Source organism: Beta vulgaris, chromosome 8, assembly GCF_026745355.1.
Source record: "Beta vulgaris subsp. vulgaris cultivar EL10 chromosome 8, EL10.2, whole genome shotgun sequence".
NCBI classification, from domain to species: Eukaryota; Viridiplantae; Streptophyta; class Magnoliopsida; order Caryophyllales; family Amaranthaceae; genus Beta; species Beta vulgaris.
Window position 1 is genome coordinate 54,737,112 of NC_079209.1, and position 144,179 is coordinate 54,881,290.

Below are 144,179 nucleotides of genomic sequence, written 5' to 3' on the forward strand. Positions count from 1 at the left end.
TCATTCAAAGTCAGCCTTATGTCCCAAATGATGTTTTCCTTCTACGCAACCTCATCTACACACCCATACACCTCCATGAGCTTCATATCACGCCATATACCCAACAATGTTCAATATTATCACCATTGATAACTTGAAAAAATAGATTGACACAAATAATTCACAAAATTAATAATTAGAATCTTCAATTAAAAAAAGTTAGCGATATATCATGACAACATAATAGTTCGTATTTACAAAGTTCAAACAATATCGTTTATTAACATTTACAATCGTTAAAGAACTGTAGTAAAGCCGCTGATAAGGAATTATTAAATCATCGATCAAATTTTTCAATGACGATATTGAACAGTTAAAAATCCGTCACACTCGCTCAATTTAAAAAGATAAATAACATCTATATAGAACCTCAATAATTGACATCACTACCAAAATAATTTTAGATTGAAAAACATGTTCGTTCGTACATATACCTATATAAGTTTTTTGACGTACACATCACGTGCATATACGACTAGTTGGTCTTATAAGAAGGGTTTAGATATGTTTTTTTTTTTTTTTTGATAATTTGGTTTCTTATTTTATTACGGCATCGAGCCTTAGATGAGAGTCCATCAACATTACAAAGCAAGGCTATTAAAGCCCATCATACATCCATGAAACTGCCTACATTTTACAACCAAGCTAGGAAATCATTTTCCCTTTTCAATCCTTGTTTAGCTAAAGTGTCAGCCACCACATTTGACTCCCTTCCTTTGTGTATGATTTCCACCTTCAAATGAGATGAAGTAGCGTTTCTTATGAAATTCAGCATGAAGTTTAAATTCAGAAGGGTTTAGCTGGGTACGTAATATGTGGGACCATGTTACTCACTAGTCACTATATAAGCTTAGTGACTAGTTAAAGGCCATCTATGTAGCCTCCTCATATGCAATGAAGTAAATAATACTTTTTCCATTAATATATTTTTTTTGACAATTCAATAAGCTGATCGACATATGACACTTGAGTTTTGACCCAAAACATTTGGTTACTACATAAAATAGCCAAACTTGACATTTAGACACATACCCGTGATCCTCACAAATGCCCAAATCAAAGAAGAATAGACAATAGAGTACAATTAATTAAACTCAGAAGCATGTAGAATTCACCTCTTTCTAGTCTCTACAACACCCATGCAAATCATAAACAAACAGTTTTAATTTATTCTTAAGATGTGTAAAAACACGCTAAATTTGAAATGCATCAAGTGGTCTTCCTGACCCTAGCTTATAGCTTTCGAAAAATGCTCGCAGATACTCAGACATGATGTACTTGTTGTAGACTTGAGGCTGATTAGCACTAATTAATTCACTTGCTGGTCCAACTTCCTCATCATCCTTTGGACTAAAAAACACGGCCACAGATATCCTATCCTTCACAGAATTTGTGCTCACTCTATGTACAGAGGTCTTAAATACCCTGTTAGTCATTACCTGCAATTGCAAAATGCAAAGTGTGAAAATCTCACAATGATGTTAATAGTCTAATTTTATGCTACAAATTTGATTAGTGTACATGTTATCTAATTGGCTAAATCCCTACATTTTGTGGTTTAAAAAATTGAAGGGATTCTCTTACCATTTTCTTTTGTTTATCCTATTTGAAATCGGGGAAGAAACGATTCAAACAATGAGTAGGATTCTACTATTTAGATAAGATTAAATTAACTAAAATTAAAGATTTTAGGCTTTTGAGCTATTCTATGTTAGTCAAGCAATGAAACGATTCAAACAATGAGTAAGATTCTACTATTTAGATAAGATTAAATTAACTAAAATTAAAGATTTTAGGCTTTTGAGCTATTCTATGTTAGTCAAGCAATGATATAAAAGTTTTTGAGGGGGTAAAAGAGTAAATAATGACTACAAACTAGTGTGAATATATTTATTGCATTTTGAATTACTTTATGTTAGGCAGCCAATAAGACAAAAGTTTGAAGGGTAAAAAAAGTAGAAAAATGACTATTCAATAGTGTGAACACAATTATTGCAACTTAAAATTAATGGAAAATTTTATTCATAAATGACACTATTATGTATAGAAAGATTCAAAGTAGTACAAGATATTGAAATTTTCCAATAAAGAATACCTGAACAACAAAAGAAAACGGAATGAGTAGTACCATAAATCCATAATGCTTCTCAAAGTCTCAATAGTACCTCCTCTTAAATTATGGAAGTGTCTCATTGAATTGCTTAACGTATTTTCTATTGTAAATAATTCCTTAGTTAGGATGAGTAATTTTATGTGTTCTACAGTACGGACTTGTACTCCTAATTGGGTAAAAAATAAACTTGATCAATAGTCTATACGAGAAGAATTGAATTTGTTAAGTTACCTCTCCAGAGTCACCGAAGTTGATAAACAATGCACCAGGGATGGGCAAAACCTTGTACCATTTATCATCTTTCAATATTTCAAGACCTTCAACATCTTTCTCCGGCAATAGATATGTTAATGTTGTGAGATCCGAGTGTGGCTTGGACCCAAGAACTCGCTTAGGGGATGAGCAACGAGGATAGAAATTGAACCTTATACTTGCTGGTTCTCGTTTCCCAAAACGTAGGCAGTTTTCGTCTAAGTTAAGTGATTTTGCCATTGCCGTACTCATGACTTCATTCATTGTTGTTAACTTCTTTGAGTACTCCTCAATCATTATCCTACCAAAATTCGCAATCACATATTATTGTTCATGAAACAACAATTTTGTTAGGAGATCTTGTAAAATTTATGTTTTAATCATCGCAATAAATTAAAACAATAAAGAATTACGTGGTTTAAGACATATTTCAACGATTTACGTACCTGAAATTTTGAGGCTTCTGCGGCCAACATTGGAGATTTACCTTTTCCTTAGGGGAGAGTGAAAGAAATATCCTATCATTCCAATTGGAAGTTTTTGGCTTAAAAGAATAAGTATCACTACCATAACCTTGAAATGCTTCAAAGCACTTGAGCTTCTCCTCTAGGGGAAGAGCAAAGAATTGCTTGGAAACTTCAATCAGTTCTTCAAGGAATGAGACCTCTATCCCATGATTTATTACCTATTCAATGAATTTAAATCTTCAAGTGCTATTTAAGACTAGGGAGTTTTAAGACTTGAGCAGTCTATTTGTCTATTTTTATGCAATCAACTCGAGTTGAAGGAAAAAAATTCTTTCAAAAATCGAAACATGAAAATCCAATCCAATTCGAAATGAGGTAGAACTTATTTGAGATTTTATTACTTATTCGACCTCTTAAACTAATTCATTTAAGTAACATTACAATAGGATAATTATATTATTTTCATTATTGAAAAAACAAGTGTAATTGTTTTTTTTGCAATTTTGATTTTTGTGATATTAATTAATAACATAGTCAGAAGAAGAAAAAAAAATTCATCTCAATATGAGTTTTAATATCAATGTAAATCATGTACTTACTATAATTTAAATCCAAATATAGGTAAATTGTTTGTAGAGCGGGCTAGATAATTAGATTGTATAATCCAATCCATTACCATTCCTAATTTGTTGATATAGATTATAGAAAGCAATGATAATAGAGTATTACTTAGTCCAGAGTAAACTAATCAAAGCATAACCTTATTAAGATATTGTACATATTCTCTCAGCTTTTTGTTGCATTATTTGTCTTTGCATTAAGTAATCGAGCTAAAACTAAGTACGAAATCTTGTACTCAACGAGTATTACAGTAACTCTACTGTTTACCCATGCATTAAAATTACCATATGATGTTTTCAAGTGTCACCATTTTATAGCATTACCTTTAGAGAAGAAGAGAAATGTTATGCGGAAGCGTTGAATTAAACCAACAAGAATTCACAACAACCAAGCACACACACAAGAAAAACAAGAAAGCGAATAAAGGACACACAAATTTAACGAGGTTCACTATCAACGTGATAGCTACGTCCTCAAGGCAGGGAAAAAGATCGTTTCACTATGAACGAGTGAAGAGTTTACAACTCAATATTCTGGAAAGGATTAAAGCAAGATGCTGAGATTAGAAATTGTGGGAGAACAATATTGTTGCCTCTTTCATTGATTCTCATTCACTCTCTTGAATTCTGTAAAACGGCGCCTCCCCCTTTTGTAGTCCCTCCTAGGTTACAAATCCCTAGGACAACATGACACATCACACTAGTGGACAAACTAGCTATCAGACAAAACTAAATGATATCACCTGAGATCCCATACAATACCTGAGACCCCATACACTACTAAGGCAGACACTACATTTATTACAAGGCCACAAGGCCATTAACTATATGGCTGGCATTAGAGTAATAGGTGACAATGGGCCTACTCTTCACAACACTCCCCCTCAAGATGAGAGTGGAGGCTTGCTTGTAGCTCCCATCTTGGTGAGAAGGAATTTGTGCTTGTCCACAGGTAGGCTTTTAGTGAGGATATCTGCAAGTTGATGGTGTGTAGATATGTATTCCGGATGAACGACTTGCTGAGCTACCTTGTCCCTAATGAAATGGCAGTCCACTTCAACGTGCTTAGTTCGTTCATGATGCACTGGATTTGAGGCTATAGATATAGCAGCTTGATTATCACATCTCACAGTCACAGGTTGAACACTTGAGATCCCCAGCTCCTTCAACAGTTGAGACAACCACACTACTTCACATGTTGTAAGAGCCATAGCTCTATATTCTGCTTCAGCAGATGATCTTGCTACAACCTTTCGTTTTTTTGTTTTCCAAGAAAGCAAAGAAGACCCAAGGAGACAACAGAAACCTGTTGTGGATTTCCTTGACATAGGGCAACTGGCCCAGTCACTGTCTGTATAGGCAGTGAGTACAGCTCCTGATTGTGAGGCTAGGAAGACTCCTTGGCTAGCTGTGCCTAGAAGGTACCTTAGGACACGTTTTGCTGCCTGCATGTGCACACATGTGGGATTGTGCATAAACTGGCTCAGAATATGCACAGCAAATGTAATATCTGGCCTGGTGATGGTCAGATATATGAGTTTCCCAATAAGATGTTGGTATTCACCAGGGTTAGGAAGAGGTTCTCCCACTTCAGGTGTGAGTTTCAGATGTGGATCCATAGGAAGTTTCAGAGATCTTCCCTTGTGAATGTTGTACTCTTTGAGTATATCTAGGGTATACTTCCTTTGGGATATAAATATACCTTCAGAGCTTCTATCCACTTCTATTCCAAGGAAGTATCTTAACTTCCCCAAATCTTTCATATGAAATTGAGATGCTAGAAAAGATTTCACCTCTGCCATCTTCACTTCATTGTTCCCTGCAACCAGTAGATCATCTACATATACCAACACTACAACCAAGTTTTCATTTTTTCCCTTTGTAAACAGTGAGTAATCTGTTTTAGATTGGATGAATCCATCATCTCTGAGAGCATTAGACAGCTTGGCAAACCACTGTCTAGGTGCTTGCTTTAGTCCATACAAGGACTTAGTTAATTTGCACACCTTGCTTTGTGGTAGGTCTCTGCTCTTATATTCAGCTTGCCCCACACATATCTTCTTCCCAGGTCCTTCATACCCAGGTGGAAGCTGCATGTATACATCCTCCATCAATTCTCCATGAAGGAATGCATTCTTCACATCCATTTGATGTAAGAACCATCCTTTCAAAGCTGCTACAGCAAGAAGGGACCTCACAGTGGTCATTTTAGCCACTGGAGCAAATGTCTCCTCATAGTCAATTCCCTTCTTTTGTCTGTTACCCAATACCACCAGTCTGGCTTTCTTCCTCTCTACTGATCCATCAGGATTAAACTTGGTTTTGTATAGCCATTTGCATCCTATGGCTCTTTTTCCATGTGGGAGGTCAGTTAACTTCCAGGTCTTGTTTTCTTCAAGAGCTTGCAGCTCTTCATTCATGGCTTTTACCCATGCTTCATCTTGCACAGCTGTCTTGAAATGTTGTGGATCCACATTGATCTCCACCTGATTTACAAAGGTGGTGAATGCATAGGACACAGGTGTGTGAGCTAAGTTACTTGCTGCTTCCCCTGGCAGTATTTTTCTTCCCTTTTTCTGCTGTGTCACATATTCTTTCAGCCATTCAGGTTGCTTGTGTTCCCTGGTTGATCTCCTCACACCATTCTCCACATGTTCCACTTCTTCTTGTCTTCTTTCTACAGACTGTTCTCTTTCAGTTTCTTCATTTCTTCCTTCTGTTTCAACTGACTCTTCTTCTTCCAGCTCATTATTTTCTTCCTCCATTCTACTCACTACATCCAGCATACATTCTGAGTACTCAGTTGTATTCTCAACTTGATCACCAGGTATCCTCACAGGCTGAGGTTGCATATACTGAGTCTTGCATGCTTTGTTGCAAGGGAACACATTTTCATAGAATGTGACATCTCTTGACACAAAGCACTGCTGGTTCAGGACATTCATGAGCTTATAGCCCTTCTTATTGTAAGGATATCCAAGGAATATGCATGGGACTCCTCTCACATTGAACTTGTCCTTCTTCCTGCAAGGGTTACTAGCAAAGGCTAGACAACCAAAAGCCTTTAGATGACTATAAGTTGGCTTTTTGTTGAACAACTTCTCATAGGGAGTTGCATACTTCAACACCTCACTAGGGAGCCTATTGGTAATATGAACTGCTGTGAGAACACAGTCTCCCCAATACTTCAAGGGAAGCCCAGCTTGAAGTCTCAATGCCCTGGACATCTCCAATATATTTCTGTGTTTTCTTTCAACCCTTCCATTCTGTTGTGGCCTATCCACACAGGATGTTTGGTGAATAATTCCTTGCTTTCCAAAAAATTCTTTGCATTCAGAGTCATCAAACTCTAATGCATTGTCAGATCTCACAATCTTCACATTTTTTTCAAATTGATTTTTAGCAAAATTACAGAATGTTTTCAAAGTCTCTATAGACTCTGATTTCAACTTGAGCAAATGAACCCAAGTTGCTCTGGAGAAGTCATCAACAATGGTCAAGAAATACCTGTATTTACCACCTGTACATACATGATATGGACCCCATATGTCTATATGGATCAATTCAAAAGGAGCAGAAGCATGAGAAGAGCTCACATTATAAGGAATTTTAGTAAACTTAGCCATAGGACAAGTTAAACAAACATCTTGAGTTTCACTTAATTCAGACACACACTCTATGTGTTTAATTCTACTCAAGGGGGCATGTCCCAATCTATTGTGCCACAACACAAAATTGTTTTTCTTAATTACATGATTTGCACTAGCATCAGTTACATCAGTGCTTGAGCAATTTCTACTTCTTCTTTCATTTTCTTCTCTTCTCCCTGTCTCTGCCAAGTATTGAGGTTTGTTCTTTAACTTTCTCCAGATATCTTCCATAGGAATGTTCACCAGGAAGTACAGCCCATTTTGAGCCTTACCAATTCCTTTAATAACTTGACTGAGAGAGTCCTGAATCACACACAGTTCAGGGTAGAAGGTCACTTTGTATTTGTTGTTTTGGACCAGTCTATTTACAGACAGAAGATTTTGCTTAAATTCAGGAACATATAACACATTTTTCAACAGCAATTCGTTTTCCAGCTTCTTGTCACCAACATGAGTTATCACAGATGTTTTCCCATTAGGAAGGTTCAATTTAGGTTTGTTTTTAGTTTCAGTGAGGTTTATCAAGCTATCAGCATCACATGTCATGTGATCTGATGCTCCAGAGTCAACTATCCAATCACAAACATCAAATGAAGCAGTACAACAAGTCACCATACCTGCAAAACTTCCTTCCAACTCTTCTTCAGTTTCTGATCCAGTCTTGTTTCCCTTTGAGTGACTAGGCAGAAGTTTCAGCAGTTGTTCTACATGTTGAGGTGTAAGCAGTTGAGAGGTTTCTTCCTCCTGAGTTTGAGCATTTGCAGCTATTCTTTGTCCCTGTCCTCTGTTAATACCCCACTTCTTCATTCCATAACCTTCACCAACCCTTCCTTGATTCCTCTGTTGCCCCTTATACTTAGGATGCTTCTTAGGAAAACCAATCACATGCCAACATTTCTCCTTTGTGTGAGTCTTCCCACCACACACACTACAACCTTCACCATTTTCACCTTTGCTGTACATAGCAGCTGGTTCCAGACTCAGCTTTGAGATGTTCAGAATATCTCTTTGGCTTTCTTCCTGCTGGAGTGAAGCACACACATTTTCTACACTTGGTAGAGGGCTCAACATCAACACCTGACTCCTTTGAGCAGAGTATTCTTCGTCCAATCCATTCAGGAATTGGAATAGCCTGAGTTCTTCCTTTTGAAGGTTAAGGGCTTGCACAAAGGCATTGATCTCTACAGTCATCTCTGTGATAGCAGGAAGTAAGTTCAAGGAATCTTGTTCCTCCCACATTCCTTTCATTTTTGTGTAATATTCATTTACACTTACACCATTTTGCTGAGTCTCATATACTTCTTTGTTCAGTTTGTACTTATGTGACCCATTAGTAACATGAAACCTGGTTTCAAGTTGCTTCCACACTTCTCTTGCTGTGGTTACATACAAAACTGAGTTTTTTATACTCTCAGATATGGATGCATGAATCCATGCTATCACCATGTTGTTGCACGTTTCCCATTGTTCAGCCTTAGCTTCATCCCCAGTTTCCTTCTTCACACTTCCAGTGACAAATCCCAGTTTCCTTTTTGCAGCTAGGCTAATTTCCATGGATCTGCGCCATGGTCTGTAGTCCTGAGCACCTTGAAGTTTTGGAACAGCAAGAGAGTTGGGTCCATCAGAGGGATGAAGATACAGTGGGTTTTGAATGTCAGCTAAGCTCACCTTTTCTTTCGACATTGAAGATGGCAAGAGGGAGAAAGATGCAACTTGAACAAAGATTAGATTTTTCAAGGAGGAGATGAATCAATATTTTCCACTCACACAGATCTTGCTACTAATCACAACCTCAGCTCTGATACCATGAAGAGTTTACAACTCAATATTCTGGAAAGGATTAAAGCAAGATGCTGAGATTAGAAATTGTGGGAGAACAATATTGTTGCCTCTTTCATTGATTCTCATTCACTCTCTTGAATTCTGTAAAACGGCGCCTCCCCCTTTTGTAGTCCCTCCTAGGTTACAAATCCCTAGGACAACATGACACATCACACTAGTGGACAAACTAGCTATCAGACAAAACTAAATGATATCACCTGAGATCCCATACAATACCTGAGACCCCATACACTACTAAGGCAGACACTACATTTATTACAAGGCCACAAGGCCATTAACTATATGGCTGGCATTAGAGTAATAGGTGACAATGGGCCTACTCTTCACAACAACGAGACGATTACAAATACAATAGGCAAGATTCAATTAAATGGATTTCTAATTGAATCTCAAAGACTCTCTCTAATCTTCTCTATTGTGTTTTCTCTAATCTCTCTCTAACTTTTGTGGTTAAAAAAACCCTAAATATGACAAAACATATTTATATGAAGTCTAAGAATACAAGCCCTAAGTCGTAAAATAAACCGGAAAATCTCGCATCCCCCGATAGGTGCGGGCGCACCATCATCTGGTGCGGGCGCATTAGCCCAATGTGCGGGCGGACAAAATCTCCTGCCTCAAGACGAAGAAATCCATCTGCAAGCGATGTGCGGGCGCACCACATCTTGGTGCGGGCGCACCACTCGCGACCGAGCCATTCTTCTCTCGCGCAAGCTGCTGCCTTCCTCCTTTGGCAAGTCACAACTCACAAGAAAGATAACTTATGCAAAAGCCAGCAAAAGAGTCCTTTATAAACTTATTGTGAACTGGCTTTTTTTATAGAAATATTTGTTACACTCGTATGAGAATTATGTGGGAGTCCAATGATTGGAACTTCCACCTCCCAATTTCATGGTCAAGATTCGACTCATCAACTCCATATTTGAGGAGTTTGTGTAGATATTTGCTTCTAGGTATGGGTTGAGATCCCCTTCTTACCCCTAACTCATGAGGGTTGAGCTTGCTTGGGCCAGTAAATTATCAATTCCAAAAAAAATTATAGTCCGACATCGAAGATATATTTATAAGAGCTCACCTACTTTATTGTTTGAGCAATGATAAACGTATAACCGATATACTGATTATTATTTAATAATAAAAGTTGTACTATTTGCCATGTGGCAGCCCACTTGTGTGTGTAAAGGAATTTGGAGATTTCCACATGTCATGTTGTTATTCGTCCAAAAAATATTACTTTTGCAATTTTAAAACTTGTATATCTCAAAAAAATATGTTTAAAAAAATAAAAATATGTCAATATTCATATATTTTTGTTCCTACAAATAGACATCCATTTTGATATAATTTCATCCTGCTCTAACCATTATTTAGATTTGTGAAAAAAATCAACACAAACACTATTTGTTTATACACAAACAATATATGTTGTGTGTACACAAACAATATATGTTTATCATGAAATTCACATATTTTATTCTCTACAATAAACATTCATTTTGATATAATTTTATCATATTTTATTTTACCCTTCTCTAACTATTATTTAGACATGTAGAAACAATATAATACAAACAATATCTAATTATACACAAACACTATATGTTGTTTGTGTACCCAACATATGTTGTTTGTGTACACAACATATAATGTTTGTGTATACATACACAAATAGTGTTAATATTTTTTCTACATATTTAATAATAGTTAGAGAAGGGTAAAATAAAAATATGATAAAATTATATCAAAATGGATATCTATTTGTAGAAAATAAAAATATATGAATATTGATATATTTTTAAATTTTAAATTTTTTTTAAAAAATATATAAGTTTCAAAATGTAAAAGTATTATTTTTTAGACAAATAACATCATGACATGTAAAAATTTCCAAGCCCTTATTAAAGAGGTGAAAGGACACAAATACCCAGTGTTAGATGTTGATAAATCTCTACCGGTTAGAGATTTATCATGGCTGTCATTTTTTTAAGAAGGAGCCCAAAAACAAATTTGTGCAGATTTGGCACAAAGCGAACAATATCATAGTGTCAGAACTAAATAAATGCAACCCTTAAATAATATTTCTAAGGTTAAGCCTAGAGTTTTTTTTGAAACCGGGATAGATTTAGGTTAAGCATATATCAATAGTACATATTAAAATTGTTTCTTTTGTTTGTTTTTGTGGTGTAACTTTCTCCTATTACAAGACAAAGTGCCCCACTAAATAATTGCATCACGAATTCACGACTAGGAAGTGGAAGAGTGACCCAATAGGCATTAGATTAGTTAACACAAGAATCACGTGTTATGCCAACCAATGATTGAAAATTTTAATATGTACTATTGATATATGCTTAACCTAAATCTATCCCGGTTCCAAAAAAAACTTTAGGTTTAACCTTAGAAATATTATTTAAGGGTTGCATTTATTTAGTTCCGACACTATGATATTGTTCGCTTTGTGCCAAATCTGCACAAATTTGTTTTTGGGCTCCTTCTTAAAAAAATGACAGCCATGATAAATCTCTAACCGGTAGAGATTTATCAACATCTAACAGTGGGTATTTGTGTCCTTTCACCTCTTTAATAAGGGCTTGGAAATTTTTACATGTCATGATGTTATTTGTCTAAAAAATAATACTTTTACATTTTGAAACTTATATATTTTTTTAAAAAAATTTAAAATTTAAAAATATATCAATATTCATATATTTTTATTTTCTACAAATAGATATCCATTTTGATATAATTTTATCATATTTTTTTTTTTTTTTTTAGATAAGAGAAGAAAACCTAGGACAAGCCCCTTGGATAGGACCATCCTACAGCATCCTTACGGATGATGGAAGAGAAAACAATGTTAGAAGAGGAAAAACTATAAACAAGCGAAGAAACCTCATGCCCACGATGAGCCATAAAATCCGCCGCTTGGTTAGCTTCCCTAAAACAATGATTAAAAGAGACGGCAAGGAACTTGTGGATCTCCGCAGCCGAATCCTGAATCAAGGAAGAAATTTCCCACGGAATCTTCCAACATTGCCGGATAGAATTAATAACAACCAAATTATCACCTTCAATAGCTAACGAAGAGATACCAAGAAAGATAGCAGCCCGGAGACCTTCCCGAAGCCCCCAGGCTTCAGCAACAAGAATAGAGCAGTCAGCCGAGAGAGGCATAGAACCCGAAAGCTGCACATCCCCAGCATGATTTCGAATAACAAATCCACACGAAGTCGACCCATCAGACAACTTTGATCCATCAAAGTTAAGTTTAGACCAACCCTCCGGAGGGGCAGACCACGCAACCTCCATAACAACCCCCCCTACCTTCAAAGAACGCGGAACCTTGGACCCAATCTGCTCATCAGAAGAAAGAGAAGAGACCCAATCCCGAAAAAACCCAGCAATGGCATGCACCACAGAAACAGGGGAGGAAGGACCATCCTGAAAAATAATTTTATTACGAGCAAACCAGATAAACCACCAGGAAACACAACACATCTCCACATCTTCCATGCTGGAATTATGGAAAACATAAGAGATATTAATGAAGACATTATTTGAGAACGGACCAACAGGGAGACAACTCCACCCCATTTGCTCCTGAAGAAGGCTAAAAACATCTTGAGCAAAAGGACAGAAGAAAAACAAGTGGTTAGCATCTTCGAAAGGATGATTACAAAAGCAACATTCTTGCGGAGTAAACACATGGCTTCGTTGGAGCCGATCTTTAGTAGGGAGACCATCCTGACAAATTTTCCACAAGAAGTTTTTAATCTTAGGAGGAACCCGCAGCTTCCAGACCCAAGCAAAAGGAGTAGGCATAGGGGGGTGAAGAGCAATCCCCTGAACAAGGAGAGCCCCTGACTTAACAGAATATTCCCCATCCGGAGAAAGGCCCCAAACCAGCGAATCCGGGCCCTCTAGAGAAGGCAGAAAAATGCTTAAAATAGATTGAACAATATCAGCAGACACCAGAGACAAAAGGCGTTGTTTATCCCACTGACGATGGTCATCTATGACATCATTAACTTTTAAATTCTCAAAGTCCAATGGAGGATCACAAACAGCAGAGATTGGGTAAGGAAACACCCAATTATCATTCCAGAAAGAAACAGAATCCCCCCTGTTAACAATCCATCTCAGGCCTTGCTGGAATACAGTCCTAAGAGACATAAGCTTCCTCCACTGCCAAGAACAATTGGCTGTCGGAGAATAATTAAACAGCGAACAGCCACGTAAATACTTCTTGGACACAAGATCAACCCAAAGATTAGCGGGATATTTAACAATCTTCCATAAAAGCTTCATTTGGAGAGCAGCATTATTAACAGCAGCCTTCCGGAATCCCAACCCCCCAAATTTTTTCGGGGTACAAATACGATCCCACCCAATAAGATTAGGAGAGCGGGAGTCCGGAGCTTTATTCCAGAAGAAATTTCGATAGACCGAATCAAGCTCCCCATGAATAGAAGAAGGAAGTAGAAAACTTTGCATTTGAAAATTAGCTTTAGAAGCTAAATTGGCCTGTAGCAACACCGATCTTCCTGCTTGAGAAAGCGAATTAGCCTTCCATTTGGTCAACTGGGAATGGGACGACTGAATAACTTGACGAAACGTGTTTTTAGTCAGACGAGACTCAATCACTGGGCATCCCAAATAATTCCCAAAAGAGAGAGAATTAGACATTTGAAGCAAAGAAGCAAACTTACTAACATCGGACAAGCAAACATTTTGCGTACATTGGAACGAAGACTTATGAAAATTTACTAACTGCCCTGACATCAAGCAATACTTGTCCAAAATAGACTTAATGATAACGCAACTCTCCTCTGTTGCCTTAGCAAAAATCATAGTGTCATCTGCAAACGTAAGGAATGGGATCTTAACACCAGATCGACCCAATTTCACCCCTAGCAGTTTATCACCACTTATAGATTTATCATAAATTTGACGCGCAAGCAGTTCAGCACAGAGAATAAATAAATAAGGAGATAACGGATCGCCTTGTCTAATCCCCCGAGAGGGAAAAAACCGATCTCCTGGGATACCATTAACTAAGACCGAGAAAGACACAGTAGAGACACACATTTTAACCCAATGAATCCACTTTTGATCAAAACCTAACTGTTCTAACATTGTATATAAAAAATTCCATTCTAAACGATCATAAGCCTTTTCCATATCAAGTTTAATAGCTAGCCAGCCTACTTTACCAGACTTATTCTTAAATGAGTGGAAAACCTCATGAGCTAACAGAATGTTGTCTTGAATAAGGCGTTCAGGAACAAAGGCTCCTTGCAATGGGTGAATGATCTTCCCGAGCACCACTTTTAACCGACTAGCTAGGACTTTTGCTACAATTTTATATATGGTTGAGCACAAACTAATAGGTCGAAAATGATTTGCTGCTGATGGATTATCAATCTTAGGAATAAGAGTGATAAACGTATGGTTAATTTCAGCCAACATGTGTCCAGAATGAAAAAACGCTTGCACCGCTTTAACGACTGAATTGCCCACTAGAGTCCAGTACTTTTGAAAAAAGAAAGGAGGGAACCCGTCAGGGCCAGGGGATTTATCTGGGGCCAAATCAAAAAGAGCACTACGAACCTCATCTGCAGTGACAGAGGTGCAAAGAAACAAATTATCTTCCTCCGAGATGATCGGAGATATAAGACTAAAATCAACCTCCTTTCTAAATCCACAAGCAGGGTTTGAGACAAACCTCTCTTTAAATTCTCGCGAGATACAATCAGCCATTTGTACAGGATTGGTGACAATAGTTTGATCTTTTGTAAGGAAAGAAGTAATGCTTGCACGATTTTTCCGAATAGTAGCACATGCATGAAAGTACTTCGAGTTGGAATCACCTTTAGCCAGATTACTAGCTCTCGCTCGTTGAGACCAGAAAGTTTCTTGAAATTGGAAAAGGTTTCGGCGTTTGGCAAGAAGACGTTCTTGTAAAGTTTGCAATCGTATATTAGAATTATCTACAACTAGCCTACATTGGATGTCTTCAAGCTTTTTGTCCACAATAGCCAGTTGTCTAAATATATTACCAAACCTTGACTTATTCCAGACTTTAGCATTGGATTTAAGTAACTTACATTTTTGAACAAGTCTAAACATGAAGGAACCCTCAAATCTTGAGCACCACGTTTTCTTAACTAAAATGTCAAAATCTTTTCGCAAACACCACATTTTCTCGAATTTGAAAGGGTGAGCTTTTTGCAAGTGAGCAACTAAATAAGACACACGCACACTACAATGATCAGAAGTCGTAAAAATATTATGATAAACTTTAGCAAGGGGAAATTGGTGAAGCCAATCCATACTAACTAAACATTTATCTAATCTTTCTAAAATATTACCCTCCCCACTTCTCTTTTTTCTCCAGGTGAAAGGTTGACCCATAAAGGGAAGTTCAGTACAATGGCACATGTTTTTAATTTCATTCATACGAGCAAATCTATGAAGAGGAGTGGAAGCCCCCCCCAATTTATCATCAAGAAAGCTAATTTCATTGAAATCACCAAGCAGAATATAGGGAATACTAAGAGTAGCAACATAATCATAAATTTCCCCCCAAAAGCTTGACTTACTAGCATTGTCAGCCGGGGCATACAAAAAGATTGCAGCAAATACATAATCCAAAGATAACAGCTTTATATTACAAACCAAAAAACGATCACTTCTATGGATTACATCAAGACAAAAGGGAGTACTAGAGCTATTTTTCCACATGACCCAAATCCCACCCGATTTACCCATAGATGGCAAACATTCTACAAAAGAAAAACCACAGCTTCGAATACAAGCAGACGAAGGCATCTTAGGAGTTTTTGTTTCACAAATCATCATTATGTCAATGTGGTTTGTGGAACAATAACTCTTTATTTCTACACAAAGGTTTTTTCTTTGGCAACCACGAACATTCCAAAAAGCCATCGACATTTAAAAAAAATTTGGGAAGTGGAAAAAACTTAGCTTTAAGCCTTATTTTTCTTCAGAGCAGAAGAGAATCCATCATCCTCCGGGCTGCTCTTCCTTCTTTTGGATGAACTGGAGTGAGAGGAGAGAGCCTCCTGAGCACCAGGCACCACCCCCATTCCTTTGATTTTTCTAACAACTGAGTTTCCCGAAGACAGAGAATGGAAAGAGGACTCAGGCAACAGCTCACCAGAAAGTAAATCTTCATCAGCATCATCCAGCAAATAAGTATCATCCTCATCATCCGAAGGAATGTGGATGAGATTATCCATCTCACCACCTTCTTCCGGATATAAAGCCATGAAAGGATTAGCAGAGAACAAATCCTCAGGGAACCTTACCTGAATAGGCACCGGAACATCCACAAGAGCCATCTCAGGGAGGGGGGAGGTAACCTTAGATAGGCCCGCTCCATCTCCAATCTCAACACCAGCCAGAACACCCACAGCCAGGGGCTGAGAAGGGGCAACCACAGGGGAAATAGGTAATACAGAGAGCTCATCATCAGAAGAAGACAACGAATCAACACAAGGTGAAGAAGCAAGCAGAACAGATTTTCCTTTTCCTAAAACAGAAGGATGATTTGCACGTTTTGTAAAAGGCAGAGAAGAAGGTTCCTTTATTTCAACACCCTGAGCAACAGACTTTCCAGCATTGTTGTGTTTCTTACCAAAGCCATCTTTAGAGCTAAAGGTCCCCATTTTTCTAACAAAAACTCTAGGCTTCACATGAACCACATTGGCTTCCTCAGCCGTGGTATCATGTTTGGCTAGCCTGTGAGCTTTCATTAAGGACTCAGAAATTTGCTTTTGTTTAGGATTCTTGAGCAATCTGACATGAACCTCCTTAGGAGGAGAGCATAACAAAGAACATAGCTCAATACTATGGTTTTCATCACCACAAAACGAACAGCCAGTAGAAAAATCTTCGTACCAGATCATAAAACCACAAATGCGACCACCAGACCTAACAATTTCAGCATATTCAGATAAAGGTTTAGAAATATCCACACGGATACAAGCACGAGCAAACCGAATCTTATTCCTAAGCAAGGAATGCTGATCAAGCTTCACCAAAGTACCAATATCATTAGCAGCAAATAAATTGGCAACAGATTCATTATTTAACAACTCAGTTGGAAATCGAGGAATTCTAGCCCACAGATCAACCCACCTGATCTCCTCACAAAAAGGATCAAACTCAGGTTTCCAGGGTTGAATAACAAACAAAGCACCTTGGACATGCCAAGGCCTTTCACTCCAAACCAGAAAACAGTCATTAGGGTTAGAAAATCTAACCATAACCCAATTGTTGCCCATCTCGAGATATTCAATATCCCCCTTGACAAACTTCCAGTCAGCTTTCGTTCTAGAAATAATAGTCCTATAGTCAACAGCAGACCCCAGAATTTTACCAACCAGACACATTTTGGATAATTCCTCAATGTCCTTCTGGACTTGAGGAATTTCATCTACATTCTGAAATTCAGGGAATTGAGGAGGGAAAGCAGGGTCACAAGATGACCCATCCCCCAGCTGGACAGTCCCACCAAGAGGAACAGACACACAAGGTACACAAACATCACCACATGGAGGAGTGCCACAAGCAGCAACATGATGGGGGGAAACTAATGCTTCCTTAAAAGATTTCTCAGAAGACATACTAAATAACACTACACTTAGAAAGAAAGGCAGACAAAAGAAGGAGCACAATAGAGAGCATGAAAAAAGAAACTTGAAGGGATACTTAGAAAAAATTACCTGAACCAACCTTATATACTGGGAAGGAAATAGACTATAAAAAATCATCATCAACTTACCAACCTCAGTCTGAAACGTGAACCCTGAATGCGCATTAAATGCAAGACTTCTCATAATAGCCAAAAGGACAAACAAAGTAACACACACAAACCACTGCAATCGCCACCACCCTAACAATAGATACACAATGAATGCCCACACGCCAAAGGAAGGAAATGCAGTCATCCAAAAAGTACAACACCACTGCAGCAGGAACCCCCTGCCAACAACCCCTCTCAACATTTTCCCCAATTTAATTTTAAATTTGAACCCTAGAAACCACAATAATTTAATTCTAAAAGCCTTTGAAATTCGGCCAATCCAGACACGTTTTGGTTGATTAAGACCAAACCAACACTCCATTAAAGACAAATCATGGAAAAAATTGCCTTTTGAGGCCTTAGCCTGCTCGTCGTAGCCGAAATGCCGTGAAGCAGATTGAGAGCTATACCTCTCTGCAGTTTTATAGAAAGTGATAATTACATGGCTATAAGTAGTTGACTGAAGAATTCGTACAATTAGGAACCAAAAGGGAGAAGCAGGATGGCAGAAGCATGGGTGAATTAAAGAGTTTTTTCTAGTTCTTTGAACTTGGTTTCTAGGGTTCTTTTTTTTGGGTTTTCTCTTTCTCTCTCTAGATTTCATTTTTTTCTTTCTCTCCCTTCATTTTATCATATTTTTATTTTACTCTTCTCTAACTATTATTAAATATGTAGAAAAAATATTAACACTATTTGTGTATGTATACACAAACATTATATGTTGTGTACACAAACAAACATATGTTGGGTACACAAACAACATATAGTGTTTGTGTATAATTAGATATTGTTTGTATTATATTGTTTCTACATGTCTAAATAATAGTTAGAGGAGGGTAAAATAAAATATGATAAAATTATATCAAAATGAATGTTTATTGTAGAGAATAAAAATATGTGAATTTCATGATAAACATATATTGTTTGTGTACACACAACATATGTTGTTTGTGTACACAACATATAATGTTTGTGTATACATACACAAATAGTGTTGATATTTTTTCTACATATTTAATAATAGTTAGAGAAGGGTAAAATAAAAATATGATAAAATTATATCAAAATGGATATCTATTTGTAGAAAATAAAAATATATGAATATTGATATATTTTTAGATTTTAAATTTTTTTAAAAAAATATATAAGTTTCAAAATGTAAAAGTATTATTTTTTAGACAAATAACATCATGACATGTAAAAATTTCCAAGCCCTTATTAAAGAGGTGAAAGGACACAAATACCCACTGTTAGATGTTGATAAATCTCTACCGGTTAGAGTTTTATTATGGCTGTCATTTTTTTAAGAAGGAGCCCAAAAACAAATTTGTGCAGATTTGGCACAAAGCGAACAATATCATAGTGTCAGAACTAAATAAATGCAACCCTTAAATAATATTTCTAAGGTTAAGCCTAAAGTTTTTTTTTGGAACCGAGATAGATTTAGGTTAAGCATATATCAATAGTACATATTAAAATTTTCAATTTTCACATACATGAAAGCTTATATTTCCTACGTTCTAAAATAAATGAAACACTTACTATTTTATGCAGCTTTATTTAATAATCATTTCTCTCTATTTTTTTTATCACATGAGTCGCCGTTTTTCTTTCTCTTTATCTCTTTCCTCTCATAAATCCTTGTGCTAAGGTGTTACGTTTCTTTTAAAACAGAAGGGAGGAAGTATAAAATCATTGAACACCGAATAAGATACTCCGGTCCTAGGGAACAAGCTAAGCAAGCATACCTGAAAACAACCCCATTGAGAGAGAGCTGATCGGAGTTTCGCGAGTTCCGTTGTTGAGGAAGAAGAAAGAAGAGAGAAATCAATAAGGAGATCATTCCTCCACAAATCAGGGTCATAAATGGCTTCAGGGATACCATCTTTGTGAAGAAAGTTATCTGGAATTTCATCACCTTTTTTAGCTATCTCTTGAACCAGCATTGATGCTACTTCTTGTTTGGTTAAAGGAGAAAGTTCTGCCATTGTTGTAGTAGTATTATCTTTGTAGCCCATACACATGTGATAATTTATATGTTAAGCTTTTGAGAGCATTATCTCATGAGCTTTATAATTGTTGTGAAACTATTAATGCTACGGCATTATGTATGGAGTTAGTAGCACTTGTGGAGTGGCAGGTGTTATTTATGGGTTATGACTTGTGACGATGAAACAATGATGGACTATGTCCTACATATATAATATTATTACCTCTCCTAAGTCACCATGCATAGTTGATTAGTACGTAGTGTACTAGTGCATTAGCAATGAATAAAACATTATACTATTTAACATCTTTCAAGATATGGAGACCTTCAACCATTTTATTTGACAATAGATTTGTCTCGAACGTGCCTCTCGAATGTGATTTTGTCGCAACAATACAATAAAGTCGCAACAATACTATATATTGCCTCCTCTTTCTTTTCTTTTTCTTTCTTCTCTTTCCTCACTCACAAAACCCTAATTTTCAATCTAGGGGCAACCACCACCCTTTGGGGTGGTGGTAAGTCTCTTTTTCTCCTTTTGTTACTAGTTTTTTTAAGTTTATGTTTCTAATAAATTTCAGTTTCTCTCTAATGGAGAGTTTTTTCTACCCATATATTAGGTTATATCTACCCATATATTGGGTTTTATCTCTCTCCATGTGAGAGTTTGGAGACTTTGTTTTTGAGTTTTTGTGTAATTCAAGATGTTGATTTGTTGATCGAAATTTGTGCGGAGTTGCAACAGATGTCAAGATTTCTTCTACAATCACTTGAATTAAATCCAGTTCTACTTCAAAACTACAAAAGATCGACAGACCCCCTTGCAGAAGCTGCATTAGACAGCGATGTGAAAGACGAGGGTTTTCAGAATTGTTAGATCTACTCAACGATCGTGGTTTTGTCATATTAGAATTGTATTTATTTCATTTTGATATGTATTTGTTTAGTTTCTACTTCTATTGTAGATGTCGTATGACTTTGAATCAATGAATTAATTTTAATTTCAAAAAAAAAAGGTCAGTATGAGGAACGCCAATAAAGATTGAACTAGGTAAATATTTTAACATACTTTAATCTATATTTTTTCGACTTTTTTATAGTCTCTCATTCTAAACTAAAGTCAAACTAGATGAATATTGTTTTAAATTTTCTATCAAAATTGATTAATTACCCCACTCAACATTTCAGTAGAGGTGATCATTTTGGCCCTGCCTGCGAGCCCGGCCCGCTTTTTGGGCGGGTTTTGGGCAGAATTTTTCGGCCCGGTCATTTTTTTTTTTTGCTTTGGGCGGGCTTTGGACAAGCCAAAAACAACTTTTTAGTCTATTTTTTGGCCCGGCCCGTTTTGGCCCGCAAAAGCCCGCTAATTTAGGCCCAAATTAGCAGGCTTTGGACACAAAAATTTGGCTCGAATTTAGGCCCGGCCCGGCTAATGGGCAAATTTTTTTGGCCGCGGCCCGGCCCATGATCACCTCTACATTTCAGGTCCATGAAGAAAAAAATTCCAATCCAAATACTCACTGAAAGAGCATAAAAAGGGTTCAAAACTAAATAACCATATTTGATGAGTCCATTTATATTCATTTGTTTTATGTTTCCTTAATTTTTAATTTTTTAGGCTATGTTTGGCAAAACTGACTGAAATGGAGCTGAAACTGATAAGGTGGCTGAAACTGATTAGGTAGCAGCTGAAACTGTTAAGGTGCTGAAACTGTTAAGCTAGCTGATTACATAACCTGTTTGGTAATATTATTTATGACTGTAGCTGAAATATCTTTTTAAATTGAAAAACATAAAAAGAAAATATTTTTAGGCTTAAAAAGATAAAAAGAAAATAATAATAATAATAAAATTTCAGCACCTTATCTCAGAAGCTATATTTTACTCCAACTCAATTTCAGTCAAATTTTGGACTTAAATTTTATTTAAGTTCCTCCACCAAACATCACTAATCATATAAGGTGACTTAAAATTGTAGCACCTAATCATTTAAGTCACCTGAAATGCTTCCCCAAACAGAGCCTTATTAGTTATAAACTTATAACGAATGAAAATCCCCGTGTGACATTCGTCAACTTTACTTCAACATCTTTCCATCTAATTTTCTTGCAACTTTGAAGTCAATCCAACTTGCGTGGACCCGGTTCACACTAAAAATAGTGTGGACCAGGTCCAAGCACGTGACCCGTTATATCACTTCAACATACACTATATCATTTTAACATACACTATATCATTATAACATACACTATATCACTTTAACACACCCTATATCACATTAACATACACTATATCACTTTTAACATACACTATATTACTTTAACATACACTATATCATTTTAACACACACTATATCACTTTAACACACACTATATCACTTTAACACACCCTATATCACTTTAACACACACTATAACATTGTAACATACACTATAACATTGTAACATACACTATATCATTGTAACATACACTATATCATTTTAACACACACTATATCACTTTTAACATACACTATATCACTTTAACATACACTATATCATTATAACATACACTATATCACTTTAACATACACTATATCACTGTAACATACACTATATCATTTTAATATACACTATATCACTGTAACATACACTATATCACTGTAACATACACTATATCATTTTAACATACACTATATCATTTTAACATACACTATCATAAACTCACGTGACATGGATCGGGTGCACACTAATTAGTGTGCACCGGGTTCATATTAGTTTTTTTACTTTGAAGTAAAGGAGCAATTTTGAAATTATCACTTCAAGATTAATCATTGGTTGGCATAAACACGTGATTCTTGTGTTAACTAATCTAATGCCTATTGGGCAGGGGCGGATCCAGCGTGGGTTCAGTGGGTTCAACTGAACCCACGCGGATCCGTAGGAAAAACTGAAAACTATAGGAAATAAGGAACGGATATATAATAAATACGCGTGTTATTTTACTTGAGAATGATTTGCCTCAGTGGTAAAGTGAGCGTGCTAGAAGTGCGTGCTAGAATCTCTACAAGGTCGCGGGTTCTAATCCTTAGAGCAGTTGGTTTTTTTTGTTTTCCTTGTTTTTTTTTTTTGTTTTCCTTGTTTTTTTTGGTTTCTTTTTTCTTTTTTCTTTTTTCTTTTTTCTTATCTTTGGTTACTAAAAGTCTAGAGCTTAAATTTCATTATTTGATCTTCTATTTCCATTTTTTAATTCACCCGTTATTAATTAAGTCTCCTTTATATTTATAAATCTCACCCTCCCACCAGATATTAATACATCAAAAGGTAATGAATCTAGCGATTGTGTTCCTTCTTCTTCGTCTCCAATCAATCATTCACTAAGTGAAATACTATGTTAATTATTTGATTCACTGCTCATATATTTATATGTTATGTAATGAAAAGTGTGCTAGTTGCTAATATTTTTTTTCCATTGTTTCATATCTTTGGTATCTAATAATTACTTTCAACACTTAATTGATAGTTTGATTTAATGAAAACTGTCTTAATAATTGATACTCAAGCGGTTGTTCGTTTTATAACTCTGTATTTGTTGTACAAGATATTTATAATATTTTGTTAGTACAATATTTTTAATTTTTGTTATAATGTACCCAAGAATGAAAGCTTTGGATACAGTTGTTGAAAGTTTTCCTTTTTATTAAAAAATGCAACTGTGGATAGTAAAATATAATTTGAAATATATGTTTACTCCGAACCCACGTGGCTCAATTCCTGGATCCGCCACTGCTATTGGGTCACTCTTCCACTTCCTAGTCGTGAATTCGTGATGCAATTATTTAGTGGGGCACTTTGTCTTGTAATAGGAGAAAGTTACACCACAAAAACAAACAAAAGAAACAATCGAATAATATGAATTTGACAATTTTATATATTCTCGATTCGTTATCTCTAAATAACTGTTTATAAGTGAATTGGTCATTCCATAAAGTTGAGAAAGCAACAATTCTTGTGCAGACTAAGCAGACAACAGACAAATGATTTATAACCACTACAGAATTATAATAAATCATTGCAAACTATTAAGATTCATACTAAGAAAAATGAGACATCTTGAAACTCTTACAAAATGAGAGAAACCCAGCAATAGGTGAGACAAAAGATTCACATAAGTAGAGATAAACATGACTTTATTATTAGATACCGAAAAATAAACAGAAAATTTGAGTTTACCAGCACAAATGAGTGGATGACAACCTCTTGAAAAAGAAATAGTCTATGACTCTATGAGTATTATTAGGACTTTAGGAGGGGAGACAGAGCAGACTGCAGATTGAGGAGAAAATTTTGGTAACTCGTTGTTGGAGTATTTGTGGAGTCTTTTAAAAGACAAAAGACTTCACCTTGAGCATTTTAGTAATTTTATAGACTTAAAGTATCAAATTAAAGGTAGGCTAGTAATAAATTATAGTCGAGTTGATATCAAAATTTTCAGTTTGAACTCCAACAATAAGATGCCAAACAAAGCTCCAAATTGAGCAGAAGCTTAAGAGTGTGTACAATTGTACAAAATACGTTATGTTATATCCTTGTCTTGAAGGACAAGATAAAATAAAGTCGGATTTTTTTTCCTTACTCACCGTCCTTATTCAATTACTTTTTTTTTTTTTTTTGAGGGGTCCTTATTCAATTACTTTAAATACTGTTTATGCTACAAAATTAATATTTATATGAATATTTTATAAAACACATTTTTTAAATTCAAAAATTATGTGCATAAAATTAGAACTTTAATTAGGGCCCAATTTTTCCAAGTTGATGTAAAGCTTGGTATCACCACATGAGTAAATGGGTAAAGGCTTAAACACAAATGTCGTACTCGTTGGTTTCATGGATCCTTCTCTATCTTCTTCCTCCGTCGACCAGTCTATAGCGTGGCGCACAAGATACAAGGCTCCATTAATCTCTTCTTTTCAGACACTCATAACAAAACTATACTTTTTTTACTTCTCTCCCATCAACTTTTAAATCCCCTTAAAACACTCCAATTATCCAACCCACTCATTTTAAAACTAAATACCATTTAAGAATAGAGTTCCAATTAAATTCTTCCGTAATCTCCCGATTCTCCCTTTTTTCTCTGTTTCAATCTGTGTCGTTTAATTTTAGACCCTTTTTCCGTTAATTCATTTCGCCGCCCATTCTTACCTGGAATTTGATACAAGGTTTTCCATCACTTTGCACAAATCGGTAAGATATTCACGTATTATCATGAAGGGGTATCTTAGTAAATTCATGTATAATGAGGTGTTGCTAGTTACATATGGGGTATATTTGTAATTTCACACAATGGTATTTTCGTAATTGGGTATTTTTGTAATTTGACATAGGGGTATTTTCGTAATTTAACATAGGGGTATTTTCGTAATTTTACATAGGGGTATTTCGAAATTTACCTTAGGGATATTTTCGTAATTTCACATTTCGTAATTATAGGGGTATTTTCGTAATTCAACATAGGGGTATTTTTGTAATTCAACATAAGGGTAGTTTTGTAATTCAACATAAGGGTATTTTCGTAATTTCACATAGGGGTATTTTCGTAATTCAACATAGGGGTATTTTCGTAATTTCACATAGGGGTATTTTCGTAATTTTACATAGGGGTATTTTCGTAATTCAACATAGGGGTATTTTCGTAATTCAACATAGGGGTATTTCGAAATTTACCATAGGGATATTTTCGTAATTTCACATAAGGGTATTTTCGTAATTTCACATGAGGGTATTTTCGTAATTCAACATAAGGGTATTCTTGTAATTTCACATAGGGGTATTTTCGTAATTCAACATAGGAGTATTTTTGTAATTCAACTTAAGGGTATTTTCGTAATTTCACATAGGGGTATTTTCGTAATTCAACATAGGGGTATTTTTGTAATTTCACATAGGGGTATTTTCGTAGTTTCACATAGGATTATTTTTGTAATTGAACATAGGGGTATTTTTGTAATTCAACATAGGGGTATTTCGAAATTTACCATAGGGATATTTTCGTAATTTCACATAGGGGTATTTTCGTAATTTCACATAGGGGTATTTTCGTAATTTCACATAGGGGTATTTTCGTAATTCAACATAGGGGTATTTTCGTAATTTCACATGAGAGTATTTTTATAATGTAACATAGGGGTATTTTCGTAATTTCACATAGGGGTATTTTCGTAATTCAACATAGGGGTATTTTTGTAATTTCACATAAGGGTATTTTCGTAATTTCACATAGGGGTATTTTCGTACTTCAACATAGGGGTATTTTCGTAATTTCACATAGGGGTATTTTCGTAATTTTACATAGGGGTATTTTCGTAATTCAACATAGGGGTATTTTCGTAATTCAACATAGGGGTATTTCGAAATTTACCATAGGGATATTTTCGTAATTTCACATAAGGGTATTTTCGTAATTTCAAATGAGGGTATTTTCATAATTCAACATAAGGGTATTCTTGTAATTTCACATAGGGGTATTTTCGTAATTCAACATAGGGGTATTTTTGTAATTCAACTTAAGGGTATTTTCGTAATTTCACATAGGGGTATTTTCGTAATTCAACATAGGGATATTTTTGTAATTTCACATAGGGTATTTTTGTAATTTCACATAGGGGTATTTTCGTAGTTTCACATAGGATTATTTTTGTAATTGAACATAGGGGTATTTTTGTAATTCAACATAGGGGTATTTCGAAATTAACTATAGGGATATTTTCGTAATTTCACATAGGGGTATTTTCGTAATTTCACATAGGGGTATTTTCGTAATTTCACATAGGGGTATTTTCGTAATTCAACATAGGGGTATTTTCGTAATTTCACATGAGAGTATTTTTATAATGTAACATAGGGGTATTTTCGTAATTTCACATAGGGGTATTTTCGTAATTCAACATAGGGGTATTTTTGTAATTTCACATAGGGTTATTTTCTTAATTTCACATAAGGGTATTTTCGTAATTTAACACAGGGGTAATTTTCGTAATTCAACATAGGGGTATTTTTATAATTTCACATAGGGTTATTATCTTAATTTAACATAGGGGTATTTTCGTAATTCAACATATGGGTATTTTTGTAATTAACATAGTGGTATTTTTGTACTTCAACATAGGGGTATTTTTGTAATTTCACATAGGGGTATTTTCGTAATTTAACATAGGGGTATTTTCGTAATTTAACATAGGGGTATTTTCGTAATTCAACATAGGAGTATTTTTGTAATTCAACATAGGGGTATTTTCGTACTGTCACATAAGGGTATTTTAGTAATTGCACATAAGGATATTTTCGTAATTTCAAATAAGGGTAGTTTCGTAATTTCATGTAAGGGTATTTTCGTAGAGTAGGGTTTTTTCGTAATGCAACATAGAGGTATTTTTGTAATTCAACATAGGAGTATTTTCTTAATTCAAAATAGGGGGTATTTTCGTACTATCAACATAGGTGTATTTTCGTAATTCAACATAGATGTATTTTCGTTATTTCATATAGGGTTATTTTCGTTATTTCATATAGGGTTATTTTCGTAATTCAACATAGATGTATTTTCGTAATTGCACATAAGGGTATTTTCGAAAGTTCTCATAAGGAAATTTTCGTAATTTCACATAAGGGTATTTTTGTAATTTTAGAAGGGTATTTTTGTAATTTCATATAGGAGTATTTTCGTAATTCAACATAGGGGTATTTTTGTAATTTCACATAGGGATATTTTCGTAATTTTAGATAGGGGTACTTATATTTTAAATAAGAGTATTTTTGTAATTTCATAAACCTATATTCTATTACCTTGAAAAACCCTAAACCCCTTAAAACCCTATAATCCTAAGGCCTAAATGTAAAGCCATAACCATAATCATAATCCTAAAGATCCTATAACCCTAAACATACAGCCAAACCTTACCACCTTATAACCTTAAATCCTACACCCCTTAACCCACTACTAATACTACTTTAATTTTAATGGCTATATTAGAAAAATTGTTCATGTACATAGAGGTTGATTATATTCTCAGCATTTTACTACAAAAACATTTTTTACCCGCTCATAGCAGATGGTAATTGGTTCTTCTACAAAAGCTTGATTACTATTTAAATATTTGTCTTTTATTTCCTAATATTTATCAGCACATGAAAACCATACAACTAAAGAAAAGGAAATCTGGCCTTATTGGAGAAATTATGGGGAAAAAAAGTTACAGTAGTACATTTTAGAGACTAATTCGATTAAAAGTAGAGGCTGGTCAATGAAATTCAACATCAAGGCTCCGTTTGGTAGGGCGTAAAACGTTTTCTCGGAAAACTGTTTTCCTCTATTTTCAGTTTTACATTGTTTGGTTGGCAAAAGAGCGTAAAACCATTTTCCCTTGGAGTAAAATTACTCTCCCAAGGATGGAAAACCATTTTCCTTTCAAAATGAAGGGAAAACTATTTTCCTTCTCTCTCTTGTACATTCCTCTCATTACCTCCTTACTTTCCCTTTCATTTTCCTTTCATTTCATCATTTTTTTTACATCGAACCAAACAACGGAAAACTAATTTTGGAATTGTGTTTTCCATTGTAAATTGTTTTCCATGAAAATCATTTTACACTGAAAATATTTTACGCCCTACCAAACGGAGCCCAAGTGCAAATATTAATTAAATATAGGTAGAATATTAATTTAACTATGAGAAGGTATTATGTTAGACTCGCCTGACACAATACAACTCGTCGGACCACATCAGTTAGTCTTAATTTTTTTTCAGTTAGTCTTAATTTTTTTTCAGTTAGTCTTAATTTTTTTCAGTTAGTCTTAATTTTTTTCAGTTAGTCTTAATTTTTCTTTCAGTTAGTCTTCATTTTTTTCAGTTGGTTTCAAAAAAAAATCAGTTGGTTTTAATTTTTGTTCAGAAGACCAAATGAAAGAATAACAACACAAGCTGAAAGAATTCACACACCAACTGAAAGAAAAACAACACAAGCTGAAAGATTTAATACACCAACTGAAAGTCAACAGAAGACCAAATGAAAGAAAAACAACACAAGATGAAAGATTTAACACACCAACTGAAAGTCAACAGAAGACCAAATGAAAGAAAAACAACACAAGCTGAAGGATTTAACACACCAACTGAAAGTCAACAGAAGACCAAATGAAAAAAAAAACACCACCTGAATCTCGTGTGGGTATTGAGAATGAGTTGTCTCTATGCTTTTCTTCACGCTACCTTCCACACCCCATCTCTTGCTTCTTTCTTGTTTCTTTTCTTGCTTTTAATAAATTGAAAGAGAGGCAAATAGATGAGAATTACAGAGAGATGGAACTAAAGAAGAAAGAAATCATTGATCGTTTCGAAGCATTGGAGGTGAAAGAGAAGCAGATAAAAAGGCGCCAGCGAGTATTGGATTTGAGAGAACAACAAAGCCACGAGCGTTGCCAAAGCTCAGGAAACTGAAGATAAACAAATTGATGGGTTCCCATTAGAATCATGGTGGTGATGATGATGATGACAGTGGTTATGATGGTGCAGAAGCGTCTCCAAAACGACGGCATTTGATCGGAGCTGCTAAATTTAAGAGGTTTGTAATGTCGTCCGACGAAAAGTATTGGGTCAGACGGTCTGACCCAATACTTTCACTTTAACTATATTACAATTTGTTTTCTATGGTCTTACTCCTTTTGTGTTTTTTTTATCTTTTTCACTGAGAATCTTGACACTACTTACAATTAGAGATAATTTTTTAGATTTTTCTCAATATATAAGAAAAATTATAGTCATGTGGAGTCTTGTTTAATTCGTCTCAATGTGTACTTTATTATTATTCAATTATTATAATTTTTAATAAAAGATATTTAATATAGAAGGAGTGCATTGGCAAACGTGTAAATTTAAAATAGGAAAGATAAAAGAATACACAGGGAGTATCTCTTAAAAATATAATTCAAATAGGCAATAGGCATTGCAATGTATACTATAGGTGATATTTTGTCAAATATTATTGGAAGACAATATTAATATTAGAGTTGATGAGTTTTACCTGATAAAGCATATTAATGTATCCCTATGATAATATTCAAAATTCTACTTCTATTTGATTCAACATTCTATCTAAAACCAAAAAAAACCATAGTCTAAGTAAAAAGAAAAAGGGCAATAACCCAAAATGACATAAACATGGGTCTCAATCATCCAACCACTTAAACCTATTTTTTTTAAACTATTTACACATCTGCATGTTACATTGGTGTTATGTAAGAACTTTGTTGCTAATCCTTTTTTGTTTTCTTTCCAAGGCCCTAATACCATAAACAGAAAAATATTAAGTACCCTCCATTATATAATGAGAACTCACATACCACTCTCTTTCTTACAATTATGGAGGAGCAAAGTGATCAAGAAAAAATTAGTAGTGAGTTGCAAAGGAGGAGAGGTCGACCAAAAAAATTCAACATTATGAGCAAGAACAAAGACATGTTAAGTGATCATAATAACATTATTATTAATGGTGTTAATTTTGATGAAGATAAGAAGACTAGGGCTTTAGATGATATTGAAGATGGTACATTCTCCGGTGCTCAAGCTGAAGAATCCACTTCTCGAGGCGGCGGCCGAGAGGCGGTTGCTGCCGGAGAGGTTACTAGCAAGGCTAGGACGACTAATCATGTCCTTAAAGCCACCACTACGAGTCGCCGCCGCAAGAGTAATCCAAGACGTTCGCCCTTGGCTTAACTCATAGCAAGCAAGCGAGATATTGTCTAGCTAGCTATAAATGAATTTTTAGTACTAGTACTAAATTTACATGAAATAATATTATGTATGAATGATGTAGTAGTTATTCATAGTAGAAGTATTCAACTCTATGTAGTCAGGCTTGAAAGTTATAAATATATAATGTAGTTGCCTAGTTGGGCTTAATACGAAATATTAGTGAACTTTGTTATTTGATATGACAAAATTGTTCTATCTAATTTCTTCTTAGCTTCTTTTCTAGATAATTTTAGTGAATTTCCTAAGATTATTTCTTACTATTGACTCATGTGTATTGTCTTATATTTCTATGGATTATGCTACAACTCTTGTTTTCTTGAATCTTCGTATCACCCCTCACATTATATGTTACAATGCAAGAAATGTGCCTCCTTGGAACCTAAACATGTACCTTTTCTATGAAAATTTATAGCAAAACCAACCAAACATGTTCCTAATTATATTCCTTACTTTCGTGTAAGGGTGTAAATTTTGTTTTCAATCTTGATAATTGATAAACAAGAAGATACGAAATCATGAGTTTGTTGATGCTAACCAGACCACCTACAATAGATATAGGTATATTGAATCGAAAATTTAACATTGTATAGTAACATTGTTTCTACATGATCAATGGTTTATTTATACTTGCCCAAGTATATCTATATACCAAATTATTTTAGTTCCTAATATTCATTGTCGACATGTTATACAAATAATTTTTATCTCTATTATTCATTTCTTCTTTATCATTTTCTCCCCTCTTTAACCATTTGCCGAAAAGATATAAGAAACTTTTTTGCGTTACAATAAGTCCACAACGTTATATTATTATATGGTGTTACCTTTTAGATAATCATGATCGGCTGTCATCTTTTTCTTGATTATTATTATTATCATCATCAATATAATCTAAAACTTCATCCAATGAATATTAATAAAATATCAAATAAAATGGGAGGTGAATACTATGACATGATGCTGATCATTGATGCCATATTGCAGCCGGGAAAAATTATGCAAAATAATCTCTATAATATGATATACTTTTACTGTTTTTTCTTAAATACAATATTTTTTTTTAATGAATGGTAAATAAAAAATATTACATCTGAGAAACAAAGGATTTTTATAAGAGTCCAAGTCATAGCAAGTAAACAAAGAGTCCAAGTCAAAAAGACAATAACCCAAAACAACACAAACATGGGTCTTTACTCTTTTTTAATCATCCAACCACTAAACACCTCTTTTTAGCCATTTACAGCATATGATAGTTGGGTCTTCTGCAAAACTTTGTTACTATTTTTTCCAAAGCCTATTAATACCATAGATCAGTCAAGTAGACTCCATTCAACATGATTTACTTTAATACCATTTGTAATGATCAATATCTGGGTAATTTTATGAGTTGAGTAATTCTGATGAGAACATTATTATTCATGATTGAAATAAAAAATCATCTCATTCCTTCTCTAACTTTCTTTTTCTATAAAATGTCGTTCCTATAATATTTTCTTACCCATTATGCATAATCATGAAAAAAAAAATACATCCCAACTAATTTTCTTTCTCTCTTACTTTTTTTATATCCTATCCTACTAGTTTTTCTCTTTCATCACCAGATCACCATATATAATATATTAACCTCCATTTCTAATAAGTGCAACAGTTTGATTTTTACGCTTGTCAACGCACAATTTTGACCATTAATATCTCTAATTATGTACTTGTAATAGTTATAAAAAGTTGATATTATAAAAATATTTATTGAAACAGATCTAACATCTTATATGATCATTTTTGTTTTTATATATTAGTAAAAAAAAATACGGTTAAAATGAGGTGTATGAATAGTGCAGAAGTCAAAGTGTTGCACTTAAAAAGAAAAAGAGAAAGTATTTATTATTAATTTCTTCATAAAATTTTTATTAATAATTAAATAAATTTTTGATAAAATAATTAATTAATTTCAATTCAAGTTGATAATTTTTTTTATTTTTATAATGATTTTTTTAAAATTCAAAAACGAAAATATTTCAAATAAAATAAGCAAAAGTAGAGTAAATTAGTAGGAAAAAAATGTGTCTAAAATATTGCAAAATGGGTCTCTATTTATAGAGCTCGGAAAAATAGAGTCATTGATTTTTTTTTATTTTGTATTTCCTAAAATATCGCATTTTTAATATTTTTCAAAATATTATTTTCTCCCCTACCAGAATCTGCCAGGTGGCAAGAATTCATTGGGCTTGTCAAGAAGTCAGCAAATTAGCATTTGTACACCAAAATTTCATTGAGGGAAAGCCAAAATTTTAGGGTTTTGCTAAATAATGTCCTAAAATTTCCTAGTAACGCCCTAAATATGGTATTTTTATACCGTATTTACATACTTGTATTTCTTTCTCTCTCCTCCCCTTGACTCACTCCCTAATATTTTCAAATTTTCTCCCTTTTTAATTCACTTTCCCTCCCATCTTCTTCCACTCACCACTAGACACCGGTGCTGTCGCACAACCACCACCGCACCACCACTGCACCACCACCGCCGCACTGCTACCTCCGACACACCACCACCGGGTACCCCCACCATCACCCTCTCTCTCTGTTTTTTTCCCCATTTACAGTGAATTTTTTTCAAAAAAAAATTAAGGGAGGCGTTTACCATGGACGCCCCACCACCGTGGAGGCGCCCTTGGCAGGTGGTGGGGCGTCCATGGTGGACGCCTCCCTTAATTATTTTTTTAAAAAATTCAAAAACAAGGAGGCGTTCACCATGGACGCCCAACCACTGGTGGAGGCGCCCATGGCAGGCGCCTCACCATGTGGTGGAGGCGCCCATGGCAGGCGCTCCATGTGGAGCGCCTGCCATGGGCGCCTCCACCGCTGGTGGGGCGTCCATGGTGGATGCCTCCCTTTTAAAAAAAAAATATCAAAAAAAGTGAAGAAAAAACGGGAGAGAAGGGGGTGGTGGTGTGCCGCCTAAGTCACTGTCGCCGCAAAGCTGGAGTTCTGGTCGCCAGAATTCTCGTCGCCGGAGATCGTGATTAAAAATCCTTAAGGGAGGGTGAAGAAAGAGATGGGAGAGTGGTGATGAGAGTGAAGGAGAGTGAAAAGTATTATAATACACAAATATATATATATATATACAGGGCCGTAGTTGCAGGTGTGCAAAGAGCCCCTCCGCACAGGGCCCAGTCCAAAAATTTTTAGTTTTATTTGAAAGGATCTAATTTGAAAATATCATGCTTTATATAAATAACAAACACTCCACATCTTCATCTCCAGACTCCATAATTCATGTTATCCCTATCATCTTCCTCATTCTCTTTCACCAAAAATTCAACCTTTCATATCTTTAACTTTCGTATGGTTATCAATACTTTTTTATTACAGTTATCAATGATAAATCAATCGATCAATTATTATTGATTCTCTCTAGTACTCTTTATGAAAAATTATGGTCCTTTTATCTCATTAAGGGGAAAAAAGGGCCCAATTTTCAATATAAAACAGGGCCCCATAAAAATCCAAGACGGCTCTCTCTATATATATATACTAGCTTTTTATGCACGCGATCCGTGCGATGATACTTTGAGTTTCAATTATATTTTTCTCCTTTTCTGAATGTTAACACTTTGAGTTTCAATTATATTTGAAATGAAATTTTAAATTTTTCATACACAATCTGATTTTGCATGAGATGGTCATTTTAATTTTTCTCCTTTTTAAAATTTTAACACTTTGAGTTTGAATTATATTTGAAATGAAATTTTAAGTTTTTCATATACAATCTACTTTCACATGAAATGGTAATTTTTAATTTTTCTCCTTTTTAAAATTTTAACACTTTGAGTTTCAATTATATTTGAAATGAAATTTTAAAATTTTCATATACACAATCTGATTTCGCAAATTAATGCAATTTTGTTTTTCTGAAAATGGATTTTTGGAAAAGTTGTTCGCAAAATGGAGGTATGATGCTTCAATTTCTGATTTCCTTTCTCTATTTCTATTTTATTTTTCCTTTTTTTTTCACTCCTTTTGGCTTTTGTTGTACTCTTCGATTTTCTCTTTTTTTTGTTTTATTTTTCCTTTGTATTTTCTCCCACTTTTTACTTCTTTTATTTGTAATTTTTCCTTTTTCTTTCATTTCCTTTTATTCATACTTTATACTTATTGCAAAAATATTCTTAATCCTCGTTTTTGAGAGGAAGCAATTTTTAGAGCCAAGTTATTATTAACCTCTCTTAATTGAGAATAATATTTACGGTCCGAAAAGTACATACCCCTTTTAACTGAACATGGATATTTTGCAAAACTTTTGGGCAAAAATTTTATATTGGAATTTTAATAAAAAAAGAGCTGAAATTGTAACTTTATATGAAAATGAATCAAATTTCATATTTATCTTTTCTGATTTTATATGAAACTGAATCAAATTATATAAAAGCCCTTCTCAACTAATTGTTATTATCCATTTTTTCAACTACATAACAATATTAGTTTTAATAGAGATTATTATTATCAAATTAAATGTTTTGTATGTATAGACGTTCTACTATATTAGTTTTAGTTTGTAAGTTAATTTTAAGTTTTTTGTAAAGTTTCTGATCAGTGAGTGATTTGCGTGATTTCTTCAACTTGATTTTCTCAATTCTTTGAGTGATATGTAAAGTTTCATGATATAAGTGATTTGTGAGTGATGTTGAAATTTAATTTCCGGTGGCTTTGTTCGAACCCCATTTTGGTATTGATATTGTTTTTGTAATTTAGTAAGGGAATGGGGGCAAAATAGTCTGTTCAAAAGAGGACACCATATGCCCCCCCTTCCCTTATGTAATAGAGATATATATATATATATATATATATGTATTTATACAGGGCATTAGTAGGATATTTCAGGGCGGCGTTTAGCAAACGAGAAATTTTATTCTGTTTTGTGGGGCCAACCTGACAATAAGCCATGTTTCTAATCGTCCCAAGCCGAAACCATTTCAAGAAATAGAAGCATCATCTTATTTCTCAGTCATTGTCAAGGGGCCAAAAAAATTTAAAATGGACATCACAATATTTATTCTCAGCCATTGTTAAGCATGCTCAGAGAGAGAGAAAAAAATTGATGTTAGTGAAAATATACTGCCATTCCGGAGAGAGAAAATACCCCTAAAATTATTGCATTTATTATAAAACTAGAGTTGCGCATGGGTCGGGCCTGTTCACGGGCTCGACCTGCAGGATTGGGAAAATGACGGGTCGGGCTTGAATTTTCCAGATTTTGTCCACCGCCCGCGGGCCTAGCCCATGTTTTATGTTATTTTTTTGAAATTTTGACAATTTTAGGCTAAAAAACAAATGAAAGGGGCCTTCGACCCGCTGGCTGGCCCTTGAGCCATCTAGGCGGGCTCGTACCGGTGCGGGCCTCAAATAAAATTTCTTGACCGTGACAGGTCGACAGCCCACGTAACAGACTACAGGTCGGGCCGAGCCTCAAGAGGGCTCGTGCTGACCCGACCAATACCCACCTCTAAGTGTTACTCCTATAAAAGTCGAGTTGGATAATTTATTATTTAGATTGCTTTTGTGAGTGATAAAGTAAAAGAAAGATATACTTCGATGTAACTTTTGATTTCACACCAAACAAATACATTGCATCTTTATGTTATTTTGTAGTCAAATTATTGGAAAAAAAAGGCTTATTGTCAGAATTCTTCTTAAGATAAGATGAAGATGGCTTACTTAAGAGAAATAAGGAGAAGTGCTGAAACAAGTCTCATATAAGATTTGATTTCTAGATCTCACGTATACGAAGTAGTCACGAATATGGAGATTAAAATGGTAGTTTTTACATTATTATTAAAAGAGCATTTCAGTAATTTGGATCAAATATTACAATCCGACTTGTGTGGACCTGGTTCACAGTAAAATTAGATTGCGCCAAGCTCATGCAAGTGAATCGGGACACACACTACTACAATACACAAAAACCCACTATATCACAAACAGATACACTATATAAGATAGAAATACACTATATCACAAACAAATACACTATATCACAAACAAATACACTATAACACAAAGAAGCATTATATCTCTTGCATAAAAAACACTATAGCACAAAGAAACACACTATAGCACAAAGAAACACACTATATCAAAATGACAATATTATCCTAATCTTCTATAACAGGTTCAATTGTACAATCAACTATAATACATATAAACACATTATATCACAAAGAGATACACTATATAAGAAGAAATACACTATACCACAAACATACTATAGCACAAAGAAACACTATCACAAATGAACACACTATAGCATAGAGAAATACACTATACCACACACAAAAACACTATAGCGAAACCGACAATATAATCCTAACCTTCTATAACGGGTTCAATTGTACAATAAATTATATCGCAAAAACTGAAAAATAGAGTAACTTAAAGAGGGAGAAAATGAAGCAATTATGAGAGAGAAATTGAAAAGGCAAGGAAATATGAGGAGAGAGAAAGACAAAATAGTAGAAGTTCTAAACATCACAACTTATATAACATCTATTGGGTGCACACTTAATTAGTGTGCACCAGATTCATATGAATTGTTTTACAAATATTATAAACATTTCTGATGAAATTAGATTCAAAATCTAGACACCTAATTTTATCTCAAATTTCTAAAAAATAGAGTTAAATATAATAGAAAATCGAACTTAAACCACCACCATCCCATAAGGCTGATTAACAGATCATGTCGGGTCGTGTTTGGGTTAATAATAAACGGGTTGAACATGTCACAACCCAAACCTAACCCGTTCATTGAACGGGTTGCAAAACTCAACCTTGAACCAACTTATTTATTAAATGAGTTACCCATATAACTCGTTTAACCTATTTAAATATTTATTACTATTAAACTTTTATTTAAATTTATTAATTTTCAACAATAATATCACTTAAAAGTATGCATGATAAAATTTTCTTTTCAATTGTGTTCTACAATTAGTATTTTTAAAGTTTTCACTGACTTTAACACAACTTTTTAGGAAATTTGTATTTTGATGAGTTAAACAGGTTAATTTCGGGTTGAAAATGTCAATGTTAACCCAACCTATTTAATTAAATAGGTAAATCGTATCCATCCATTTACTTAAATAGGTCAAAAATCTCAACCCAGATTCATTTATTTGAAATCGGATTCGGTAAACGAATTGTGTAAGTTTTTCAGAGCGCTACCCCCACCCCCATCCTCCACAAATGCAATAAAATATTCCACTTCTAGTCGACTAGGCTACTCCTTAATGTTAGTCTTGGAAGAAACAAAGATGGAATTATCTTCTTCATCTAAAAGCTTCAAAGAAACTAAAGTCAAGCACAAAATTTGCATATCAAAACATCAAGAAAATTAATGGCGGAAGAAAGGTTACAAGCAAAATCAGTACAAGAAATAGCTAAAAGCTGCTGTAAAGATAATAAGATCCCAGACAACTTCATTCACAAAAATGGATATTCCCAATCTAAAGTTGACTCTGTTCCATATATGGATGATTTTGTCATAGATTTCTCTCTCCTCTCATCTTCTTCATCTGCTGAAGCTGATCATGAACTGGGAAAGCTTCATTTAGCTCTCAATCAATGGGGTTGCTTTCAGGTTTGAATTATTTCTCAATTTTTATATGGGAATGAAAGATCAATTAAGGAAAGTTGTCTAATTTTTTTTTAACATGCTGGTTAATTTTGTTACTTGATTGTAATCTTATTGATATTGGGTGGTGATTCTGATTATTACTTCATCCGTAACATAATAACAGCAATAAATGATATTATTTATGATGTATAAAATATCTTTACGGGGATATACCATGGTAGTAGTGCATTTTGTGGGAATACACCTTATTAAATTTTTTTGGTGGGGATATACCAACTTGTTAGTTAAAAGCTACCAAATACATTATTTCCAGCGAGAAAGTCAAATTTTCGATGTTTGATTTGGTAGGTACTCGTGAGTGAGCCACAAAGTGACACTACAAAGAGTAATTAAGCAAGTCAAAGGCCAAAAATTTGACTTTTTTTTGCCAAAAATAGTATTTTTGGTAACTTCAAACAAAATTTAAATTTAGATTGATATATCCCACTAATTTTTTTTAGTGAAGTATATCCCCATAAAATGCACTATTACCCTTATGTATCCTCGCAAAAAACTCAAATATTTATTTGGTGCAGTTATTATGTTGCCGAGGAAGTGTTAGAGACTATTTTAAATCGGTTAGGAAATGACTATTTTAAATCATACTGTTCAAGAATGAACAAATGTCTTATATTATGTTATTTGGTGCAGTTATTATGACATAATCGGTTAGGAAATGACTATTTTAAATCATATTCACTAATTAAATTGGTTTAATCGATTTGGAGATTGAAAAATAAGTTGGGGTACTGATGGTTAGTTTCACTTAATTCATACTGTTCAAGAATGAACAAATGTCTTATATTATGTTATGTACTAGTTGAGATTTCAAAATGAAAAACTTAGATCAGTTTGGAGATTACTTCCATGCTAATGCTATTTTAGTTTGATAGGAAAAGGGAGAAAAAAAAAACCACCTTTTTGGGAGGGGGGAAGTTGTTTAGTGGATTCAAACTCAGCAAGGGGGTTATAGTTTGGTTGTTTCAAGTAACAATAAGAGTACATTGTTATGGTAGTAACTAGTATATGTGGGTCTTTGGCAAGTTATGTTGATTGATCCTGTGAGAAGTTGGAAAGTTGATAGATTAATACTCTATCCGTCCCAATTTACCTAGTAAAAAATTATAGAGTATAAATGTGGGTGTATCGTGTGTGGCCCAATTTTTTAGAAAACAAGTAGAGAGAAAATGTTGGCCAAAGAGGAATGTAACAAATAATCTGGGACGTCCAAAAAGGAATGTGTAGGATGTAAATTGAGACGGTTGGAATAAATCGGGTAATTTGGTAAATCTATTTGGTGTGGGTAGATTCCTCCTTTCTTTCGCAATTTTAGCTTTTACCATGGGTTTATTAGGGCTTGAAGTTCCAGGTGTGTCAAATGAAACTAATCAAAGTGTAATGTGACTTTTTCCCTCGACTCTCGAGATTGAGCAATGAGCAGTTGCTGCCTGACCATGGAAAGGGAGTTGGGCATCTTAGGTATGTTGTATCTTAGTTTGTAGGGAAGTACATTCATTTATTAACTCTCAAGGTTGTTTGTCTGTTTATTTTGTTGATTCTGAGGTCACTACAAATTTAGAAGACAATAGGGTAATTTGTAAAGGCGAATCGGTGGGAAAGACGATGTGATGGTCAAATTATCAATTAGTTAAACAAAAAGCAATAGAAGTTAAAAGACTAATTAAAGTAAATAGCTAAAAAAATTCTTTTTGCTTACTAAAAGAAGTTACTCAAGAGTTGAGGAGAAGTAAAAAGCTCAACAGTCTGGCCGAAAAAAGACCTCCTATCACAAGAGAAGCTCAATTGTAAATGGTTTGCTGTTTAAAATATGCTATGTTTATAATTACCTTTTGTTGTCTCAGGCCATAAATCATGGCATGACGAGTGCATTCCTCGACAAAGTACGTGAAATTAGCAAGCAGTTCTTCGCACTTCCTTCTGAAGAGAAACAAAGGTACTCGAGAGAGGTCAATGACTGGGATGGATATGGGAATGACACAGTTGTTTCAGAGCAGCAAACTCTTGATTGGACTGATAGACTTTATCTTACACTTCAACCTGAAGATCAACGTAAGCTGAAGTATTGGCCCGAGAAGCCACTCGTATTTAGGTACATCTCTACTTGACACGGAAATGTTTTGGTATGAAAAGAGGTTATATAGAGAACATGATCTCTATAGAACAAGAGACAGAAGTGTCATAAGGACCATTTCCAAGCAGTAATTACAAAATTGCCGCTGTCTTTGTTCTGTTGAGCTCATATCTCTGAATAGCCTTCTCTCTTTTGGTACTCCATTACTCCTATATTCTGTGAGTTTTCATGTATGTCAAACTTTGGCAGGGAGGTTATACATGAATATACATTAAAGCTTAGGGAAATGTTTGAATTTCTTCTGAAAGCCATGGCTCGTTCCTTGAAGTTGGAGGAAAACTGCTTTCTCAAAGAGAATGGAGATCTAGTGATAATGGCCGGGAGGTTCAACTTTTATCCACCATGTCCGGAACCTGAAAGCGTTCTTGGTGTCAAACCACATGCGGATGGAACAACAGTTACAATGCTTCTACAAGACAAGGAAGTGGAAGGCCTTCAAGTGCTGAAGGATGATCAGTGGTTCAGAGTTCCCATTGTTCCTGATGCTTTATTTATCAATGTTGGTGATTTATTAGAGGTAATAAGTTCTTTATTGAATTTGGAACTGTCTCAAGATAAATCTTGTTATTAAGCCAAGATTGTTTATTGTAGTGTACATGATAAGCATTTTTTTAGAGAGGGAATAGTATTTGAACCTTATACTTGAAATCTGATGGCGATCATTCACTTTTTAAGTTAGGCTCCGTTTGGTAGGGCGTAAAACGTTTTCCTGGAAAACGATTTTCCTCTATTTTCAGTTTTACATTGCTTGGTTGGCAAAAGAGTGTAAAACCATTTTTCCTTGGGGTAAAATTACTCTCACAATGATGGAAAACCATTTTCCCTTCGAATGAAGGGAAAACTATTCCTTATTTCTGTTGTACATTCCTCTCACTACCTTCTTACTTTTCCTTTCATTTCATCATTTTTCTTTCATGGAACCAAACAACGGCAAACTAACTTTGAAATTGTGTTTTACATTGTAAATTATTTTCCATGAAAATCATTTTACACTGAAAATGTTTTACGCACCATACCAAACGGAGCCTTAATGTGATATTTTTCTAAAGAGATGGTGTCAATACTTGTGGGCAAAAACTACAAAAACTACAAAAAAAACTCATTTAATTTGAGGAAATTGTTTTTCACATTTGGTTGATCAGGGAATTTTCAGGATGATTTACTCACTTTAGAGAGACTAGGTTAGCAACTTCGGTTCCTTATTATATGTTTTTTTCAACCAAACCACTCCACAATCTTTTACTTAACTTATTCATGTCAAGCAAACAAGCTATAAGTTTACAACTTTGTGTACACAACCTCAAATTATCTCAAGATCCCCTAACTACCCCATATATGTTCCCAAGAATCAAGATATTCAACGTAACCCGTGATCTCAGTTTTAAGCATATTGGGTGCAAGCCTCATCATCTGAAATATGAAACCAAGTGTGTTTTTATGTTGAATTTCACACCAGAAGAAGAGGCTTGATAAACTTCTTACGTGTGTATGTTTTTGGTACAGATAATGAGTAATGGCATACTGAAAAGTCCTGTGCATAGGGTGGTCACGAACTCGGAAAGAGATAGAATCTCGGTGGCAGTGTTTTGTTACTCGGATCCTGACAGGGAGGTTGGACCAATATCTGAGCTCATCACGGACGATAGGCCTCAGATGTATAAGAGAGTGAACCATTATGAGAACATATTCTTTGAGAACTACCAACTGGGGAAGAGACCACTACATGCTGTTAGATTGTAGTAATGACTAATGACTTAGCTTTATGAGCGTCTATTGTTGAATTTTCATTTTTTGCTGAATGTTTTGCCTTGTGATTTCTGTGTTAGGGGAGAATTTTTTACCTCTTTTTTAATTTTATTTTGTGTTGAAAGGTAATTGAGGTGAGGCTTGAGGGAACAATCTTGAGTTTCGTTGAACTAATTGTTTTGACTCAGAATATTTTGGTTCAAGGACTTCTCCGGCTGCCCTATATTAGATTTTGGTATAAAATTTATATTTCTTATTGTATTTCTCAGATTAGGTAAACATTTTTTTAATAAGGTAAGAGAAAAAGAGTATTAGGAGATTGTTCGTACGAGAGGTAAAGTTAATGTACCATTTACAAGGATAAAGCATAAATTAGAATTATTACAGGGTTCAATGTAAAAATGAGATGGTACTAAATGACAAACATCGAAAATTAGTTGCTTTGTCTGCTTCTCTAATGATATGCTTGATTTTCTAGCTGCTAACAAATTTGAAGAGTGTTTCTATGTCTTATATGATGTATGCAATTTTCCATGGGACTTTCTAGAGTCTTTGCATTGCTTCGAGGACTAGAAGATTGTCTCTCAATCAGTGGCGGAGCCACTAAGTCACAAGTAGTAGCTGATGCTATCCCTGTTATTTTATTTTAAAAAAATTGAGCTTTCTTTAAAAATAGAGAACGAAAAGAGAAAGGAAAAATAAATTTTGTTGTTTTCTTAATTCTCCAAAGTAAATAAAATCTTCATCTTCTTCTCCTGGATTCATTTTATTGTTTTCTTTAACAAACTTATAAGTGGGAATTTAAAGATTTGTGAATATGATCAATGAGTTCTAAACTTTGGGTTTTATATTTTTTTTGTGGACTAGTAGACAAATTGTGAAAGTAAATGTGTAAGATTGATTTTTTTGACAAATTGCTCGACCTCTGTGGTCACCGTAGTTGAAGACTCGAAGTAATGAAAGTGGAGAAGATGGTGTAGAGTCACGTTACGATAAAATTGCAGTGGGAGGTGGGAGACGACACCAGAGGAAGGAACTAAAAAGCAAGACTTGTGTGGAGTAATTAAACTAAATGAGCAGATTTTTGGGAAGAAAATTAAATTAGCTGCACAATGAAAAGTGGTGTGATTATTGATCGAAGGAAATTTTGTGGAACTAAAAGAACCTAAGCTTAGATATTATGTTAGATAATGTAAACTCCTCAATCTTGAAATGGTGTATATTGATCATATATATAAGTTATGCAAGTGTCACCTCTAACTATTCTGGGAAACCTGATAAGATAAGGATAATATAAACCTAATTATATACAAAAATATATCTCTAAATATGTGGATATATTCTCTATCAGTTACTTTTCTAATGTTGAATTACAATGGCAATAACAAAATTATAATTGAAATTTATTAAAGAATTATTTTTACATATGTTATGTATATAATCAGCATATTTTAGATTTATGGTTTTTTAAACTATATATCCCTGACAAATTTCTTTTGCACCATATACGCTTTCGACTTTTGAGATTCACCATATACCCATCGCTTTTGAATAAATACATCTACTTACCCTTAATGACTAACGACGTTAAACTCCATTAGTCATTAGCCCCTAATCCCCCCTCTAACTCTAATTAACTAACCTAAATTTACCCCTAACCCTAATTAACTAACCTAAATCTACTCCTAACCCTAATATCCTAACCCTAACACCCCACCCCTGCATCCCCCCTCCCCACCACCCGCAAAGCCCCTTTCCCCCACCCCGCAACCCCTCCCCCCTTCCGCTACCCGTCGCAACCCCCTTCCCGCTGCAAAATCGTGCAACCCCTTCCCCCTGTAAAATCACGCAACCCCCTCCCCCTGTTCTTTCCTTCGTCTTTCTGTGAATTTGCAAGCCACAAGTTATAGATTTTGTAAACCAGCCATTCTCGTCAAGGTACAACAATCACTGCTCTAATCCCTAAAATTGAATAAAACTATCATTGTTCTAATCCCTAAAAGTGACAACCCCTTGAGAGTTAAGAATTTCCGGCCTATTAATCTAGTCAATACTAGCTATAAGGTTGTTACTAAAATTTTAGTGAATAGGATTAGGCCTCATCTCCATGATATTATCTTTTCGAACCAAAGTAGTTTCATCTCGGGTAGGGGCACAAATGTTAACTACATTATTACTACTGAAAGTTTGAATTCTATGAGGAAAAAGAAAGGGAAAAAGGGACTATTCGCTCTCAATCTTGAAAAAGCCTATGATAGACTCGAATGGTCCTTTATTCGCCATTGCTTGCTTTTCTTTCATTTTTCTAGGGACACTATTGAGTTGATTATGAGTTGTATAACGTCCGTTTCCTCCGCGGTTGTGGTCAGCAGGGAGAAAGGTAGGAGATTACTCCCTCTAGGGGACCTTCGTCAAGGAGATCCTTTGTCTCCATATATATTATTCATTTTATGTATGGAATATCTCTCAAGATGATTCATGATGTATGTGCCTCGAAAGTTTGGACACCTTTCAAGCTCCGAGCAGGTAAGGTGGAAATCTCTCATTTATTATTTGCGGATGATGTGATTCTTTTTGGGGAGGCTAATCTTTCTACTCTTTCTTCATCAAAATTTGTCCTTGGTTCCTTCTTTGAAATGTCGGGACAAAAGGTCAATGAGGATAAAAGCTCCTCAAACCAAGGGTGTGTTGGCTGATTTAATGTCAATCATGCATGAAGGCAGAAGGATGAATGGGGTTGCAAATGAGTTAGCGAAATCCATGACGAGGAAATCTGAGACGAGTGCTAACAAATTTTGTATTTTGATCTTCCCTCTCATGGCTGTATTAAACTAATGAATTTAGATGATGTAGAACTGGGTTCTATAGGGGACAGTAGCAGTCCTCCAGATACTTTGTCTTATGAAACGTTTAACTAGTTTTAATCTACTCCTTAACTTCAAAAAAAAAAAAAAAGAATTTGTATTAAAGTTATGACTATTTGAGTAGTTAATACATTTTCTCTTAAAAAATTGAAATGGAATGGTAGGTGTGCATGAATTTTTTGTTCTTCAACAAGTCTACAAACCAACTTAGGTTAATGAATGGATGGACAAACATATCGAAAAAAAAGATACCTCTGAATGAGATAATAGTAATTTCTTAACACAAGGCTATCCTTTACTCTCGAGATGATAGTAAATGTTCGCTCTCTCTACATCTTATTTTACGACATATCATAATACTTTAGTAACTCAAACATTTTGTATGTGATATCAAGTTGACCTTGACCTTAAAATTATAAAGTGAATCCCCGACCAACTACATCAAGCAAGTTTGGTATACTCTTTTCTTGTCACTCTTTTTAAAAATTTATAGAAGTATAATTTTTTTTAGGGTGAACAATTTGAATACTACGGCATGTTCGAGACAAGCTTTTGAAGTAGCTTTAGTAGTGTTTGGTTAGGTAGTGGTATAAGTAGTGTTTGTTAATAGTTACAATCTTGGAATAGCATTTGGTGGTGTATAAATTATATATTAAAGTATCGTTTGAGTTTTTAATTATTTACTTATAAGAAACTACTTTAATAATTTATTTTACCAAAGATCAATATCTTATACTAACTAGTTATTAGGCCCGGGCTATGCCCCAGGTAATAAAAATTTTCATTTATTAATATTGTACTTTGATATGATAATACTAAATAAAACTTGGTCTAGTGGTTAAAACTTTAGTACATGAACTTGAGGAAGGTCATGGGATGCAATTTCTAATTTTTTTTTACTTTACATGAAGAGCGTCACATGCAACGTGCCAAATTTGTTATTCCTTACAATTTCAAGTGAAAGAACACATTAAACATACAACAATACAAGTATACAACTATACAAGTGACTCAGATTTGCAACTGAAGTACTGCTTCACAAAAGGTAGGTCCCTTCTAAATCACAACCTTACATTATTTCTTGCGTGGCCATCTAACATCCTCTGACTCTCTTTCTTCCCAAAAGAAAGGAAAAGAAAAGGTTAAACTCTGGAGATTTTAATCCATTGTTAAACTTCGCTGTTATAAGAATTTGATTTTTAAGCTGGACTTAGAGGCAAAAAATGGCGAATTTCGCCATTAAACCTCATAAAGCTAACAACTTTAAAACCCAGAAGTTCAGAAATGATTTTCAAACACCAAATCTTGTGCATCACCCACATAATTTATTACACCTATTTCCCACAAAAACCCATTTGAAATTAAGATTGTTTTCTAATTTTGAACAAAGGGAAAATGTTTTTTTGGGCAAAAAATTAGGCAGTACAATCACTAGATTGAGAGTTGAAGATGATGTAGACCAATCATTACCTTTGGTTGCAGCTTCTAAGGATGAATTTGATCATGAGAGAGAGGAGGGTTTTGAGTGGAAATGGCCTCCTTGGAAGAATTTGCCTAAAAGATACAAGCTTATTGGTACCACTTCTTTGGCTTTTGTCATTTGTAACATGGATAAGGTACTTAATTTGCCTCATTTTTATATTTTGATTGTTGGGTAATCTTAGTTTTTGATTTTGATTTTGTCAAGTTATTCAAGTTTTAGTTTTGAATTTTATTGGATTGTAATAATGCTTGTTGATGTTTTTAGCAAGTGGTTTTTTTTTGGGCTCTCTAGAGTAAAGTTCATTGTGGATATTGGGGATTGAGGTTTGTTAAACTGTTGTTATTTGTCACATTTGTTTCATATTTTTGCTTTAATGGTAGCAAATTTTAAGGTTTGGAGTTGTATGTTGTTGTGGTGGTTAATGATGATTTTATGGAAAGATTTGCATGCTTGAGTATAAGTTTTAGGGAGCTGTATGTGCATATATGTTCCAAATAGATTAATCTCATTGTGAATTTTAATCTAATGCCAATAGGTGAACTTGAGTGTTGCTATAATTCCAATGTCGCACCAGTTTGGGTGGAATGCATCAGTTGCTGGATTGGTACAATCATCTTTCTTTTGGGGTTACGCGTTAAGTCAGTTGCCTGGTGGATGGCTTTCGAAAATATTTGGGGGCAGGTTAGTGTGGATTTGGAAAATGGAAGGCTGGAACTGCTTACGATATGTGCTTTTCGTACTAAACAATGGCATTTATCTCGACTTTCTTGGCTTTGATTAGTCAAATACTACGTGGCGATGAGTTGATATGAACTTTGAAGTCCTTTTGCGAAATTATAATTCCATGAAATCTATGAAACATCAGGGTCGTACATGTGGCATATTTATGTTGTTAGTTCCTTTGCCATCGATATTTGCACTCAATACTTGCAAAATAAAGCGTGCATTGTTCTACTTGGGAGTTTGATTACCCTATTCATTATGAGCTATGAAAACATGTGTTTCTTTTTCATAATTTTTATAGGAATTAGAATCTAATAGTTGGGCATCTGCACTATAAGCCTTAGTTGCACCTTTAAAACTTAAATTCTATGTTAGTATGTTAAGTGGCTTGTTTGATCTGATGGTAGTGTAATAAAGACATAAAGTACATGTGTAATTGGGTTAAGGAGCATCTTGCATGGAACATAGGAGTTGTCTTTCAAACATGTCCAAGGTTATGCTGTTTCTCTTCATTTTTTTTGATTATTGGTTATTTGGCCCCCTTTCCAGGGTAAAGACATGCTACTATGTCGACATAATCCTCTGGGTAAGTCTCCCCAAGTTGAATACCATTTTGTATGTGACGATTCCCAATAGCCCATAGCCTCACACTTGTACCAAGTATATCTCAAACTTCCTAAGGTTTTGATGATGTGATTACGCAGTCCATTACTTGGTGCTTTGACATCAACAAGCTATTGAGGAGCCTAGTGTATGACATATGGCACTCCCAAACTTCTCGGCTAAATGTTGGGAGTGATTGTAGATTGTTCAGTGTGCAATTACATTCATGATTCCCTACATTGATGAAGATCTTCTTGCTTTTAGATGATTGAAGAATATTTACTGTACAATATGTTCATGGAGTTTTATACAATCTATCACCATATAAGCCTTTTTTTATGTTCTGGATTTTCGAAGTGGTTTTATCTATCACCATATCACAATTTGTTCGTGGAATTTTATCTAATCTATCACCATATAAGTAGCTGTATGATTCTTCCTTTGTCATATTAGTCGATGTCTGAATAGGTAAACCATTAGTCTAATGCATGTGCTAAGTATGAATTCATAAAACATAAACTTACTGCATTTTTATAAACTTTGAACTTCTGACTGACATCTGTGGATGTTGGTTAGCTATATTTCTAGTGCTTGTATTTCTTGTTTCCCCCCCTTATATCTGGGGTCTCTATACTGGATGCATATGGCATTTCATTGCTTTAAATTTTCTAATACAGGCAAGTTCTAGCGCTAGGAGTCTTGGCTTGGTCATTGGCTACTGCATTTGTTCCGGTTCTAGCTGGATATATGCCAGGATTAATTTTCTCTAGAATCCTGGTACAGTAGTTACTCAACTTGCTCATCTATCTTATTCTATATTTTCCTCGTGTTTTGAAAATCTTAGAGCTACTTCATGAACTTTGAATAGAGCTCATAGACATGTTATGATATTTAATAATGAGGGGTTGGATTTGTGAATTCTCTCTGAAATTCAGGTTGGAATTGGCGAAGGGGTTTCACCATCAGCCGCGACAGATCTTATTGCCAGGTATATATGGTATCAAAAGTAGCTCAACATGTTATAAAGTTAATGTTCCTGTGTCTATATTGTTATTAATCTATTGATAATGAACTTGTATGGTCGTAGTGTCACTTATATCTTCCAAAGGTAGGAATATAATGCAAATCTGTTGGTTGTGGTGTATGTGTAGATATTCTGTGTTCCATGGGTTCTTCTGTGGTCACTTTCTTGATCTTGAAATCTGTGTCAATATGGCATACCCAAAGCCCACTAGCAACTTCACTTCATGCTAGGATTGAAAAACACCCTAGGGGGAACTGTGAAGGTTTTGACCTTCAAAACACCTTCACTTCATGAATGATATGTTTAGCTAGTTTCCAAACTTGGCATCTGAATTTTTCTGCTTGCCCTTTTTCCCAAATCATAGCCAAATTGCTTATAGTGTCTTGTCCTAAGGAAACACTGTATTTTGAATGCATTTTTTTAGATAGGTTTAGTTTCCTTTCAAAATTGGGTCTTAAATCTTCGTTAAGCCCTCTTTTGTTGCTTCCATGCTCTGTGGCCACCCTTGCAGAACTTTCCGATTTGCTTGCTCAATCCTTGCTTGAAATAATGTCCTGTGCATTTTAGTTGTTTAATTTATTTTTGATACATCCTTGTTTACCTTTGAATGCATCTTCTCGAGGTCCAACATATGTCAAAAAAAAAGCAAGTTAATCCTGGATAATGGAGATGGCTCTACAGTTTCCGCTTGATAAACTTCCTTAATTGCTTATGCAGAACCATACCTTTGGAGGAGCGCTCACGGGCAGTTGCATTTGTTTTTGGTGGGTTAAGTGTTGGAAGTGTAGCCGGGTATTGTTTCTGATTTTCTCTTTTTGGGCTTTCCTGCAACTAGAGTAGGCAGAATTATGAGTCATGACTATGTTCCATACTGCTCTTTATCTCCCTGAAAAATAAAAATTGTGCTTTATCTGTAACCACAGCTTGTGGTAAGAATTTTAAGCTTTCGTAGTTTAGTTATCTATTTACTACACGCAATGCGTGCGAAAGCTTATAAAATTCTACATAAAAATACAGTGGATAACAATTATTGGAAGGGAGAAGATTATGGAAGGGAGAAGAGGAAGAACCAATAGTTTGTTACTTTGTTTAGGGTGTTCTGTATTTTTTTTTTTAAATTAAAAACTGTAAAGTTGTGTGTAACAGTTAATCAAATTAGTTTTTTTTTTTTTTAAAAAGACTAAAGTTCATAATGTTGATTTTGAAAGTGAATTGGTAAAAATAGTCAGTTTGTTTGTGGCTTTGTTTTTTTGTTGTTGTTGAAGTTGAGATATTGTTTTTCTTTATGGGGTTTTGGTGCCCCCCTCCTTTTCCTTATAGTTTAGAGATCAGGCTAATTAGTTAACAATGAATATTTTTAATTGCAGGAAAAGAAGACCTTGTGAAAATGAGAAAAATATAAGAATTACTTGTTTTTCTTTTGCTTGGGCTCATAACAGAAAGCATATTATTATATTATCATGTTAAATGTCAGAGGTATAGTTTATAAAAATATAAATGGGTGATGCATCAGCGAAATAATTTGTATTCATTAGTGGTATAATTTGTCTTTAACACTTCCTGGCTTTGATTTACTATTCAGGCTTTTATTGGCTCCTCCAATCATTCAGAATTTTGGCTGGGAATCCGTATTTTACTTATTCGGCCTTCTGGGAGTAGTATGGTGAGCACCCTTTTAGATATGAATTTATGCTCCAATTATGTCCTTTTATTCAGGTTTCATGAGATAAGCAGAAAAATAAATGAGAACACTTACATGTGCAACATTTAATACTTCTAGTCATGCCTTCATAGTTTTTCTATAAAGCGTTTCCAAATCTTCTGGAAACATCTCTTATATTTGTACTAGTTTAATTTGGTTACAAACAGTGAGAATTACCATTGGTCGGATTTACTTCATGCCCTTTGCTATTGCCATAGAAATGTTTGCTGATATTGTGTATATCAACTACTCTTTGTGTGTGGCATTGCTCGGCTTTTTCTTGAAAAAGTTAATTTCCCATTAAGTGAGGACTAAAGATATGGACTTCTATTTTTGAGCTTCATCTGAAAGTTGTGTTTTTCCGAAAATTATATTATATTGGTGAAGGAAAGACTGGATTTTTTGTGAAGAGTCAACTCATAAGCTATTTCTTGTGTTGACCGGGGTTAGTAATTTGTGGTCTTCTCTTCGCAAGTATGAATACTTTTTAGTAAAGATTTTATTGTTTGATAAGATTAAAGGTGCTAATTGTCATTTAATTGCCACTCAATTATTGCTGTCTCTTTATGCATGTAGATAGTAGTTTGCTTGCTCTAATTTGCAGCTACCCCATTGAGCTTTCTTGCTTGGTTTTTCATAGCAGTCAAGCCTGACTGAAGTATGACTTTCATACCCAAAAAACTTGAAGGTTTTTGGGCTTTCAGTATATTGAAGACGGAGAGGCTAAGTCAGCTGCTTCAAGCATGCCTAGTAAGCTACTTTTCATGCTCATTTGTATAACCTTGCTTTCAAGTGTAAATGACAGCATATCTCACATGATCGAACTATAGATATATAATTTCCCCATACATTGAATTACTTAGCGCTACGTCTTTTAACACACTTCTACCATTGTTGTACAGGTGTAGAATCTGTATCCAATAAAAAAGTGTCGTTTAATTCCTTGGAGGAGCTAAAATCTTCCTTGAAGGTAAAGATATTATACACAGTTATAAGTCATCTGATGGATTTACAATTTGATTTTGCAGTTTGACTTAGCTATTGATTACTTGTTTCCTTTAGATCTTAAGCACATCTAACTTCTAAATAAGCATGACATGGCTCCTTAACCTAGTACCAGTTGTGTATGAACATATACCTGCAATTTGATTCTGCTCAGAAAGCTAATAACTTATCTTTCTCTTGACTCCCTTTGGTCCTTGATACTTTTAGTGCTAAAGAAACTGAGGCAAATGCAAAATAGTGCAAGGGAAAAGGTAACATTGAAAGCTAAACAACTTTTCTGCTGAACCTTGATGATTGTTTATCAAAAATGTAACTTGCGTATCTTAAGCCCCTTGGGAAGGAAGAATATTTTCCCAAAAGAATATGTTTGGGCTCCTATGCCCTTCATAGATGCAAGATTTTGAAGAAAGATGGAATGCTTTGAAATTTGATGCTCTAGTTCGTTCAAAGAAGACAGGCATGCATCACATGATGTTTGAAATGACTTGATGGTTTTCTTGTAATATATGCTCCCTGTAATGCTGGAAATCCTACATAATTGATTAGATGTATGGGCAGTATCAATATGAAGTTTGTCAGCTGCACTTTTTGGTGAATGCATGATTATCATGTGCCCCTGAGCTTGGCAGTGAATGCCAAAGCTTTTGACCAAATTACCCATTTTTCTTTCATTGCTTCAAAGTCAAGTGATCACTTCTATCTCCTTGCGCTCATACACTTATTCCTTGTCTGCTTATTTACAGGATGTTCCATGGAAGGCATTTTTCCGAAGTCCAGCTGTCTGGGCAATGATATATGCACATTTTTGTGGAAGTTGGGGGCATTATACTTGTCTATCTTGGCTGCCGACTTACTTTAGGTATGTAAATTGTGATGCTTTGACTATATAAGAATCATTATATTACTTTTGGAGGTATCAAATCCCAGCCACATCACTGCATCACAAATGTATTATAAAGATTTTTGAGCTTACGATGACCGAGATATTAGGCCGTAAACCCTCTTCATTACCCGCAAATATGGTGTCATGACTGTTACCGCGATAGCGAACGATTCCAAGTGCTAAAAATATGTTTTGGATGCTTCGTGTCCTCCGGGAATGACCTCCATCATAGTCTTGGCTGATCTGGAGGACTGTATTTACGTGACCTACTTGACTGGCTTACACTCTTTAAACTCTAAGAGAACCATTTATCTTTCTCATCCATCTAACTTCTCTATTTGTATATTATTTTCAGTAATATAAACATTGATTTTGGTTTACATCTCTTGCAGTGAGGAGTTGGATCTTAATTTGACAGAAGCCGCAGGGGTAAGCTTAACTTCACAATTCAGATGCTGCATCCAATCTCCTCTGCTTTTAATAAGTAGAAGACCGAGTTTAGCTTTTGTGTGTCATCGATGTCCTGGATTGGTTGATTACTTGTCAAGCCATTTAATCAAGAAAATTTTAACAGAAATAGTTGGCACACAATTTACTCCTACCACTGTGCTTCTTGCAGGGTAAACCTGAGAATATATAATTTCTTGTTTAGTACTCCCCTTTCAAATTGAAGTTTTTGCTTGACTTGTGGTGGTAAAAGTTTGATATATTTAACAACGAATTTGCTAAAAGTAGGATGCTGGTGTTAAATATGTCCTCAAATTACTTATATCGTTTTACTAGCTATCTTAAGAATATTACTAAAATATGGCTAGGGAAAATAATGGTTGAAGTACGATTGTGAAACCTGCAAAAATTCTTAGGATGGAAGCCTGAGAGGAGTGAGTTTGTAGAATTGTAGCAATATCAAATACTCATGAATGAGCTCTGCAAAGTTATTACCCCCTGGTCCAAGAATTGGTTGTTTGAAACAAATTAAACTTCAAATCAGAATTTTGACAGACATGCAGATCTTTTTGTTACATACTGTAATTGATAGTTAATTGCCTGACTTAGCTGTCTACTATTGAATGACAAATTATAATCTTACACAACTTTAATACTGTCTAATTCAGGTTGCTGTACTTCCTCCCTTGGCTTCTGTTATTACTACCAACTTTGCCGCGCAATTTGCTGATTATTTGATTGCTCGAGGAATCGATACAACTACAGTGAGAAGTCTTACTTCTTTCATATATTGCAGAATGTTTTTTTAGCTTTCTGAAAATTGAATCCTGGTCTTTTAACATAGTAAGCATTTGTGATAAGAGCAACATCATAATCTAAAAGTTAGGACTTAAGACTTCTGCCTGAGCCCTGAATGTATATAATTTTTGAAAAAAAAAACATCCTTCCATTAGCACATTAAGTGTTCCCATTGTATAAGGAATGTCCTTACCTCTCCATTTCCCAAACTTCAATCTCCAACCATTTTGCCTACCATTCTCAACAACATTGACGACTTGGTTGATAATCGACAAAAAATGGTCGTAATGTTAATTAATAAATTAATATCTAATATTGTGAGGATGTCCAAGTGCTTATCCACCCAAATGACCCTTTTTCTCTATAAAGTTCTATTACCACCTTTGAGGTGGTATTGAATGGTAATGGAATTTTGTAAAAGACCACGAATATTGGAATGAGACTGTTAAAATGAATTGTTTATAGATTCATTACCATAACCGTGAGTTATACTGCCTACCGAAAAAGCTGTTAAAACTTAAAAATACTGCTTTCATATATTTTTTCTTCTACACTCTTTCATTTGCACAATCTCCGATGCACAACTTTGACCATGAATATCTTTGATTAAGCATTAGTAAAAATTATAAGAAGTTGATACACATCGAGATGAATTAAACAAGATCCTACGTTGCTATATTTTTTCTTGTATTTTGGTCAAAGCAAAAATAAAAGAGGGGTGATCAAAAAAAGAAAAGAGAGAAAGAGCTAAGAGGAAGAATTATATTTTAGTTGATGTAAAACAATTATCTTTGTGATTTCGATTATGCCAGTACATCATTCATTGCCTTCAATAATTTTGTGTTTAGTAATCTTTTTCATGCATGTTATGTTTCTGTTCATACAGGTGAGAAAGATTTGCCAAACCATAGCTTTTGTATCCCCGGCTTTTTGCATGACTCTTTCCTCAATAGATTTAGGGTTGCCGCCTTGGGAAGTTGTGGGGTTACTAACTAGTGGTTTAGCACTCTCAAGTTTTGCTTTATCAGGTAATTTATTTCAAATGTGATATTTATTGACTCTTGAACAAGTTTGTCAAGGGAGAATGCTTACTTAATTGCTTATGCCTATTTTGCTGCAGGGCTTTATTGTACACATCAAGATATATCACGTGAATATGCAAGTATACTTTTGGTAAGAAAGATTACCGATATTTTTTCAGCATATTCCTTTTTGAAACTGATGTTCGTTGGCATCACATGGTGATGGTGTATTGAGCTTTCGTTTAATTAACATACCGAGAGTTAGCATTTTAGCATCCACGGTTTTCAGAAACAAGGTGGTCATAATCAGATTTATAAAATGATTAGATGAAGGGGGTTTAAATGATAAACATGAATGTTAATTTACGTATAGAATACCACAAAGATCAACAAATTGAATGTTGGCTATTATTTGGAAATATTACTTGCATTGGCAAGTGCTTTCTTGCTGTTACTTTAGGTGTAGAATACTTTACAGTTCAAAAGGGAGCATATTGTACCAGCCACTTAGCTTGGCTTGGTCCTTTCTTAGAGTAAAGTACTTAATGCAATTATCCCTGTCCAGTTGAAAGGTGTTCTGTAGTTTTGGGATAGCCTTTAAAAGGAGTTATGTTAGCATACTTTGGGATCCGTGTAATTTATAGCCTATAGATCAAATTCAGTTTTGGGGAGAAGATGACCAACATGGTCCATGGATCCATTGTGTATTATACTACCTCCGTTTCTCAATAAGTGAAACACTTTCCTTATTTGGAATAGTCACAATATGTGCAACCCAACTTAAAATGGTAAAGAAAGTTCAATATTATTACAAATATGACACCTAAAAGCAAGAGGAGACCACAACTTTTTTGTTTCACCCCTTGAATTACCTTACTTTACTGTGGTCTCTAACTTTCTCTCTCTACATTCCTTGGCATTCCCCCACTTTCTTATGTTTCACTTATTGACAAAGACAAACGGAGGAAGTATATTGTCAAGTCTTTGCATCAGTATCTAAAAGTAGTATCTCGGGAATGACCTATAGCCTTTAATCAACAACATTATCAGATCTTTAATCCCATTTGGACAGGGTTGGCTGACTATGTAGCCATTAAAACTTAAAAGTGATAATAAATCTTTGGATTTGGTTTAAGGTGTCTTCACTCTGAATGCTGTTCAGCCCCAAGTGTTCAAGATGGGGTCCATAGGACCATAAGTGCTTATTGGTCTATTGAGGTCATATTATGTGTTGGCATCCTTTGTGGGTATGGGTGGTAAATTTGGTCCTGAGATTAGCAAACCAGTAAACTCAGGTCAGAGTAATATGTTGATTCTGGTATCTATTGAGTGACTGGAGAAGGCCTTCCTCCTGTTCTCGTTGTTATTTCTATGTTGGACCTTAAATTGTAGCGTGTGAGATTATAGAGCTGATCGCAGTCTGCCGGTACCCTGCCCTGGCATGGTTTGAGCTGCATTTTTCTGGCCATTTTGCAACCTTCCCTGATTGGTCGGGCCATTTTTGGGGTTGCGGCCGAGCCCGAATGCATTTCTAGGTCATTTTATGCTTCTGCCCAAATATACCAGGTTTGGACGATCTAATGCAGCCAATAATCTTGGTCTGAACAGGCTGCTTTGTTTTTCCAGGCCCATTTTCAGTTCTATGTGAGATATAACCTTCCTGATAGGCTGTTGAGGCCACCTTTCTTGCTGTAGCTCGATATGGGCCTTTGGTTACTCCTAGAAGCTGTTTCATAGCCATCCCTCTGTCAAGACTTCTGCTTAGTGTCGGAAATTGGTCCTCTAGGCATATATGAACTTGTTGGCTATGGGGTGAGTTCAAGACCTAAACATAAGACAAGTACCATAATAAGACAGATCAAAATGCACAGCAGACTTTATAGGAGGGGTACCCGAGCACTTTTTAAGTCGGTCTTTAAAGGCCTAGGAAACTCCATGCTATCACTTGAGAAAAGTATCTATCGCTCTGTTTTGTACTCATATTAACATATCTATTTAAATAGTCTGGTTCTCCAGATACTTGAACTCTTCAGTTTGATCACAAAAGCTTCCTCTTCCTTTCTGACGATAGGTTATGAGCGGAAGCATCAGGGCTTGGACGATCTCCCTTTTTTTATGACCATAGCATGTGACCTCATACAATAGATAGGTTCAGGTTGTCTTCAACCTCTGTCGGATCCCTGACACTCCGACCTGGGCATTGGGACTTCAATACTTCATTTTCGGCCAAATATAGATTCTACTATATATAGCAGAGTCAGACATACCCCTACTCGATACAAGTACCCAAGTCCGAGTAACATAACCATAACATGCTGCCTTCTCAATTTTATGCATGAAATAAGATAATTGTCGTGAATTATCCGAGATGCACTTTGATTTTGTTCTAATCAAACCCGTTATTGACTTCAGGGTATAACCAATACTGTTGGGGCAGTACCAGGCATTGTTGGTATAGCTCTCACAGGTTTTCTGCTTGATTCAACCCATTCGTGGAGTGTAAGCTCGCCATCACATCCTCTCACTAAATTAGTATCTCGCCTGACCTATGATTTGCTCAGTTTATGTCATCCTCTTTTGCAGATATCACTGTTCGCACCCTCAATCTTCTTTTATTTGACTGGTACCGTAGTTTGGTTAGCATTTGCAAGCAGCAAACCTCAAAGCTTTTCCGAGTTAGAGTAGACTGCATCGGATTGGAATTGATGCGTCTTTTTGCACTTATAGATTGTAAATGACCTTTTGTCAATCTACCAAATACTGCCCCTCTTTTGTATATTCATCATATAGAAGATATATATTATCATGTAATATTTCACACAGCTAATAATGCTGTTGGTACTTAATCTATTGGGCTTGAGGTTGATATATGTATCTAGATATTTTGAATTAGCTATGTATTGAACCTCATTGAATCATGAATAAAATACAAATGATGCATTGGTTATACTTCATTGTTTAGCAAATTACTTCTAGGTATTTTGAATTAGCTATGTAGGATATAGATGAGTTACACCATGAACTAGTGCAGATGGAAACCATTCTGGTTCCACCCTCTAAATCTAAATTTTATTACCATTACTCCATTAGAACTTCCTTACAGTAAAACAAATATAAGATGAAATCTTTCAGATTTCACCTAATTATTTGCAAGCAGGAAGAAGAATGTAAGGCATGTGAACAAATACAATTGAAAACGGTCCTAAAACTATTGGCTCAGATGAGTTAACATGTAAAGGAGTCAAGTCAGGAATTTCTCCAGATGAATTTACACTTAAAGCTTCTCCATTGAGCAGCATTATTTGGCTTTGTAAGTCACCATTTTTGGCTGTTAAATGGTATTCACCTCTTACTCCTCCATCTGCTGCTTTTTTTTGGTGCCACTTGATTGCTCGTGCCCTATTTTTATGCTTATGAATATGGTGTCGCGTGTGTAGAAGACTCCAAGTTCCGTTAAAGGCAACATTTGCTTCAACGGTGCTGTTTCCGTCTAAGTTGATTAATAACATTGTTATCCCTTGCTGCAGACAGGAAAAAACCGAATCTTAAGTATCTGTTAAAATAGGCTACAGATGACACAGAAAACTGAGCTGTTTAGCTGAAAGCTGAGAGTTTTACCCAGAAGAGAAACCATCATAATACCCAACTTGGAGGTGGGAGCTCTACCATGTAGCTCCCACTTGATTCTCCAGTAATCATATATTTATGGACTCGGGTTCTAAGAGTTTAACTTACTGAAAGTTTTGAGCAATGAGCATAAGCTCGAACTTTCTTCGTCCCAGAGAAACTTGTTGATAGTACATTCCTTCCCATCAATTTATGCCATAGAAGGGCACTGCAGAAAGAAGAATAACCAATCATCAAGACAGAATTTTCACATTAAACATGCCGATCAGGATGGTCGACTTTTAGGCCAGATGCAATATAAAGCTACATTTAGCTGCTTAGGTTGGGTTAGAGTTGCTCGATCTCAATTTTCGAGTTTGAAGCACATTTTTCTAACTATTATTTCATGGGATTTCAGTATTTCAGGCTCAATTTGATAGTATAAACACAGACAGTATAAAGGAACGAAAAGAAAAGAAATATAATGTAACCTGTAGTAGTCTGGATTAGGAACAAAGGTCGTGGTGTTAAGCAAGCCATAGTTTCCTCCAATCAAAGTTTGTCTACAATATGTTTTTGTATCATACTTTGCTGCCATTCCAAGCTGATCTAAATACCTGTTTTTCATCATCAAAGCTATTAGATTACACAATCAAACATAAGAAAATCTCATGAATGACGAATAAAGATCAAAACAAATGCAGCTTGTACGTATTTTACCAGAAACTAAACACAAATGAATTAGTGACATGGTTTCGACCACTGTTATAAGCACCTCCTGCTTCACCAACCCATGAAACTGCAGAAGTCCCAGAACTCGTAAGAATGTTCTGGAGTCTTCTAAATGTATCTGCCTCTCCCTCGAGATATGATGGATCGAGGATCTTCTCTATAAGGTGTTCATCAACTCCTACGCATTTGGATATCATATATTTCAGTTTCTCCTATGAGCTTAAGAAACTACTGCTAAAAACATACTTATTATGTAAATAAATTACCTGGCCCTAGATTGTATATATGGTGTGTCATTACGTCAAGGTTGTTGTGCGTCTTATTGATAAATTCTGTAAACCAGTTTTGATCGAAGAAACCACCAGGTGCTATAACCAGAGGTTTAGCGTTGTTAGCCTTGTAAATCTCTTGCATCAGGTTGTTCAGAGAGATGAGATCAGATGCATACTGAGCTGCTGAAACTCGCGTGCCTACTCCACTGCCACTGAGCTCATTTCCTGCCAACCAAATGCATATTAAACACAAATCAGACACTAATTCAGTATCTTCCGTCATTGTAATATCACAAATTCTTACATCAGTCCCCTCAAAAAACAAATTCTTACATCAGATGGTCTGACTCAGACAGCCTATAAAAAAGTTGGTACAAGATAAAAGTTTAAGCAATAATACACAAAAAGTTGCTGGTCTGGCTGGGTTAGACAGTCTGATAGGAGATCAGCTGTTGTAACATAATAGGAGGCTAGGAGCTTGACCTTGTGACTTCGAAGTTCGATGTCACAAGTTCAGTTCCTCGCTAGGGGCTCTTGAAAGTTTGTTTTCCTTTCCTTCTCAACTCTCAAGAGCCTAGACAGTTCCCTGAGATATAGCCCTGGTCTAGACCCGTTCCATTATCATTCGAAAATTTTAAAATCGTAGAAAAATTGAAATATATAGATCACCTAGCTCCCAGCCATAAATATCATAGCCTTTTTCCACGGTATACCGAACTAGAGATTCAGCATTTGAAGGATCCCATGCACCGGTAGCTGAGCCATCAGGCTGAATGCTTCTTCCAGCAAGAGCATTCAGTCCAAAAACAACCAATGCCCTGAAAACGAGTGAAGCAAAATTTATTTTTGGATGAGAATTACTGCCTTTAAAATTTCAATTATTGCAGTTTATAATGGAGATTTTTGTAAGGTGATGCAATCAAAGTAGATTATTGTTTACCCAGCTTTGTTGAAGAATGCATTTAGCTCATCCCAACGCTTCATTGGTAAACACCCAGGAGTAAAACCAAACATTTCTGTGGTTTTGTTACTGAAAGGGATGCATGGTAGCTTAGAATCTTCGCTTTCATATACCACTTTATCTTGCAATGTACCACCCAGCCTAATCTTCAAAGGCGAAAAGGCTGCATTATTAACACTTTCAAGTAAGAAACTCCACTGATAAAGTTACTTGGACTTTTTAGTTTGCCTGAAGTACTGAGACTCCAAACTCAAGTCCTATGTTACTAAGACTCCGCATTTTACCTCAAGTACCCATGTCAGATTGTCCAAACTCAAGCATTGTGCAGAAAACATGGAAATTTTTCAGAATACTCAAGTCAGACACTTAAACACGTACTCGTGTAAGTGTTTGCCTCAAGTACTCATTTCTGATGTTACTCAGACTCTACAATTTACCTTAAGTATCCATATTAGATCCTCGAAGGTCAAAACTTCATGCAAAATTTTTATAAAATATTCAACTCAGACACTTAAACACATACTCGTATACGTGTTCAACATGAGTAGCTGAGTTCGAGTAACATAGCTCATGTTAGATACCCGACACCACATGATAGATATGGAGCCTGCAGGTACACTTCATGTTGGACCAAAAACATGCAAAAATTTTATAAAATAGTTGAGTCTGTCAATTGGACAAGTATGCTTGTCCGCACACTAGTTACCAAGTCTGAGTAACATAGGAAAATGAAAACTTCATGAGAAGTTAGAAAGAATTACACACCTTTTATTGCTTTCAAAAATAACTGATTGTTGAGATCCTGCATATAAAGTTCAGGGAAAAATAAAAACACCACAGATTACAAAACACTGCTAAAATTACAGGGATATTTCAAGGAAAAAGAATCAGAATTATCCTATGTAGGATTATATATTGATGACCTCAGCAAATGTCCATAATCTAGTAAAAAATGAAAATAACAGAAATTTTTTTGCCCTGAAATCTGTTGGAAAAAACATCAGAAATCAGCTTTTAGTCAATAAATTCCCATAAACATGTACAAATTTGAAAAAGTTTGCTACTTTAATCTAAAATCTTGATTTACAGCAGAACTCAAGGTAAAAACAGCAGGATCACACAATGTAATGCAAGAAGAAAAACTTTTTAGCAATATTTCCAACAAGAAAAAGCTCAAAGTTCACATTTTTTTCAACAGTATATAACTTTACAAGCAAAAAGATTGAAACTTTACCAGATTAAGAAGAGAAGCATGACCCCAAGCACAAGTTCCATAATCACATTTCTCAGGAGGCCACCAATCTAAGGTAGCACAAATGAAATCTTCATCAGTTTCTCCAATGGCAGCTCTGCCATTAATGTAAACTCTTCCTTTTTCTCTTTTTCTTCCTAAAACTGGGCTTGTACTAACAAAAACTAAGCTTGAGCTCAAAAAATACACCAAAAAACACATACCCATTACCCAAATCTGAAGTCCCATTTTTGAGATTTTTTTTCCCACCAAAAAATTTCCCAAATTTCTTTACTTTTTTCACTTGGTAACAAGAACCATTCTTTTTTGTTTTTCTTTTATGTTATGAGTTGATGTTAAAAAGGAGGGAGAAAGGAAGCAGAGGGTGTCGGAAGCAAGTGGGAGTTTATAAATTTTTAAGACTAGAGGGGAAGAGAATTTAAGAGGTGGGAACTTGGAGGTATTCGAGTGAGGTCACCTTTTCATGAGTTTTAGTAGAAATCATTTTTTTTCATTAGCAAAAATTAGTATCAAAAGTTTTAATTACTAATGTATAAGTGCGATAAATGAATATTTTAGTACTTTACAAATAATATCTATTTGTTGCATTTATTATTGTTACGGAGGAAGTAGTTCTAACAAAAAACTATTGTGGTGTTGTGGTAAGATTATTAAGTAAAAGTTTAAAAATAATTAGAAAGAATTGGGTTTCTTATGATAAAATCAATTTCCGATTAGCAAGAATCGATTCCAATGTGTAAAAATTAATATTTTTTTTGTTGAGAATAAGCCTTAATTCATACTCACTTGTAGCACCACGAACCAATGAGGGAACTAAATTCAAGCTATAAAGTGAAGCATCACGATTTACTAAGGAGTGAACCACATAGGAATCTATTACAACAATTTGAGGTTTGTAAGCAATTTGAGGTCCAATGATATTAAAAAAATATTATATGATTTGCATTTACTAAAATGCCAAGATATATAATGAAAAATACGGAAAACACGTTAAAGCTCTAGTTAAAGCTTGTAATGGTTAAATATAGGATATAGATCGGGAGTACTTGAGTGTCCAAATGTTACAGTGTGATAGTTATAGTGTGAGTTTTTGATTGACGTGTAACTAAACTATTTTATTACATAAGCCCTTTCCTATTTTGTTAGGTGTGTGTTTGGTTAATCTCTATTGGTTTTGCCTTATTAGTTTTTTGCACTAGACCCCTACATCCGTAACAAACTGTATATGATGATGAGTATACAAGAAAATCAGCAATTATCTCTTATAAATGGTAGAGTTCAATTAGTTAAAGAATTTTTTTTAATGCAGATGAGCACAAAGGCAGAGTACGAAGTACAAAGAAGAAGAGGGGGGATTTGAACCTGTAATTTATCGTTCACATCACCTCAATTTTAACCACTAGGTCAAGACATTTTTGGTATTAGTTAAAGAAAATTTGGTTGCAGACTTGCAATAGACATCAATATAATGCTTGTAAATTAATTACTTTGAAATATTAGTAAGATTGCTACGTTACTCCGTGTTTAAAGGTTTGTTGGAAGTGGGCCTTTTGCTTCTCTGTTTCCTTAAGAAAGTAGAAAACTAACTGCCACCTTTATAAAGAGTGTTCAATTTACAAAGGACCACTATACTTCTTAAGGATATTTTGCTCAAGTATAAGCAAGGAGAAGAGAAAGGTTGGAACTTGAAACAAAGCAGGGAGATTTAAGTTTCATGCTAATTTATAACTTATAAGGAAAAATTGTGAAATGGTACCTTTTGTAGCACTGATTTTGTGAACAAGTACCTTTGTTGTTTTATTTTGTCAACTAGTACCTTTAAGACCTTTAATCTTTTATTTTCAGTACCTTTACTTTGTTTTCCGGCCAAAATGGTCAACAATCCGATGCTGACTTCAATTTCCACCTTTACTTTCTCACCAACCTCAGTTCAGTTTCAGTAAATACTCTCTCTCCTCTCTGTCTCTTTCTTCCTTCTGCCATTCAGTCGAACCTTGGTCCACCCAATCAAAAAGCTCACAACCCATGTGCTCACTCTCCTTATCATAAAATTTTCATGCTATAAATTTCCTCACTAGATTATCAATGGTCCATGATCTTTTTTCAGCAATTGAGACTCCACATCCACATTTTCTAGTACGTTTGGCCGAGGAAGATTCATACTTTGAAGAAGACATTCTTGTATAAGACTAAAACGAACAAAAAATTAGCCCTAATTTTCCGAAAATAAAACCAAAAGGAATTGATATAACATATCTCTGAAATTGGAGAACACTTAAATTGGAATCCAATTCCCAAGTTGAATTATCTTTCACAAGGTAAAATTTAGGGTCGGCAGGGAGAATTTTGATGAGAATGGTCAAGGGTACTGTTTTTTGGGGACGAGATGGATGCAAATGGGAGAAGTATTTTGGGCGAGTGGGAGAGATGAGTTAAAAGACTTAATGTGCAACATACGCGCAAAATTTGGAGGGAGAATTGAAGTCAACATCGGATTATTGACAATTTTGGCCGGAAAATGAAGTAAATGTACTGAAAATAAAAGATTAAAAGACTTAAAGGTACTAGTTGACAAAATAAAACAATAAAGGTACTACTTCACAAAATCAATGCTACAAAAGGTACAATTTCACATTTTTACCAACTTATAACAATTAGTAGATCATGGACCAAGGTGTAGGATGAGCATCCTACACCAGCTTCAAAACGCAAGGCAATAAGAATGAAACACACCATTCAACATGCAAAAAAGTAATTGATTTGACAGCTAATGTACATTCCCATTACATCCGGTGTACATGTCAAAATATAAAAAGTAATTGATTTGACAGTTACTGTTCACCATTTAATAACTGATTTGATGTCCCCCATATACTGTTCACCACTTCTCTCTTTTCCACACTCAACCTCCTTGTACATTCTTGGCTTTGTGGTTGTTCATTAACAAAATCAAAATGTACAATGACAGCCCCCAGCTGAAAGTAACCCAATTCCTGAAGCTGATGTCAAGTGAGTAATTTGCAATCTTTGTACACTGGGTGTGTTGATGTTTGTTCACTAATGAAATTCAATATGTACAATTACAGTCTCATACCGAAATTCACCACTTCTCTCTTTTCCACACTCAACCTCCTTGTACATCCTTGGCTTCGTGGTTGTTCATTAATAAAATCAAAATGTACAATGACAACCCCCACTGAAAGTAACCCAATTCATGAAGTTGATGTCAAGTGAGTAATTTGCAATCTTTGTACACTGGTGTGTTGATGTTTGTTCAGTAATGAAATTCAATATGTACAATTACAGTCCCTACCGAAATATGTCAAGTGAGTAATTTCCATTCTTTGTACACTGGTGTGTTTGATGTTTGTTCACTAATGAAATTCAATATGTACAATTACAATCTCATACCAAATTCAATAAAATCACAATGTACATTGATGGTCATTGCTTTGATCACTGAAAATCCCTAAATGTACACTCGTAGATTATTGTACACCAAACCATATGCATTTGTACATTAAAAAAATTGTTCCATGTGATGAGAGAGAAAGAGCTGGCCCACTTTCAAAAATATTGCCAAAAAGTCAGCCACATGGGCAAGGTGTAGGATGCTCATCCTACACCTCGGTGTAGGATCTAGTTTGCGAACTTATAATGGTGCCAAAGAATAACCTTATAGTACTAGAAAATAACGACATAGTAGTGGGACTGTGGGAGGTCATAATATTGTCATTTTTCTCTTCCTAGCTTAGATTCTTTCTCACCCCTTTCATATTATTAAGATTTAAGAACAATGCTAATCTGCCGATATAACGTATACGCACCTTAATAACATGTTATATGTGTGAGGAAAAAAAAAAACATATGTGTTACCTTAAAGTGATAGTCTCCCTTTATCTTACTTCCTCGGTCTCTAAATCTTTGCTTGTAGCAAATGTTGCACATTTTGATAAGTGTGAAAAAATTGAGAGAGAAAAGATGGTAAGTAATCGTTGGCCTAAACATTAAAGAAAAATAAAGAGCAATCAATTTAAGATATTCCAAAATTAAAACCGGAGTAAATAATTCAAAATGTGTAGGGCGAATCTTGATTTGATAACACTTCAATATCATAAAATTAAGATTGTTTTGTTTTTGAAGAAAGAATATGTATTTGTCATTGTACAAATACTATTTTTACATAGATTTTAGAGTAATTACAAGTGCATGTTTTTCAGATTCTCAAACTCATAACATTATGATTTATCTAAATTAAAGGATTATATTTACATATAAAGTAAAATTCTCTTTATTCCATGTTGTTCTTTCCATTTATGTTGATTTCAGCAACTTCACTGAAAATTCAAAATTCTTTCAAATACAAATTTGAAAAAATTAACTCTTTACTACCTTATAATTCAGTTCAGTTTAATTCAATAAGTTTTCTCTTATAATTTTAGTTTACTTTAAACAGTGTATAAAAATAGCAAAAATCATTAAAAGAGACGATCTAATTTTAATATAAAAGTAGGTCTAGTAACTAAATAGATTAAACTAATCATCAACAGAAATTAATTTAATCATAACTGGCCTAATACGTTTTTTAATATTAGGCTTACTATTACTTAATTTTAATTTAAAAGTAGACGGTCTAATCTTACAAGACCAACTCTAAAAATAGTTACACTTATTGAGAATTATTAATCCTTTTGGAAAAAAAAAAAAAAAAAAGTTAAAGCAAGCTTTGGGGATTGTGATTTCTGCCCTCCAATAGTTGTTCAGCTGTTACCTTTGAGTGGTGGGATAAGGAGTTGAAAAAATGATAAATAATTAAATATATTACTCCAGTCTCCAAATCTAGCAATGGTCAAATGTCTTTATGACAATAACTACAAAAATAGGCCAAAAAAGACTCAATTAGGTTACTATATTTATATTATTATAATCTTATGCAGTGTATAAAAAATAATACTGCATTGAACTGTTGTCAGCAAATAATCCTTATTCCTTAAGAATGAATACCATTAAACAAGTTCCTTTGTTTAAGGGATTTAATTAAGATGATTACTTAACTCTATATTTGAACATTACCAATTTGGGTTGCCTAGTGTTTAGTGACCTAGAGATTACTAATGGAATAAAGTTATTAAACCAACCAACCAACCAAATACTCCATTATTTCTGTTGCCGTATACTTTAAAGTTGAAGTTATTGGTATAAATCAAATAATGGATGTATTTTTCTTTTTTTTTCTTGGGGGTTGTTTGAGTTGTTGGATCTAAGTGTTGAAATAATGACTATAGCATTGAGAATACTCGTATAAGATTTATGTTGTGTTATGGAATTTCTATTAGCTTAAGTTTTACCAAGGATGTCTTGGCCTAGTGGTTAAGATTGAGGTGCTGTGAACGATAGGTCACATGTTCGAATCCCCTCTCCCCTTCTTTGTACCTTGTACCGCCTTCGTGGCTCATATGGATAAAAAAAAAAACTACTTAGCATATTTTCGAAGTCTACATGCGTTGAGTTTACTAGCACACCAATAGGCAATAGTGTAAATATTGCACTGTTGAATTCCTTATTCTTTTAGTGGTAAGGAAAAGGACCATATATTAGATTCTTTATTGTATTTCACCAAAAAAAAAAAAAAAATCTTCATAGGGGTATCAATGATGCAAGTCGATTTCGGGTTTGAGCTAACGCGATTGGACTCGTTAGCGAGTCAAACTCACTCGAGTCGAGTTTTGATTGAGTCGAGCACTGACCAAGTAGATTTCGAGTAGTTTGCAGGTGTCTCATGTTAAAAGCAACAATAAGGTACAAAAATGTTGAATTTAGGTGTTTGCTATTGATAATTTGGGTATTCGAGTTTCTCACGAGTTTTTGAGTCGAGTATCGAGTTGCTCAACTCGATTCACCAATATCTCGAGTCGAGCTCGAGTTTCATTTGAGCTCACTCGAGTCGAGCTTTGACCGAGTCAATTTTGAGTAGATCGCGAGTTGTCTCGTCTTATTTGCACCCCTAATTTTTCATGTAGACTTTGGTGGTCTTAACTCTTAACTACAGGATTTGCGGTTCTTTTTTAAAGAATAAAATTGTTAAGAATCCTTTATTTGGCTTGCCTTGCTACAGGGCCCCACTCAAAAATCCATTACAAACTAGACACCCTCACACCCGTTTTCCCTTAAATCTCAAGCAAATGCTTGGGAGATAAGGAACACTAAGAATTTTTTTTCTTACTTATGTAAGTATTAGAGACTTTGAATTTCAAACTGAGTCTAGATTAAAGATTTAGAATTGAGTACTAATAATAATCTTTGTTCATATTATCTATCATCTCAATAATGTTATTATAAATTTATAATAATTCATTCGAAAAAATGAGTGGAAAATGATTTGGATTGATGCTTCTTTATTAACTCTGCACAATCTTCTTTCCTAATCAAAACTCAAAAGTAAGTAAAGATTCTTAAACACTTCTACTTATTCTTAAAATCCACTTTTGTGTGATTTGAGTCATACAAATCTACTTATTCTATAATAAAAACCTATTTTTACTGTCATTATACACATCAAGCCACATCTCCCTAGTCCTTTGTCCCTTTTTAGACTTCACTTTTATGTTATTTAAGTCATAAAATCGACATAATAAGATAGATATCATATGGATCAGGTGAGCTTTTCTTGAAGACAGATGAGCCACATTGGCATAAATCTGAGCTTAATAATATTGATGAAATTTGGAAAATAGTCTCATGTGCTGTTTGGTGGAACAAAGCTGGAAATATAACCTAACATCACCAACCAATCGGATAAAGTTTCTGCTTTCCCTTTTCGCTTTGATTTTACGTCTTTTTTAGATCTAGCGAAAATCTCCCACCATTCAATAACAAAGCAATAAATGTTTTTGCATTCATAGGCTTCATGAAATAAAAATACAACATGGGTTATTCAAGAGTGTACATAATATAATATGAGAAAATAAATTTCATATAATAGATTCAATAATTCAATTACAGCTAGTTGTTAGGCCCGAACTATGTCCGGGTAAGAAAAAACTTCGTTTATTAATAGAATACTTTATGATAATAACACTAATACAACTTAGTCTAGTGGTTAAGACTTTAGTATATGTACTTGAGATCTCGGAATCAAACCCCTATATTACGCAATTTTTAGATTTTTTACGACTTTTTCACCATATACCCCTGACTAATGTTTTTTTGCACCATATACTCTCGCAAGTTTCCAAATTCACCATATACCTCTCACGTGTCAAAAAATACATCAACATGCCCTTATAACTAACGGTGTTGGACTTCCGTTAGTCATTATGCCCTAATCTCCCTAACCCTAATTAACAAACCCTAAACCTAAGCTAAACCCTAACCCCCTTATCAACAAACCCCCTAATCTAATAACCCTAACCACCACCCCTCCCCCACCCCTTACCCCTAGCCACCCACTACCCCACCACCCAGCCCCCCTCCCCTCCCCTTCCATGGCCAGTCGCGCCGCTCCCTCTCCCATCCCTTCCCCGCCTGTTGCTCTGCCCCTTCCCCTCCCCTTCCCCTGCAGTCGCGCAGCACCCCTCCCATCCCCTTCCCCCGCAGCCGTAGCGCAACCCCCCCTCATCTTCCCCCGCAACCGCCGCCAACCCCCTCCCCTTCCCCGCAACAGTCGCACATAGCGCAGAATTGGTTCTGGGCTTTTCGAATTCTAGGCGTTTTTCATTTCAGGAGAGGTGGTGGGGGAAATGGGTGGGGTGGGGGGAGGAGTGGTGGGTGGGTGGCTAGGGTTAGGGTATTAGATTAGATTTAGGGTTAGAGTTAGGTTTAGTTTAGGTTAGTTAATTAGGGTTAGAGGGGGGATTAGGCCGGGCTTGTTGATGTACTTTTTTTAACGTGGGGGTATATGGTGAATAGGGCTGGCAATGGGTCGGGTTGGGTCAAGATCAGGTTGGGTTGGCGGGTTGGCGGGTTGAGAACTCCTTGACCCAACCTGACCTGTTAACTTAAACGGGTTGAGATTTACAACCCAACCCAACCTTATGATAAATGGGTCAACCTTCAGGTCGACCCGTTTAATTTTTTTTCGTATTTTTTCTAGAAAAAAAAGAAAAAGAACACAATTTATTTGCAAATAATAGTAGGCAGCAAACTAAAATTAAGTCATTATATAACCATATGATAATATTGTTCAAATCAAAATCAACACAAATGTTCATTTAGGTGGAAATCTGAAATCTCTAACCTTTTAAGTAGTTCTAGGGTTTTTACTTTATTACTTTATGGTCCAGTTCAATGTTTTTTGGGCTGAAATCTGAAATGAGTTAGGGATTTTTTTAGCTTGGTTTTTCATAAATGGGTTAGGTGGGTCAAAATCAGGTTGGAATCTTCAACCTGACCCAACCCATTTAATTAAACGGGTTAGGTCAGGTCGACCCATTTAATTAAACGGGTTGAAATTTTCGGCCCAACCCATTATTAATGGGTTGTGTTCGGGTCGGGTTGGCGGGTTGGGTAATATTTTGCCAGCTCTAATGGTGAATTTGGAAACTTGCGAGGGTATACGGTGCAAAAAAAAATTAGTCAGGGGTATATGGTGAAAAAACCAAATTTTTTATTGTACACGGATTACATGAACTAAAACTCTCTAGGGAGTTCTTAGTCGCAAATATGTAGGTGCACCCATGTCCATGTAGCTCTTCATGCACCTGGAATTAAACTACGTCGTTTTGGTGTGTGTAGGCTTTCAAATACTACTTTTTTTTTTAAAAAAAAAAAAACAAGTGTATCTCCACAAATCCTCCACAATTCTCGCTAGTTGCATATCTTGCAGTTATATGCAAGTTTTGTTTGGTATGGCTAATTTCCTTTCTTTTATATAAAAAAGGGCTTTTTTTTATGGAAGAAAAAATGATTCGTTATATTAAGTCAAAAATATTAGAATATGATTCTTTTTGATCAATTAGGTTTTTTTCCCTTTTGAAAACTGATATTTTTTTCTATAATGATATATGTTCTTTTTTATAAAATGAGATAATTTTAACCACGTGTTTTTTTTATCTAGAAATTTGTCCTTTTAATGTAATTAGATATGTTCTTTTACAGATATTTTAATTTTCATTATGGGTTATGTTCTTTTTAAATGAGATATCTGATTTACGTGTTCTTTTTACCTAAACAATATGTTCTTTTGATGTAATTAGATATGTTCTTTTATATTTTTTTATCTTTTATGACCTATGTTGTTTTATAAAATGAGATTTTTTATCAAGAGAAATGAGATTATTTTAAACAATATGTTCTTTTTACCTAGAAAATATATGTGTTTTTCATGCACGTAATTAGGTATGTTCTTTTACTATTTTTTTGCAATATGAGCTATGTTATTTTTAAATGAGCTAGTTCTAAAGTATATGTTCTTTTTGCCTATATAGTATGTTCTTTTGATGAAATTGAGTATGTTCTTTCACATCTTTTGTCCATTATCATCTTGTTCTTTGTCTTATGGAATGAAATAATTTTAAAATATGTATTTTTTCACTTATATAATATGTTCCTTTAATTTAGTTATTGTTCTTTTTCTTTCATCATATGCTTATTTTACAAGTGGAAAATTAGGTTTTTTGCTTCATGTTTTGAGATATTTTGGAAAGAGAAAATAAATATACCAAATGTAACAATCAAATAAAGTCAAAGTAGGTGGTAAAGGAAACTTATAAATTATAATCTCTTGTTTTTGGGGAAAAAAATATAAGGAAACCTATGAGATTTTTTGGAGTTTACAATTTTTCTTTTAATTAATTAATTTCCTATAGTTCAAATTTGCGATAGTTAAAGTGATGTGTTTTGGAGTAAGACCACGTAGAGGAAGGTGGTCTCTGGTCCACCATCCAAGCTTTGGATCTTAGTTTATGCACGCCTTTTGATATATTTCTATAGATAGAACGATTGTATGTACAATGACTTTTTATTTAAGTTATGTGTATAAATTAGGAAAAATGAACACTAATAATTCAACTTTTGGCCAGTTTTCTTAAAACAATTGCACCTTTTGGTTATTTTTTAATAATCTCACATAACAGGTTGAGTATGATACGTGTCACACTCTAATTGGTCCGTCCATTTTTTTTTTAACTTAGAGAAAATCTCCCCTCTCTCCTTCCCATCGGCCACCACGACCCACTTTTTCTCTCCTCCCATTTCACCGCCACCTTCATCTCTCCTGCCCTCCACCACCCACTAACCCCACCGGCCTCTTTCTCAATGGATGATGAGGGGTGGGGTTGGTGGGATGGTGGTCGGGGCCTGTTTTGTAGGGGAGGACGCGTGGTGGCTGAGGTGGTAAGGAGTTGGTGGCTGAGCGGGCATTGGGGAGGAAGGGTTAGGGAAGGAGGATGAAGAGAGAGAAACAAGTAGGAGGAGGAAAAAACTTTACTTGAAATTCAGGTTACAAGTCACCCAGTAATATGAGAAGACACTCCCAAAATGTTAGATTTTTCAAAAATAACCAAAAGATGTGACTGTTTTAAGTTGGATGATTGAAATCAATCTTTCGTATAAATTATTGTTTCACCAAATCTATTAGTTTAGGTTTATGGCTTGATCCTTCTTGAAACAAGTATTCAAGTTGTTGCATGAATAACGGTTATGACTTTATTGACAATTTTATAGAATGAAAATATGAATAAATGGCTCGATCCTTCTTGAATCCTTCCTTCTATAGATTTTTATTTATTGTTTACATATCTTTAGAGTAAAACATGTAAAATAACTTTGGATTAATGAATAAGTTGTACATGTTCAAGTTTCAGATTGCAGGTTCGAGATTTGTAATGATCATATTTCTTTTAAAAGGTGTAGAAAAAAGACGTAAAACTAGATTCGCAGATGGAGAGTGATACGTGAAGAATAGACTTTAATAACTATCATACAATTATAGGCGTACTTCTACAATTTAATGTATAAACTTTTTTTAGGGGTTCGTACTAAAGAATCCCTTGATAAGAAGAAGAACCCTACTAGATCAGCACCTCTCGTAAGTTAGTCAACGCAGCTACACAAGTTAATGCTTGAGAGTAAGCGGATATGTTAATGCTTGAGAGTAAGGCAATCTTGACTCCCAAAATCACAAATTGAGTTTTCCATCACCTTTATCAAGCAAGCTTAGTTATGTATAGACTTAAAGACTTTTATAACACCTTGTAATAGGACTAATAGGATTATAATTCTACAGTTGTATGTATAGGTTATCTTTTCTTAAGATTCACTACCACTTTATCCAGCAGCAAAAGACAATTGTATCACATGAAGGGGCCCATTTGAACATAGCTCTACATTATGTGGATCGTGGATTGTGGAATCAGATAATATCAAGAGCATATGAATGAGCAATGAATGCATAATAACACATTTCTTTGTCATCTCTAATTGGCCTTCAACGCTTTTTTCTAAAGTTGCTGATCTTAAACGTATAGTATTGGATGCCTTAATAAGATTAAAAAGAGCGAATGTAAAAATTAAATTTGTTAAACGAAAAAGGCAAGTAACTGTTGTAAAAATAAACTATTGTAGTTTTTTTACAAGAAAATAAGGGCTCGTTTGGTATTACTGTAGTTTACGATTTTTTGATTTTTTTTTTATTTTCAAAGTCATATAATATATGTCCTATAATGAATAAAAAATTAATCAAATTTATTGGGAACATGATGATTTTGAAAACTGACAAATAAAAAGTGAAAATCACTTTTTCTGGTTTCCTGTTTTTGGTTTTTATTTGCCAAAATATTTGATTTCGAATACTAGTACTTCCTCTGTCTTGAAATGAATTAAATGAAACACTTTTTTTCTAAAAGCTCTCACATAAAAGAGAGAAGTGTTTCACTTATTTTAAAACGGATGAATTATTAATTTTAGAAAAATGTTATATGTAGCCCTTAGGGCTAATTATAAGAAGTTTAAAATAAAAATATTAAGCAATAAATAAGCATTAGTTATATTAATTGACGTGTGATTGTACCATCACTTCTTCAAATAATACCATATTAGGAAATGTATTTAATGCTTATAGTTAACTTAAGGGTTATATACTTATATATAACGTTTTCCTTACTTTTAATACCTTGTCACAAGTTATAAACTCATAAAAATCATATGTGCATAGTGAAAGGTGAGTAGTTTTGTTTTGAAAATGAAACATTAGTCTTTCTGAGTTCATTGTCAACAAGTAACCAAGAGTCACTTTCAAGAAACTCCAATAACATTGATTCAAGAGCAAGCAACTTCTGTTTAGGACAATTTTTCATTTCTGGAGTTTTGGTAGTGCTTTCATAATCAGATAACAAATTTAGAAAGATTTTTGACAACAAAACCTATCAACGTAAAAAACATAGTGAATGTTGATTCAAGAGCAAGCAACTTTTGTTTAGGACGATTTATCACTTCTGGAGTTGGAGTTTTTTAGTGCTTTCATAATCTGATAACCAAATTTAGAAAGATTCTTAAAAACAAATCTTTATATTCAATCAGTGACATAACTACATTTTTTTGTTTTAGGGGGTCATTTATAGGTTTGGAATGGTAATATGGGGTCGTGAAATCGACAATTAAGATAATTTTTTTTCTAATGGCTTGATAAACAAAAATTATCAAAAAAGACGGTTTAATCTTAATATAAAAGTAGACCTAGTCACTAAATGGATTAAACTAGTCACCGAAAGAAATTAACCTAGTTACTATTGGGCTAATTCTCTTTTTAATATTGGGCTTACTATTGCCTAATTTTAACTTGAAAGTAGACGGTCTATTACATAACAAACTCCTTGATGAAAAGATATTATTTTAGAAAATTATTAATTATTAAATACCAAAATTTTGGAACATGAGTTTATACTTAGGAGTTAGGCCCATTGTTGTTAAAATCCCGATCCGAATCTTACGATTCTACGATTTTACGATCCTGGAGGACCTCACCGATCCCGATCCTATGTAGGATCTTAATTTTGTAGGATCTTTCGATCCTACTCAACCACAAAAAATCACATGGTAGGATCTTAACACGATTCTACGATCCTACAACTCTACGATCCGATCCTACCATATAAAAATCATAAAGCATATTACATTTCTCCTATTAGATTTTGATCGCATGTTACTTCAATCTTATTGTATTGAAAAACTATCATCATTTGTTAACTAAGAAAATCATTATTAATATGTGTAAATTTTTAACATGAGGTTCTCACCATATTTTAGTATAATTATCTCTATTTCACCGAATTGTAGGATCTTACGATCCTACGATCCGATCCCACCAATTCGATTCTACCAGCCCCTACGATCCAAAGTAGGATCCCGATCCTGATAACATTGGTTAGGCCTTCTAAAAATGCATTACATGTAGCATCCACAATTTGGCATTTTCTCTATCTCACGTCTACATATCTGACAAATAGATGTTTAATCTTTCTCTTTATTCTATTTGTAGTCTCAATTGACACACATTGTCTCAATGTAGGCCCCTATTGGTTTCAAGAGACTTAACTTTCAAGTCAAACCTTGTATATTTTCTCTAATATCGTATGTCATTGGGAAGAAAAAGTTCTTCAAAGAAGCAAAAGTCTAAAAATTAATTCGACATTAAAAGTATATCTATACTAATGTTAGAAATTCGAGTGGAAGAATGTGGTGGATATTATATTTGGAGTCTTGGTTTGTATTTAATTGTGGAGTGAGGTGTAGAATATTGAGAGGAGTAGTAGTATATATGGGGAAATCTTTCTTCTTATTTCTTGCAAATGCCATGGTATACAAGCCTATTTATAGATCTTGATGTAGCTAACCTAGAGTGTTCTAATCTAGAAATCTGTTTAGGACAATTTATCATTTACATCAACTACATCAAATAAGCTTTCTAGAAAATATGTTACAACTTACTAGATTTTTATTTGTACAACTTTCTAGTAACTTCACATTTTCCCTTAGATTTTTAGATTATCCTAATAACTAATATATTAAAAGGCGTGCGTAAACTAGAAATTGCATAGTATAGGTTTTGATCCCGTGACTTCAAGTTCATGTACTAAAATTTTAACCACTAGACCAAGTAGTATTTAGTGCTATCATATCAAGGTACAATATTAATAAATGAAAATTTTCTTACCCGGGGCATAGCCCGGGCCTAATAACCAGTATCTATACTAAAAGGCGTTTCAAATAAAGTATATGTTAACATGTGGAATGTAAGATTTGAACATGTAACCAATAAATTATAAGGTAGGTATCTTGCCATCTTAACCAACTATTGATTATGCTCATTACTGCACATTAATATATATAACTTGGAACATAAATATATGTAACAATATAATCTAAAATAAATATAAACTTAAACACATTGAAGTATTATCATATATATAACTTGGAACATAAATATATGTAACAAAATAATCTGAAATAAATATAAGCTTAAACACATTGAAATATTATTAAAAGTAAAAATTTCGATAGTCGCTCGAGCTACATACTACATATTATCTTTCACAAAACTCTGGTATGTGAACGTTTTCCATCGATAATGACTTGCCATACATAATTTGGCAATCACTTTGTTATGGTCACTAATCATCTCACACCAAAATAAAAATTATCAAGCCTTTGAATTGTGAAGGTTGTAGAAACTAGTTTGACATTGAAGACTAAAGACTTCCATACTTTCGAACAATAACAACTTATGAAAAAACATATAAAAGTATTCATGTTAAAAATGACATATCATGAATTTATCCTAGATGGCTAGATTTGATAACCTAAACCCTTATTATCATATCCTAACACTGTTAAAGAACCCTAAGATTAATCTCCTTTTGAACATTCAAAAAAACTTGAAAGTTTTTAATCATGTAAATCCCTAATGAAGATTTTACCAACATAAAAACCTCTAAATCTCCTTTAGTTGGGACCCACCACCAAGGAATAGATCACATTGGGCCTTGAGAAAGGGATGGAATTTGGGCTTGGTTGGGGAAAAGAGGGCCCAACACTTGTCACTCATGACATTAATGGCCTCACAACAGAGTGGGCTAAGGCCTAAACGGGCTTTGATAAAAGAGCTAAAAATTCCAAGTAAACATTCAGGGGCCTTTTTGTAGATGGAGATAAAACAATCTTGGAGGTCACTTTGGGCCCAAGATGGGTTTTGTGGTTGTGGAACTGGGGCACTAGATTCGGGCCCTCGAGCCCATTTGGCTAGCCCAGTATGAAAAGTTGTTAAGAGGAGAGAGAAAATGAAGATGGTTGTTGGGAAGTTTGGTGCCTTAAGTTTCATTTTTTTTTTTTATTGTTGGAAAAATGCCTGAAGAGAAAATGCTATAGCTTAAAAAATGTAGTAAATTTATGGATGTTTATATAGTGGTGTTTGCTTTAGTATTAGTGAGTTTTGAAACGTTACTTTTGTTAAAATGTGGCATTATGGCAAATAGATTTAACGCCGTATTTAATTTGTAGAATTGTCTAACATAAACGTTTAAAGAGTGTAACTTAATCTTGATTAATAATCTAATTAAGATGAAATTATATAATGCTTATATCGAGTGAATGAAGAGAGCCCCGTGTTACCCTTAGTCTTTTATGTTTGACCATAACTCTTCAGTTTAGTTTCGATTACAAGAACTAGTCACTAGAGAATAAAAAAACTCTAATATTTCTTCCATTCTGAAAAAAATGAGATACTTCTCTCAAAAAATTCTCACGAAAAAGAGAGGCCTTTAATTTATTTTAAGAACGGAAGAAGTATTTATCATACGTTAGCTCACATGACCATGGTTAGCTGGTAAAGGGTAAACGCGACCTTTCAGCTTCCAAGTTATTGTACAGATAGCAAAACTCTACACTAACAGGCTAACTTAGCATAATGTCACGTACCGACTCTTTTCTAGTCGCTATACGTGGCCTACTTGCTTCACAGTCCCGTCGGAAGGCAAGTCAAGGTACCCGATTACTTGGTTTGGCTAGCTTGGCTAAGCTAAGTGTGCTACGAAAATTCCTAAGTATGGAAAAGATGGCTACGAAAGTGAGTAAACAAGAGAGGTTTCAAGAGAAAAGTTCTTAGATTGCTTGAGAGAAAATTACAAGTGTTGGATGATATGTACAAATGAATGGGGATGCCTATTTATAGGCCTCCATCCCTCCTTTCCCTAAGTTCTAGAATATTCCGCACCTCCTCAATTGGAGGGTTCTACATACAAGCTGTCCTAGAACACTCTAGACTCTCTACAACATATATGTACAGCAAGGAAGACTCTACACACGTTCTAGAAGTCCCTTAGCCTAGAAGCTCTCCTCCAAGACCTTGCTAGGCCCTTCTAGAAGCTTCCGGTGCATCTCCGAGAATACTCCTGCACCACGACCTATTTCTGGGCCTCAAATTAAAAATCTGGCTCGACCATTATCTTTATTGGCCCAAAATATGGCGGTCCCCAAAATTTGAGCTCATTTGGAGCTCGTTTGGCCCACCAAACACCTCGTGGCGTTTTCTGCCCTCGTTGGGCCAGCGCGGAGCGCCCAGCCCACTGCCGCTGCCCAGCCACGTTGCGGGGGTGTGGAATGCCATCCGTGACATTCTCCCCCACCCAATTTCTTGACGTCCTCGTCAAGATCGACCCTCGGGCATGTCCCGTCTGCCCGTGTCTCGTGCTTATCGCCTTTTCCCCTGGTAGCACTTGACGTCCCGCATGTGGCTCTCATGCTTCGCCTTGTTGCTCACTCCACGGAGCTTCTTTTGATGCCTACCCTTGGCATCGAGGTTTCGATCCGTCCCTGGACCGATCCTGGACGCTTATCCCTTAGCGCCCATGTTGCCTTCAAGGAAGAGACCCTCACGTGCATCCTTGCCCTTTGCGAGGTGGATGTCACACTCGCTCCCCTTGTTGTGATGGTTAGCACACCATCGCCCATTTTTATCGGCATGACAGAGTCCAAGAACTCCATCCCCAGGACTATGGACTCGTCATCCATATCGACTACCAAGAAGTCGATTTTTCCTCTCCACTTCCCCAAGCGGACAGGAACATTCCACGCTCTCCCGTACACCGGCGTGGCTCCGAGTTGATGGCCTTCATCTCGCCATCTACCTTGGTGAACTTCACACCTAGGTTCTTGGCTTCCCGTAGCGCAAGAAAATTGTGCGTTGCCCCTGTATCGACAAGCACCCTAGTGTGAACCTCATTCACCGTCCCGTTTACGACCATCAAGCTACCCCCTGGCTTGATGCCCGTCCCTGTAGTTGTCGTGGATGCCTCCCTTATCGGCTCCTCTTCCACGACTTCTGAGGCATTAAGGAGTCGTATATTGGCGAGTTGGGCTTCCTCACCCAGCGCATCGCCCCCATCGACGCTTCTGTCGCGACTCCTCCCCAAAGTTGCTATGATAGCACTAACTTTTGTCGCGTCGGGCATGCACGAGCCATATGCGGTCCATCGCAAAGAAAACATTTAAGCGGCTTGTGTTGCTTACCTCCTCGCGACTGTCCCCTCTGGACTGGGTCCTGTCCTTGGTGCTATCCACGTACTTGACCCTTTGTTGAGCGATGCTTCCTCTCGTGGTCGTCCTCTTCGACCCTTTTGCCTTTGTCCCGTCTCGAATCCCTCGGAATCTCGATCAAGGACTCCGCCACGCTATGGCTTCCGCAAGAGTCTTGACCTCTCTCCGCAACTCCTGTTCCGCCCACCTTTGCAGACCGTCCATGAAGAAAATGAGGCGAGTCTTTTCCTCCATGTCGGGGATCTCGAGCATGAGCGACGAGTACTGGCTTATGTAGTCCCGAATCGTCCCCGTTTGCCTTAGCCCTCGTAGCTTCTTCATTGCAAGCTCCTCGACATTTTCGGGGTAGAATTGCCGCTTCAAGTCCCTCTTGAACTCGTCCCACGTCGCAATGCTGCAGAGCCCCTTCTTGATATCCTCTTGTCGCCTCCTCCACCAAAGAACGGCGTCGTCTGATAAATACATGGTGGCGGTACAAATTTTGGAAGCATCGTCTTCCACGTGCATGGCCTCGAAATATCTCTCAACGCTCCATAGAAAGTTGTCGAGAGCTTTCGGGTCACGCTTTCCCTCGTATCTTGGCGGCTCGGGAACCTTCATCCGAGGTCCTTCCCGTATCGTGGCTCCCCCGGCCACTGCCACCTTGCAAAGCGTCACGTCCGCCTTGCATGAGTTCAGGTCCCCCCGGACCGAATCAATTTGCTCCTTTATGGCTTGGAGCTGCCCCGTAATATTTTCCTTGAGTTGCGCCAACTCCGCCCGAATTGAGTCGGCCACCTCGTTCACGAGGAGTTGGACAACCTCCTTGGCCTCCGTGGCCGCTGCACCAACTCCAGTTCGACCACTTGACACGACTATCTATCCCGTCGATACCCTGTTCAAGTGTCGACATACCCGATTTGAGCTCCGCAATGCCTTGCTCGGCAACCCCATGCTGTCGACAAGGTCCCCCATTGCGAGCTCAACCTTTGCAAGACGACCATCAAGTTCCGAGGTCGTTTGCTTCTTCTTCCGTAGGGTCTCATCCACGACCCCTGATGCACCAACACTGTCCTTCGCTTGCGATGCCATCACCCCGACCCACACTTATGCTTCGTCCACACAACAGCACCAACGCCTCACCCGAACCTCAACGACAACGCCCCAACAATCGTCGTTGCTCTGATACCACTTGTCACGTACCGACTCTTCTCTAGTCGCTATACGTGGCCTACTTGCTTCACAGTCCCGTCGGAAGACAAGTCAAGGACCCGATCTTGGTTGGCTTTGGCTAAGCTAAGTGTGCTACGAAAATTCTAAGTATGGAAAAGATGGCTACGAAAGTGAGTAAACAAGAGAGGTTTAAGAGAAAAGTTTAATTGCTTGAGAGAAAATTACAAGTGTTGGATGATATGTACAAATGAATGGGGATGCCTATTTATAGGCTCCATCCTCCTTTCCCTAAGTTCTAGAATATTCCGCACCTCTCAATTGGAGGGTTCTACATACAACTGTCCTAGAAACTCTAGACTCTCTACAACATATATGTACAGCAAGGAAGACTCTACCACGTTCTAGAAGTCCCTTAGCCTAGAAGCTTTCCTCCAAGACCTTGCTAGGCCCTTCTAGAAGCTTCCGGTGCATCTCCGAGAATACTGTCACCATGACCTATTTCTGGGCCTCAAATTAAAAATCTGGCTCGACATTATCTTTATTGGCCCAAAATATGGCGGACCCCAAAATTTGAGCCATTTGGAGCTCGTTTGGCCCACCAAACACCTCGTGGCTTTTCTGCCCTCGTTGGGCCAGCGCGGAGCGCCCAGCCCACTGCCGCTGCCCAGCCACGTTGCGGGGCGTGGAATGCCATCCGTGACAATAAGCTAAAGAATCAAACAAATGAAGTAATGAACCATATGAGTATATGACATATGAGAATCATGAAATTATGGCCTCAACAACAAAGAAATGGCTTCTCTTTCAGCAAACATAGACTTTATCAGGAACACGTATTTCAACTCAAGGATATTTGTGTGTTACAATTACAGGCTTGAGCTTAAGACTTGAGAGATAGGCTACCTCATACTCTTCTTCACCTGTAACTTCTTCGGGGCATTCGAGCATTCAAAATACGGCCAAGGGTAGCCAATGCATCTTGAAATTTACGAATTTTCATAAAACCTTTGATCATAGAAACCTCGTTGTCTGAGAACTTTGCGCGTTTCATGATCATATGAGCAAGCTTCATCAGGGTGTCCTCCATTGCTAGAGAACAAAGACCATCAGCTAGCATCATAAATGAAGTGAACTCTGGAATGAAACCTTTCTCTAGCATCTCAACCAGAAAATCAACAGCTTCTCCAATCGGCCCTCCACTAGAGCAAAGACCGCGAAAAACAATCTTATAAGTTACAGCATCTGGAGAATCACTCTTCTCCACCATTTCTTGAAAAAGTCTCATGGCTTCTTTTGACTGTCTCCGTTTGAAGAGAGCCTGTATTACCGGGTTGTATGCATGAGGAGTTAGAATCATTCCTTTCATCTGTATACTTCTGAGGAGTCGAGTGGCAACCTCAACCCGACCTGCTTTACAAAGCCCTTGAATTAAGGTTCCATAAGTAACAATATCAGGTTCACACCCATTAGAAGTCATTGTTTGCACTATATCTGCTGCTTTTTTTAAATCACCTGCCCTACAAAAGTGTAAAAGCAAGGAGTTGTAAGTAAACTTGTCAGGTTTCAACCCTTCCATTATCATCTGATCCATAAGTTCAGCTGCATCCTCCATTCTCTTAATCTTACAAAGACCATCGATGAGGGTATTGTAAGTAACTAAATTTCTTGAAACTCCTTGAAGTTCCATCTGATCAAAGATCTCTTCGGCATCTTCTATCCTCTTGTTTTTGCAAAATCCGTCAATTAGTGTATTATATGTTACCACATTTCTTGCACAACCACTTAACTCCATTTCCTTGAGCAAGTTCAAAGCTTCATCTATTTTTCCCCTAGAACACAGGCTGTCTATTAGCATATTATAGGTAAATTCATCAGGCCGGCACCCATCATTTTTCATATCCCGGAATAGTTCCATTGCAAGTTTGTGGTTTCTTGACAAGCAAAGACCTTGTATAAGAGAATTGAATGTACATACATCAGGCAGAATTCCCTTGCTTGTAAGAAGACGCACGAATTCAGTGGCTTTCTCGACTTGATTCTCTTTACACATAGCGTTTATCAAAGTGTTGTATGTAACAGTATTTGGAGTGCAACCCCTTAAAACCATTAACTCAAGTACTTCCATTGCCTCTTCAATCTCACCCAGTTTGCACAACCCTGATATTAGAGCATTATAAGTGAAAATATCTGGATCAAACCCTTCTTCAAGCATAGCATCTAACACCTCTAATGCATGTTTAACATGACCCATATTACACAAACCACTCACCAAAGTGTTAAATGTAAACTGATCAGGATAAAATCCTTCAAGAGCCATTTCTTGAACGAAGCTCAACGCTTCTTCTATCCTTCCCTCCTTGCAGAACCCGTAAATCAAAACATTTACAGCCACATTTGTTGAGGCACAACCAGCCTCCACCATCTGTTCTCTAACTCGCAAAGCGCCTTCCATATTCCCTTCCTCTATATAACCCTGCATAATAGTTGTGTACGATTTCTCATCCGGGATCAATCCATGGCTTTCCATCTCTTCCATCATTATAAGGGCAGGCCTAATCTGATGAGCTTTACAAAGCCCTTTTATCAATATATTAAATGTTGAAACATCTTTCTTAACCCCACTTTCCACCATTCTAGAATGAACACTCTCAACTAATTTCAACCTATACCCATCAACAAGAACATTCAACAAGAAATTAAAGGTATGAGTGCCACAACTTACCCCAAATTCTTTCTCCATCATATCAATTACATAAACAGCTTCATCAAACAAACCAGAACTCACATAAGAATCAATAAAAATCAAAAAAGTACCTTCATTCATCTCACAACCCAATTGCTTCATTTCTTCCAAAACCCTTTTCATTGAATCAAAAGACCCTTCATTTCCAAGCTTCCTAAGAATTTCTTCATAAACTGACAAAGTGGGTGTGAAATTAGGCTGTTTTGAAGCCCAATCAAACACCCAAAGTGCCATTTCTGCATCATTTTCTTTTCTGAGAGTTTCAAGCAACTGTTTTGGAGTAAAATTTGAAGGGAGTTTATGGGAAGAATCAGAAGTTGTTGATGAAGAAGAAGAACTGGGTTTTTGAGCTAATGAATAAGAGATAAATGGGGAAGATTTAAAAGTTGAAGAAAACAGTAGATTAGAAGAAGAAATTTGAGGTGGAGGACATGGATAAGGTTTAAGGTGAGCAAAAAAAGTCATTGAAGAAGTAGCCATTTTTGCAAGAATTAAATTATGAATGTAAGAAAATTGAACAAAATAACTAAAAATAGAAGATTAAAACATGCTAACTCACTGTACTGATGCTGTTTTTTCGCCGGTGTGTGCACATTCTGGATGAGTGAAGCAGAGTTCAACGACTGGGGGAGGCAGAATTCACTTGTACAAGGCACAATTTTATTTGTATACTGAAATTATTTTTCTTGGAAGTAATAGAGTAATTAACTAATTCTATATGATTATCTTGTATATTAGACTTTTTTTCTAAATTGACCCTCTATTTAGGTGGCATTATTATAAAATAATCTAAAATAAGTAAACTATTGATGTTGTCAACCAGTATAGTTGATATTCTTAATCAATATATGAGGTCTTATGCTAATAAAAAAAGAATTTCAACCTGATCAGCTTAAAAATATGTTAAATGTATTTTTAACATGTTTTATGTTTAACGTGACTTAACTAGGGATCGGAAGTGAACAATCCAATTTCGAGTAAAAAGAGTATAGATATTGGTTATTAGAAAGAAAGGGGAAAAGGGGAAAGGGGAGACTTGTAAGGATTTTCAACCATTTCAATTCAACTTAAAATAAATCCTTTCACTAAATGAAAGAAAAAGAAAAAAAATCCTTTTTTTATTTATTTATTTACATATTTCATTAGGACTCTACTTGACTACTTGGTACCATAAGTAAATAAACAAATTTCAATTCTATAAAAGAAGCTTATTGCACATCTCTTGAAACTCCTTTAAGTGTGCGTTCTCTCCACCTTAAATAAATAAGTTTTAGGTCTAATCAAGTGTAAACATAAAGAAACAATCAATGTTAATTAATTAGGTCTAATTGATTCAGTTAGATAAGTCCGGCTAAATAAAACACATTCTAAATTTGAAGTCTAGCCACTAATGTGTGTTCATAGCAATCCTCTACCATGATCACACTTTTGATGGCCACCTTCATCAAGATTTAATCCCAGATAGGAGTGAACATGAACAAAATTGTTCGTGAACTATTATGTTCAAAATTGTTCGTGAACTATTTAGAATCGATGCAATGAAAATTCACTTCAAGTTTTTTTTCTTTTGTTAATGATCCTAGCTTGAACTTGAAATTATAGTTTGAATATTAAGTTATTAACCGAATAAAAATCAAATTTATTGGAGTTTGATTTGAAAGCTTGTAAGCTCATTAATATAATAAAAAAACATAGTACTTTTTATGAGATTGTTATAATACAATTGTTACTACCAAGTACCAAGAGTAAATTATCAATTGAATAATAAAGTTATGGAGAATTTTCAGCATCACTTGTCCAAGCTAAACATTAATATAAAGTCAAAAACAACATTAAAATCTTATATTGCTTATTGTTGGCACATGTTTTACCTAGTTATGTTTGAAACTTGGATTGATTCTTATTATCAAAGCAAACATCAACCTGAACAAGTTCGCAAGGTGAGTTTGAGTTTGTCTGGACTTGGTAAAAATTAATCAAACTCAAGCAGAGTTCAACTCAGCTCGGCTCATGACCGACCCTATACGTAAATTGAATTTTATAAACTTTTCAAAAAAATTATATTGTCAATATTACAAACAACCGAACTAATTTTTAGCATGTGTTTATGATTATGAGTTTGTTGTTTTTTCTGGTTTCCTCTACCCTAAATAATATTAAAACTGAAGCTCTCGTATTGGTTTTACTAGCAGACTAGCAATGGCCAATGGGAGGTATCACACGTAGTAGTAGAAAATGGAATTTAAGAAAAATGCTAATAAGAATTCGCTTATAAGAAGGGAGAGTAATTGGGGATCCTTTTTGTAATAAGTGAGAATCAAACCTTGCCTTAAGAGTGACAGGAGGGTCTCACAACCACAAGTCCACAACACCTTTAAACCACTAGGCGAACTTTTGATGGGATCACTAGACTAACTTTGATCCTCATAGGAAATGAACAGTATAGGAGATTAGGAGTTAACTAAGGTAATAATTACTCCCTCCGTCCCAAATTAGTTGCTACATTTTGAATGTAGGCACTATTCACGTTATAACTTTGACTATCTTTTACTCCATATACATAAGAAAAAACATAGTCATGCTGGATTTTGTTTGATTCGTCCCAATTTGTATTTTCCAAATATATAATTTTTATAATTTTTTCATATGTGTAACTCAAGATATTAGTATTTGAAGCTACATCTCGTAAACTGTGAAAAAGCAATATAGCAACTAATTTGGGACGGAGGGAGTATATTATAGGACTATATGTGCAAGATCAGAAGTAAGGAAATTGTAAAATCACATAGATTTACCATAACCAAAATCAAGCAAAACCAGGAACAAATGTTACTTCCTTAATCTATCATGATTCATGCATATGAAGTACTACTATATAGCACTACATACTACATAGTCTACTACTAAGTACAACTCAAATGATTTCACCTCAAAATAACTACCATAAACCCATAATAGAAAATAGAATAACATCCATAAAACAAGTTACTAATACTTTTCATCAATCACTTGCTAGCTACGTAGTACGTACGACGCCTTCATCCCCTGCCTCCACCGCGCTTGGCAACCGAGTTGACGGCTACGACAGCACTAGCAACACCAGCAGTAGCAGCAGCCATGGTCCCGACCACTGGGCCTACAACAGGTACTATATTAACAACAGGCACAACTACAGCTGCCACCGGAATTGTAGCATGAGCTACTTGAACAACTATTTCCCAAATACCCATTGTAAAACTACTGCTTTTTTTGTTTATTAGATGTTGAGGAGTAATTTTTACTGATATGATTCTTGCAATTGGAGTTGTGTATTTATAGTGAAATCTTGAGAGTGAGTTGTTGTATAGACTAGAGTAATTATCTGCATGGAGAATTGGAAAGGCTTCATAAGTGCACTTAATATGCGCTAGCTAGATTTAAAAAAATTCCCATTCCCAATTTAACATAATTACTAGGAGTAAGTAGGAATAAACAAATTAATTGGGTTTGAAAATTGTGAAAGCAAATTTTTTTTTATCATAGTTTTTTTTAGAACACTATTCCTTTTGTTTTGGTGATGATGAGAAATACCTTATAAATCTACTTTGTTCGTCTTCTAATATAGTGCTCGCATTTCTTTTTTAGTGTCCCAAATATCGTGCGTGTTTTCTTTTTTATTAATTTATTTAGACTAAATTATCCTTCATTTCTACATAAAATTTTCAAAATAACCCTACCTTTCTTTCAAAATATGTGCCTTTGTATATTGTTTTACTCTTTTCTAAGGAATATTTATTGATTTTTTATTTTATTTTAAAGGAAAAAAAAATAAAAAACTAGTTCCAAGATAAAAGTACCAAAAAAACACTTCCTTAAGTATTATTTTGGGAAATCTTACTCCTCCTTCCATTTTTCTTAATTCTCGTGAAAAAATAAGAAGTATTCCCTCTGTTTTTCTTTATCTTTCTCACTTGTAATCTTGACACTATTCATATTTAAAGAGAATCTTCTAAAAAAAAAAATCAATTTATAAGGAAAAAATATGGTCATATAGTGGAATTTTTTCCTTGAATAATGCAAAAGTGGGTTTTAATTCCCAAAATATGCTCAAAAATAAAAAAAATTCCCTGCGTACCGTCCACGTAGGACGGCACGCGAGAAACTAGTTTTTTTTTGTTTTTGCCCAGGTAAACCGCTACTCAGAGTAGCGGTTTATATTTATAATAAACCGCTACTCTAAGTAGCGGTTTATACACATAAACCGCTATCTCAGGTAGCGGTTTATAAATATAAACCGCTACTTTGAGTAGCGGTTTACCTGGGCAAAAATCTGGAGTTGGGGATAATACTACAAGAAAATACGTATCAACGACGGCTAAAAGCCGTCGCTAATGAGAAAAAACAGTCACTGAAATCACCGACGGCTTTAAGCCGTCGCTAATGACAAAACACAGTCGTTGTTGTTGGAGTAGCGTTTATCATAATAAACCGCTACTTGAAGTAGCGGTTTATAAAAAAAAAAATCAGTAAACCGCTACTTCAAGTAGCGGTTTTGTTGGAAGTAGAAAAAAAAAATCTCGCGTGTCGTCCTACATGGACGGTATGCAGGGAATTTTTTTATTTTTGGACATATTTTGGGAATTAAAACCCACTTTTGCATTATTTAAGGAAAAAATTCTCATATAATGTCTTGTTGGATTAGTCTCAATTAATACTTTATTAATATTCAATCATTACAATTCATACTAATATATAATGAAGGAAAATGATATACATAGCCCTTAGGGCTACATATAAGAAGTTAAAAATGGAAATATAAAGTTGAATCAAGCATTTATTACCTCAAATAATGTGTAATTTTGTCTTGAATTTTTAAACTGTTTCTATTTTCAGAAATATATTTAATGCTTATCCATAGCCCTAAGGGCTACATATAACATTACCCCTATAATGAAAAATATTTCAGTTCAAAGATGTGCATTAGGAGACGCGCACAGGAAAGTGAGAAAAGGATAAATAAACAGAAGGAGTAAGCACTGTATTATGGAACGGAGGGAGTAATATCTAAATAATTACTTTAAAATTTACTTCTAATTAATGTATAATTAATTAAGTAATTATAAATAAAATTCGTATTACCTAGTTTATAAGAGTTCCCCACCTACATTAGTAATAAGGCCTTCTGGGAATTAAGAAGCCCAAAACCAAATCCATGCGGACTTGGCCCGAAATGATGCACATACAATGACGAACCCCATGGATAAGGAGGGTTACGCACTAGAGAGATAAGGACTTACCTAGTTTATGACGAGTCATCAGAGAGATAAGGAGGAGTTACCTAATTATAACTTACTCCATTCGGTTTTTTTTAATCTACACACTGTTGCTTTTTCTTTTCAGTTTCTCTCATACTTTTGTACTTCCTACTTGGTTCTCCCCAAAAGTAAAGTGAGTAAATTAAAATGAAACGGAGGGAGTATAAGATAAGAGCTTCATACTGATAACAATTCAAAATATCCAAAAAATGCATGAAATCAAAATTACTATATAATAAGACAGCAAAGCAACGGTTAAAGCAAAATTTGGTAGAAGAAAATAAAAATCACTAATCAAAATACTAATCCATTAACTTAAAATCACTTGCTATTCCAAAGTAGTACACCAATCCATTCATTAAATTAAGGGGGCTTTTGGTTGTCATGGGGTAAAGGGAATGGAATCAAGAAAGGGGTAGAGAGGGAAAGGAAAGCAAAACCCTTAGATGTTAAGTGTTGTTTGGTTGGTATAAATTTTTTTTCTTCCTCCTACCTCTCTTCCACCATAGCACCCAGTTCCTCCTCCCTTGTAGTTCTGCCGCCACCTCTCCCATCTAGTAGCGTCGCGAGCCCGCACCCCCTCCCTGTGTCGCATCCGCCACCCCACCCTCTCCCTGCGTCGCGTCTTCTCGCACCCCCTCCCTGCGACGTCTCTTCTGCACCCCCTCCCTGCGTCGCATCTGCCCGCCACCCTCTCCCCTGCGTCGCGTCTTCTCGCACCCATCCCTGCGTCGCATCCGCCCGCCCGCCCCTCCCCTGCGTCGCGTCTTCTCGCACCCCTCCCATGCGTCGCATCCGCCCGCTCGCCACCTCTCCCCTGCGTCGCGTCTTCTCGCTCCTCCTCCCTGCGTCGCATCCGCCGCCGCCACCCTCGTACTCTTCTCACTCCTCCCCTGTTGTCGCGTCCGCCCATCCAGTAGCGTCGCGAGTTAGGGTTCCGCCAGCATGTCTGTAAAAACAGAGCTTCAAACGGTGGTTAGGTTAGGGTTTCGATGGTCGGGTTAGGGTTTCGGTGATCGGGTTAGTGTTTCAGTGGTTGGTTTAGGGTTGCCGGCGGGTGGGTGGTCAAGGAAGTGGTTGGATGGTGCGATGGTGGTGGCCGGTTAGTGGTGTAATGATTGGTTAGGTTGTGATGGTTTGGTGGTGGTGGTTGGATGGTCAAGGAGGTGGGCTATGGTGAGTCAAAGAAAGGGAATGTGAAACCTTGGGGGGGGTAATCAAATTAGAGGATTTGGGGTAAAGAGGGGAAAGGGGGAGAAAAGAAACCCCCAAAACAAACAACATAAAAGGGAATCAAGAGGTTCTATTCCCTTTCCCTTTCCAGTTTCCCCCAAACCAAACGCCCCCTAACTAGCTAAAGCTTAAACCAAACACAATATCATCAAAATCTGTCATTCTCCATACTTAGCAATACTTTCAGTTTCCTAGCCTCCTCGGTGAAGCAACCTCCTCAATCCACTTTTTAAGTAATGCTATGTTCAATTCACCTTATTTTTGCTTATTTCAGATCTAATCAGATCAGATCAGAAAAAATAAGTTCAGATCAGTTCAGATCATGCTTATATTTAAAAATCATTATATCTTTCATTACATATTAGTAAAAATTAAATAATTGAATATTAATAAAGTACTCATTGAGACGAATCAAACAAGACCCCACATGACTATATTTTCTTATATATTGAGAAAAATCTAAAAGATAAGATCTTGTAATCAGAAAAAATAAGTTCAGATCAGATCAGATCAGAAAAAATAAGTTCAGATCAAATCAGATAAGTTCAGATCAGGAAATTTCAGGTGAACTAAACATAGCCTAAATCCATCAGCCATGAGCCAGGGTGCAGCAAACTTCGCAGTATTTGCTATGGCAGGTCCGACAACCGGTATCAGCTGAACTAATTCTGTTACCAACATTATCCCGGATGCCATTAAAAGAATGTGAATTTTTTCCTTAAATAATGCAAAAGTGGGTTTTAATTCCCAAAATATGCCCAAAAAAACTAAAATTCCCTGCGTACCGTCCACGTAGGACGGCAGGCGAGAAAATTATTTTTTTTGTTTGAACCCACGGAAACCGCTACTCTGAGTAGCGGTTTAATTTTAAAATAAACCGCTACTCTGAGTAGCGGTTTAATTTTAAAATAAACCGCTACTCTGAGTAGCGGTTTATAAATATAAACCGCTACTCAGAGTAGCGGTTTACCTGCGCAAAATATGGTAAGCAGATATCAGTTTTCATAATAAACCGCTACTCGGAGTAGCGGTTTACAAAAAAAAAAAAAAAAAATTTTTTTTTTTTTTTTTTTTTGTAAACCGCTACTCCGAGTAGTGGTTTTACCTAAGTTGAAAAAAAAAAAATTCTCGGCACTTGTAAACCGCTACTGCAAGTAGCGGTTTTACTAAAAAAAAAAAAAATCTCGCGTGCCGTCCTACGTGGACGGTACGCAGGGAATTTTAGTTTTTTTGGGCATATTTTGGGAATTAAAACCCAATTTTGCATTATTCAAGGAAAAAATTCTAAAGAATGTGGTATAGTAATTTTCAAGTTTCTAGAGATAATAATAATGGATCAACTATCCTTGCTTCTAGGAAGTTGCACAAGGTTTTATTGCTAGACTATTGCACTTATCTAAATTCTAAGTCTATCACCAATCTAATTGTTGCTTTTGAAATATCACCGCTCTAATTTTCTCGTTTAAAAAAAAAAAGTTATGCAATATGGACCTAATGTGCAAGTGTACAAATACTCAGATAGGCAAATACTCTTAGGACATATTCTCCTCAACTTAAAAATTTAGACATATTAAGGGTGCGTTCTATTCAACTTATTGATCCTGAACTTATTGGACCTTATCTGAACTGAACTTATTGAACCTGGACTGAACTTATTGGAACTTATTAAACCTGATTGGACCTAATTCAACTTTTTGTACCTGATTGAACCTGATTAGAACTTATTGAACCTTATTGGAACTTATTGACCTTATTGAAACTTATTAGACTTTATAGACCCTGATTGAAACTTATTAGACCTTATTGGACTTGATTGAAACGTATTAGACCTTATTGGACCTGATTGAAACTTATTTGACCTTATTAGACAAAAAAAATTGACCATTAATAACATAAATATTACCCCTGACGTAAATACTACCTCTCAAAATTTATTATGAAGTAATAATTATTAAAATTCGTTTTTTTTAAAAAAATTATTAATTATCTCTTATGATAATTAATTTAACAAAAAAAAAACTTACTATTTATATATTTGCCTATACATAACTTTGACCACTAATATATCTAATACTCTTGTTTTGATTTTATAAAGCACTAGTGGAAAATGGTGATAGTTTTTTTAATGCTATAAGATTAAAGGATCATGCAACCAAAACCTAATAGGAGAAATATAATATGTAAAATTATTGTATTTTTTTTTTCTCGATAGGATCGGCCAATCGGACCGTATAGCCGTAAGATCATAGAATCGTATTAAGATTCTACCATGTGATTTTTGGTGGTTGGGCAGGATCGAAATATCATGCAAAATTAAGATCCTACGTAGGACCGGGATTGGTGAATTCCTTCCAGAACGTAGAATCGTAGGATCGTAAGATCCGGATCGGGATTTTAACAACAATGCAGTGAAGTGTGAACAACCATCGAATAGCTGGAAAAAGGAAGCAGTATTATATTGGTGGTTTAGTGAGATTCGATGAGTCAATTTATCAACCATCTGTAAACTAAACAATGGTGTATGGTTAAATTAAGAACAAATATTCATTAAAATCATACTAAAATCATCAATCTGTCGCAAAACCTAGCAAAATCAAAACAACCGATTAATGACAAAGAAAAAATATTTAAAAAAAAGGAAAGATTTTGAACTCTTTTGAAAAATATACTCAGTAAAAAACATGGAAAATTTCAAGACTTGAAATTGGACGGAGTGGTGAACTAAAAGCTAAACCCTAGTGGCAAATAAATAATGGCTCAGAATCCAAAAGTTATAATTTTTAATTTAGCTTTAGCATTGCAAGTATGTAGTTTGTATTTTTTTAAAAAAATTGAAAATTGTTAAAAATAATGTACACATCCTATTAAATTTGTACTCCCTCTGTATTTTTTTATCTTTCTCACTTAGAATCTTGACACTATTCACAAGTAGAGAGAATCTTTTAGATTTTTCTCGATACATAAGAAAAAAATATAGTTATGTGGGGTCTTGTTTGATTCGTCTCAATGAGTATTTATTAATATTCATTTATTATATTTTTTACTAATATGTAATGAAAAATATTTAACGTAGAATAAATGCATTGGCAAACGTGCAAAGTCAAAGTAGGAAAGATAAAAAAATACAGAGGGAGTAACATTCTTTTTTAAGCGTTGGGTGATAAAGTATATTATATATTTCAATATTCTAATTTTTTTCGCCAAGTTATTAGTTTATCTATATATTACGGACTAGTCCATCTATCTCACAATAATTTATTATTATTATTTAATAATTTATTAAAATAATTTATTATTAGTTTATTCAACAACTTTTTGTTATTAATAAATCATTATCATGAATTTATTACTAATTAAATAATATTATATTATATTATTATCACTACTATTAGTTATAATTTCATTTAGTTCAGTTAATTCGGTTCAGTTCATTTCAGTTCAGTTCAGTTGCAATGAGTTCAGCTGTTTTATGCCGAAGAGAATATACCCTGAAAATTTTGCTCTTAACTACTCTATATTTTTGAGGATCAAGATTGACCTAATAATTGTAAGACTCTCTTTTCACCCCTGTGACTGTGACATGTTTTCTATTCTCACCCCTTGCAAGAAGGATCCCCAATTTTTCCCTTCCTTGCAAGGGAATTCTCCTTAGTCCTTACCTTTTAAAAAAAAAACTCGGTAGTATTTAGGTCTTTACAATACGGGCATAATATGCTCTTACAAATACTCAGTAGTATTTAGGTCTTTACAATTTTGCATTTGGGCTCCATTTGGTAGGGCATAAAACATTTTCAGTGTAAAATGATTTTCATAGAAAACATTCTACAATGTAAAACACAATTCCAAAATTAGTTTTCCGTTGATTGGTTCCATGTAAGAAAAAAGATGAAATGAAAGGAAAATGAAAGGGAAAGTAAGAAGGTAATGAGAGGATGTACAAGAGAGATAAGGAAAACAGTTTTCGCTTCATTTTAAAGGGAGAATGGTTTTCCATCATTGTGAGAGTTATTTTACTCCAAAGGAAAATGATTTTACACTCTTTTGCCAACCAAACAATGTAAAAGTGAAAATAGAGGAAAACATTTTCCAGGAAAACGTTTTTACGCCCTACTAAACGGAGCCTTGGTTCAAAATTTATTTTTCATGCGAGGTGAGTAAAAGTAGGATAACAAATAAAATACTGCTCTCGAGGATTAATCTTAACGCATCAGATACAAGAATTTAAGATATTTTTAGAATGAGTACATTAATAGATTACCATATGCAAATAAGCCAAGTGTCTAACATTTGTCATGCTCCAATCCGCAGTCTGGTTTGCTTCTCGTAATACATGTCTAGGTTTGTAACATACGAACCTTTACAAATATCTTAAAAGATAAATTTGGTTAATATATTTTCAATACATTGTCTTTTATTTGAATTCTAGGGACCTCTCTCTTCGGCAAAACGATTACCATTATAAAGCTTAAGGACCTCTACACAATTTAGTTTATTGGAGAACAAAGATTTGTGCTTTGAGAATGTCAGATCATTACACTTCCATAGAGTTTGATTTAACTAAATCAGTGGAGTTTAGTTTGATAGATTTGGAGATGGATGTTCCCATAGTTGGACAAATAAGTGTGTACATTAGATGTGTTGCTTTGTTACCTTTGGCCAATGGTTATATAGATCCATACGAATTTTCCATTGAAATTTGGAAATAAAAGCCCGTTAAGAAAAAATGACTTTCTTGAGGTAGGTCTACTTTTCAAATCAATGTTCAAAGTTACTAATTTCTTGCTCAAAGGCCATTCCTTCAAATCTTATCTTGATTAATGTTTAACACTTATCTCTATTCATTCAAGATTAGAAGTACAAAAATATAATGCCACCATGTAGATATTATTCACAAAGGTACAGTTTCAATTTTCAATTAAACTTGAATAAACTCGTACACTATATATGACTCATCTACTCACGTGAAAGGTGTCAAATCAAAAAATTAGTAGACCGTAAAAATTCCAATGAACAAATTAACAAGAAATAATACCAAATCTATCATTATCTCATCATTGAATCGGACTTAGTCAATGCGGTTAAATGGTGCTTGGGTGAGAATAATGGGCCATGGAACCTCTCCTTCCAAACAAATTTCATCCGGAGCTATCTTCATGGTAATAGAGGGATCCCTCTTCTTCATAAGAGAGGAGAATCTAATGTGGTGGCAGATGCGATTGTAAAGCAAGGTCTCTTGAGGAGGCACAATTTGTTGCCTGGATCTAACCTATGCTTTTGTTAGATACCCTTGCCTGCTTGTAATGTTCCTGCTCTTATGGCTGTTTTTTTTTTTGAAACAAAGGAGCAATACTATTAAATTACGTTAACGTTTAGTACATTTGATAAAGTAGCTAAAGCATTTAGTCTATCATGTTCATAAAATTTAATACAATTCGGGGGAGAGACACTCAAAATACAGAAAGTGTTAAAGCCATCCGATTTCCCTTTTGCATCTTTTGCAATACTATCCGCAAGTTTGTTTGCTCTTCGTCCATTGTAGGTGAGCCTACTAGTTGTGAATGAATAAACAAAGCCCTTATAGTCCTCACCCAGGCCCAAGGATTATCATGGCACATAGAGGTGGGAATGGGCCAGCAGCACGCGGCCCGGCCCAACATAATTTGGGCCCAGCCCATTGTCCGCTACGTGGGCCGCGGGCTTGTCATGGTCAAGAAATTTTATTTTAGGCCCGCATCGACACGAGCCCATGTGGGCCGACCTGTGGGACGAATGCTCTTTTCCTTTGTTTTTGGCCTAAGACTGTCAAAAATACAAAAAAACAACATAAAACACGAGTCAGGCCCGCGGGCCTGAGCCAGAACGTAGACAAAATCTGGAAATTCAAGCCCGACCCGGCACATATTCCCTTTGTTTCAAGATATAAGACACGTACGATGTTCGAGGTCGAACTTTAATTTTTAATTACTCTTAATATGTATGTTGATAAAATTTTTTAAAAAATAATTTTGTATAGTATTTTTCATGACGGATCCAATGATATAATTATATTTTTCATATTATAAGAAATATTTTTGGTCAAAATAAATTTTATAAAACATAAATATACCTTATATTTTGAAACGGATAGTGCATCTGTGCATCCCTAGTTGGCTTCGGTGGTTGCTAAATTTGACGCTTGCAAGACTTTTATGCCATTACCAAAACCTGAAGAATAATCGAATCATTTTCAGAACTCCACTATAATGTTGAGAAGAAAACCAAGCAAAATCGAGGTGAAATTAGAAGATAAAGAAGAACTTCAACAACTCCAAACTCGTTACAACACCCCTTCTTCCACTTCCGCCGCCGCCACCACTTCCACCGCCACTACCTCCACCACTCTTCTCCAACACTTTGATCGTTCTTCCTCTAAACCTCAACGTATTGGTCTCTCTTCCCCTTAATTTCCCCAAAGAATCTTCATTTTCATTTTTTTGGGATAATTCTCAATTACCCAAATTTAAATTTGTCATTTTGATTTGTGGGTCAACCCTAATTTCCCCAAAAAAAATTGTTTTTGTTTTGGTAAATTATTTCAAAATTATCCCAATTTTTCCTCTTTAAAAAGATTTGAATTTGAGCTAATATTCATTTTCATCTTTTTAAGGATAATACCAAATTCAATTAATTTGTGGGTCAATCCTTATTTTCCCCAAAAAAATTGTTAGGTAAATTATTTTGAAATTATCCCAAACAATTTCTCTATAAAAAGATTTGATCTTGAGCTAAATTTGCAAAACCCAAGTTGAAAAAATGGAAGTGGAAGTGAAGTTGAGATTAGCAAATTCAACAGCTCACCAATCTCTTTCCTCTGTTCTTTCACCTTTTCTTCGTCAAACACATTTTCAGCACAACATCTTCTTCGATGGCGCCGTTTCAGAGCTAACCTCTCATCGTGCTGTTCTTCGTTTGCGTTTTTATGGTGAGGATCCTCAAACAGCAGAACGCTGCGTTTTGAGTCTAAAAGCAAAAGCTGTGCTTGTTGATGGGGTTAGTAGAGTTGAGGAAGATGAAGAAGACATGGACCCTTTTGTGGGCCGAGAAATTTGGGCCAACCCAAATCTTATTGGGTCTATTGAGTCCAGGATTTTGAGGAGGGTAAGAGATGAATTTGAGGTTAAGGAAGAAAGTGGGTATGTCTGTTTAGGAGGGTTTAAGAATGTGAGAGGGGTTTATGAGTGGAAAGAGTTGGAATTGGAGTTGGATGAGACTCTTTTTGATTTTGGGACTTTGTATGAGATTGAGTGTGAGAGTGCTGAGCCTGATAAAGCTAAGGAGATGATTGAAGAATTGTTGAAGGAAAATGGGATTTTGTATTCTTGTTCAAAGATGTCGAAATTCGCGATTTTTCGATCTGGGGAACTTCCATTGTGAGTGGTTTTGTGTTTTCATTGGCTTTGAGATACTTGCTTTGATGTTGTATGTGTGTTGGTTTAAAATTGTTCATTTTGTTTTGGTTCAATGTTTTGTTTTCCATGTTTATATTATTGCAATTGAGATATATCATGATTTAGATTGCTTCACCATTTAGATATCACTATGTATGAGTTTTATGTTTTGATTATTGGTCTGCTTTCTTTTTGCATATGGTAACTGATAAAATGTTTGGTAGTTGGGTTGATTCTTCGAGTTCGTAGAATTGATGGACCTAGTCTAATTAACCAGTGATAGTGTTTGAATCAAGAAGACCATTTTTAAATTGATGAAGTAATGTTTAATGTGACTAAGTTATCCAGTGAACTGTAACGAAAGGTTGATAGTTAACCAATTTCCCAAGTTTATAAACTGCATAATGTGTTAATGCCATCACTTATACAGATCATGTGATGAAATTTTCAGCTGAGGAGCTTGAGTTTAGATTGATATTGTATGCTCAAATATCGGGATCTTCTTTATTGTTTTAGTGAGTACGTATATAAATTCTGGTAGGACGCGATTGAGGTATGAGCGTGGTTGAATGCCTTGATGTACTTTCAAATGCTATGATCAGCACTATTCATGGTCTATAAGTATTGATACATTCTTGAATTGATGCTTGCTTGCTGAAAAAAGCATTGCTCATTTGGAGATGATCTGGTAATGTTTTTGGTTATAGTCAAGTGCTCTTCGATTGTCCTATGAAAGCCTTTTCCTTCACCAATATAAGCCTTTTCCTTCTTTTTTTGATGGGTTGGCAAGGATGGGTTTTGGGGGATAGCGTGTTAGCAACAGCTATCAAAAATTGAGCCTTTGTGTTGGAAAGATGTTACAAGTGGATAATGAGTTAATGTTAGATTGACTTGAACTGCCTTTATGGAAAATCTTATAGAATGAAGTAGCAGTTTCCAATGTGAAAGGAACTCAGAAAAATGAAGTCTATCTTAACACTAATAACAACCACCTAGTATGAATGCCACCATGTTTAAGGGTTTGAGCTTTGGGGAGGTTTAGATGTATATAGCCTTATTCTCAAGACCTCAACTTGGGTAAACATAAAGATGATGTTCCTTAATGACTCACAAAGGAAGATATTTGTTGTTACTCCATAGTCCATACATAAACTACATTGTAGAGTCTTAAGGAGTTCGCCCGATGAAGAGCTACATGCTAATGCTCTGCAAGCATCCCAGGAAAATGGTGATATGTAGCATCCTTTTTCAATATGATTAGACTTTTGGAGCGTAAGAGCATGCCAAATAGCTTGTCTGTTTGTAGGAGGTTGGATAAAAGAACTTCTTATATGATTGAAGTAGTCAGACAAAACAAGCTGTAGACCGTAGTGTTTGTGACAGTTGTGCTATAGGCTCTGATAAGGGGGATGTCATATTTACATTTCGGAAGCTGCTTCTTGTAGCCGGTGGATAATTTGTTCTCATCTCTGGTATTCTTTTCCGCTTTAAAGTTTCTTGAAATTGCATAGTCCCAGTTCTTGTGGTGTCTCAGTTTGCAGCATTATATGTGATGGTTAGAGATGAACTAAGGAACTTAGTGTCTTAGGTAATATCAGACGCTGTCTGAATTCGAGAACAGAAATATCTGCTGATAGTGAATGTCAGCACAAAAATGACATGCTAAATGCAATTATGTTGACGTTATGATGTGCAGATATACTAGGCAAGGTTGCGTAGATGTTTCAGAGAGACCACATTTTTTTACCCTTATTTTTTTATTCGCATTTTTCGGGTTGAGACCACATTTCAACTCATCTAAACTCTTTTTTTTCTCTTCCTTTAAAGGGGATTATACTCTCTCTCCCCCTCCCTAATATAAAATCACCTATTATCATCCATGGCATCTACTTTTTCTTTTTATCTCATTGAAAAATTGTTCACTATCTTCAATCATATATGTGCATTTTAAGGGCACTATAACTCATTATCACCAATCACATCCACATTTTGTATATACCGCTACTGCCCTACATCTTGAATGACCCACATAATACTCTCCCTTCAATCTTTGTGTCAAAAGCAAATGAGTACTGTATTTTGAGAAAGGAGGTTGTCTTTATTTGTGTGCTTGGTACTTCACCAACTTCCCGATGATGCTGCCTTTAGAATGAACAGTATGGTGTTCCATTTTTTTTTTCTAGTTATTTCTTAACTAGGTAAGCATAGATGCTTCTACAATTTGGCAAGTTTAGTGACCGATACTCTGCATATCAACATGCGTCCATACATGGACACACATATTTTATAACTTGAGATTTTCAAAACCATCATTTTTCTGTGTTCATATGGGTGAAAGAACCAGCATGTCAAGAGAAGCTTGTATGTGTGGCATCTAAGAAGAGCATTATTCTTCCTGCAACTGTCTGGTCTATTGTTTGCATCTTATGCTCATGTACTCCCCTTGTGTTGCAGGTTCTGATTTAAATCATTTACAGAATATACCTTGATGCTGGTGCAGTGTATCTTCCAGCTCTAGTATTTTATGTGGCTGATATCTTGATGTAGTGTTTATGAATTGAAGTCCTTATGTTTGTCTTTGAAGCTAATAAGAGCTTATAATCTTACCCTAAATACCTGTTCTTGGGAAGCTTCATTTTCTTGGATATGCAATTGCTTTACTTTTGGAATTCTTTTTGGTAAATTGTATCTTATTCTGGTATAGCAGCATATAAGATATCCAGGTCTTTCCATTTCATAAGTACTTTGCAAACATTGATTTCTTTGAACATGCTATGTTATTTGATAAACGCCTTCGGTATACAACCATAAGTGCGAACAGTAAGCATTAAATATATTTCTTGAAGTGGGCATTATTTTAGGTTCTGATTGAAAAAGATGACATGCTTATTCTAGATGCAAGCAACAAACCGGACATTGATGTGCAGCAAAATAAGCTCCTAAACTAGCTTGGACTAATTATCCTAGATTAGTTTTAACAATTGGTTTACTATTTAGAAATTGACCATCCCAACTTGGTTAAGTCTACGTGTCGGTCAAAATGGATCGGGTCATAATCGGGTCAATTTTTGTTCGGGGTACGGTCGTGTCGGGTTCGTTTGGGTGCGGGTTAATATCGGGTCGGGTTATATCAGGTTTTCAATCTCGCAAATAAGTATAACATATATAAGACTAATGAGAGTAAATTAAATAGTTAATGGAGAGTGGCTAAATCATATATAATATTTCATGATAATATTTTCCTTAAATTTATTTAAAAAGTAACTAATATGACAACTTTTCGGGTCGGGGGATTGTGGTCATCATTATCGGGTCAATTCGGGTCGGGTAGATTCGAGTTCGTGTCATATTCGGGTCTATTTCAATTTGGGTTCGGGTTGTTTCAGGTCATTATTTTCGGGTGGAAAACGGTTTTTGGGTCGGGTATTCGGGTTGGGTCAACGGGTGCGGGAATTTTGTGGGTATAGTTAAGTCATAGGCCATTACATGTTCTCACTTGTCTGCCTAGCAGACTAGCTCAATCTGTTAAATGCACCAGCCAAAACAAATTCCAATTAGTTTAGATAAGAATAAAAAGTTATTAACTCCTAAATTTCTTAATCCTATATATCTTTCCAATGATGTTCACTCGACCAAGCTTTTGACTTCAATGTTGTAGCACTTGTCTAGTCCTCCACTTGTAGGTGCTGTCAACATTGCAAGAATTACTGGGCCTTGTTGGTTTGAAGCAATCAAATTCAAAATTCACACCAATAAATTCAAAGTTCAAAAACTCATGTGCATCTTATCTATTATGTCCTTCCCTCCGCAAGGACATTGCAGTCTGCAAATGTATTTATTGTTCACATGAACCTAGAGTCATTGTCTATCTTATGACTACAAGCCCAAGTTTATACTTTTTCCATTTCTTTTTCGAAAGAAAAAAGTGCAATATCTAAATGGTGCATACATTTATGCGTAGAACATGGTGCACACATGTATATGGTTAGCAAGCCAAATGAACATATGTACATTTTTGACTCTTTTTGTTATTGGTTGTTCTGTTCATAATCTAGTCCTTCATGTTCATCGTGTGTATGATTTTTATCCAACGAACGTGTATATGTACTAATTTGGGAAAAAAGTAGGGGTAATATCAAGAAATCTAAACAAAGAAAGTTAATACTATATAGTAAAGTTATTATATGAATAAAGTAAATTAATGAGTATTTTTTCAACTACTTCAAGTAATAAGTTACTTATTATGACATTTTCAAATAGAACAAAATTACGTGTTTGAAATTGAAAAAGTGTTGCAACTAAAAGAGAAAAAAAAAAATATACCAACAGTCCACCCAACAAAGAACATACATAAGCTACTTAATAATTTATTTGACACAAGGAAACATTCAAATCAAAATAATCAACCATTCTACAAATGATTGCACAATAGAGCTAGCAATGTTTTCCAATGTGTAACCACCATGTGAAAGCCCTAACCTGACCCAAATAGACATTAATCCTGAAGCCTCCCACCTTCTATTGAACTCCTACATTGGAAGCTTAAAAGAAACAAAGTTGAAAAACCCTAAGAAACCTAAACTCATTCTCAGTTACTTTCTCTTTTTTGCGGGAGGCTGGTCATCTTCTTCCTCCTCTTCCTCGTCTTCTTCCTCGCCATCCTCATCATCGTCGTCATCATCATCATCACCACCGTCCTCATCATCTTCCTCGTCGCTACCCCCTTCACCATTAGCTTCTGGTGCATCCTCCTCCGGGTCCCCCTCGTCATCGTCATCTCCCCCACCTTCTCCTCCTGAGAAATCTTCATCCCCATCATCATCCTCATCTTCTACACCATCTCCATCTTCTTCATCGTCGTCGTCCTCTGTGTCACTGGCATCTTTATTCTCAGGACCAGGTTGTTCTGTTTTCCGGAGTTCATCAATAGGAAACCTGTGCGGTTATCCTTAAATAGTTAATCAGGAATGCTCTTAGGTTTAGGAATATACCAACTCCCTATATCCAAGAAGTTAATCAAGCAAAATATTTCCCTAATTGTTTGATCCATTTCCTTTCCAGGGGGTTAAAGTTGACTAAATTTGATTGTAAAATCCCGTTAAAACTAAGGAGAAAAATATCATTATATGGGATCTTGTTAGATTTCTCCGAACGAACACACATATTCAGCATATTAACTTTTTATAACTTTTACTAAATGTGATCAAAGATAGAAATACTCAAGGCCTCAAACATGTGTCTCGGTGACCTAGAAAGAGAAAATAGAGCAATCATTCAAGAGTGAAGGGAGTATACCTGTTCTCAATAGCTGTCAGTCCAGATTGCTCACGGACACCGCCCAATAGAGCTCCTGTCTGAAACCATTTCAAGTAACATCGATTTAGCATCATCTGATTGTATTTTTGCATCAATAAAATTGATATTGAGCCAGCTTTAGGAGGAAGCATGAAATTCGGATAAATTAGAGAATTTATAAAGATATGTACCAAATATGAACAGATATAGCAATTTATTAATCATCTATTATAAAGAAAAACACAGCAACTATCTTCCATACAATGACCCCAAAGCCTCAGCCTTCTACTACACTACCAAGTCAATTATCTAGTACACCCTAAGGAACAGAGGCGAGTTAAAGAAATGAGCACCAGAAAATGTATTTCTTATAAATATTGCCTTAGTTTAAAATTGGGTTTACATTACAAGACATTAAAAGAGACAACAACTGTAGCCGAACAAAGAAACACGTGGCTTAGACTCTAGCAGGACTAGCATCTCGACTGCCAAACAAGACTAAGTATAGATCTCTCAATCAGGCCAGACACAGCAAATGAACACCAAATAAACATTTAAAATCTACAATGTTAATCCAAGAAGCTCTGTATGTCAATAGACTTGCACCCCTGGTAGAAGGATAGTTCCTGTCGTTTGCCTAAAGCTCTTTTATGCTCAAAAACTGAAACATGGTAAGCAAGAAGCACTGTTTCCATCTCAGTAATATTTACTTGAGGAAAGTAACATTATAAATTCCTTTGCGAAGAAAAAGAACTTTTAATCTCTCTCTAAAAGTGCAAAAGTCTGTTGTATATATTGACAAGAGCGAAATCCAGAAAGATCACATCTAACAAAGAAAAGACGTCGTTCCTACAGAAGTTCGTTTTATTGCAGAAGTCACACAACTAATAGCAAGACAAACCAATAGAAATGCGAAAAGAACCCCAAAGATATAGCATGTAACTATGCAATTCAATATAATGACAATTATATAACAGCCACTAGCCATAACACATACAGTACATGAAATGTGGTCAGCATATATTTGCTTCCAAATCCAATTGAATCAAACCTAAGATCATATTGACCAGAAAATTTAACTGCAATAATACCAATTTAGATCTTTTATGAGTCTTTTTTATGTTCACACATCCTACCTAGTACCTACCCACCAAAAATAGTGAGCTAAAATTATATTTGCTTATTACAACTAATTTTTAATAATTAAAAACTGATTTTTACTCATTGAAACTGATTTTTGCTGATTAAAACTGATTTTTGCTGATTAAAACTTAAAAGTGACTATTGCTAATTAAAATTGATTTATATTATTGCTTTATATTCTCTTGTGAAATTCAAAGATTTTTACTGAGTGAAACTAATTTTACTAAGTAAAGCTGAATTTTATTACTTATTATTAAGTTGAAATGAAGAGGGTTTGACAAAGAAACTGATACATGAGTAATTGGGTAGTACATAGTGAAAAAAAAGGAAGATAAAGGGCTAGTGGATAGAATTCTTCTAGAGAAACTACAACCCAGATAAACATATTGTACATCCAACTATCCCAAAAGCAAGAAAAAGCATTTACTAGATGAAAGTTCCAAACTTTAAATCCCTAAAAAAAAAACAAAATTAGCATTTATATAAAAGAAACATATTAAGAAAATTTTGTAAAAAAAAAAAAATCAATTGCACACCCTAACAAATAGAAAAATTAAGCTAGAAAAATGTTGAACAAAAAAAAAAAACAATTAAAAATTAGTAACTAAATTACCCAACAAAAAAAGGGGAGAAAATTGAAGTTTACCATAAGCAAAATGCAAGCAAGAGATTTTCCAGCAAGCAAAAGAGTCTCTAACATCACAAATTCCAACTGAGAGAAAGACATGATTTTTCCCAGTTGAGAGCTGTAAAACCCAACTTCCATAGTTCCAAAACCCTGCATATTTTTTGAAGAGGAGAATTTTGGAAAAAAACAGAAACTAGAGAGAGAGTGAGAGTAAGTTAAAAAGACAAAAGTATTGAGAGCAAAAAGAGTGAATTGGGGCAATCCCAGGCAAAAGGGTATGTACTAGGGTTCGTTTTTCAGACCGGAGAAAAATATAGTGGACCCATGAGAACTTCATTTAGGATTAATTGAGGTTATTGTTCAAATTAAGCTAAACAACCACACATGCATGACCGTTGTTAATGGAGGTATTATTGGAAACCATTTTTAAAGTAGGGCGTGTAGTATTTTTTTTAGGAAAAAGCTAAATGCAGCCCTAAGGGCTGCATATAAGAAGCTAAAAATGGAAAAAACAAGCATTAACTGATCATTTATTACATAGACTAGCTTTCCACCCGTGCAAAAATGCACGGGAGGTTTTATGTAGAAATGGTTTGGAGCTGTATATAATGTACGACAACATTATTTTGTATATTAAGTAGTTGTTTTTATTTGAAATATATTGAATCCGTGATTATTTAGAATCCATGTATTTAAGATTAAAAGAATATAAAATGTAAAATTATATTTAATATACATAAAAATCCTTTGTTATAACATTTTAAACTTTAAAAATATTGTGATCGTGATATATACATTTATAATTACGTAAATGAAACAAAAAACACATTAAATTGTGGGGGAATACTTTGTTTATAAATTTATGATTTTAGGATGTTTCTCCTAAAATCATGATTTGAATAGTAGCTGATTGATTTCAAGTTTTCATAATCATATTGTGTATTAAAAATAAATTTTAAAACCGGCTTATGACCCGTATGTTTAGTGATTGATGTAGCTAATATCATGATAAAACATGTGACCAACCAACTATTTTTTTTTTTTTTTTTTGCTAAGCAAAGGTTTGCTTTCTCTTAGTAGGTTTTAGGTTGTAACTGTTTGCTCTAATTAATATAATTACTTGCTTAGTAAAAAAAAACTTTCTTAAAACAAAATAAGTTGAATGAAGAAGCTTTTGTTCTGCCTATCGTTTTATACAGAGGCTCATATAAAAACACAATACGCAACACTATTGTCACTCGATCATGCAACAACTTTTACTCCTTTGTTATAACATTTTAAACTTTAAAAATATTGTGATCGTGATATATACATTTATAATTACGTAAATGAAACAAAAAAAAAACACATTAAATTGTGGGGGAATACTTTGTTTATAAATTTAAGATTTTAGGATGTTTCTCCTAAAATCATGATTTGAATAGTAGCTGATTGATTTCAAGTTTTCATAATCATATTGTGTATTAAAAATAAATTTTAAAACCGGCTCATGACCCGTATGTTTAGTGATTGATGTAGCTAATGTCATGATAAAACATGTGACCAACCAACTTTTTTTTTTTTTTGCTAAGCAAAGGTTTGCTTTCTCTTAGTTGGTTTTAGGTTGTAACTGTTTTCTCTAATTAATATAATTACTTGCTTAGTAAAAAAAACTTTCTTAAAACAAAATAAGTTGAATGAAGAAGCTTTTGTTCTGCCTATCGTTTTATACAGAGGCTCATATAAAAATACAATACGCAGCACTACTGTCACTCGATCATGCAACAACTTTCACTCCTTGCTTTTTGCAGTCCCGCTCAACTCCTCTCTCTTATTAAACTATCTTATTACAAATTTTTATTTTTTTATGATATGATTATCCAAATTGTATTAAAAAACAATCTCAAAGTTTTATATAGCATGTTTTTCATCAAAATGAATGGGGTTATCTCTAAATTTCTAAGTGAAAAAGTTAATTTAAATAGACAATCACTCAAGAAAATTATACAAATATGGCATATTTTTGTCTTGATTTGCCTTTTATTTCTTAATCACCATATAACCTGTGTTCTTTTCCATATTCTTTTCGATTTTTAGAATTGTATTGTAGAACAATTTCAAACTTCTATATTTACATTCCAACATACTCGTGAAAGAGATGTATCTCGTAATTTTAGGTTGAAATATTTATTATGGCCTTGTGATCAAAAAATTTAGAATCTTGTAATGAGAATAGTTTAAAACTGGCTTAGGACCCTTATGCTGCAATATTATGCATGACTTGTGAATTATCTATAATTAGTAGTATGATTGTTCTTATTTTATTAGAACGGACCTTATAAAAAATATTCTAAGTTTTAATTAGAGAGAAAAGAAAATTAGAGAGAAAATTTCAGCCTACGTGGCAAGACATGAACCTTCCTCTGCTCTCTCCTTCATCCTAATTTTTCCGGTCACCTCTTTGCTTTTGCCACGTGTCATCTTCATTTGAACCTATTGCTTTGCTTTACCACGTGGTAATTTTAATGTAAGGACAATAACATTACTTTAGGAAAGAATATGATGATATTACTCTAGGAAAGAATATCACTTCGGCCATCAGTTCAAGCAAATCGGTTTTATAGGTGCGATAATATTACTTTATTTAATTAGAATCTTTACTTTAGGAAAGAATATGATGATGAAGCAATAATCTATGCAAGCAAATAGGTTTTTTCAAGCAAATCAATTTATACACTATGTAGACCATGATGAGGCAATAATCCCATTATTTTATTCAAGCAAATCGGTTTTTTTTAATATTATTCTAAAAAAAACACAATCGATTATGGGTCCTATATAATACCGATATCAATTCTTTAACGGTCACTACAATACAATACATAAATCATCTCATTACTTAATAAGATTAAATTTTTTTTGTTATAATAAGATTTTATAAATATAAAATTCTGAAAAATAAAGTAAAATTATAATAAATCAGATTTTTTTTTTGTGAAACATGTTTTTATTTATTAAATCAGATTTTTATCTTTTAAAAAATAAAATTTTCAAAATCAGAATTTTTTTTTGTAAATCAGTTTTTCGTCCAAAAAAGAAATTAGAGAGAAAAGAACATTCCGAAATTATAACTTGAGTTGGTTTTGGGAAAGGATTAGATTTATTACAATTAGTGAGTGAGAAATATATTGAAAAAATCAAGATTGTAAGTTTTAACAGCTAGTGAAAATTAATTTAATATATTAGTAGTATAACTGTCATTTAGGAATTTATAATTGAGATTGAAATATGGATGAATGAACATTTTTATTTTCTGGACAATCAGTTTATATTAGAGTGTGATTACATGAACATCTTATATAATAACATTTTTTACCTTTATTTTCCCGCAACTATAATAACAATTCTTGGTGGGTGAATTTTGAATTTTAAATAAAAAACATTTAATTATATTTGACCGGCAGCTATAATTTAGGCAGTTGTTTAAAACTTCCCACACTAATATCATTGTTTGATTTCAAGGTAGTTTTTTTGGAAGGAAATTATCACGCCATGTGATATCAGATTTTTTGGATGTGAACACGTTATATAATAGAGTGTCGAATTTGGCGATGACATGTGGCAGATGTAGTAGTAGCATGACACGTAGGCGAAATGAACATTGAATAATGCTGGCTTGACACGTAAGCAAAATGAACCGAGTACATATTAGATAAGCAAAATCAGTTGCTGGGTACACGTCTAGTGTATCTTGAAGATTAGAAGCTTATCTTAGTTTTGGACTATGAATTCAGAAAATAAAAGATAGCGTTTGAAATGGGATATAGAAGGAAATCAATGTATTCACCTCATATGAATATGACAATGCAATATACCGATATAGTGTGATTATGGTGAGTAAGAACGTAATTGATTCATTTGTCCAATACAATTGTGTTAATTCTACATAGATATATTCCACATAATTCCTTTAAAAGAAATATATTCCTTGCGTTAAATTTGTAATTGATTTATTAGTGTTATAGGAAGTTATCATTTATGCACTAATTTGTCCATGATTACATCGATTGAACATCATACATACGAATACCTTGAGAGTGGAAGTGACACATCAGCGAGTTTGAAGCTGAACTATACACATGGCACATAATTTTTTAAGATGAATTTAGCAATGACATGTGGCAGATTTAGTAGTAGCATGACACGTAGGCAAACTGAACTTTGCTTTATATAATAGATAGATTAATGCAAACTTTTGTCATAAATTTACAACTAAATTCCATTTTAAGCAATGTATTTATGTCTTATATGCAGCCCTTAGGGCTGCATATAGCATAACCCTTTTTTTTAAAGAGAAATTTCATTAATTGAAGGCGAAACGACAATTAAAATAGATATTAAAGAAAAACAAGATACAATTAAACAAGGTTAAATCAAATTCATTTTCGAATAAATTATAATGAACCAGATCGAGCAATACAGCACAGCCCTCTTGTATTTGCTGAATCAAATAGCTATTGATGAGGAAAGTCTATCATTCTGACATAGTTTGGGAAGAGCATTCTTGATCGAGTCATGTTAGCCGCATCCGAGATTCCAACACCTTCATGTTGAGTTTTGAACTTCAACCAATAAGAACAATTTCTCATACCTAAAAACAAAACAACCATACTCACAACTCTCATAGGGGAGAAGGAGATCTCCACAACAGAGACTAAAAACCCCATAACAGGGTTTGAAGAAATCTCATAACTAGATACTAATTTATTCAACAAAACAAGAAAATAAACTTAAAACTGAAAATAAAAAGGAAAAGGGGGTATACCATGGATGAAATCATCCATGGCAGCCCCAAAAAACTGATGAAGAAGGAGTAGGGAAGGCTAGGGTTTTAGAGAGAAAAAGAGAGAGAGGGAGGCTAGAGGGTGTGTACTATTTAGATCTATTAAACTTTAAAGTTTATAGAAATCACGCGAAGTTGAAAATTAAGAAAGGATAAAGAAAAGGATAAAATGAACCATAAAACAAAGGTTTAAAATGAAGTTAGCGTTGGAGATTTGACTTCTTTGATTGGAAATTGGAATCCTCAATCACCCGGTATCTTATAAGATATTTTTGAAACAAAAAGTATCTTTTAGAAAGTATGCATGAAAATTCAAATTATGTTGAAGTTATGCTTCCACTTAGAGGTTAAAATATAGGTTGGCGGAGGGTTGTGTCACCTCGAAGCATGACGTTGCCCGATAGAGGCTTGGCTAGCGTAATCCATGTACAAGTTGAGTACCGTCGAGTACAACACTATACATCTTAGGTTATTTTTTATGCTTATAAACATGACATGATATGAGGTTTGGACTTTGGCACAATAAGCACACAAAACCTAAAAATTAGTCCTAGGTATGTCTCCACAACAAGACAAACACATGGTGTATGTCTTCCTTGGGATAATCCGTCAACATGACCTAATACTCACTTTATCCTCTCTCAAGTGAAGACTAGACAAAGAGAATTACTATTTATGAACTCTAATCTAAAACTTAATCAATGGGTATAGTTCATAATGCACTCAAATTAAACCTCACTTAATAACATCATCAGATCTGGAAATCAAGATCTAAACTAACTAATCGAAGCTAATTTTGACGAAATTGTTTGTAATTTAAACACACGTGTAATTGTTCAACCTAGCACAAATCCAATTCAAACTAACCTTTAGTCAATTGACTCGATAATATCCCCCACACGAATCAATCCGGTCAAAGAGTCGAGCTAGGATCGAACCCGAACCATGGTTTTGGACTTTGAACTATGCTCACCCTTGCCAAAGCGACTTTCCAAGATATCGACACTCCAATTCTCCTTCACTCTTCAATCTTCTCAAAGCCCACCAACCAAAGAACACGCCACATCAACATTTACATTATCTCTCCCCCTCTTTCTCTCTCTCCTCAAATCTCAAAAATTGGGTTTTATTGTGTTCTCTCACTCTCAATTATCTGCCTTCTTCTAGGACGCAAAATTCTTGTCTTTTCTGGGTATTTTCACAATACCCAAGATTTAATTCTTGGCTTGGGTTTATCGCCAAATGCTCTCGCCTTTTTTGTGGTGCAGGATTATTATTAGTCATTTTCATTGTTTTTATCTTCAATTTTATCAAAATTTTCAGTAATCTTAGATGGGATTTTTCAAGCTTCCAATATCATAAATGTGTAGAAGTGTTTCAGTGGGTGTTAATTTGTAGTGGGTTGGAATATTTTCCGATGATATTTTCCGGCGAATCATTTGGTGGGTCTATATTTGATTAAGGTATGAAGGTACATTCTTCAATTTCTTCTGTAAATTCTCGTTCTTTTAATTTTTGACTGGAAATTTGGGATTCAAAGAATTGGTGATTGAAGTACTGTCTATGCTAAAATTTGCATTGTTTTAGTATTTTATTTAGTTTTGTTGGGTAACTTTTGATATTGCTATGAATACAGAAAACATTTAGTTTTGTGTAAGCTTTGAATATTCATGACTTGTTACATGTATCAACATATCCTGTCTGAGTTTCTTTGAAATTTGGCTTTTGTTGAATGGAAGTTTGTGGATTTTGGGTTCTTGAGCTTGTGTGACATTAAAATTGAGTGTAATCTTTGGTGGGTTTATTGGAAAAGGTGGAAAATATTGGGGACTTTGCATAGAAGTTTTCTTGGTGGTATGTGTCCACATAGAGTTGGGATTGAGGATTCATGCCGTATTACTCCCTCGGTTTCTAAATATAATGCAGATTAATAAAGCATATTGAGAATATAGTTTAGTTAGAATTGCGCCCGCAATAAGAATTGACACTAAATATTGTGTTGATGATATGGTACAACCTACAATCTTACCCTGATATTACAAATTCGCATTTAATATTATACTTGTCTTATATGATGCCTTGTATATTGGGAACATGGCTAAAGACTTATCATTAGATATGGAAGGAGTAGTTAGTAGAATTTGTGTAAGTTTGTGCGAGTAAGAAGTGTAACATTCTAGATATTCATGGTTTAATTGGGTTTTAGAATGTGTTTATTCAGGCAACTTTTTTCGCCATTGCTAAGATGATTTTACGATTTTACTACTTCATGGTTATCCCAGGATTCCGGGCAATATTTTAGATTTCTAGTGATTTATATCTAAGCTACATGCTCCACTTTCCACGAAGGTGATGACGTGGGTATTTATGTGAGCTGCTAAAATTCTCAATCGAGTAGCATCTGATCGTTTTCAAGCTTTCACTTGAATGACAAAGACATAGTAGAATATGCAGATTCCTTATTATTTGGTTAAAAGTTTCCAATATCGCCGTGTTGTTTGTTGTGCTTGTTTTCTTTGCCTTTGCAATATGATAACTATGTTTTCTAGTCTTAAAAGATGTTTTATTTGACTTTCATATGATTTCGACGTCTTATATTCATCTAAGCTTTTCGGTTTTCCTGTTATATGCACTTTGGGGTTATTTCTTTTAATATATATTCACTTCTAGTTATTGTCTCTTTGAAGATGAAGAGCATCAGGGATTGGGTTTTCGCTCAGTTAGTTTCTGGCTCATTTGTCTTGCCAAGGCCTTTGTCTAGCAGTTCTTTGGAAGAACCCCAGAACGAGGAGTTTGTTTCTTCAGGTACTACAACTTAAATATGCGAGGAATTTGTGTCAAACAGGCGTCAGTTATCAATGGAAAGCTGAACTTGTTGCATTTTGTTTAACAGATAGATTGTCGTGTAGTGTTGCAAACCATTTAGTATTAATGATTGAGTGCTGCTAGCAACTCTATAATTGGACCAATTGCATTCGCATAAGTGCACTAGACTCGTAAAACATGTTCCCTATTTGATTCATTATAGGAAGTAGTAACTGTCTATTGTCTACAGCTTCATGTAATTATTTATGCCTCCTGCTAATCATTAAAACCCATTGCAATTATTGTATATAAACATGATAAAGGGGAAAGCATGTCATTGAGTTTTATGGCTTGGTTTCTGAAACCTGATGTATGTTAGGTTGGCTGAGAGGGAAATATTCGTTGGCAAAGTTTAAGATTGTATCAGTGGTTTTGAACCTTTTGTCCTACTGCTCTGTTTCACTCAGGTGGTTCTGCTTCTTGTGCTATTATTATCTTTGAAAATATCTGCATTGTTTTACATTAATCATTACAGGCCTATCTGTTTGTACATTTGGACTCTAGGATTTAGAATTTCAGACACTTGTGAAGTACCTATTAGGCCACATCAAGCCCATAATGACCTGTAATCTTTCCCTAGCAGTCCTGTCCCTCCCTAGGAGTCCACCGACAGATGAGAAAAGGAACTAAAAGCCCCTCCAACTCTTAAGATCGGAGCTTAGTTTTGGCATATTGTGGATTGATGGGATAATTTTCCAGATTTAATTCTAGGGGACTTCACTGTAGCAGAAGTTGTTCTGTGTAGTATACTATATATTACACATGCTGTATCAATTTTGATAATGTAATAAATTCTGTACATTTTAATTCTGCTATAGCAAAACATGTAAAACCTGGATAGGAATATTTGAACACTTTCTTATGTGATTTATCGTTTATCAGGCTCCACACAAAATGTTGACGTGGTAGCATCGCAAGAAACTGCTGATATGTCATCTATCTCCAGCAGCAGTCAAGAAAACCCAATGTATTCTTCTTCACAGCAGATTCTTGTTGACAATTCATCTCCCTCTTATAGCTCTGCTAATAGAACAAAGTTAGATCGCTTGTCAAAAATTGAGGCACTTCAAATTGATTTCTTTCGTATTCTACAACGGCTTAGGCAATCACCAGAAGATATACTTGTGGCCAAGGTCCTATATCGGATTCATCTTGCCACTTTGATAAGAGCAGGGGAATCCGATTTGAATAGAGTTAACCTTAGAAGTGACAAGGCTAGAGCTTTAGCAGCAGAACAGGAGGCTGCTCAGCAACCCGCACTTGATTTTTCTTTGAGAATACTCGTCTTGGGAAAGACAGGTGTTGGTAAGAGCGCTACCATTAACTCTCTTTTCAATCAAACCAAGACTGTGACAAACGCTTTTAAGCCTGCTACTGATCACATCCAAGAGGTTACTGGTTCTGTGAATGATATCAAAGTAACAGTTATAGACACTCCTGGTTTCTTGCCGTCCTCTACACTTAATGTACGAAGGAACAGGAAAATTATACTTTCTATAAAAAGATATATCCAAAAAAACCCACCTGATGTTGTTTTGTATCTTGAACGCCTTGATGCCATGAGCAAGGGGTATAATGACTTCCCTCTTTTAAGGCTTATGACGGAAGTTTTTGGGCCTGCAATGTGGTTCAACACTATACTTGTCATGACGAATGCTGCTGCTGCACTTCCCGAGGGACCCAGTGGATCTCCTGTCAATTATGAATCTTATGTGACTCATTGCACAGATCTGTTGCAACGTTATATACAGCTGGCGGTTTCTGATGCTAAACTCGAAAACCCGGTAGTTTTGGCTGAAAACCATTCAACGTGTAGGACAAATACCTCAGGAGAGAGAGTACTCCCAAATGGGCAGGTTTGGAAACAACAGTTGCTGTTATTATGCATGTGTACTAAGGTACTGGGTGATGCTAACTCCCTCTTGGGACTCCAAAACAGCATTGAACTTGGGCCATCTAATAACTCTCGGCTGCCTTCACTGCCTCATTTGCTTTCAGCTTTCCTCCGTCAACGCCCTGTGATGACAGACGGGGAAGTTGATGAATATTCTTTTTCAGATAGCGAAGAGGATGATGAGTATGATCAGCTACCTCCCATTCGAATTCTGACAAAACGGCAGTTTCAGAAGTTGAGTGACTCTCAGAAGAAAGATTACCTTGATGAGCTGGATTACCGAGAAACCTTGTTTTTAAAAAAGCAATTGAAGGAAGAATCACGCAAGAGGAAAGAGAAAAAGCTTTTAGGGGACAAATGCTTGCCTGACGAGGGAAATACAGATGATCCTGAAGCATTACCAGAGGCTGTACAGCTGCCTGATATAGCAGTCCCTCCAAGTTTTGACTGCAATTCTCCTATATATAGATATCGAGGTGTTCTAACGAGTGACCGATGGCTCTGGAGGCCTGTCTTGGATCCTCAGGGATGGGACCACGATGTGGGTTTTGACGGAGTAAACCTGGAAACCGCTGTTGAAATAAAAAGAAACCTAACTGCTTCAGTTTCAGGACAAATGAGCAAAGACAAGAATGATTTCAGTATTCACTCCGAGTGTGCTGCATCCTACACTGATCCCAAGGGCCCGACATACTCCGCAGGCCTTGACATCCAATCATCTGGCCAAGATATGCTTTACACCGTCCGAAGTCATGCAAAGTCTGGAAAGTGGAAGCATAATGTTGGCGGTTGTGGTGTTTCTGTGATATCTTTCCAGAACAAGTATTATGTTGGTAGTAAGCTTGAAAACGTCCTTCACATAGGTAAGAGACTGAAGCTTGAAGTAAATGCTGGTCAACTGGTGGGTGCCGGGCAAGCTGCATATGGCGGGAATCTTGAAGCTACTATAACGGGGAGAGACTACCCCGTGAGGAACGATAAGGTCAGCATGGCCATGAATGTTCTATCGTTTAAGAAAGAGTTGGTGTTGGGTGGAAGTTTTGAGTCTGAGTTCCGTCCAAGCCGAGGCATAAGATTGTCGGTTAATGCCAATTTGAATAGCCGGAATATGGGGAAAGTTTCTGTCAAGACTTCTAGCTCCGAACATGTGGAAATAGCTTTGATTGCGCTGCTCACTATTGTCAGAGCTCTCTGCAGAAAAAGAGAACCCCATTTACTTGGTGAAGATCAGGAGGTGGGATAATATCATCTTGCTGCCCAGTCTTGTAGTATTGGAATTTGTGGTTTCAGATTTACCTTTGATGGAAGATAACGGTATCATTCTCCCCCAGAAACCAATGATTTATCATCATTCCACATAGGCAATTAGAGAGACAAAACCTAGTTGTTTGTACAGTTTATGAAGGAGAGTGGTACTGCTCATTTTGATCATGAGTGTAGGAATCAGGAGGTATACAATGAGAAATGTTGTATTTCAGCAGTTATATTCATCACAATTATACTAGTCTCTGGAATCTGAGAGAACTTTTGCTTCCCATTGGTCTTTTTGTTTCAATGATCTTGCTGATGTTGAGAATTTGAGATGCACATTTATTTGTTGTAGTTTCATGTCAAATTGCCACACTTGTTCGAGCTATGACCTACTTTCTATAACAAGTCCAAATATTGATTAACTCACAAGTCACAACAGTCCCAGATTTCAGGAGTGTTTCCCATGAAGCAGTCTTGTACAACTTGCAACTTATTTACCTTGTGGAAAAAGTTCTGTTGTTTTGAGGTTGGTTGATCTTCCCTCTCCTTTCTCTCCCCTTTTGGTTTTCGACGCCTCTTTTTACTTGTAACATGTTCTGAAATATACCCTCAAAGTTGGAACTATAACTTGCTTGTAACATGTTTTGATGTAATATACCCTCAAAGTTGCAACTATTCCGAGTTATGATAATAGTTGCGACTCTTTTAAAAACAGATATTAAAGTTAAGACTAATATGTCAAATTTTCCTTTTTATCCCCCTATTAATGAAACTAACTGAATTGAAGGAGCTATAAAGTATAAACCTATTGTCAAAATTTCTGAAGTTGATCACATGGCCCTCCTGGTAGAATGATCTGAAACCAAATTGTCAAAACTCAGCTCATTGAACAAATTTTTTTACAAGAAAACTAAAGTTTAAACATAAATTCAACAACCACTCAAAACAGGGAATATACAAAAATGTACCCTTCTTTTCCCCTATAACAAAGAATTTCAATAAATTAAAACCCACAGTTTTATTCTTTTTCTTTTGGGTTCTTCTACATATATCCTTGACAAAAAATCATCACCAAATCAACTTCTTTTACAAACTTTATACAACAAAGCTAAACTCCTAAAAGTTACATACACAATCTCTACAACAATCAAACAAAACCAAGAACAAAAAATAATAATTATGCAACATATATATATATATCACAACTTAACTTCCTATAATTTGATCTTCCTTTTCTTTTTCTTCTTTACAAATATTTCAAGAAAAAGAACCCCACAAAACCTCAGCTTGAATAGTAGAAGCTTCAGCATCAGAAATAGAAGCTTCTCTAACTCTTCTCAAAACTTCCAATTTATAAGCCCTTTTTTCTCTTTGTCTCAACCCTTCTCCAACCTCTAATTGCACAGCAAATCTTGCTACACAACTTGCAAAAGGATGCCTCTCCAAATAACTCTTTCTACTCCCCTGTTTTCCCCTGTTTTCCTCTGTTTCTCCTCTGTTTTCCTCTGTTTCTCCTCTGTTTTCCTCTGTTTCACACTCCCTTACATCAATTAAGTCTCCCCCAAGCTCTGATCTTTGCAACTCCACCAATTTCTTCACTATATCCTCCTTGATCATCGCTTCCACCGCCTCTTTTCGCCCGAAATACCCGATTTCTAGCACGCAATCGAGCCCGAGTACTCGAATTGTCAAATCATCCGACTTCAAATACCCAATTACACTTGGAATCTCCTTATTTGATTCAATCTCATCAACTAATGGACTCTTTATTGTCTTGATCAATGAACATAATACATTTAAAGCACAAACTGATCCCATTGAAATCAAAGCCTTTATTGTAGGACCCATCAACACTTCACCCACAAAAACATTCTTGTTAAACCTTATCAACCCTTCAATCACAAACGCACATTCTTCTCTAACCTTACTCAACTGAGTTGGGTCGATCAAAACCGTCTCCAACTCGGTGAAAACCGCAGCTTTTAGCACCAAATCCTGCAACTCGCGGTTAAAACCCTGCGCAACTCGTCCCTGAAACCGAGCCAACTCAGTGATCAACTCGGCGTTTTTCTCCGAGTCCCGCGATTCTGACCTCGACCCACGAAGCGCCTTGACGAGGGACTCCACGGACTCACGGTCGATCCAAGCTTGGAGCTCCGACTCGATAGACTCGGCGACTCGGGCGATTTGGTGAGTCGAGACTCGGCGTTTGAGGAACGATTTCAGGGTGGTGTGTTCGCGAGTTGTGCGGAGGGTTTCAACGAGGGTTTTGAGGTAGGAGAGATGGTGAGCGAGTTGACTCAGATTTGGGTCTGAGAGGATTGTGTCTGACTCGGTCTCGAGCTCGAGGAGAGCTTTAATGGCGGATGAGTTTGACTCGGTGAGTTTGTGAGTTGGGTTTGATTGTAAGTCGTGTGAGGCTTGTTTTAAGAGTTGGAGAACTCTTAAGATTTGTTGGTTTTCTTCTCTTTCTAGTTCATCCATTTTTTTTAGTTGGTGTTCTTGGAGTTGTGAAAATTGGAGGTGCAAGTTTCATAATATAGTAGTCAAAGTTGTAATTTTATGTGAAAAGAGAAGGGAAAGGAGTAGGAAATGATGATGATGATGCTTTTGTTTGAGGAATTTGGAAAAGAGGATATCCAATTTTGGGGAGGATGTAATGTAATGTAAAGCTATTGTTTGTTTGGTCAATTGTTGAGTTGTTGACTATTATTACTAACTAGCATTGTTAATTGTTTTGTTGTTTGTTTAGGGTGAGTTGGTGGTTGTATTGGAAAAGTGTTGGTATGTCTATGAGACTTGACACTTGAGAGTTAAAATATGTAGATGATGTTTGACAATTAGATATTAGTGGTTAGCAATTAGTTAATTGTATTGGTTGATTTGGCTATATGTTTGCGTGAAAGTGTTTAATAGATACTCTTTCTGTTTCATTTTAATCTACCCACTCACATTTTTCACGTATGCCAATGCAAAAATTTTGAGGACATACTTATATCTTTAGTTACCCCCAAAGTCCTCTACATTGATTCCCCATCCCCCTAAAGGTTTCACTTACCCTTTTTCTCCTCAAACTCCATGATCATGTTGACCCATTATTGACCACTAATCAAACCACCACAACAACCAATTATGTCACCACAACCACCACACTATTTCAAAAAATTACCACCAAGCTAACCCACCAAGACTACCAGCGAACAAGCATCCCACCATAGTCATGCAACCACCAAAGCACCACGAAACCTCACCCAACCACAACCACAATCCCAAAAAACCATCACAGCAACACGAAACCACTGCCACCCACCACGACGAAACCACCCCAGTCCAAAAAACCACCACGTAGCATGAAACAACCACACAAACAACCAAACTCCCATCTTAGCCACCGGAACACCACCCTATACCGGAAAAACCCCACCTCAAAAATGAAAGAAAAAGCAATAATAACAATGGAATTACCTTTACTTATCCTTGATTATGGTTTTAAATAGTCAAATTCGGCCATGAAAACTTCAAGTTTTTGTGGTCAAATTTGACATTTAAAACCTCAAATATGAGCTTCTGTGGTGGTGGAGAAGGAAAAGAGAGAAGAGGAGGCGCAAGGGTCGCGACAACAACAATTGGAGGGGCGACGACAAGGTTGGAGGTGGCGCAACAACGTTGAGTGGCGGCAGCAACTGCGAGAGGCGGCAGCAAGGTGGTGGTGGAGGTTATTAGGTGAGGGAGGGAGAACATTTATGGTGGAGCAATTGTGAGAGTAAGAAAAGATGTATTGTAACCAAACAACCCTCTTAACCAAAGGGTTTGGCTTTCCATTTTCCTTGTTTTTCTTTCTTAAACCCTTTCACTTTCCCCTTCATTTACCAAACGCCCCCTAATTGTGACCAATTTTACGATACATTAATCGTTATACAGCTAAATTCACAAAGCTCTCTTTCAAAAAGTTCCTACTAGTAAATTAGCCTTTTGGGCTCAAACCTGTCTTTCAATCTTCTCTCAACCAAACACTCCCATTCATCTCAAACCTTTCTTTTTACCCCAAAGCTCTCTCAACCATACACCTTCGTGAATAGACATTTCTAGGAAATAACAACAATTAGCTACTAATCAATCATGATTTTCTTCTCTAAAAAAAAGTGAATCTAGTTACTTTAATATTTTTTAACTATATACAGTCATAAAATCTAGATATTATGTCGTATAAGTTAAATATACAATTGTAATTTTAGATACGGTTTTTTCACCATATATTTCTGACAATTATTTTTCCATTATTAACCTTGCAAGTTTCGAAATTCACCATATACCATCCACCTTTCAAAAAAATCCACAACATATCCTTAATGACTAACAGATGTTAACTCCTTTAGTCATTAACTCCTAATTAAATCCTCTAATCCTAATTAACTCATCTAAACGTAGCCCATCTAACCTTAACCTTATAAGTATTTGCCTGCCCAAATCAGGAGGATTTAATCTTAAATATTGAAGAGCAGTTGTATAATAATAAAAATTGGCTAGTATTAATATGAAACCCTATAAGTATTTGATATTGATGTAGGGCAATTTAGTTGGTGAAAAATGGCTTCAAATTTTTAGATTTTCTGGTGTTCACAGTTCATATACTACTTCATTAAAGTTAGTGGAGCACAAAAGTTGGTGTAATGTACCGACTCTTATTGGTGGTGAGAATTGAAATCTGCTAAATACAAACAAATTTTTTTGGCGGTGGTTGATGTACCTGGAAAATGTGGAAATTGCTCATGTGATGACTGATGATTGATCGTTAGAATAGTTTGGAACTTGGGAGCTTAAGACTTAAGAGTGGGACCAAATTCATTGGTGGGAGACATTATGCGATCATTTCGGACCCAATATGTTCGTATATTCTTCTTCTTCGTGTTCCTTTGAAATACTATATCCATGGTGTTAGTATACAAATGTTAATAATTGAGGTCGAGGTGGTGGAGTATTAATATCGTTTTTTATTTTTTATCTTTGAAATTTAGGGATAAGATTTTATAGGACTTATTTGAGGAATTTCTCATTAAATGAGTCCCTTTTATCTCATAAAAAAAAATTAAAAAAATACAAATGCTAATAAATCATAGTTATAGTACAATTAAAGTATAATATGCAAAATTAATAAATAAGATTTAGAAAAGAACAAGCAATATATTACTAATACATATGAATAATTAAAGTGAAATTTTGAGATCTTGGTGAAAAACAAAGTGCCTTAACATATTAAATTGGCAAATTTTTGAATAAGGCAAGCCACACCTCGAACAAATGGTGTGGCCAACTAATAAAAAAGGCCCAAGTTAGGCCTTATAATGAATCCCGCATCCTCTAAAAAAAGCCCAAGTGCGAATTTGTTTTCAGAGGGATTACTTTTCGTAACAGGGGTTACTTTTGAACTCGTTTTCAGATGGGCTACTTTTTGTAACAGGGGTTACTTTTGTTAAATCTAGGTTTTTTTAGTCTTCTAATTTTTAGCTGTTACTTTAAGTGAAACTAGGAGTTACTTTTTTGAATACTAAGGGATTACTATACTGAAACTAAGAATTACTTTTTGTAATGCTAAGGGGTTACTTTTACTGAAAGTATGGGTTACATTTTTGTAATTATAAGGGGTTACTTCTACAGTAAATAGGGGTTACTTTTATTGAAACTAGGGTTACTTTTTCAAACACTAAGGGTTACTTTTTTGCAATATTGAGGGGTTACTTTTTACCAAACCATTTCTCAATCTCCCTCCCCTCTCTTTGATCAAACCATGGAACCACCACGTCCTCCTCCCATCACCACCACAATGCCACCACAACCACCGACTCAAACAACAACCACCATCACTAGCCTCTCAACTCGCTGATTCAAACTGATTCAAATGCGAGTCCTACACTTCCATAACCGCACCACCATCATTAGATCGCGAACGAGGTTCCTATGGCTTCATCAATTGGCGAAAAGGCGACACCAAAATCGCTGGAAACTTCTCTTGAATCGCCGCTGAAGTTCTCCAACGCCTGCAATCTTTAGTCTCCAGGGAAATCACAATTCGCGAACTCAAAGAACTTCGTGAATCTTGTCGGAGATCTCCATCAACGACGACTACTCGTGGTGCTCCTCTTCATGGTCCGCCATTGCAGCTTTAGTGGCAGATGAAGTTGAGGAGAGAGAGAGAGAGAGAAGGGAGTGGGATTTTTGTTGGGAGGAAGGAGAGAGAAAATGACAAATGTGAGGAGAAGATGAATTGGGGCGAGGAAGAGGAAGAGGTGCGGTAAAGAAGTTGAAAATTTGAGGAAAGAGGACGGTGTATGGTTTGGCCGCACAGTTGTTGTATATGTGGCCCGTTTTACCAAAAACGGACTGTATTAAATTTAATGTACGACGATTTGTATGTGAATTCTTTCTCTTAGGTTCTCTAACCTATCTTTAGTAGGGATGGCAACTCAATCCGAATCCGACCCTACTCCGCTTCGATCCGAAGGGAAAAATCCGAGTCGATTCTGACAAAAAGTAATCCGACTCCGAGTCGGAGGAGGCTCGGAGTCGGATCTCATAAAATAATCCAACTCCTACTTTGAGTCAATCAATCATTTTTTCTTATTTATGTTAATGTATTATTTATGTATAATCTGACTTCGACTTTCAGCCAATTGTATTATATAGGATTTTCCTATTGAAGAAATGATTGTTTAAACAATAGTAATATTTAGATTATTTGAACTATATAAGATTTTCATATGATGATTAGAATAAATTATACTGATTAAATTATTGTATTATAGAAGACTATTCTATTATAAAAAATTGGCAGAAAAATAAGTCGGATTGGATTCGGAGTCGAATGTTCGGATTTTAAGTCTGATGTCCGGATTTTAAGTCGGGTCGGATTCGGATTTTCAGAGTCGGATGTTGGAGTCGGGGTCAGAGTCGGACTCATATTTAAAATCCGACTTCTTGTAGGGTCGGAGTCGGATTATGCATAATCCGGTCAAAGTCCGACCCGTTGTCATTCTTAATATTTAGAGCTTATACACCGCTAAACTCTCAAATAGCCTAAACCATGTATTCAGAATAAGATACACACTTAGTTTCTTAATCCAAGGTAGTAACAACGCATTCTAGACCCTAATGTTGGTTATACCAAGTGCGTAGTTTAACCCAAAGTGCAATTTTCGGTCAAAATTTCACCATGCGATGACATAACATGACATGCTTACCAATTTAGAATAATATTTATTCATTAACAAAAAAGTAAAATTTGAATTCATAAAAGGATATACGATACCTAAAATGAAAATCAACTATATATGAAATAATTTACACTTTGTAATCTAAAATACTAAATTTACTCATGAATTGTGATCCCCAAATTTACATTTCCCCCCAGTTTTAATTCCTTCTATACAACAAACTTAATATTAATTCCCCACATATCGTCCACGTAGGATAACTCGCTAGAAATTTGATCTTTTATTGCATTTAAGCAAAATCGCTACTTGAGGTAGTAGTTAGTAATGATTTTGATATGTGAAGCCAAAACGGGACTATCAATAGCAGTTTACTTCACATAACTCCACAATTACAGATCTTCCCCTCTTTCTCCTCTCTCTCTCTCCCCTGATTTCATTCTCCACTCACTAGTCGGCGTCACCACACAATCGTAAACCACAACCGTCATCCATCTCTCTCCGCCGCACTAAAGCTTCAACTGCTACAACCACCTCATTGCTTCTCAAGTCGTGCTCTCTTTCTCCATTGCATGCAACTACCACCCACCCATCCTCTCCGATACAACTCCCCCACCACCAGTCATTCTTCGTCGCCAGAAACGCTTAGCTTAGGTCAGTTTGTGATTGTTTTGTTATTTTCAAAATTATCAACCCCAAATGAACCTCAATTTTTAGAATTAATTGAAAATTGATAATGTGGATATTTGATTGCATACTTAGTTGCTATTTTATGTAAATTTAAGGATGGATTATGGTGTGAATTTTGATGATGTAGTTAGTTTTAGTTGGGAAAATGTGAAATTTTGAATTTTTTTTTGATGCTCTTCATACATAAATGTACTCCAAGTAGCTGGTTTACCTACTAAACCGCTATTTGCAGCGGCGACTCCCTCTTATGAATTAATTTAAGATAAACCGCGACTTAGAATAGCGGTTTTATCTAAAGAAAATTTTGAAAAATATTTTATGCTAACGTGGACGGTAGGGAGGGAAATAATTCTGATTGTAGCGCATATCTGGAATTAATACTTCATTTTACAATATATAAGGAAAAAATTCACAAATTTTACAGTAGAATTGAATTTTTTTTTGTGTATTTTATGTACTATTGGGTTTTGGAATACATTTAGCTTAAGTTGTTATTCATGTTGGTAATTGTACCTATTAGTAGAATCCTCAATAACAATTTGGCCTTGTTTGATAAAGAGAGGTTTGGGGGAAAATTATAGATTTGAACTTATATTTGAGGATTTGACTAGTCAGACTTTTATTTTGAGTGTTTGGTAATGAGAGGTCTAAAATAGCTGATTAGGCAAAAAAAAAAAAGTCTTTTTGAAAAAGTGAGGGATGAGCTTTTGACATTAAAGGTTTGGGAATGAGTGAGCCAAATTACATTTATGTCCTAAACTTCTTGAAAATTTCATCAATAAAATAAATAGTACACAAATTGATTATGCTCATGCCCTCGTTGATCATTTTATACAATTATGTATCAATCAACTATCAGCTACTTATCGAACAACTAATACAATCACTTAGTTGAATCAACTAATACAATAAATTAATAACTAACAACTATCCGTTAATGGCAAAATAGGGCAAAAAAAACTTTTGATATACGGAAACTCTTCCCGTAAAAAAAAAGAAATTATCTTAGTTTATAAGGTGGAGGATTTCGCATATTCGGATCTTAAGCATCTCAAGTTGACGTATGTGATATTTCAACCGTCGCGATCTAAGTCCAATGTCATATCTATTTATTTAATTTTTTTTTTTTTTGAGGGGAATGTCATAAAGTATCTAATTCATTCATGAGGTAACTCTCTTTTTATCATTTTGTGGCATCAATTGTCAATTCCCGTAGAATTTCCGTTTTTAAGAAGAGGAGCAAGTCTTTTTATCTCAGTGACCACAATCCTCACAATTAATAATTATATAATCACGTGTGTAAAAGACGAATTAACTATTTCATTTTTTTTGAATTGCTACATTGCACAACAATTTATATGATGTTATTTTAAAATTTTAGGAGTGTATTTTTTGACCCATTTAATGTAAAATAATGAGAAAAAGGTGAAAAGGTAGTACTTTTGGGTGGAAAAAGAGAAAAAAACAAATGTAAACTTATTATTTTTTGTGGACCAAGGGCCTGTTCAATTCGGCATAAAACAGCTGAACTGAATTGAATTGAACTGAAATGAATAGTGATATGTGAGAGTAAGTATTGTCCAGAGCTGAACTGAACTGAACTGAATTGAACTGAATTGAACTAAACTGAACTGAAAATAAGTTAGGGAGAACAGGCCCTAAGTACCCCAAATAAGGAAATAAAAAGAAACAAGTATTTAAGGAAAATGTAGCAATTAAAAAAACGGTTTTTTCACCAGGTACCCCTATACTTTATCAAAATTCATGGGGTACCCCTAATTTTTTTTAATGCACCAGGTACCCTTACTGTTTCAAACAAATGTACGAAATACCCTTAATGACTAACGGTGTTAAGTTTCCGTTAGTCATTAACCCTAACTCACCCCTCTAACCCTAATTAACCCCTCTAATCCTAACCCCAACACTTAACCCCACCTTAAACCCTAACTTTAATCACCCCACCCCTTCCTCCACCCCCGTAGCCCACCCTCCCCCCACCCCCGTAGCCCACCCCCTCCCCCACCCCGTTGCCACCCCCCTCACTACCCCATTCCGCACCTGCCGCGACCCCTCCCGCAACCACTCCCCTGCACCCCGTAGCCCAGCCACCCTCGTAGCCACCTAGACCCAATATATTACCCAGCCACCACGAACCATTTCGCCTTCGAACCCACACAATTGAACCTGTACCTCCTTCCTTCACCCCTGCACAACAATGGCGATTTTTTATTAAATTTACGAGGCAATCAACCTGCAGCGAAGAAGAGAGAGAAGCGGAAAGTTGTGAGGGAAAGAGGAGAAGACGCCATTGATGAAGAACAAAGAAAATAATTAGGGTTTCTATTCAAATTGGTTTTCGCAAATTGATTTCGCAAAAGCTTTTCGAAAATGGTTTTTCGAAATTGATTTTCGAAAATGTTTTCAAAATTGATTTTCGAAAATGATTTCGAAAAGGTTTTCGAAAATTGATTTTTGAAATTGATTTGTGAAATCAGTTCTTGAAATCAGTGGTTTTACAGTTCTTGTTATGTGACTTTTGCCATAAGATAATGACTTTTGCTCCGTGACTTTTTACAGTTCACAAATCAGGGATAGTATCTTATGGCAAAAAAAAATAATGATTTTTGAAATTGATTTGTGAAATCATCTCTACAGTGGTTTCTACAGCGCAGGGGATGGGGGATGATGCCGGGGTGGGGTGGGGGTGGGGAAATCAAGGGGAGGAGGCCTGCTGTCGCCGGGGTGGGGGAAGGGTGCTGCGGGGGGTGGGGGAAGGGTGCTACGTGGGGTGGGGGGAAGGGTGGGTGCTGCGGGGGGTGGGTAGAGGAGGGGAGGTGTTGCAGGTGGTGGTGGGTGGGTGGGATAGGGGAGGGGTGGTAGGTTATAAGTTAGGGTTTATTTAGTTAATTAGGGTTAATTAGGGTTTAATTAGGGTTTAATTAGGGTTAGAGGGGTGAGTTAGGGTTAATGACTAACGGAAACTTAACACCGTTAGTCATTAATGGTATTTCGTACATTTGTTTGAAACAGTAAGGGTACCTGTTGCATTAAAAAAAAAAGTTAGGGGTACCCCATGAATCTTGGAAAACCACAGGGGTACCTGGTGAAAAAATCCTTAAAAAAATGGAGGGAGTATATTATGTCATAAACAATTCAATCGATATATATAAGTAACCCCCAAAAATATAAGCAACCTCTAGTATATTAAGTTATCCCTAAGACCCTAAAAAAAATAACCTCGAAGACCATTTTAAAAAAGTAATCCGTAAGACAAGCAACCCTAAAAGGGGACATAAGTAATCTCAATAATGGTAACTCCTAATAAGTAACCTCAATAATTATAAGTAGTCCCTATTATATAAATTAGTAACCTAAAATACACTTGCACCTACATCTTGGAGTTGTGACATGTATGGTGGACCAATTTATACCCCCAAAAAAGTTTTCTATCCAGACACCAAGCCCTTAGATGATCTCGAAGAATGTGCAATTTCCGAGAAAGGATATACATATTTGACGCTGCAATTTGTAAACCCCATCTTGCATGAACTATTTCCTTAACTTCAGACTGATGTAAGAACCAACTCTCGATTTGATATGGCTTGCGCTTAGATAACAGCAGAGGCTCTGTATGCAAAAGCATCGGAGCATGATCACAAACCGTAATTGGAAACTTTTAAATCACTGTATTAGGAAATTCCTCTAGCCAATCTGGAGATGCATAAGCTCGGTCTAACCGTTCCATGATTAAATCATTATTTTTTCGGTTGTTTTTCCAAGTGAATCTCTCACCATGTAAGGTAATATCTTGCAAACTAAGTGAATACTTTCAGTTCACAATATCTTCCCAATCCCTAATGAAGTTGAATCCACCCAATTTATTGCTAAATTTCTCAACTTGATTTATATCACCTATAATTAGGAATTTTTGATAATGTTGGAGTAGATTATGAAGCTTACTCCAAAGGCTTAAGCGATATTGATGTTGTGACTCACCAAACGAGAACAACATATGCCTTGTTATTCCATTTTTAGTAGATATTTTACAAAAGATAAGGTGACTAGTACTATAGATAACATCAACGTCAAAAGGACCCCAACAAAAAAGAACAAGACCACCCCTTGAATCCTGGGCATCTACACCATAAACGAAACTAGGATTAGTTGCGAAATACATTTTGTACATAAGTGGTAGGCGTGTCGCGCACCTATCAAAAGTAATTACCTAACTAACTTCCTAACTATGTAGCAGAGCAAGTCAGGGTCGAATCCACAGGGACAAACAGTATCAACACTAGCTATCTTGACTCAATCTAACTAAACGAGTGACAAACAGTGATAAAAGGGGTGTTGAACTAATACTAACACTAAACTATGACAATCACTAGAAACGCACAAGGTATAATCAGTTAATTAAAACATCTAGAATTAAGCATCACCACTAGCAATGACTAATACATGAATAATTTCCATCCCAAATAAACATAATCAACGGTTCAAGAGGAGTAATGCACCCTATAACTACCAAAGACCTCTCCCGAGTACAATGGCTACTCTAAACACACAATCAAACATATTCTCATAGAATCATGTGAAAAGAGGCATTAAGCATACTACAATTAAATATTCCTGGCAATCCCATCTAACTATTCCCATAGAAGATATTCATACCATTGATTGGATCAACAAAACCATCTAGATTCAATTCCCATTGAAAATAAGATATACGGAGTCAAATCAAAATCACCTATCCCTAGTATGATAATGAGCATAAGAACAATCCAATCAAACAAGAACAATTGATCATATAAATTGGGATTAATGGAAGAATTCAACATATTAAACCATTGCTAGGGTTTACTTAACCCTAGATTAATGACTACTCACACATAATTGAAATAGCAAAACAAATAATAAATAAATTGAAAGACATAATAATAATAAGGAAAAGAAGAGATTAGAAAAACTTATTCTTTACTTGAAGGAATCAAACTTGTAGAATTCAAGGTTCAATAATGGAGTTTCTCTCAAAAGCTCTCTAAAAAGAATAATACTCTATCTCTAATAATGAAAAAGTAGCTAAAGTAATGTTTTTTAAAACCTAATATATCGTTTACATAAACTAAGAAAAAGTAATTAAAAGTCGCGGATTAAACCGAGCAGCAGCTGCACGGTCGAGCCAAATGTTGCACGGGCGTGCAGCACCACGCACGGGCAAGCAGAAAGTTGCTTGGGCGTGCGTGCAAAACAGAAGGTTTTCAACGATTTTGTTACGTTTCTGCACGGGCAAGCGAGATCTCGCTTGGGTGTGCGCCTTGGTGCGTGGGCAAGCGAGATCTTGCTTGGTCCCGCAAAGAGGAAAATCTCTAAATCATCATTCCTTTGACTCCAAAAGCACTCAAACTCATCTTCTCGTGTCCGAAAACCGCCATCTAAACCATCTACGTACCATATGAGCTCCTCTTAGTCACAATCGGCCTCAATAACCTGAAAACCACATGAAAAACCCGAAAGTACCTCGAAATAACACAATGGTTTAGAATAGTGTCCAAATCATGCAATTAGACCTAATATGCACTAAAATCTTCATGAAAATGAGACTTAATACCTACCTATATGCAACTAAAAACCGACTTATCAAACCCCCAAGCTAAACTAATGCTTGTCCTCAAGCATTCCAATATGAAACATAGGGAAAAGTAAGATAAAAACTCTTCAAGCACACACACACACGGTTTTCAAATCAATTTGCAAATGTGAAAATAAAACCATGAAGAGAATAAACACAAAACTTGTAATATCCCGTATTTAAGTAATACTAATTGTCGGATTAATTATAAATTTTTCAAACTAACAAAAACAAGATTTATAGATATTAAAATGCATAATAAGCTATTTTAAGTTTCCTTTGTTTAATCTAACTTGTGGACAATAAAACAAGTATATAATTAAGTAAAAATAGAAATTACAAAAATGCCCCTATGAGTCTAACTCTAGCCCATCTTCTTCCTTCCTCCATTTTCTTTCTCTGGCAATTTTTTTGAAGTGTTCACACATGAAATCAAACACTTCAATTCAATTCTACAACGCTCATGTCAGAAATCTTCTTCATTAGTCAATAAAGCTTGCCACAATATCTCACAAAATCTGGAAGAAGCCTCAAAGTTTGAATTCTCAATCTTCCTCCATTAATGTAACTTGACCAAAGTTCATAAGCTTTGAATTATAAACTGAACAGCAAGGCAATGGCAACCTCCAACAAGCTCTATAAATACCAATTGATTCCCAAGTTTTGCCAACACAAAATAAAACCAAAAATCCGAAAGTTTAGATAATATTAGCCAAAAATATACCACAAAAAAAAAAATAAAATACCACTGCTTCCTCCTCTGTTTTTGGGCGCGCTCCGACGCACCACCAACGACCACCCTCGCTCACACCTTCCTCTCTCGCTCACCTCACGCTGTACCTTTCCTTTCTCTGTCGTTGCTGCCACCGCAGCACATTTCCGGCGACGCAGCCACGCTACAACCACGCCGCAACAACCCCTCCGCTAGCCCAGCCACCTTTCTTTCTCTCGCAGCACCCTCTCTCTCCGCGAACCCCCTTCGTCACTCCGGCGAACCACCGAGGCCCAGGTGCTGCGCGGTAGCCGTTTCAGGCGACAAGCTCTAACGTTCCTCCCTTCCCTGTTCCCACGTTATAGACTTATAGGTATGCTGTTTTTACTTCCTTTTATTTTTATATTTTGGGCCTAAGGTAACTCATTAGTATTTTATCAATTACAATATTTGGACTCAAGCAATATACGAGTTATAACTTTACTGTTGCTATTTAGACTAATGAGATTGGAGGTATATCTTATAAGTTATAACTATCTATTATATTAAAAATAAGTATACTATTTTTTTCTCCAAGAAATATGACTTAAAGTTGAGCAAATTTAATACTAAGTAGTCCTACCCTATATTTTATTAAGTCAATATTATTAACCTCAATTTATTAATATTTACATATGACAAGTGTTAATTTTATAAAAGTTAATGACGATAATTAGTTAAGTAATAAGACGGTGTTTATAAAGTTTAATAGATAAGTGATTATACGTAGTCTCGCAATTAATATGGTTAACGAGCCAACTTTGTAACAATAGTAATAACAAATGAGGAAAGGTTATAATTTTAATCGTCTCGTTATCAATTATGGGTTAGATTAAGGAAAAAGGGATATTGCAAGCCTCCCCCACTATCAAAGTTACTAAGCAGGATTTGAGGTAACGTCTACTGCTAACACCCGCATTCCCTTTCTAAATATCTGTTTTATGTTGATATTTATAATGTTTATGTTAAATGTATGCTTTTATGGATTGCGGGATATGAAATACTTTTTATAAACATGATATTTCATGACGTTCGTAATTTATTATGACTTTCGAAAGATTAAAGAATATGATTTCATGATGATTGTGAAGTATAATGTATAAATAAAAAGAAATGGAACATGATAAACAAAAGTGAAAGATGGTTCTTGGCAGTACGATGTTATGTTGGTCGTGCACGGACCGTTCTATTCTATGGCGGAAACGCCACCTTCTGGTTAGGGACAATTGTCCCTGGTGGCACCGCACTATGCATGGCTTTATGCCACCTTCTGGTTAGGGACGATGTCCCTGGTGGCTATTGCCCTATGATTATGATGATGATGATGATGGGAGACGTCCCTGTATGTTATACTCGCCAAGTTACCAATAAGATAATTATAATGATGATTATGATATGAAGATAATAATGAATTTATGATTACATAAAATGTTTATGAAATGTTTTTACTCTTTCTCTCTCCTCCCTGTTTGCAACTAAAATGAATTGAAATGAATTTACGATGTTAGAGTAGTATGTTACTGGGCCTCGGCTCATGACGTTTTGCTTTTCTGTTTTAGGTAATGACGGGGATGACGGAATGGCGTAGCAGTGAGGAATAATTACTACTTAAATTATGCAGACTCTTATTAATATGTATTCTAAGCTTGAGAACATTAGTTTATGAACCTTAATTATGTTTCACCTAGCTATTTATGCATTTCTAAGTTAGTTATGAAGCTTAATATTTATAAAGTTATGTTCTTTAACGAACTGATGTTGCCTTGTATTTTCCAAAAGGAAAGTACGGCAGTAACGCACCGACTAAGTTAAGTCTTCCGCTGCTAAGTAAGAGCTAATTAATGAATTAACGATGCTTAGGAGTCGGGGCGTTACAGAATGGTATCAGAGCCAACGGTTCCGAAACCTTAAGTAAAACCTTACAGGTTTTACGTATTTCAAATAAGAACTAAAATGGTTTAGGATAAGTAATTTAGCTAAGATGAGATAATAATCATAACAATAAAATGGTTGTAGATAAATAAGGAAAACAATAAAGAATATGAGTGTGAGAGATAGGACGGGAATGAGAAACTTTTACGCCACTTTAACGCTGTTGACAGAGTATGTTACTGGAATGAGTATGTCATAAACGTGAAATATTTTATGTGTTAGACGATGGCCTCAAGCGAAAGTGACCCTATTAATGGAGGAAACGCAAACCACGAATCCGAGGTCACGCTCGAAGAAATGAGGGCAAGGATTGACGCATTGCGTAGCGACCCTGTTTTTGGAGATGCCACCGGAGATGCTAGTGATAACCGAATGGATTTAATGAGGCTGATGATGATGGAGCTTTTACAAGGAAATCGACAAAGGCCTAGGACTGAACAAGAAGAGTGCTCAAACATGTTCAAGAGGTTCTCGGCTCATAAGCCCCCAACTTATGATGGAAAGCCAGACCCCACTGAGTTTGAAGAATGGCTCAAGGCATGGAAAAATTGTTCGATGCCACCCAGTGCCCCGATAAGTGGAAAGTTAACTTTGCAGTCTTTTATCTGAAAGGACAAGCTGATCTTTGGTGGAAAACTGCCAAGGAAATGCAACAGCAACCTGGATTCGGATGGGAACATCTAAAGGAGGCCATGCGCAACCAGTTTTATCCTCAGTCATTGCAACTCCAAATGGAGTCGGAGTTTATTCATCTAAAACAAAGGAATATGACAGTCTTGGAGTATGCGGTGAAATTCAATGAACTTGCTCGATTCGCTCCAGACTTGGTTTCCACTGATCGCCAACGAATGAATCGTTTCGAAGGAGGTCTAAACGTTGACCTTCAGGAGAAACTAGCAGCACATATGAGCAAATCCTATCAGGAATTGTATGATAGGGCCATCAATGTCGAACGCAAGACGAAACTTAGAAAGGAGGTGTTTGAGAATGGTAAGAGGAAAGGAAAACCTCAAGAAGGCCAATCAAGCAACATTTTCCACAAGAAGTTGAATACTGGTTACGTGGAGGAGAATCGTAATCAAAACAAGTTCCTCGGTGCAACAAGTGTAACAAGCAAGGCCATTGGGCAAGGGACTGTCGTAAAGGCACCGACCAATGTTATCGATGTGGTAAACAAGGCCATATAGTGAAAGATTGTCCTGTTCAAGAACAACGAGGCCACAACGTGAACAACCATGGCTTCACAAGGAATCAAGGGAATGGACAGAACTCCACTTATAGCGGCAATGCGAACAACAATCGTAATCCTCCGAGAGGACCTCCACAAGCTGGGAGAGTGTTCATGATGCAAAGAGAAGAAGCTGAAGCTGATGATACCGTCATCACTGGTACTTTTCCTGTCCACTCTATACCCGGTTGTGTTCTTTTTGATTCTGGAGCTTCACATTCATTTATATCTACTGCATTTTCTAGAACTTTGAATGCAAAACCATGCCCTAAATTCTCTGCCATGTCAGTTTCCATCCCAAATGGTGAATCTATCTCATGTGATGTCATGTATAGAAACTGCCCTATCCTTATAGGAGGCTATGAGTTCCTAGTTGACCTAGTTCAATTTGAATTAACCGACTTTGATGTGATATTGGGAATGGATTGGTTATCCAAGTACCAAGCCGACATTAATTGCCTTAACCATGAGATAACCCTTAGAAGACCTGATGGATGCAAGGTGTCTTATCGAAGAAGAAAAGTCAAACCCTGTATTATCTCAACCTCAAAAGTATTCAAACTACTTGCGAAGGCTTATTACGGATACCTTTGCAATGTAATAGACCTAACAAAACCTGAAGACTCTTTGTCCGACATCCCTATAGTAAAAGAATACCCTGACGTGTTTCCAGAAGAATACCTGGTATGCCTCCGCAAAGAGAAATAGACTTTAGCATCGACCTTATTCCAGGAGCTGCCCCTATCTCGAAGGCACCATATAGAATGGCACCAGCTGAATTGCAAGAATTGAAGAAGCAACTAGATGAACTGCTCGAGAAAGGGTACATCCGACCCAGTGTTTCACCCTGGGGTGCACCAGTCTTGTTTGTAAAGAAGAAAGATGGAAGTATGAGGTTGTGCATCGATTATCGAGAGTTAAATAAGATTACCATCAAAAATAGATACCCTTACCCCGCATCGACGATCTTTTCGATCAGCTGCGAGGTGCAACCATTTTCTCCAAGATAGATTTGGGTCTGGATATCATCAACTTCGCATTAAGCCAGAAGATATCTCAAAAACCGCCTTCAGAACTCGATACGGCCATTATGAATTCACGGTGATGCCCTTTGGGTTAACCAATGCCCCAGCCGTTTTCATGGACCTGATGAACCGAGTTTTCAAGCCCTACCTTGATAAATTCGTTGTTGTATTCATCGATGATATCTTGGTATTTTCAAGAAACTCAAGTGAGCACGAAGAACACTTGAGAAAGGTGTTGGAAATACTAAGAGAAAGAAAGTTGTATGCGAAGCTGAAGAAATGTGAATTTTGGTTGAAAGAAGTTGCCTTTCTAGGGCACATTATTTCTGAGAATGGAGTCTCCGTTGATCCTCAGAAAATAAAAGCCATAATGGAGTGGCCTAGACCCACCAATGTCCCCGAAATTCGAAGTTTTATGGGTTTAGCTGGATACTACCGAAGATTCGTCCAAGACTTCTCAAAGATAGCTATGCCTATAACGCGATTGGTGAAGAAGTCGGTCAAGTTTGAATGGAGCGATGAATGTGAAGAAGCTTTTCAGGAGTTAAAGAAACGCCTTACCTCTGCCCCAATTCTAACCCTTCCTTCTGGTACAGATGGCTTTGTAGTGTATAGTGATGCCTCCAAGCATGGATTAGGATGCGTGCTGATGCAAAAGAGAAGGTTATAGCATATGCTTCTCGACAACTCAAACCGCATGAACAAAATTACCCAACCCATGATCTTGAACTAGCCGCTGTCGTATTTGCCCTGAAAATCTGGCGACACTATTTGTATGGTGTTCCGTGCAAAATCTTTACCGACCATAAAAGCCTCAAATACATCTTTACCCAAAAAGAGTTGAACTTAAGACAACGTAGGTGGCTAGAACTCCTAAAAGACTACGACCTTGACATTCAATATCATCCTGGAAAAGCAAATGTTGTAGCTGATGCCCTAAGTCGAAAAGCTCACCTAAATACAACCTTGACCCTACCAAAAGCTATAAAAGATGATCTTTGGAAAATGAAAGTAGAGATCATTCAGAGAAAAGAAGGTGCATACTTGAATGCATTGGAGTTAATGCCAACTTTGTTGGCAGACATAAAGGAGGCACAAGGTGAAGACCTGGAGTTAGAGAAAATAAAGAATGATGTGAAAGAGGAAGTCGCCAGGATTTGTGATCCAAGAGGATGGTACTTTGAGATTTCAAGGAAGGTTATGTGTCCCAATAAGGAGACATTAAAGAAGAGGATTTTAGAAGAAGCTCATAATAGTCCTTTCTCAATCCACCCGGAGGAAACAAGTTATACAAAGATTTGAAACAGACATTCTGGTGGAGCAACATGAAGCAAGAAGTCGCTGAATTTGTGGCAAGATGCTTGACTTGTCAAAAGGTCAAGATAGAGCACCAAAGACCTGCAGGGCTCCTACAACCTTTGAGTGTCCCTACTTGGAAGTGGGATTCGATCTCCATGGATTTCATAATGGGACTACCACCTCAACTCGAGGCATGAACTCTATCTGGGTGATTGTGGATAGATTGACGAAATCCGCGCATTTCTTAGCTATAAGAAATAATTGGAGCTTAGACAAGCTAGCTGAGTTGTATATGAACACAATTGTCAGGCTACATGGAGTTCCGAGTTCAATCGTATCTGATCGAGACTCAAGATTCCAGGCAAAGTTAAAGAATTGCAAAAAGCTCTTGGCACTAGACTCGACTTCAGTACAGCTTTCCACCCAGCAACTGATGGTCAGACGGAACGGACAATACAGACCCTGGAAGATATGTTAAGAGCATGCATGTTAGATTTTCAAGGAAGTTGGGAGAAGTACTTGCCACTGGTAGAATTTTCTTACAATAACAGCTACCAAGCTAGCATCAAAATGGCCCCTTATGAAGCACTCTATGGAAGAAGATGTAGAACACCCCTTTGTTGGAGTGATATTGATGAAGCTCGAATGATCGGACCCGACTTGATACAAGAAACGACAGAAAAAGTACGATTAATTCAGACCAGGATCAAGACTGCGCAGAATCGACAGAAGAGCTATGCAGACCGACGAAGGAGACCACTAGAGTTTATAGTGGGTGATCATGTTTTTCTGAAAGTCTCACCTACTAAAGGTGTCATGCGATTTGGTCAATCTGGTAAGCTTAGTCCAAGGTATATCGGCCCATATGAGATTCTCGAGCGAGTGAATGACGTGGCTTATCGACTGGCGCTACCGACAGACCTAGATAAGGTGCATAATGTCTTCCATATATCGATGTTAAGAAAGTACATACCTGATCCAAGCCATGTGATTAGGCATGAGCCTTTACAACTGAGAAACGACTTGACTTACGAAGAAAAACCGATTGAAATTCTTGACCGTAAGGAAAAGCAGCTCAGAAACAAAGTAATTCCCATGATAAAGGTTTTATGGGCCAACCATTCGTCGACTGAAGCAACTTGGGAAGTTGAAGATCAAATAAAAGCGAAATACCCTCATCTATTTGCTTAGATTATTATGTATGTTTATCATGTCTGATCTGCATATGTTATCTAAAGTATGAATATGTTTTACTTTCATAATGATTTTTGATATGCACTGCATGACCTTATTTTTAGTAAGTTTCGAGGACGAAACTTTTTCTAAGGGGGTGAGGATGTAATATCCCGTATTTAAGTAATACTAATTGTCGGATTAATTATAAATTTTTCAAACTAACAAAAACAAGATTTATAGATATTAAAATGCATAATAAGCTATTTTAAGTTTCCTTTGTTTAATCTAACTTGTGGACAATAAAACAAGTATATACTTAAGTAAAAATAGAAATTACAAAAATGCCCCTATGAGTCTAACTCTAGCCCATCTTCTTCCTTCCTCCATTTTCTTTCTCTGGCAATTTTTTTGAAGTGTTCACACATGAAATCAAACACTTCAATTCAATTCTACAACGCTCATGTCAGAAATCTTCTTCATTAGTCAATAAAGCTTGCCACAATATCTCACAAAATCTGGAAGAAGCCTCAAAGTTTGAATTCTCAATCTTCCTCCATTAATGTAACTTGACCAAAGTTCATAAGCTTTGAATTATAAACTGAACAGCAAGGCAATGGCAACCTCCAACAAGCTCTATAAATACCAATTGATTCCCAAGTTTTGCCAACACAAAATAAAACCAAAAATCCGAAAGTTTAGATAATATTAGCCAAAAATATACCACAAAAAAAAATAAAAATACCACTGCTTCCTCCTCTGTTTTTGGGCGCGCTCCGACGCACCACCAACGACCACCCTCGCTCACACCTTCCTCTCTCGCTCACCTCACGCTGTACCTTTCCTTTCTCTGTCGTTGCTGCCACCGCAGCACATTTCCGGCGACGCAGCCACGCTACAACCACGCCGCAACAACCCCTCCGCTAGCCCAGCCACCTTTCTTTCTCTCGCAGCACCCTCTCTCTCCGCGAACCCCCTTCGTCACTCCGGCGAACCACCGAGGCCCAGGTGCTGCGCGGTAGCCGTTTCAGGCGACAAGCTCTAACGTTCCTCCCTTCCCTGTTCCCACGTTATGACTTATAGGTATGCTGTTTTTACTTCCTTTTATTTTTATATTTTGGGCCTAAGGTAACTCATTAGTATTTTATCAATTACAATATTTGGACTCAAGCAATATACGAGTTATAACTTTACTGTTGCTATTTAGACTAATGAGATTGGAGGTATACTTATAAGTTATAACTATCTATTATATTAAAAATAAGTATACTATTTTTTTCTCCAAGAAATATGACTTAAAGTTGAGCAAATTTAATACTAAGTAGTCCTACCCTATATTTTATTAAGTCAATATTATTAACCTCAATTTATTAATATTTACATATGACAAGTGTTAATTTTATAAAAGTTAATGACGATAATTAGTTAAGTAATAAGACGGTGTTTATAAAGTTTAATAGATAAGTGATTATACGTAGTCTCGCAATTAATATGGTTAACGAGCCAACTTTGTAACAATAGTAATAACAAATGAGGAAAGGTTATAATTTTAATCGTCTCGTTATCAATTATGGGTTAGATTAAGGAAAAAGGGATATTGCAAGCCTCCCCCGACTATCAAAGTTACTAAGCAGGATTTGAGGTAACGTCTACTGCTAACACCCGCATTCCCTTTCTAAATATCTGTTTTATGTTGATATTTATAATGTTTATGTTAAATGTATGCTTTTATGGATTGCGGGATATGAAATACTTTTTATAAACATGATATTTCATGACGTTGCGTAATTTATTATGACTTTCGAAAGATTAAAGAATATGATTTCATGATGATTGTGAAGTATAATGTATAAATAAAAAGAAATGGAACATGATAAACAAAAGTGAAAGATGGTTCTTGGCAGTACGATGTTATGTTGGTCGTGCACGGACCGTTCTATTCTATGGCGGAAACGCCACCTTCTGGTTAGGGACAATTGTCCCTGGTGGCACCGCACTATGCATGGCTTTATGCCACCTTCTGGTTAGGGACGATGTCCCTGGTGGCTATTGCCCTATGATTATGATGATGATGATGATGGGAGACGTCCCTGTATGTTATACTCGCCAAGTTACCAATAAGATAATTATAATGATGATTATGATATGAAGATAATAATGAATTTATGATTACATAAAATGTTTATGAAATGTTTTTACTCTTTCTCTCTCCTCCCTGTTTGCAACTAAAATGAATTGAAATGAATTTACGATGTTAGAGTAGTATGTTACTGGGCCTCGGCTCATGACGTTTTGCTTTTCTGTTTTAGGTAATGACGGGGTGACAGAGATGGCGTAGCAGTGAGGAATAATTACTACTTAAATTATGCAGACTCTTATTAATATGTATTCTAAGCTTGAGAACATTAGTTTATGAACCTTAATTATGTTTCACCTAGCTATTTATGCATTTCTAAGTTAGTTATGAAGCTTAATATTTATAAAGTTATGTTCTTTAACGAACTGATGTTGCCTTGTATTTTCCAAAAGGAAAGTACGGCAGTAACGCACCGACTAAGTTAAGTCTTCCGCTGCTAAGTAAGAGCTAATTAATGAATTAACGATGCTTAGGAGTCGGGGCGTTACAAAACTATCCAATCTAAATCCTAGATCTCGTAATTGTGACTTGACAACCAATATTACCACTTTGCTCCCCCAAGCTTGTCTTGACTATACATGGTAACCCTCACTCTAGTCGTGCACACCACTCATGTGTATAAGAGGGTCAAATGGTCGCTCAAGGCTCCATTCCATTGACTACATCCTACCATAAGCTTGCACATCTTCTCACTCTCCACCGCTATGGGACTATGTTACATGCAAAGAATCATGAGGACTTTATATGGGTTGTAATGAAGGCTTAAGGTATGGGTGTGGAAAGTTCTAGGAAAGTGGTGCTCAAAGGGGAAGGTGAAGCTCCTTTTTTTTTTCAAACACCATTCACAACAATTACCAATCCTCACACATTTTACTTTTACTTCATTTTCTCTTTCTCGTTAGCTACTTCATAACTCCTCAATTACAAACTCCTATTTCCTTTTATTACGCACTAGAGACATAAATCACAATCTTTTGGTTTTTTTTTTTTTGTTTTTTTTTTTTTCGATAGGGATTTGACAAATTATCTACAAGAGGAAATCGATAGGAGTTTAAAAGAAAGTAGCTATGAGGAGTTGAACTCAATACAATCAACATCACAAACACCACAAAATATCCTTAATGTCACATTATAACTTCATCAATATAGCTTCACAATCCCCTAGGTAGGACAAGGTAAATGGCTAAAGATGTAGTTAATCAAGAGAAACAGGCTAGGCTCAGAGGGGTGACAAAAGGGAAATAATCAATGTGGGTGGCATTTGGTTATGTAGCTCAGAAATAGCAGATGCCTCAATCATCTTCGATGCACAAACAAGTCAATGCGGCCTCAAGGAGTATCAATGCAAGTTCTAGAGAATAATAGTCAAGGAAGAGCATCACACATGAAAAGAAAGACTAAAAAGATATTAGTCTATTAGGCTCAAAATGACCTCATCACTAGGTATATATATTTGGCTAACAAGTATAGTTAAGTCTCCCTTGGGGGGATCAAACCGTCTTACCACAAACCATTCAAATCACAATGAGCAAGGATAGATCAAAAACAGTTCAGAGTTATTCAAACCATGCTTAGACTTCACATAGAAACGAGCATAGAACCAGGCTTAGTGTGTACTATCAGCAGAGATCGGTCCTACATGCAATCTAGTATGCAACTAAATGATGAAACTATATGCAAAAAAGAACAAAAAAAATGCCTAAATGATGATTATATACAGATGATATGGTGAATCCCTCCCCCAAGCTAAATGACACATTGTCCTCAATGTGCAAGAATGATAAAACATGCAAGGAGAAGGGATAGAGAAACTCATGGATCAGGAGGAGCATCATGCATGGTGTGATCACTGGAGCTGCCCGGCGTCCATCCTTGGGAGATGTGCCATGCGCGAAGATCGCGAAGTAGCTCAGGAACGTCACCAAAAGTGGCTTGGAAAGCCTGGTGCTGAGAAGTCAGCACATCTACAGAGCGCTGCATAGCAGCAACATAATCAGAGTGAGACTGATGAAGCAACTGAACCTCTGTACGAAGGCTCCCAATATCCCCACGAAGCGCCTCAAGCTGGTGAGCATAGGGGAGGACAGGAGGGTCGTCAGCCTGAGTCGACAACTCGGGAGCACGGCTAGGCTCCCCGCTCTGGTCCTCAGCAGGGACCCAAGAGAAATCAGGAGCAAAAAGCCAGTTCTCCGGGTTGTAGATGACTGTGCGCTCCGGGTTTGGAAGGTAGGCATAAGGGCGTTGCCCAACCTTCCAAACATACCCCTCCGCAGTGACCTCCGTGCCAATCCAGCCCATGGTTTGAAATGCCTTCAGATCGAGGCGTGTGCTACCTGGGATCACCTGCTGACCTGTCAAATCAAGACCAAAGGAAGAAGCAATAATAGTGATCATACCACCAATAGCAATATCACCACGAGATCGAGTGACCTCATCCAAATGGTCCATGAGCCACATAGCAGGGTTCAAAAAACTAGCCCCATCCACAAGACACCATACAATGTAAAGCTCACGGGAGGTGACAACCCCAGCACTATCCTCCCCGGCAACGGCGCCAAAATTTGGTAGGCGTGTCGCGCACCTATCAAAAGTAATTACCTAACTAACTTCCTAACTATGTAGCAGAGCAAGTCAGGGTCGAATCCACAGGGACAAACAGTATCAAACACTAGCTATCTTGACTCAATCTAACTAAACGAGTGACAAACAGTGATAAAAGGGGTGTTGAACTAATACTAACACTAAACTATGACAATCACTAGAAACGCACAAGGTATCATCAGTTAATTAAAACATCTAGAATTAAGCATCACCACTAGCAATGACTAATACATGAATAATTTCCATCCCAAATAAACATAATCAACGGTTCAAGAGGAGTAATGCACCCTATAACTACCAAAGACCTCTCCCGAGTACCAATGGCTACTCTAAAAAGCAATCAAACATATTCTCATAGAATCATGCATGAAAGAGGCATTAAGCATAGCATCACAATTAAATTCCTGGCAATCCCATCTAACTATTCCATAGAAGATATTCATACCATTGATTGGATCAACAAAACCATCTAGATTCAATTCCCATTGAAAATAAGATATACGGAGTCAAATCAAAATCACCTATCCCTAGTATGATAATGAGCATAAGAACAATCCAATCAAACAAGAACAATTGATCATATAAATTGGGATTAATGGAGGAATTCCATATTAACCCATTGCTAGGGTTTTACTTAACCCTAGATTAATGGACTACTCACACATAATTGAAATAGCAAAACAAATAATAAATAAATTGAAAGACATAATAATAATAAAGGAAAAGAAGAGATTAGAAAAACTTATTCTTTACTTGAAGGAATCAAACTTGTAGAATTCAAGGTTCAATAATGGAGTCTTCTCTCCAAAAGCTCTCTAAAAAGTAATACTCTATTCTCTAATAATGAAAAAAGTCTGAAAAAGTATGTTTTTAAAACCTAATATATCGTTTACATAAACTAAGAAAAAGTAATTAGAAGTCGCGGATTAAACCGAGCAGCAGCATGCACGGTCGAGCCAAATGTTGCACGGGCGTGCAGCACCACGCACGGGCAAGCAGAAAGTTGCTTGGGCGTGCGTGCAAAACAGAAGGTTTTCAGCGATTTTGTTACGTTTCTGCACGGGCAAGCGAGATCTCGCTTGGGCGTGCGCCTTGGTGCGTGGGCAAGCGAGATCTTGCTTGGTCCCGCAAAGAGGAAAATCTCTAAAATCATCATTCCTTTGACTCCAAAAGCACTCAAACTCATCTTCTCGTGTCCGAAAACCGCCATCTAAACCATCTACGTACCATATGAGCTCCTCTTAGTCACAATCGGCCTCAATAACCTGAAAACCACATGAAAAACCCGAAAGTACCTCGAAATAACACAATGGTTTAGAATAGTGTCCAAATCATGCAATTAGACCTAATATGCACTAAAATCTTCATGAAAATGAGACTTAATACCTACCTATATGCAACTAAAAACCGACTTATCAATAAGCAACACTAGTTTTAGTTTCCCACAGGAACAAAAAACATGGAGAGTATGTTGAAACAAAAGCCAAAATATATAAGGAACTGTCGGATTATCACTGGCATTATTTAATCCTCAAGTTCCAGGAGAGGATATCCATCACTCCTATGAAGGCTGATTCGGATCAGCCGCATCCTCAGTCAAGTTGCTGTTGTAAAGAGCAATATCAAGATCCACGAATTTTGACGGGACCTAATATAGAGTGTAATATAGTACCAAGCAAATGAAGTGTCCCTTAATTTTTGAAGCTAGGAAACTACATATAACATATATGTAGAATTTCTGATACCATCAACCATATATCATATTTCTATAAAAAAAAATTGACATCGGAAAAATTTGCATTAATCAAAATTGAAAGTACAACCTAATGCTAGTACAACGAAATAGAAGACAAAACAAATGAAACTAGAAAAGCTTCATTTGCTCTTACATACTCTACGACATAAAAACAAACTATTACATATTCAGACCAACTTAGACTAATCTCGAGCGATGCTAGGAGGATGGGAAAACGATTTTCAAAAGTAGATTGCCGCAACTCAACTAGTAGCTCCCAATGTCTACTAGCCACAAAATTCCAAGGTCCTTGAACAGAAACACCTTCCTGGGATTCTACTGATGAAAGTAACCAAGAAATCACCTCCTTTGGTGACTTCGACCCTTGTACAAGGGTAACCAGAGTTTAGTCTCACAAGACTGAAACTCGAAATGCGTGGAGGATATAACGTGCTCCAAATTAAATTGGAAGGCCTCCCACAAGATGCATTTTTGAGGTGTGATGACTCCAAAGGTCATCACTTGAAATTTGGGCGACTTATATTGAAGAAAATTACCCAATCGACGGATTCGAAGATTCGTTCTTGTAATCGCAAACCTAGAAGATCTAACCACAACAGGAATAAAAAGATCATCACCTCTCATCTTACCCAATACTTCAACCCCTATATATTCATAACTAGATCTGAATAACCCTAAATTAAAATGGAAAGAAAGAACATAAGCAAGATACCCAAAACAAAACAACAACCAATACATGATAGATTGATACCACACCAAAACCAGCACCACATAAACTTCAGAAACTGCAATATATCTTCACGGGCCAACGATGGAGTCCCGAGCGAGCCAACGAACCGATAACTTAACATTAGAGGGGAACGGGAATGGGGCATTAACAATAAAGCTCAAAACAGAGCAGGGGAACGAGGAGGGGAACCTAGAACTAACCACTTTGAAAACGAACGGGGGATCGGGGAAGGGGAAAACTAATCCTAACTTCAAGCACTGAGAACTAGGGGTATGGGGAGGGGAAGCTAACCTTAAAACTAGGACAACACATGGAGGACTCACGGCACGCAGTGAAGCTTTAGGGCACTTTGGTGTGCCACTCGACATGGGGAAGGGTAGATCTACTCGACGACGGGGACGGAGGAGGGGAAAACGATGAGGACTAAGTGGGGAGAGGGAAGGGAACGACGATGGGGAACAAGGGGTAGGAGAGGGCCAAAAACTGACTCGAAAGTAGGGGAGGGGACGTGAAGGGGGAACGACGACGGAGGGGAACACGGCGGAGGGTGAGACGGACGGACGCGAACGGAGGATGACGGGGAGGGGGAAGGATACCATCGAAGAGAAAAAGACAACAAACTAAACCTATAAACTGAAAAGGTCGAAGATTATGTGGTAGGGTTGTTCTTATATATATATAGGATCTCCTAAGAAGTACAGACGCCTGTGGCAGGCCACACGCGAAATTACAGGTATGGCTGCACGCACGACACGCTGTTAGCATGTTAGCTCATTTTCAAATGGTCATATCTCACTCGTTTCTCATCGGAATCTAGCTTTTGGCCAGGCATTGAAAAGATATCGAGCCGAATTTTCATCTTAAACTTGAATCTTTCCAAAATGTTAAGTGTGTTGTGAGATATGACCTTTTGAAGTTGACCCTTATGCACAAACACTTATAAACAAATGGACTTACTCTTATGAACAAATGGAGTTACTCTTATGATCAAATGGAGTTACTTGTATGAGTATGAGGTTACTTCTAACAATAAAAGAGTGTCACTCCTATAAAGAAATGTGGTTACTCTTATAAACAAACGCGGTTACTTTTGTGAACCTTTGGGGTTACTCGTATGATTTATTGAAGTTACTTGTATAAATAAATGAGGTTATTAGTATGATTTAATTGTGTTAATCATAAGATTAAATGAGATTTTCATAGATTAAATGAAA

The 144,179-nt window shown here is 35.8% G+C and overlaps 9 protein-coding genes across 13 annotated transcripts; 5 read left to right on the forward strand and 4 right to left on the reverse strand.

Moving 5' to 3' along the window:
- Positions 1–934: 934 nt before the first annotated feature.
- Positions 935–19,893, reverse strand: LOC104901933 (jasmonate-induced oxygenase 4). Its single transcript, XM_010689560.3, has 4 exons — positions 19,562–19,893; positions 2,851–3,089; positions 2,384–2,705; positions 935–1,478 (listed from the first exon to the last, which is right to left on the reverse strand). Exons 1-4 carry the CDS (start codon positions 19,835–19,837, stop codon positions 1,233–1,235), a joined length of 1,083 nt encoding a protein of 360 aa, XP_010687862.1. The 5' UTR covers positions 19,838–19,893; the 3' UTR covers positions 935–1,232.
- Positions 19,894–37,780: 17,887 nt separating this feature from the next.
- On the forward strand, positions 37,781–42,420 carry LOC104901934 (codeine O-demethylase). The gene is made up of 4 exons (XM_010689561.4): positions 37,781–38,225; positions 40,124–40,371; positions 40,603–40,930; positions 41,917–42,420. Exons 1-4 carry the CDS (start codon positions 37,983–37,985, stop codon positions 42,151–42,153), a joined length of 1,056 nt encoding a protein of 351 aa, XP_010687863.1. The 5' UTR covers positions 37,781–37,982; the 3' UTR covers positions 42,154–42,420.
- Positions 42,421–46,124: 3,704 nt separating this feature from the next.
- LOC104901935 (probable anion transporter 6, chloroplastic) lies at positions 46,125–57,662 on the forward strand. Of its 2 annotated transcripts, none has more exons than XM_010689562.4 (15): positions 46,125–46,639; positions 47,042–47,187; positions 48,510–48,609; positions 48,768–48,820; positions 49,574–49,648; positions 50,439–50,519; positions 51,247–51,308; positions 51,461–51,528; positions 52,307–52,422; positions 52,839–52,875; positions 53,562–53,657; positions 54,578–54,719; positions 54,812–54,864; positions 57,126–57,212; positions 57,297–57,662. In XM_010689562.4, exons 1-15 carry the CDS (start codon positions 46,247–46,249, stop codon positions 57,396–57,398), a joined length of 1,611 nt encoding a protein of 536 aa, XP_010687864.1. In that variant the 5' UTR covers positions 46,125–46,246; the 3' UTR covers positions 57,399–57,662. The 2 variants fall into 2 exon arrangements, with proteins under 2 accessions (XP_010687864.1, XP_048491292.1); XM_048635335.2 differs by having other exon boundaries at positions 46,377–46,598.
- Positions 57,663–57,736: 74 nt separating this feature from the next.
- Positions 57,737–61,932, reverse strand: LOC104901937 (heparanase-like protein 3). The gene is made up of 9 exons (XM_010689563.4): positions 61,519–61,932; positions 61,050–61,086; positions 60,264–60,447; positions 59,993–60,141; positions 59,318–59,548; positions 59,040–59,229; positions 58,811–58,936; positions 58,449–58,548; positions 57,737–58,234 (listed from the first exon to the last, which is right to left on the reverse strand). The coding sequence occupies exons 1-9, from the start codon at positions 61,762–61,764 to the stop codon at positions 57,857–57,859; spliced, it is 1,641 nt and encodes a 546-aa protein (XP_010687865.1). The 5' UTR covers positions 61,765–61,932; the 3' UTR covers positions 57,737–57,856.
- Positions 61,933–80,961: 19,029 nt separating this feature from the next.
- LOC104901938 (pentatricopeptide repeat-containing protein At3g53700, chloroplastic) lies at positions 80,962–83,619 on the reverse strand. Its single transcript, XM_010689564.4, has one exon. The coding sequence runs from the start codon at positions 83,435–83,437 to the stop codon at positions 81,131–81,133; it is 2,307 nt and encodes a 768-aa protein (XP_010687866.1). The 5' UTR covers positions 83,438–83,619; the 3' UTR covers positions 80,962–81,130.
- Positions 83,620–95,926: 12,307 nt separating this feature from the next.
- On the forward strand, positions 95,927–99,651 carry LOC104901939 (triphosphate tunnel metalloenzyme 3). Its single transcript, XM_010689565.4, has 2 exons — positions 95,927–96,893; positions 99,366–99,651. The coding sequence occupies exons 1-2, from the start codon at positions 96,277–96,279 to the stop codon at positions 99,370–99,372; spliced, it is 624 nt and encodes a 207-aa protein (XP_010687867.1). The 5' UTR covers positions 95,927–96,276; the 3' UTR covers positions 99,373–99,651.
- Positions 99,652–101,240: 1,589 nt separating this feature from the next.
- LOC104901940 (uncharacterized) lies at positions 101,241–104,262 on the reverse strand. The gene is made up of 3 exons (XM_010689567.4): positions 103,996–104,262; positions 102,207–102,265; positions 101,241–101,846 (listed from the first exon to the last, which is right to left on the reverse strand). Exons 1-3 carry the CDS (start codon positions 104,131–104,133, stop codon positions 101,504–101,506), a joined length of 540 nt encoding a protein of 179 aa, XP_010687869.1. The 5' UTR covers positions 104,134–104,262; the 3' UTR covers positions 101,241–101,503.
- Positions 104,263–109,897: 5,635 nt separating this feature from the next.
- On the forward strand, positions 109,898–115,092 carry LOC104901941 (translocase of chloroplast 90, chloroplastic). 4 transcript variants are annotated; one of them, XM_048635361.2, is made up of 3 exons: positions 109,898–110,270; positions 111,470–111,604; positions 112,547–115,092. In XM_048635361.2, the coding sequence occupies exons 2-3, from the start codon at positions 111,487–111,489 to the stop codon at positions 114,799–114,801; spliced, it is 2,373 nt and encodes a 790-aa protein (XP_048491318.1). In that variant the 5' UTR covers positions 109,898–110,270; positions 111,470–111,486; the 3' UTR covers positions 114,802–115,092. The 4 variants fall into 4 exon arrangements, with proteins under 4 accessions (XP_048491318.1, XP_048491319.1, XP_010687870.1 ...); XM_048635362.2 differs by having other exon boundaries at positions 109,898–110,262; XM_010689568.4 differs by having other exon boundaries at positions 109,899–110,270; positions 111,487–111,604.
- Positions 115,093–131,543: 16,451 nt separating this feature from the next.
- Positions 131,544–132,203, forward strand: LOC130589944 (uncharacterized). The gene has a single exon (XM_057391600.1). The coding sequence runs from the start codon at positions 131,544–131,546 to the stop codon at positions 132,201–132,203; it is 660 nt and encodes a 219-aa protein (XP_057247583.1).
- Positions 132,204–144,179: the final 11,976 nt, after the last annotated feature.

What these genes read in the sequence shown, in the direction of transcription:
- LOC130589944 (XM_057391600.1), top strand. Translation starts at nt 131,544, where the DNA reads ATGGCTCAAGGCATGGAAAAATTGTTCGATGCCACCCAGTGCCCCGAT.
- LOC104901935 (XM_010689562.4), top strand. Translation starts at nt 46,247, where the DNA reads ATGGCGAATTTCGCCATTAAACCTCATAAAGCTAACAACTTTAAAACC. An exon ending in AGTGTTGGAAGTGTAGCCGG is followed by an intron (nt 49,649 to 50,438) that starts GTATTGTTTCTG and finishes TTTACTATTCAG; the next exon opens with GCTTTTATTGGCTCCTCCAA. An exon ending in TGGCTGCCGACTTACTTTAG is followed by an intron (nt 52,423 to 52,838) that starts GTATGTAAATTG and finishes CATCTCTTGCAG; the next exon opens with TGAGGAGTTGGATCTTAATT.
- LOC104901933 (XM_010689560.3), bottom strand. Translation starts at nt 19,837, where the DNA reads ATGTGTATGGGCTACAAAGATAATACTACTACAACAATGGCAGAACTT. An exon ending in CTCAATGGGGTTGTTTTCAG is followed by an intron (nt 3,090 to 19,561) that starts GTATGCTTGCTT and finishes TTCATTGAATAG; the next exon opens with GTAATAAATCATGGGATAGA. An exon ending in CAGAAGCCTCAAAATTTCAG is followed by an intron (nt 2,706 to 2,850) that starts GTACGTAAATCG and finishes GAATTTTGGTAG; the next exon opens with GATAATGATTGAGGAGTACT.
- LOC104901940 (XM_010689567.4), bottom strand. Translation starts at nt 104,133, where the DNA reads ATGCAGGGTTTTGGAACTATGGAAGTTGGGTTTTACAGCTCTCAACTG. An exon ending in TTGCTTGCATTTTGCTTATG is followed by an intron (nt 102,266 to 103,995) that starts GTAAACTTCAAT and finishes AAATGGTTTCAG; the next exon opens with ACAGGAGCTCTATTGGGCGG. An exon ending in CTGACAGCTATTGAGAACAG is followed by an intron (nt 101,847 to 102,206) that starts GTATACTCCCTT and finishes ATAACCGCACAG; the next exon opens with GTTTCCTATTGATGAACTCC.
- LOC104901934 (XM_010689561.4), top strand. Translation starts at nt 37,983, where the DNA reads ATGGCGGAAGAAAGGTTACAAGCAAAATCAGTACAAGAAATAGCTAAA. An exon ending in ATCAATGGGGTTGCTTTCAG is followed by an intron (nt 38,226 to 40,123) that starts GTTTGAATTATT and finishes TTGTTGTCTCAG; the next exon opens with GCCATAAATCATGGCATGAC. An exon ending in GAGAAGCCACTCGTATTTAG is followed by an intron (nt 40,372 to 40,602) that starts GTACATCTCTAC and finishes AAACTTTGGCAG; the next exon opens with GGAGGTTATACATGAATATA.
- LOC104901941 (XM_010689568.4), top strand. An exon ending in CGAGGAGTTTGTTTCTTCAG is followed by an intron (nt 111,605 to 112,546) that starts GTACTACAACTT and finishes ATCGTTTATCAG; the next exon opens with GCTCCACACAAAATGTTGAC.
- LOC104901937 (XM_010689563.4), bottom strand. Translation starts at nt 61,764, where the DNA reads ATGGGACTTCAGATTTGGGTAATGGGTATGTGTTTTTTGGTGTATTTT. An exon ending in GCATTCTTCAACAAAGCTGG is followed by an intron (nt 60,142 to 60,263) that starts GTAAACAATAAT and finishes ACTCGTTTTCAG; the next exon opens with GGCATTGGTTGTTTTTGGAC. An exon ending in TCATTTGTGTTTAGTTTCTG is followed by an intron (nt 58,937 to 59,039) that starts GTAAAATACGTA and finishes GATGAAAAACAG; the next exon opens with GTATTTAGATCAGCTTGGAA.
- LOC104901938 (XM_010689564.4), bottom strand. Translation starts at nt 83,437, where the DNA reads ATGGCTACTTCTTCAATGACTTTTTTTGCTCACCTTAAACCTTATCCA.
- LOC104901939 (XM_010689565.4), top strand. Translation starts at nt 96,277, where the DNA reads ATGGAAGTGGAAGTGAAGTTGAGATTAGCAAATTCAACAGCTCACCAA.